At 41.5% G+C, this 124,235-nt stretch overlaps 1 protein-coding gene across 2 annotated transcripts; it reads left to right on the top strand.

The window, feature by feature from the left end:
• Window positions 1–3,090: 3,090 nt before the first annotated feature.
• Window positions 3,091–123,572, top strand: camsap1b (calmodulin regulated spectrin-associated protein 1b). Of its 2 annotated transcripts, XM_034170918.1 has the most exons (19): window positions 3,091–3,574; window positions 15,239–15,405; window positions 65,121–65,383; window positions 75,489–75,650; window positions 78,268–78,348; window positions 78,770–78,802; window positions 94,115–94,256; window positions 94,473–94,612; window positions 94,781–94,877; window positions 95,021–95,144; window positions 97,728–97,813; window positions 97,957–98,041; window positions 112,568–115,013; window positions 115,362–115,498; window positions 115,592–115,812; window positions 116,134–116,236; window positions 116,337–116,446; window positions 116,648–116,766; window positions 122,537–123,572. In XM_034170918.1, the coding sequence occupies exons 2-19, from the start codon at window positions 15,240–15,242 to the stop codon at window positions 122,831–122,833; spliced, it is 4,812 nt and encodes a 1,603-aa protein (XP_034026809.1). In that variant the 5' UTR covers window positions 3,091–3,574; window position 15,239; the 3' UTR covers window positions 122,834–123,572. The 2 variants fall into 2 exon arrangements, with proteins under 2 accessions (XP_034026809.1, XP_034026808.1); XM_034170917.1 differs by lacking the exons at window positions 3,091–3,574; window positions 15,239–15,405 and having other exon boundaries at window positions 65,137–65,383; window positions 112,568–113,164; window positions 113,318–115,013.
• Window positions 123,573–124,235: the final 663 nt, after the last annotated feature.

Below are 124,235 nucleotides of genomic sequence, written 5' to 3'. Positions count from 1 at the left end.
ATAGCCTCACGGCTACTGGCAACTAAATCAGTATTGCATTAAAATTTTGTGGCTTAATGTTTTCTGTTAACTTGCAACAGAAATATAAACATTTATACATAAAGCAAACTCAATGCAGAGTTGTAGGAGATCAAAATGGAATGGGAATATAATTATTTCAGCTAGAAAGTCAAAAATATAATCTCACAGAATGTACTTTAGCTCCAATGTGTAAGATTTAGTGTCATCTAGTGGTGAGGTTGCAATGCATGAAGTTGTCACCAGTCACTATTTTATTTCCTTTTATATTTTTGCTTCTTTGATGATGAGGATTCATGCTTCCATGCTTTCTCTTGTGATAATACGTATACTTCTCTGTTTCACAAAAGGGGTTCTCAAATTTGTTAGCCTGCACTAGCAACCAGCAGTGTATAGGTGAGAAACCACTGATTCTTCTTCTTTGTCCTCCGGTCCTTCGGTCTGTGCTCCGAAAGACTAAGTAAATATGTCCATTTTTGGCTGCTGTAACAACATGCTGACCTCCATGAGGGGATCTGCTCCCATTTACTGTCGATATTCAGGGCTTACTCTGTGTTTGGGGAAAATGCACTGATTTGTTGTTGCAGGTAATTATACAGCAATGATTTGCACAGATGGCTATGAATCCTATACTATGTTTCTAAAAAAAAAAAAAAAAAGCTCAGAAATCCTATACACTAGCTTTAACGGTCTCTATAAAGTGATGGTGTTTCTGCACATTGACATGGGCGCAATTTGGTGGGGGATGGGGGGACATGTCCCCCCCACCTTTTCAACCAGGGGGGACAGAATATGGTATGTCCCCCCCATCTTCTGACATATATGTGTTTACTTGAAACATGCTATGCCAGTCTTATGTGCAAACCATGTCAGAATAGTATCTTTGTTTCTGCAAGTTTGTATTTTTAGCAGCATTGACTTGTTTACAACACCTGTTTCTTGTTTGTCACATTTGGAATTTTCTGAGACTGTATTTGCCCAGATTTGAAACCAAAAATAGTTGCCTCTAGGGACTAGTGTCTACACATAAGTATCAATGGACCATATGCTAATTTGCTCAATTCTGAAAGTTAGAAAAGGAAATCAGAAAAGCTATCTGGGACCTCAGAAAGCTCATCTGCAATTATTGCTTGATCTCCAAAATCAGTCTATGCAAGCAAAATTATGTTCAGTATGAGTGTTGTCATTAGTGCCACTTCGAAAATTAAATTCATGATAAGTAATTTATTCTAAACTTATGATCTGTTTTTTCAAACTTATGCAAAAACAAATCTTGAGAAAAAAAATACAGTATGCGATAGTTAATAATTATTGCCTGTTCTTTCATATATATGAATATATTTTACCACATTGCAGTTGTTTTTTTTTTTAATGAAAACTCAACCTATCATTCTTTTTGAGTTCTACACATGTGGTGATACCTTATTTACATCAGGATGTTAATAAAATCAATGCTTGCTATTCTCAGAATAAAGTACTTATATCCACAGTTTCAAATTGCGTAAGTCAAATGGTGTCCACTTTATGGTCTTCTCAAAACAAAATTACTGTTCTGGATGCTCAGAATGCATCTGAGCTTATCGAGAAACCGTTGGCTTCTGGAGGCCAAAAGTGGCCCCCAGACCCTTGGCCTATGGGCTTCGGCCCTGCAGGCCTTGCACTGTGCCCCCCCCCAATTTCTAGTTCTAAATTGTGCCCTTGCACATTGATTATGCAAATGCAGTACAGAGTTCATTTTGAAAAGGACATAATGGTGAAAGAAAACATGCAAAGACAAACAGCAAAGCCGATCCTTTAAGATACTAAGAAAGACTGAGAAACCTCAAACCCTGGGATACAGACACTTGAAAATATTAGCGAGACATTCATGAACAACGATGATTACGATGAAGCGAAACAAAAGCTGGAGAAGGATGACGAACAGAACCAGACGGAACAAGAAGTTACATTGCCGATACCTCTGTGGTGCAGATGTGATAACTTGTGCAGCACCAGTGGATGCTTCCAGGCTTGAAGTAGCTTGAGACTAGTGAGCTGCGCATGGAGGATAATAATTCAATGGAGCAGCCTACCAGTAGTGTATCTGGAAGCCGATACAACTAGAGGTGGGCATTACTGGGAATTTTGGTATTGATCCGATACCAAGTAAATACAGGCCCAGTATCGCCAATATCGATACCGATACCTTTTCATATTTAAGCTTCATAGATCCAAAGGATCCAAAAGACCTAGGATAGAATTTCGCCAAACATTGTACGTGACAACAAAATACTTTATTATCAGAATCAACATTTTTGTTTAAAAAAATATCACTCAACACAACTTAAAATCTCCTGAGGTAGAGGGCTGACAAACCACAATACAAGGGTGTGCTGCTTCGTATTGTGTGACAGCACAGCGCTGCTCTTACAGAGAGTAGACTTTGATGAATCTGCGTGCACAGCAGTCTGCGTGCGGGAGAGAAAAAAGCTTGAGTATTGATCTTTCTACACGAGGATCTTTCAGTATCAATACAGTGTTGGTATTGATATTATCGATATTAGGATCGATCCGCCCACCTCTAGATACAACTTCCAGTGTTATTTTCAATCCAGTGGAAATAATATATCTCTGAATATAATATACCTTTCAACCTTGGCCATACAGAACCACCAGTAGGACCTTCATCCACCAACAACCAATGTATGTAATAAAAAAGCTGACAGAGCAAATTAGCGTGTTGCCCGTGGGGATCCACGGGCTCTAGATTGGGTACTGTTTATAAATAGGGAGCTGACATTATGGTGATAAGGGTGGTAATGAATTAAGCAAAGCGAATGGCGAGAATGCAACCTTCACGTCACTGGAAACATCCAACAGGTCTTATCATCAATAATGCCATAAAGCTGAGACAGCTTAACATAACTGTGCAGGAAAGTAATACATGAAATATAAAACATGAAGCAATTGCTGGCAAGACGGAGCCATATGTTAAGCAGGCAGGTTAGAGTGAATGAATACCGGGGAATAATTAAAAACCGAAGGTGGTAGTAATGCAACATCATGGATGTTAGTTGTTGTGAAGCGTTATAGAAGAAGAAGAAGGCCGTCAACCGAAGCAAGCTTCGAATATTAGGCCGTTTTGTTCGGTACGTGCTTCGTCGTTTGAGTATTAACGTCGCCAGTAGATAATTACGTTTGTATGGGCTGAACGCCGCACAGTTTTCATCAGGATATTTATGATGGGACACGCGGTGTGTGATAGAAAGATTGTATTTCGATAGAGAAGTCTCTGTACGTCGTTTCTTTATTGGGAACCCATCCCCTTCTGTTGTTGTTTTTTTCCGCTCCACCGGAGAGCCGTAGTTACACAGGCCGCAGATTGGATCTCGTTGCTGGGAGGGACCGTTCACACTCGTCCTGCTGCTAACACGATTAGCCAACTAAGATGTGTTGTCGCCGCCGCTGTTGCTGTACTCTCCTCACAGCGGGCCGCTGTTCGTCGAGGCTGGTCCTTGGTTAAGTGTTCGCCCCGACCAAGCTGAAGGCTGACTGTAAATACAACACACCTGTAAAGGTAACGTTAACTAGCTAGACGGCTAACCAGAATCGAGATAGAAACGAGTGGTTAGCAACGTTTGCTGCATTCAGCGGCGCTTAGCTAACGTCAGGAAAATGCTGCATCTTTACATGACCGTAAATAATGTTGGCCAGTTAATATTCTGATTTTGGGTAAATTGTAAAATGTGGAGCTGTTGTCCGTAAACGATCACACCCCGGTGTTGTTTTAATGTTGTCTTAATTAACTTTTAACTGTTAAAAGCCCCCTTGCAACGTGTACATTAGTGGTTACTGATTTTGTCTATACAGGTGCTGGTCATATCATTAGAATATCATGAAAAAGTTGATTTATTTCAGTAATTCCATTCAAAAAGTGAAACTTGTATATTCATTCATTCCACACAGACTGATATCTTTCAAATGTTTATTTCTTTTAATTTTGATGATTATAACTGACAATTAATGAAAATCCAAAATTCAGTATCAGAAAATTAGAATATTGTGGAAAGTTTCGTTATTGAAGACACCTGGTGTCACACTCTAATCAGCTAATTAACACCTGCAAAGACCTTTAAATGGTCTCTCAGTCTAGTTCTGTAGACTACACAATCATGGGGAAGACTGCCGACTTGACGTCTTGCCTGGGCTAAAGACAAAAAGGTCTGGACTGTTGCTGAGTGGTCCAAATTTATGTTCTCTGATGGAAGTAAATTTTGCATTTCCTTTGGAAATCAAGGTCCCAGAGTCTGGAGGAAGAGAGAAGAGTCACCGAATCCACATTGCATGAGGTCCAGTGTAAAGTTTCCACAGTCAGTGATGGTTTGGGGTGCCATGTCATCTGCTGGTGTTGGTCCACTGTGTTTCTGAGGCCCAAAGTCAATGCAGCTGTCTACCAGGAAGTTGTAGAGCACTTCATGCTTCCTGCTGCTGACCAACTTTATGGAGATGCAGATTTCATTTTCCAACAGGACTTGGCACCTGCACACAGTGCCAAAGCTACCAGTACCTAGTTTAAGGATCATGGTATCCCTGTTATTAATTTGCCAGCAAACTTGCCTGACCTTAATCCCATAGAAAATCTATGGGATATTGTGAAGAGGAAGATGTGACACGCCAGACCCAACAATGCAGAAGAGCTGAAAGCCACTATCAGAGTAACCTGGGTTCTAATACCACCTGATCAGTGCCACAGACTGACTGACTCCATGCCATGCCACATTGCTGCAGTAATTCAGGCAAAAGGAGCCCCAACTATGTATTGAGTGCTGTACGTACTCGTACTTCTCATGGTCATACTTTTCACTTGGCCAACATTTCTAAAAATCTTTTTTTTTTTTGGTCTTAATATTCGAATTTTCTGATATACTGAATTTGGGATTTTCATTAGTTGCCAGTTATCAAAATTAAAAGAAATAAACACTTGAAATATCAGTCTGTGAGTGATAAATAAATATAACATACAAGTTTAACTTTTTGAATGGACTTACTGAAATGAATCAACTTTTTCATGGTATTCTAATTATATGACCAGTATGTACGTGTGTGTGAATGTATGTGTATATATAAATTAGTGCTCAAGTAGTAACCCAATTGATTGTCACTTAATTGAAGGCAATGTTGCTGATTTATTTGGCATTTTAAACAAAACCGTACACTATCAATTATTAAAAAACCAAAAGCCCCGTACATGAAATAAAATGCTGATAATGCAAAGTCAAACGTCTTATTTATATTTGTGGTCCTCAATAAATAAAAAAAAAAAACTATAAAATGATCAACAATTATTACCCCCCCCCCCACTTTGAAATGTAATATTTTCTTATTTCGTCTTTTTTCTTTTTTTAACAGAGCAAAGAATTTTTAACACATTTCTAAACATCCTAGTTTTATTTTAGATGCTTACATGAGTTTACTTTACACATAGAAATAAAATTATTTCACAAAATCCTAGAACTACCAGGATCAAAATTATTAGCCCCACTAAGAATTGACCAAAACTCCACTTCTGCAGAAGAGACTTCTTTAAGTCAGGCAAGTATGCTAAGGACAACCTGGACAAAGGTATACTGTAAGTGTGTCCTTTGGTCACATGAGATGAAACTAGAGCTCTTTGGCATAGAGACAATGCTTGTGTTTGGAGAAAGAAGGGAGAACACCATCCCCACAGTGAAATACAGCAGTGGAAGAATTATGCTATGTGATGTTTCAGTTCGTCTGGAACTGAGAATCTCCTCAAGGTGGAAGGAATCATGAAGAAAGGATATGTGAAGATTTTGGAAGAAAACCTCAAGCCATCAGCAGCAAAGCTGGGTCTGGGTTGTCACTTTTCTCTTCCAGCACAACAGTAACCCAAAACATACATCAGTCACTCTTGGTGAAGAACTACCTCCAGAAGACCAAAGTGAGCATTAGGCCCCATTAAAAAAACAACAACATTAGTTTATCATTCCCGCCTGATGACAAAATTGGGCTGCATCAATCTTTTTAAATTTTTTTTATTTTTTATTTTGGTGAATTTCATTGATGCCTGTACAGCTGGTGTAAGAACTGGCACATCTGCTTGGTGGCGAGTATGCTTTGGTAGAAGATGGCTGAAGTTGTTGCTTGTTGTCATTGACAACCAGTGATGCCGGTAATGCATTACTCCATGGGTTAAAGTTCTCTGTCACCACGACGGATTTCCGTCATTTGGAAAATTTAACCACAGGTGCGCACGTGGTGTCATGCATGTTTTGGGGCCGAAATATGATAGTCTCACTGTCAAAGCAACATCCCATTCTGCGCTAATCAAATCAGCAATGTCTGCGTGGATGGTGCCGCACCGCAAAGGGGCTGTGTGAATTTTCCTTCCTCTCCGCTCTGTTTACTGCTTGCCGTGAGCCACTGTCCTCCTCCTCGCTCTCTTCGTGAGAACATTGGCAGACCTTCCCCAAGTAGAGCGGGGTGTGGCTTTGCTTTGAACCAATGAAGCAATGATTCGACTCACTGCTTCGATGGTTTGTTGTATTATTTCGCTTTATCTTAATTTCCCCCCGCTAAAACCCAAAAGCGCATATGTCTGTGAGTAATATTTACCTTTTTTATATTAAACCGACCTGTTATGGTCTTCTAAAACAGCTGATAGATGTATTTTATAACTTAAAAATGGGACCGATGCTAACGCATTAGCATGTCTATGGTTTTTCAGTTTTAAAGTTAGCATTAAGCTGTTCGCGTCTCAGCACAGTTTGTGTGCATTTTTCTGTATAATAATTAATGGCTCAGCATTTGTTGTCGTAAAAGAGTCAAATGTATTATGAATTGTAATATTTTTTTATTTATTTTTAATTATATATTAATAATGGCGACAACAACAAAAGTAATAACTAATATTGCTACAATACATTTTTAGAGAAACAGACAAAGAACCTGATAAAACAGAACACAACAGAAAAGGTAAAACCAACTAACAATGAACATAAATAAATGTTTCCTGTGAACATCTAGTGACTCCACTTCATCCCTGTTTTATTTAAGTTTAATGACAATTTGTTTTGGTCAAACCACATCTAAGCTGTGTTTTTACACAGGGAAAAAATAAAATGCAGTAAACTGCACATTTGTCTTTTTTTCATGAAAATAACTTATTAAAGATCACATATTACACTTTAGTCAGGTCTTTAAAATACTTTTGTGGACTCTTGCTGTAATATGTTGTCAGTGGTTGAGATAGTTGCTGTAGGCATCTAAAAATGCTCATAATCCAGTGAAACTTGATGGAAATCTCTTTGTGGTGTGTCAGTGATGTATGTATGTGCAAAATAAAACATAACACTTCTCCAGGTATGTTTTTGACGAGAATATAACATCATAACTTTATTACAAGCTCGAACATTGATGTTGCATGACAAAGGCCTTTTAATAACTCACTTCAAGAAATAATGGCAAAACTCACATGCAAATAAAAAACAACAAACAAACAACAAAAAAAGATTAATCAATTACTCAAATAATCGTTAGTTGCAGCCCTAGTTTGTTTTACAAGTGAGAGCATTTTACCGATTAAATGTAAATACGCCAGTTTTGAGTTACTGAGTGCGCATGCGTTTTCAAAACTGGTGACAGTGTTACTTTGGGCACAGCAGAACAATGTTGTCATTTGCTTTAGGCCCCAATTTTGTATTTTATTGACTGTACAGCCAGCAACACAGCACCCATTTGGTGCATTCACCGGATTAGAACTGATCAATACTACAGAAGACAAAGAATTATTACTTGACAGTTTGAAGTGAGTTTTCTTTGTTTCAGAGGACTTCATACCCATTAAAATTCACTAGAATATACAAAATTTGACTTGCTCTTTTAAAAAATTTCTGGGGGAGCACCCCCAGACCCCCCATAATCAATAGTGTGTTTTTACTTCACAATTTGAAGTGACTTTTATTTGTTTCAGAGGGCTTCATACTCATTAAAATTTACCAGAATGTACAAAATTTGACTTGCTCCCTTAAAAAATTTCTAGGGGAGATCCCCCAGAATCAATACTGTGTTTTTAATTAACAGTTTGAAGTGAGTTTTCTTTGTTTCAGTCGGCTTCATACCCATTAAAATTCACCAGAATATACAAAATTTGACTTGCTCTTTTAAAAAAATTCTGGGGGAGAGCCTGCAGACCCCCCCACAATCAATACTATGTTTTTACTTCACAGATTGAAGTGAGTTTTCTTTGTTTCAGAGGGCTTCATACCTGTTAAAATTCACCAGAATACACAAAATTTGACTTGGTGTTTAAAAAATGTTCTGGGGGGGCACCCCCAGACCCCCAGAATCAAGACTACACGCCACCCCCCACCACCCTTTTATGTACCTTTATGTTCAAGTTTTGCATTTTTTTTAATGCTTTGTCTCTCTCCTTAGAGGCTGTTTAGAATAGATTTGTATACTGTATAATGTGTTTATTGTATTTACTGAGGAAAAAGAGTGTGTGCCCCCACTCCGCCACATTTTAGAGAGTTGCTGGCATTGATTTTTGCCGGGAAAAAATTTCAGTCAGATGAAAATTTATTGTTTTAACCCATGCGTTACTCTAATCTGACCGTTTTTTTCAGTAACGATTAGGGCTGGGAATCGATCCGAATTTCCAGGATCGATTCGATTCCGATTCATAAGGTCACGATACGATTCGATCCACGATTCGATCCGATTCGATCTATTTACATATTGCTGGATTGTCACTTTAAAATAAAAACTGTCTCATAGACAAAACAGCCCCATGTGTGTTTGTGATTGTATCTGTGTATGTGTAAGAGGGACACACAGAGAGAAGAGTCAAGAATTTAAAGTAATTATTTTGGAATGAAAAAAAATCCAAGTTTTATTTGAAATTTAAATCAAAACCATGACATTTGGTGGCCCTCTTTTAGTTGAATAACATACCCATGGCAGGGTTTCTGACCACAAAGAAAAAAAAAAGTAGTTCAGCAGCCACAGCAATTGTGTAAGAAATGATGCTTGACTGATAAGTCTGAGTGTAACCTTGACAGTTGGTGCCACCAAGAGACTGATAAGAGTCCTAGTCTTCAGGAATTGTGTAATTTTTCTGGAGAAAAAGGAGCTGGTCTACGTGCTGTGGAGTGAGGCAGCTCCTTTGAGCACTAACAATGTCTCCAGCGGTTGAGAAGACTCGCTCAGATGGGACACTGGTCCCAGGTATGCAAAGGTACTGCTTTGCTAGGCCTGCCAGAAGAGGAAAATCCCCTGCATGCACCTGCCACCATGTCAGTGGATTTTGAGAAAGAGGAATAGATGGTACTTTCCTGTAGGTGGTGACCTCTTCCTCAGCCCTTTCAGTGGGAGTAGTTTTCCTTTGTAGTAGAGTTTCTGGTGGTGTGTAGGCTGACCCCAGTAAAGCCATCAGAGCAGATGAGTCTTTTTGCCTCTTTGGTTGAGTTGGTGCAGGCACAGACACATCAGTTGAACCATGGGAGGTGTCTTCTTGCTCTGGTGTAGTTTCCTGATGCAGAAAAATATTACAAAATAATACACAAATTAACCTGAATTCAGTCTTTTGCTGCCCAATTAAAAAAACTAGTCTAAATATATTAAAATGTGCACACTATATAATCTGCAAACTTAACTTACATCAGTTGATGGGTTCAGATGAGCAGCTTCAGAGGTCAATTTCAAGAAGACAGCATCACGTGCCTCACCAGACAGGAATGGTAGGGTCTTGAAACGTGGATCCAATGATGATGCTACACACAAGGTCTCCATCAGGGCTTCATATCTATATAGAGGAACAGACAGACAGACAGATAGATAGATAGATAGATTAAACATGCATCCATTGTATATAGCAGGGTAGGCCTACAGTAAATGCATACAGATGGAACAGTCATGCAAACACACTAGTATGAATTGTACAGTCTAAAATCACTGCTCTATTCTAAGTAAGAAAATGTGAATAAAATCAGACAAGTATATTAAAAAACTATAGACTAATGCATTTCAATGCTACTACTACACAGCCATGTTAAATGAACATACCTTGAGTTCAAGTTGTTATGAACTGCTGTTTGAGCTCCTTAATCACAGAAGAGTCTTCAGTAGTACATGTCATCTGACTCAGAAGCTGAAACTGCAGTGGTGCAACCATGGACATAGTTAGAGATGCCTCCTCGGAGATGGCGAGCGTGGCCGTCTTCATTGGCCCTAGGCATTTCACCACGTCCTCTGCGGTGGTGATGTCTGTCTCCATTAAAGTGCATATATCGCTTTCCCTCCTGCGGACGTCAGGTGACAGCAGCGCTGCAGAGATGGCTGGCTGCTGCTCGAGGAAACGTCCCAGCATATCCAGGGAGCTGTTCCACCTGGTCGTGACGTCCACAATGAGCTTGTGCTGTGGCAATTGAAGGAGCTGCTGCTTCTCTTTTAATGTGTGGCTCGCAGTGGGGCTTCGGTGAAAAAACGCCACAATTCGCCTTACCCGCACCAGTAAGCGTGCGATAGCAGGAGTTTTTAGTCCTGCTTGGGATGCCAAGTTGATGAGATGCGCAAAACAGCCCATGTGAAAATGGCCCATTATTGCACCGCCTCCACGATGTTGGCTGCATTATCCGTAACAATTGCGGGGTTTTTGTCAGTGATTCCCCACTCCTGTATGGCTTTGGTGAGACAGATCCAGCGAGATTACCTTGCAGTGTGGCTTGTTTCAACTTCTCTGGTCTGTAGAACACTAGAAGCTAGCCTCCATTCCTCGTCAATGTGATGGCAGTAATAGTCAGATAAGACACGGTATTTCTGGAGGTCCAGCAGTCGCAGGTCAGTGCACTCTCTCGGCAGATTTCAGCGAATGTGCAAGGGTATCTTTTGATTTCGCATACATTTGTGGAATTACCGTTTCGCTCAGATGTTTGCGACTGGGCAGGACATAGCGTGGTTCTAGTCTCTTGATCAGTAGTTTGAATCCAGCATTTTCTACCACACTGTAGGGTCGTAGGTCTTTACTAATAAATATTCCGAGACCCTCAGTTATGCTCAAGGCACGCTTAGAATTCGAGGGAAATTTAACACCAAATGCCTTTTCCAGCGCTGTTTGGTTAGCGACAGGTTTAGCTGTTGCGGCGTGGTGCCTGGATAAGTGGTTGCGGAGATTGGTGGTATTGCCACTATATTTTACCTCTATTTGGCACAGTCTGCACACTGCTTTTGTTCTGTCTAGTTCGTCTTTGTCCTTGTAACGTTTGAATCCGAAATATTGCCAAACATCAGCTTTCATTCCAGGCGGTGATTTACCTCTGCAGCTTCTGCCATCTTGCTTTCTTAAGTTTCGCTTTCGTTTAGCCGGCACCTGCTTTTTATTTTGCTCCTTCCGCGTCAAAGAAAATAGTCCCTAATAGCCACCTGGAAAAGATCGATCCACATATTTTTGGATCGATATCTTATTTTTTTGAGCTGTGATCGATATCGGATCGTGGATCGATCTTTTGAACACAGCACTGGTACGATTAATCTAATGCGTTATTTCTTTCCAGATCAGTAATCAGATTAAAGTTACTTTTCCAAGTTACTGTGCATTACTGTTATTTTCGCATTGCTGGTTGATTGTGGGATTAAACTGTCCCGTGGGCAGGGGGTCAGGGTTCGACTGAAATGCCTACTTTGCGCACTTTGAGCGAGCTGCGAGCTTTTAATCTGTGGTTTTCTGCAGCAGCTCCAAGTTGAAAATACAGTCGTCATCTCTCAAAGTAGGGGGACAGCAGCACACCTGCACTGACCTTTACAAAGACATTTTTATGCTTTTTTTTTCCCCCCCTTTATTTAAAACTGTCCTCACTAAAAACAGCTGATCCGTCATGTGTTAAACACTTTTTCCCACCCAAATGCACCTTAACTCTTTCTGAGGACAACATGGCGTAAAAACGCTGATTAAAAATTTCTTACCTGTCAATCTGCATAAACGTTATCCATTCTTCCAACTCAAATGCCAAAGCCGACCGGAGTGCGGCGCGCTCTCCACCGTTGTGCGGACGTCTTTAAACCGGTTGTACCGCTCCTTAATCTGTGTGATGCCAGAGGATCGTCACCGAAAGCTGTCTGAATAATCCGAATGGTTTCCACCTGGCTGTCGCCCAGTTGATGGCAAAATTTGATGCAGTCATTCCGCCATTTCCTTGCAAAGAAAAAAACGACGAGAGACTCCACCCATCCTCAGACAAAGGCTGCTTACAAGCAAATGACGCAACCGACAGGCGTGAAAAAAATCACGCATGCGCACGAAGGTTCAAGGTTGGCTCATGCAAGCACACGTGATTCAAATCCATCAGGTTTTTGAAAAAAATAAAAAGGTCCGATACTTTTCTAACAGACCTCATATTTTCTCGCCTTTCTGCGTAAATGCAAAGAAATAGAAGAAGTCGCATATTTCTTCGACACATGGCAATCATGTCGGAGAATTTTGTGGTATTAATAATTAATTTGTGATTTCTAATAATAGTTAATAGTATTAATAATTAATTAATTCCTAATTAATTAATGTTAATAATACTAATAATTAGTCATTAATAATGGTAATATTGTTAGTTGATTTAGTAATTAAAATAAACACTTGTAATATATCAGTCTGTGTGGAATGAATGTATACATTATATAAGTTTCGCTTTTTGAATGGAATTACTGAAATAAATCAACTTTTTCATGATATTCTAATTATATGACCAGCACCTGTATGTATGTTATGGGCTGCATCTAGTTCTGTTAACCTTATTATTTTTTCAAATTCTCCCATTTTTTTGCATCCAGCCCTATTTCCTATAGAAATTTCCTTGACAAATAATAGTCTATTAGGACGTCTGGTTATGTGTTACACATATACATGTGTGTGTATATATTTTCCAACTTACTCCCATTGGTGAAACTTCTCCTCATTTTCTGCCTGAAAGCTTATTAGGAGACAATTGTGCTCAGGACTCCCTGTTTGTTTACAAAATACACACACGTTACAAACCTTGAAGTCCAACAGCAGGGATCGCTATTATCCAAAGATTTATGAACATACAAACTAACGTGCTTATCTTTTATCACGATTTTCTCCATTGTGCGATTTAAAAGTGTTTATCGTAGTGTTTGTGTGTATATGCATTATAACGCCTCAGCACACGAGCAAAGTTACGATATTCTTCAGAACGACAGTATACACAACATGCATCCAGCAGCATACACGTTGCTGTCATAGGCAATTGCCTGTAAAGTTTTTTTGGCAAGTTATAAGTTTCTAAACAGCGTAATTTGTAATGAAAGCCGCTTTCATTTGTGCGGCTCTGGGCGCCATGTTTCTTTCTGTGGAGACAGCAGTAAGCTCCTCCTACCCCTCTAAACGGAGTGTGCATCCAGATTCACTCTGTTTGAAGGGGTTTGTAGCCCTCTGCCTACCCCTCCGCCTCACTCCAAAAAGAGAATTGAGACACCCCTCTGTCTCTTGTGCCCCCGCAAAACAGAGGGGAAGGGGTAAGGGGAAGGGCCAAGGTGCAGAATTGAGATTCAGCCTAAGTTTACCCATAATCCCTTTGGGCATCTGTGTGTTTATGTTCAAATCTTCAGAATTGGTGTGCATCATTTTAAAATTAACAGATATGACAGACTTTGTACATTTTAAGCGTTGCATTAATGTAGTTATTCTATCTGGATTAATTTGATTAATAAATCAAGCCATAAGTCAAACCTGCTTTCCATTTCAAGACCTCCGCCTCATAGCTGGACCACTGTATCCTGTCAAGGTAAATGGCGCTTTCCTACAGCAGTGGTTAGCGCGCACAAAGATAGTGCTGGCTCATTGGATGGCTTTGTGATCGCCTTTTATTCTGTTAGAAGTTTTGGCGGTGTGTAAACTTAAAATCAGCTTGTTAGTAGCTGAGAGCGTACGGGAGACAAAATTGAAAGCTAGCTGTAGCTTTCGATAAGTGTTTAGGCAGTTTATCGGTTTAGCATTATAAAAGATAACTTTTTAGTTAGCTGATTGCCAGTTATCGAAGCTAACATTTTGCTTAGCTGTGCCCACCACTGCCTCTAGTAAAAAAAAAAAAAAAAAAAAATAGAATGACACAAACGCAGAACTTTCTTGAAATGCCTTCTAGCATAATTTGAATTTATAAAACCTTTCAACATGCCCTTTACACAAAAGGTGCGGGGGGCTATAAACAGCATTATTATGAAGTTGAACAAACAATTTTAATACAGTTGATGTAGCTGAATTTTTGACATCGAACAAATCAGGTAGTGCTGTGGGTGGGACATTGCTAAAAACTGGAAAGCAGTGATTCATATTTCAGTAGGGTGGTGTGGCTAGTGGGCTTTTTTCTCCATATGATAGGGCCGTATCAGACATCAGTGTAAAGTAGTATAAATAAATAATTCAAGATTAGTAACTGTTATTTATATATATTATATATATATATATATATATATATATATAATATAAAATTAGGTGGACATAGCATTTGTTTTTGTCTTAAACTTGCATACAGTAGCTTTAATGTAGAAGAGAACAGAGAGAGAGCTGCCATCAGCCAGAGTTTTACTAGCTGCTGTGTTTTTTTTTGTTGTTGTTTTTAATGTACTTTCAAATTCACACTCACATTGCACCACTTTCAGTTTTTAAAAAATTACTTTTTGCACAAATGACGGCATCTCATGAAACTACAGATTTAAGATGATTATAGGCAGTGTCACTATTCAGCGAGCATCTCTTCATTGAAATAGTTATTAATATAAAGCATCAACTTTTGTAATTAGCTCGGTCACACAGTCGTCCCCTCCTCTGCCGGTGGTAGTAAGGCAGACTGATTATACGGGGACAATGGCTCACAAATTTGGATTGGTACATTTTTCTGTTTAATATTTTGGGGAAAAAAGGTAAATTATGATGGATGAAATATTTTCTACTGGAAAGTAGCAACTGCATCTGTTTCAGAGCCAGAGTAGTATATTTTAAAATTAAACTCTTATCAGTAGATCTGTTTTATAAATGACCAATAACTGTAAAAATGTTGAATATTTGGTCAGATAATCTTCCAGACTAATAATCGGTCAACCCCTCCTCGTACCATGCCCTGTCACACTACAAGGTTGTGTCATGCACTTATGTTTAACCAACTGAAAAAATGTTTTTTTTTTATTTTTTATTTTTTTATTTTTTTTTTTTAAGGATGGATCTCGAGTCATGTACTGGGGAGGACAGAACCAGGAGAAAAGTGGATTTGGCCGGAATGACAGAGGGCACAATGGAAGTCATACCACTGGAGATGTATGATTCTGCCAGAGCGAAAATAGCTGCCAACCTGCGGTGGCTGTTTGCTAAAGCTTATGGCATTGGTAAGTGATTTAGCATCTACATGATAGGAAATGAAAAATTTAGACTTTTCTTTGCAAGGATTGCTTCTTCAGAATGAGTCCAGTGGAATTGTGAGGTCAAAGTTGATCTCTGGATTTTTGTTTTGTTGTTGTTTTCCTCCCAGTCTGGGGTCTTTTTCTTTCCTTTTTTTGAGACTTAGTAGCTGCATGTAATAAGACATAGCATCTTTGTGACAACCAAGCAATTAATAACACCTGACATGGTGCCTGGAGTCTGCAACATATTTTCCACATGTAGTCATTGGGTGTTCAGATGTTATTACTGGAGCAATATATTTAGTAATGTGGACCAAATACTGATGCTTAGTGCAACATATAGTGACTCAGTGGTTTGACACAGACAGCGAGAGCACAAGAGAAATAAAATATTTGTGTTGAATGTTTGCTTGAGCCAACACGAATTCCCCCGTGACAGTTGGCATCTGAAGCCTCACTGATTGACTTATGGTGGAGCAGATAAGAATGTCGTTGGGCCAAAATTGTTCACTTGGTGATGCAATCATCAGATTTGACATGAATGTTCTTTATAAATCAGTGTTTGAGAAAAGCATGTGTTGCTCCAAAACCTGGATGTACCTTTCAGCATTGATGGTGCCATCACCGATGTGCAAGTTGCCCATGCCCATTCTCCACATTCTCTGAATCTTCTGATTATATTATGGACTGCAGATCATGGAATCCCTAAATTCCTTGCAATTGAACATTGTTCTTAAACTGTTGGACTATTTTTCTTTTTTTTTCCCACGCAGTTGTTCACAAAGTGGTGATCCTCGTGCCATCTTTGCTTGTGTATGGCTGAGCCTTTTGGGGATGCTCCTTTTATGCCCAGTCATGACACTCCAGGGTTCTAGCTAGTGCAAACTTGCGTTACGGCCTGTTATGCTATAATTTTGGACCGTTACAATTTTGATTACATTACAACGAGGTTAATTACAGGATCTGTAATCAACCGTTTCTGCAGCGTGAAGCAATGCTTCGATTCAATGGCTCGTGGCTCTTTGATTCCCTGCTCTTCAGAAGCGGTAAGTCCGCTTCTTCACCCCTCTGAAAGCCATTAAAATATCATGAGTCACTTTTGTGTTGATTAAAATCACTAACTAGGACTCTTGTCTTGTTTCAGTCGAGAAACGAGAATCGTGCTCCGTTCTGTTGTCACAGCTTCAAACGCTGCACGGCAGCGCTGCTGAGACAGAGTCCGCTCAGAATTAATAACTTCAAAACGAATCACCACTTTAAATAAAATGACACCTCTTACAGACATTGCAATACAGACAATAACTGCAATCGGCTAAAACGTTTTTCCGACGTCCTGCATTCTTTATAGACCTGACGTGCAGCGCAGCTACAAGAGCTCAGCTCATAGGTATGGAAAGACATTCATGCCAGTAATAATGTCTGAAAGGAAATGCTTTTGACAAAAACTAACAGATTTTATTTCTGTTTGTCGAGATATCAAGGATCCACCATGTAGAGTTTATTATGTCCAGAGTTTAAGGATCCAGTAACCAATTTCATATTTATTTACTTTAAGACTCAATAAAATGTTGTTCAATTTCTATTTAATCAGCTTATAAAGCGCCAAATTACAACAAAAGCAGTCTCAAGGTGCTTCATGCAGAAGAGTTCAACATAAAAAAATAAAAATAAAAAAATTAAAATAAAAAAATTAAAATACCTCATTAAAAACAGAAGTAAAAGAATAAAACATAAAATAAAAACTACTCATAAAGAGAATAAAAATAGGTTTTAAGTCTTGACTTAAAAATGTCCACGGACTCCAACTGCCTCACTGAGGGCCATGTACTGCTACCCCAGAATGAGATTGCCCACTCAACAAACTTCCCCAGCCTTCTGGACAAGATGAAGGGGCTTGGGCTGTCGTACCTGGCTTTTCCCCTTTAGGTACCTCTAAATGGCCAATTTTCCACCTTGAATTTTCAAAAGCTTCCCCCCTTCCGCACCATCCCCCCCCCCCCCTCGGTCGCTTCACTCCCTCGACATTACCACTACGCTAAAATTTTATCCTAGCTAGAACCCTGCACTCACTTGTTTCCAGTTAACCTGTTCGCCTGTGGAATGTTCCAAACAGATGTTCTCTGAGCATTCATCAACTTTCCCAGGCTTTTGTTCTCACTGTCCCAGCTTTTTTGAAATGTGTTGCAGGCATCCATTTCAGAATGAGCAAATATTTGCATAAAAACAAAAAAGTTTATCAGTTTGAACATTAAATAGTTTGTCTTTGTGGTGTATTCAATTGGATATAGGTTGAAGAGGAGTTGCAGATCATTGTATTCTGTTTTATTTACATTTTACACAATGTCCCAACTTAATTGGAATTGGGGTTGTAACTTCTTGATCCAATTTTTGTGAATCTTGAGAAACTTGGTATACATAGTAGTTATGGCCATCATCAGCACTAGATTTGAAATCGGTATGAAATTTTTGAACAGTATCCCGATTAGCAAAATTGTCGTTTGTGCATGGTTAGGGTTGGGTATCGAGAACCAGTTCTTTTCGTGTATCGTTAAGAAATTATTCGATCCACCAGTATCAATAGTCTTTTTGCTTAACGATTCCCATATCGGTCCTTTAGACCGGCCATTGTTTTTGAAGGTGTTTGTCGGGAAAATGATTATTTCTCTACGTTGATTGCAGACTCTTCAGCGGCTCTGTAATCAACCGCTTCTGCAGCGCGACTCCACTTTGAAGCGTGAACCAATGAAACAATTCTCTGGCTGATTGGTTCTTTGATTCGCTGCTCTTCAGAAGCGGAAAATCCACTTCTTAACTCCTCTCAAAACCATTAAAATATGTCAATCGTGAGTCACTTTTGTGTGGATTAAACTCACTAACTAGGACTCTTGTCTTGTTACAGTCAAGAAACGAGAATCGTCCTGTGTTCCATTGACACCTCTAAATGCTGCACGGTTCCCTGCTGAGACAGTCTTGTCGGAATTAATAATTTCAAAACGAATTGCTGCTTTAAATAAAATAACAGCTCTTTCCGAACACTGTAATACAGACAATAAACTACAATTGACTAAAATGTTTTTTTCCTCCCAAATTATTACATCCTGACGTGCAGCGCAGCCAGCTGCAAGAGCTCAGCTCAGATGCATGGAAACGGGTCAGTGATAATCAAGGCTATAGATACAAGATACAGATGTTATCATATCAGAAACACTAAATCATATGTCATGAATATGTACTTTTGCTTTCAGCATCTGCATATGAAAAAAACTTCATGTTGCCAAAAAATGGTTTGATTAATCCTAATATTTAACAAGTTATGACCAGAAACGTGGTGCATTTTTAAATGAAATTAGGCGTTATTCTGTGTCACTTTAAAACTGATGCGGCATGTTTTATTGTATAACAATAAAGGTGTGGTAGTCTTTTATGTAAATGTTTTTCTGTGATATAAACAAATATCTGTTTCCTATTTTCATAAAATTTCATTAATTTCGGGGTGATCCAAGAGACAGCTACATAGTTTTACAGAAATGAGTTACACCATTCTAAAATTTTATTTTCAAGACAATATTGAATGGAAATGCTGAATGAAAACAATAAAAAGTCATCCTTTGGTCTTTAAATAATGTTATTTGAAGTCTCAAGGGTGTCTAAAAAATAAACAGATTTAATGCGTCCAGAGCAATATTTTGATTTTGGCGATGTTTGCACTGCATGGTCTCAGATGTTCAGAAAACCCTGTAGAGTCCGTGACATACCTATATTTAAAAATAATAGCATGATGAATGTAACTTAAGTAGTTTTATTGTCCTGTGTTCGGATAAGTTGAATGGAATAAATAATGAGGTCCTATACCTGTTATGATGAAGTCTGTAGGTAGCAAAGTGTCACGGACTCTACACACGTAGTTTTAAAATAGTACATGGATGATTCTATGAGTATCCATGATGAAGTGCTCTATCTATATTGAAGAATACAGTTTGTTAAGCCTTATAACCAAAACATATACCAATTTTTTTTAAGTAAATAGTAAAATAAATGACTCTTGTATTAAGGATATTCTTTCTTTTGTAGAGTCTGTGACGGTCAAAATGTGACTTTGCCTCTTTGGCTTAATATTGTCACCAAAAACAATTGGCTAGAGATACATGAATACAATTTTGGATTATATTGTGCTAGACATTGGTCTTCATAATGGGTCTCAATTCAAAGAAAAATGCTTACTTTGATTTTTGTCTTAAGGTGACACACCTTAAGACACCTTGATTGTGACTGACCCGTCAGACATCTATGCCAATAATGTGTGAAAGGAAATGCTGTTGACAAAAACTACAGATTTTGTTTATTTCTATTTATGTCCAGAGATCAAGGATCCACTATGTAGAGTTTATTATGTCCAGAGTTTAAGGATCCAGTGACCAATTTCATATTTATTTACTTTAAGACTCAATAAAATGTTGTTGACATAGAAAACCTGCAACGCCTACTTTTAGTACACAGAAAATTCACAAGCAGTATCGATAAGGGAATTGATAATGAATCGGATTGATAAGCAGAATCAATAATGGTATTGATATCGACAAACTCTTATCCCTATGCATGGTAACTTCCAGGTGTTCATAGTTTTAACTGTTTCAGTCATGTTTGAACATCTTTCAGTGGGGTATTCTCAGTGAGTATGGCTTGAAACCTGTTTGGTTGTCCTCCATCGGGATAAAAATTTGAAGCCGAAGCAGCGTTTGTTGCGGTTCTGTCTTTACTTGTGTTTTCGGGTGGGTTGCCAGGTCTGCACAGCAATCCGGCTTAAGGCTTTTCATCCTGTTTTTGCACCTTTTTGGATGTAGTAGAACAGCAGGAATAGAGGTGTTATTTGGAGTGGTAGCATGGTGAGCAGGATCCTGTAATTCCTCCTGACTGTTTGTGTGTGGATTTGTTAACAAAATTCAAAACAAGCTTTTAGAAAAAACATCCTGGCTGATTTACATCAAACTTGGTGAGAATATTATGTGGGTGAGTGTCTTCAGATGATTACCTGTTCAGACAGATTGGTCAAAGGTTAAGCAAATCATAACCCAAAGACATAATATTTGTGATTGATTAGTATAACTGACTTCCTCTTGCACAACTTTGGTGTGCTTAAGTTGCCATCGAGCATTTCACAAGGAGAATGACACCCCCACCATCCTGTCCATTCACAAAAAAAAAAATCTCATACCATAGTATTATTTGTGTATTACTTCCTTGCCATATACTAAGTGTTTCCCAAATTACAATGCCATATTTAAATAAATTGGGGATGGTATGGAAAATGTGAAAAAAGAAAAAAGAAATTCTGCAATGATTGGTGTGTGTGTGTGTGTACGTACACATAATTTTACTTGAACATGGATTTCTATTTCACTGGAGTGTGAAACTAAGAGATGTCATGTTTTGTGTTGGAAAACGTCATTTCATTTGGTGAAACTTCATTTCACCTGTACTGTCTCTGTAATCTGGTGAAAAATGGTCACAAAGTCGAGAGTAATGTTTACAACACATACTTTTAACTTAGTGGAGAAATTGATTCAAAAATTTCCATTCCAATTTATTAGAATCAAGCAATTCAGTCTCTATACAACCAATGTAGCCGTTGTCAGTGTTCTCTGCATCTTTCCAGACCTGTTGTCAGTGGGTGTTTGACTCTACTAGACCTGCTCCTTGTCACCTATCCTGTTTGTGATTTTAATGGATTTCATGGCAGTGATCTTAATGTATTTCGTTTGATATCAGAATTGCATTTCTACTTTTTACAGATGATGTGGTTCTGTTGCCTTCAAGACATATTCAGTGACTTGGAAATGTTCATGCAGGTCTTGACAATAAGGCAATTTATGTACTGGCCCACAGGGCCAGTAGAATTTGAAAGTTACTGGCCCGGATGAAAATCTCACTGGCCCATACTGTCACGCCCGCGCCGAACCGACGGCCGCCGCATTGACCCAGTAATATACAATACTCTAACTGTCAACTTGCGTTGCGTTGCGTTGACCCATTAAATTTCACCAGTAAAAATTTGTTGTTGTTCTGGGAAGTTAGTGAATGTTTTTTTTATTCTTCGCCAGGAAGTACGCAATGTGGAACATGTTTGTCATCTGCTCTTCAAACTTGGCATCCATTTTTTTGTTGACATGGGTTCCTTGAAGAACAGCTGGCTTGGGGTTGTCCTTCCCTCTCCTTTTCCATCTGATGCACACATGCCTTGTGACTAGCTCTATTCTGGTGGGGATCGAAGCCTGTGCATCTATCAGTAACCTGACCTTTGTACAAAGAGCAATTCTTGGAAAATAAATGAAATAATAGGATAACTAACATCAAAGATTAGAAAAGTTTTGTTTCTTTTTTCCCTAACTGGAAAACTGCCCTTTTGGAAGGAAAGCCATTTTCTTTACCTGGAATTATTGAAAAAAGACAAAAAAAAAAATTCATATTTTTTGCAAATTATCATCAAACTGAAGAAGAATAAGAGAAACACACAAATACATTATTTTATCAAATATTCTTATACTACATGAAAAACCTTACAGTGCATCAACTCTGGAAAAAAATATGAGGTAACTTAAGTAATTTTTTACTCAGACATTAAACTTTGGCTTTCACAATGCATAAACATTAGAAAACAAAGACAGTATTCTTATACTACATAATAAAAACCTTAAACTGAATCAACTTTGAAAAAAATGTCGGGGGGTAACCGATATGAATTTTTTAAATCAACACTCAGACATTAGAAATGGGTTTCCTTAATGCAAAAACACTTGAAAACAAACACAATATTCTTATACGAGGTCTGTGAGAAAAGAAACTGACCTTTTTATTTTTTTTCAAAAACTATATGGATTTGAATCACGTGTGATTACATCAGACAAGCTTGAACCCTCGTGCGCATGCGTGAGTTTTTTCACGCCTGTCGGTTGCGTCATTCGCCTGTGGGCAGGCTTTGAGTGAGCACTGGTCCACCCCTCCCGTCGGAATTTCTTTGTCTGAAAACTTGCTGAGAGACTGGCGCTTTGCTTTATCAAAATTTTTTTTCAGAAACTGTGAGGCAGATCCGAGTGGACACCATTCGAGAAATTCAGACGGTTTTTCTGTGAAAATTTTAAGGGCTGATGAGAGATTAGTGTTGTTGTCAGCCTGTTTCGAGCTGAAAACTTCCAAATTTAAGCCTCTGTTGACCCAGGACATCGTGAGAGAACAGAGAAGTTTCAGAAGAGGTCGGGATCAGCATTTTATCCGGACATTCCAGTGTTAAAGGAGATTTTGTAATGAAAGACGTGCGGACGAATTTGTGCGTCGGGATGCAGCCGCTCATCGCACGGCGCCACATGAAAACGCCTCCATGTTGATAACCATTCGTAAGATTTAGGCGGCTTTCGATGGCTTTCAGTCGAGTGAGTATCCGAGAAATTGTTTAACAGCTGGGCATGTTCAAACTTGTCCTTTAAGGCTTCCAACGGAGGTGTTTTGCTGTGGCGCCGCGCCATGAGCTGCTGGGTGCCGACGAGCGAATCCGTCCGCACGTCTTTCATTACAAAATCTTCTTTAACAGTGGAATGTCCGGATAAACTGCTGATCCTGACCTCTTCTGAAACTTCTCTGTTCTCTCACGACGTCCTGGGTCACAGAGGCTTAAATTTGGAAGTTTTCAGCTCGAAACAGGCTGACGACGGTGGCTTGGGGCGCGGCGCACCGTCTGGCTCCGTGGGCAGTCCTTAAAGCGACAGTAACACTCCATAATCTCTCATCAGCCCTTAAAAGTTTCACCGAAAACCGTCTGAATTTCTCGAATGGTGTCCACTCGGATCTGCCTCACAGTTTCTGAAAAAATTTTGATTTAGCAAAGTGCCAGTCTCTCAGCAAGCTGTCAGACAAAGGAATTCCGACGGGAGGGGTGGACCAGTGCTCACTCAAAGCGTGCCCACAGGTGAATGACGCAACTGACAGGCGTGAAAAAACTCACGCATGCGCACGAGGGTTCAAGCTTGTCTGATGTAATCGCACGTGATTCAAATCCATATAGTTTTTGAAAAAAATAAAAAGGTCCGTTTCTTTTCTCACAGATCCCGTACTACATGATAAAAACCTTTAAGTGAGTCAACTTTGGAAAAAAATGTCGCTAGGTAACTGATATGAATTTTTTCAACACACAGACATTAATACAAAAATAAATTTATTTCTTGATCATTTACAAAATTAATATGTTAAATTTCATATACCAAGCTCCCTTGCTAATGTTGTCACTGTGGGGTTTCCACAAGGGCATACTGATTAGACTCTTAAACTGGCGTATGAAATCATACCAGATGTCTACCAGGACTTGGTATATTTATACTTACTTGTCAGCATATTCTGGCATGGCCCTACAAGTTCCACAGAAGACAACCTCGCTCTCCTCATCATGCTCCAGCCATGGCCATCTTTTCTTCCAGGAAGCTTGCCAAGTTTTCCTCACCCTTTTCTTATCATATTCAGCATCAGCAGCCTTCCTCTTCTGTGCTTGTTTTGAGGGTGATAGCTGTTCTTTCCTTTGCTTCCCTGGTTTCTGCCCAGGGGCAGGAGGTTTCAAGAAATTCATAATATTCACTGCGATTGATCTTGCGTAAGCGAAAATGATGCATTGATGTTGAAGCGAAATTCGCGCCACATCAGAAGATGCTCCTGCAGACGAAGTTCATCTGCAGGTTCGTCTGCACTTTGGCAATGTTCGGAACATTGCCCAAGTGGCACGGAAAGACGGCCCCACGCATGCGCCGTAGCTACCACAACAAACATGGCGGACGATGTAGCGAAAATGTTCAATTTCTACATGTATTTTGACAGATTTCTTCACGGTAAGACGGACCAGTACGGACCAGTGAAATATGAACTTCACTGGCCCGTGGTGGCCCGGAACGTGTAAAAAGGCCACCGGGCCATCGGACCAGTGCTATTGTCAAGTCCTGTCATGTATCCATCCCCTGACTTGTCTGAAGAAAACTGGCAATTAAACTGATTATTTACAAGTATTATACCAAAGGGGCTGATTACTTATGCAACCCATCATCTTGGCTTTTATATTTTTAATTAATTTATATCAAGTTGTAGAGATTTACTTTCAGTTTGAGTCTAAAAGTTAATTTTAGAAATTTTTATCTTGAGAAGCCTGATTTACTTTTTGTATTTGAAATGCCATAAACAAATTAAACTGCATGACATACCAAGGGACTGAATAATTTTGCAAGCTACTGTATCAGGAAGACTCCATTGAATTTTGGAGGTGATCGGGATCCGGATTCTGGATCATTGTTTACTTTTATATAGGCTTTGAAGGATTACGTCAAAACTACTCAACAGTCATCTTCAATCGCTTATCTGGGATCGGGTCATGGGAGCAATAGCTCTAGCAGGAGACCTCAGACTTCCCTTGATCAAGATTCAGTTTATATACACTTTGAAGGATTACATCAAAACTACTTGGTTAGACCACCCCTGCCCATTCTCCATGTAATGTGGAGTCGAGAAGCGCAGCTTCATATCTGATCTGCTATGTTGGCCCCCAAGTAAAAAATGGAGAAGCTAAAGGAGCTTACTACATATTGCAGAACACAGAGGGCGGCTGTTGCTGTGTTCCTCAAGTTCAGGTCTAAGACACCAGCTTACAAGTTATTTCTCTGACCAGTTTGCAGTGTTTTGGGTCTGTTTGTATATCCATTTACATAAGCCTGCTTTAAGCATGTGTGTTGTACTTTGGTTCAGGTTCTTTGTTCCATGCCCATATTTGGCTGTGCTTTTGGGTTTTAATGGTGATCTCACATCCAGAGCAGCTGAATTCTATGTTTAGGTCATTGTTTTCTTTTGGTTTTTATGTGTCTCATTGAGCTGCAGTTGATTATTTTCAAATCTGGTATTGCACAGATAGTTTTATGATTAAGCACCGAATTGAGAGATGTGTAAATTCGGTATGTTTTAGCTACATGTTCTCTGTGAAAATTCAAAGGCCACCATGGCCAGTGCTAACCTGGGACAGCAACAGCCCCCACCCCCCACCCTTTCAGGAGAAAAGTAATAATAAAAGAATATTTAATATTTTTGAACAAACTTGGAGCTTAGTCCACATCTCCACTGTCCACCCATAGGTCAGTTTGTTCAAAATGCAGTGCAACCCCCCCCCCCCCCCCCACACACACAAAACATAAAATAAAATATGGCTACACACACTGGAATGGTTTGTATCTAACTGCTAATATTAGCCCCCCAAACTAAAGTTAAGTCAGTATGGACCTTGTGCAGTCACTCATGTATGTTTCTGTATTCTTCCCCAAATTTGCGCCTTAAGACTTCATGCTTTGTTTGTGCTTTGACATGCACTGTCAACTGTGGGACCTCATATGTAGACTGGTGTGTGCCTTTCCAAGTCATGTCCAATCAACTGAATTTACCCCAGGTGGACTCCAGTTAAGCTGTAGAAACACCTCAAGGATGATCAGTATAAATGTGGTGCACCTGAACTCGATTTTAAGCTTCATGGCAAAGGTTGTGAATACTTGTGTATGTGTGGTTTCTTAGGTTTATTTATTTTCAAAAAATTTGCATAAATCTCACTTTTTTCACATTGCCATTATCGGGAATTGTTGCCTGTCTTTCTGTGTTTAGCAAAATTATGACACTTTTCATGCAAAAATACATTGAGAACAGCTAACTATCAGGGAAGCATTACTACATATCATACTTTTTCACGGCTCACAGATTTCCTCCATCACCACTGCAACCCATTTTTCTCATCTTTGTATACTGCTGGTAATCTGTCGGACAGAACAGCCTTCTTTTGTCCGTGTTGATTGGTGCAGTCATGTGCTCATCCTGAGATCAGCATTTTAAGATAGAAGGTTCAATATAGAGACTGTTGACTATTCGCTGTTCACACTGAAAAGGCAGTGTTAAATTATTCAGACATCATCTGAGTGTTAAGCATATTTGGAGAAGGGCATATTTGTACTTGTGCTCAGCATTCCAATAGCAAATACTTGTGCCGAGTCCAGAATAGCCAGAAATTAAATTCAGCGGGTTTAAGATGCTGTGGGCCAGACGTGAACCAGGTGTAGATGCATGTGGCCCCCTGTCCCTCCCTCCCTAGGCCTCCGGTGCTCCTCCGGGGCTGCCCGCCTCCCCCAGTCTCCTGGTTTCCCTGGCGCCTCCGCCGGATCTGGGGTTGTGCTGGGGGCCCGGTGGGGCCGGTGTATGTGGCCGCATCCCTGTGCCGCGCCTTTCCTTCCTCCTGCTGCTTGGGGTTGGGCCTCACATGTCGCACCCTTTTAATGCACATCATATTGGGTTGTAACTAGCACATTGTAAGGTTCATAGAGTTTTGCGGTTGGGTGGTGGGGGTGGGTTTGCAGGGCAGTCTGTGGCGCAGCTGTGCACTGCAGCCTTCCACTGCTATCTCCATCTACCACCCCTGCCCTGCAATTTTAATGCACATACTTTCTTTCTACACACTTAGTAAACACGTTCACTAATTTAGAGTCGGGGTCACTAGACGGTGGTGGGTTTGCAGGGCAGGCTGTGGTGCAGCAGTGTGCCGTGGCCTCTCACGGCAGTCTGCCACCTGCCGTCTCCTGCGCTGCTTTTAATGCAACACTTTATCTTTGCTCACTTAGGGGGTCGCATACAGCAAGGGAAATTATAACAACTATGGTGGGTTTGGTAGGTAGGGTGAGTGTGGCATGTGGGGTTGGCCCCGAATGGCTGTGGATGTCTGAGGCTCTGGGGTAGGGGTCTGCCTCGCCAGTTCTGCCGTGGTCCCCGGGCACTGCTCTGGGGTCTGGGGTCCCATGGCCCGTTGGGGGGGGGCGTTGGGGCGTGGGGGATGCGCTGGGGGGTGACAGCTGCTGGAGGATTGGAAAGATGAAAAAAAAAAAAAAAGTGTAGATGCATGATGTGCCACTCCTTAACAAATCCAACAGGCTTAGTATCGGGCGCAGTTACTATATGAACTTTATTAAATATTTATTTGCAGGTGAAGTGTCATCTGTTGTGTGTGTTTTTTTTTGTTTTGTTTTTTTGGCTTTGTTTTTTAAAAAAAAAAAAAAAAAAATCATGGCGGCAGTAGCACAGCCAGACTCTGGTCTTAATGGTACTAACTTTATTAGTAAAAGTTCCTAAAGACTGACTGTGTCAAAAGTGTGGGATTAAAAGCGGTCACAGTCCAAGAGGAAACATAAAAGTACAATTCTGGATGACTGATTGCCAGAAAAGGCAAAACCACTGGTAAATTCCATCTGTTCATGTTTAATATTCAGAGTTTCCTTTATGACCTGCTGTCCCGCCAGGCTAATGAAAACCCCTGCCACGTTAAAAATACTTAGACGTCAATTATAAACAACACAGATGCAGTAACAAAATAATGAACACCTAATAGGCATTAATGGTGGTTTGGTGGTTACTACTGTTGCCTCAAAGCAAGATGGTCCTGGAATCACTTCCCATGTTGTCCTTTATGTGTGGAGCTTGCATGTTCTCCACGTATACATGCAGGTTCCCTCCGGGTGCTCCATTTTTAAAGAAGTACGGGTTAGGTGAATTGGAAACTTTACTTTGACCGTGAATGTGTTTTTCTGCCTGTATGTGGCCCTGCGATAGATTGGCGGCCTGTCCAGGGTGCACCCATCCTCTCTCCCAATGACTGCTGGAATAGAGTCCAGCTAACGTGACACACACAACACACGGGAGTCAAACCACCTGTTAAAATACTTTTATGATACTCAACTTTTAAATGCAATTAAACTGTTTTTCTGTTTTCTGAAACAGACTTTTGTGCTCCACAGTTGTTTGTCTTAGTGATCATTAAACACAGCCACATATGTTCAGCATGAAATTGTGTAAAAAGCTTTGATTCATTAAATTTTTCATCTAGGTTTTAACTTCAAGGATCAGATTTGAAAATGAAATAGCCTCGCTCACAATAAGGTAATTGTTAAAGTGCTCATGCGGTGCAAAACAAGTTAAGCTACCCTTTACACGTTCATACGTTTTGAGGTTTGATGTTAAATATCTCCAAAGTCCGGCTATTCTTTGAACGTCTTCACAGACATTCTCCTGCTACAAATTTTATTTAGGTGTCTGACACAGTTTGTTTGAGATCTCTGTGACATATGTGACAGAAAAATTCCCAAATGCTCCAACTGACTTCAGATTATTCAGATTATTAAGTGTTGGAATTATGTATATATGGATATTTTTCAAGATGTAACAATACATGTTTCCAACAAACAGTCTAGGAACTGCAAGCAGTAAAATTAAAACTGGTTACTGAAGAATATATGATCATAGTCAAAAATGGCGTGCATAGCTTACATTGTCATTAGGATATGGCCTCGCTGAAGGTTGTCACCACCCTACTCAGAGTGCCGCTCTCATTGGATTGACATCTCTGCTATTTTGGTATTGTGGGATAGCTCGCGCCCACAGATTGAGCTCACCGGACTACTTTCACCACCCTGCTCAGCGTGCCGCTCTCGTTGGAGTGACAACACACAGAATGTGTCTCTTCCCAGATAGATCGCTTTCAGTGCAGCTTCTTGTTCTAACTTTAACACAAAGTTAACACCCAAGTCTTTCATCGCCAACTGTAAATGGTAATGAAACCATTCCAATCGTATCTTTCTGAACTCATCCGCATCAAACTCCATCGTGTCAGTGTTTACAATGTGCTTGAGCAATAACAGGTGAAGTTGCTCATAAACTTTAAGTTTGTTAAATATTTATTATGGCCACTCTTATAACTTCAGTTATCTTTATAATTTTATTACTGGTACATTTTAGAATGAATTTGGATCAGATATACGAGGTCTGTTAGAAAAGTATCCGACCTTCTTATTTTATGCAAAAAATATATGGATTTGATTCATATGTTTTTACGTCAGCCATGCTTGAACCTTCGTTCTCATGCGTGAATTTTTTTCACGCCTGTCGGTTGCGTCATTCGCCTGTGGGCAGGCTTTGAGTGAGCACTGGTCCACTCCTCTCGTCGTTTTTTCATTGCGAGGAAATGGCGGAATGATTTGGGCTTTGTTCCATTAGAATTTTTTCAGAAACTGCTAGAGACAGGCAGCTGGAAACCATTCGGAAAATTCAGATGGCTTTCGGTGAAAATTTTATGGGCTTCACAGAGATTAAGGAGTGTTACTACCGCTTTAAGGACGGCGCACGGCACGCCACGCTCCGAGCCGCGATCGACAGGCAGAAACCACCAGATCATTTCTAACGGATGGCTGTGTGGATCCGGGACCATCGTGTGCAGTTTCTCTGGTTATCACAAGAGCTGGACATCAGCCACTTTCCGGCAGATTTCACTTTTAACAAGAGATTTTGTCATGAAAAGACCTGTGGAGGCTTCGCGCGTCATGACGGAGCCGCTAATGGAGCGAGACAAAGAACGCCTCCGTTTTGGAGTGTCAGAGGACAAGTTGGGACATGCCTATCTCGGCTTTCAGTGGCTTACTAGTCGAGTGAGTATAAAAGAAATTGTGGAGAGCTGGGCATGTCCCAACTTGTCCTCTGACACTCCAAAACGGAGGTGTTCTTTGTCTCGCTCCATCAGCGAATCCGTCGTGAAGCGCGAAGCCTCCGCGCGGCTTTCCATTACAAAATCTCTTGTTAAAAGAATTAGAATCAGAAGAAGTTTATTGCCATTGCCAGTGAACAGGAGTCACAGACTAGGAATTTGCTTCGGTACAATGGTGCAACATTAAGAAGAGATAAAATATAAATATACATATGTGTCAAAATAAGATAAATCTAAGATAAAAAAAAAAGAAATATGAAAGGCTGTGTGCAACAGAGAAACAGAAAAAACAGTGCAGTGGGAGGAGTGCAATTAAAAACCAAAGTACACTGTCTAAAGTGACCCATGATAAGATGATAAAGTGACAGAGTTAAGCTTAAGGTGACTGAGTTATGAGGAGTTCATGAGTCTAACGGCAGAGGGGAAGAAGCTCGACCTGCTCGGCTCAGAGTCCTGGAGACGTGTAGGTCGTGGAGAGATGGAAGGCTACAGCCGATCACCTTCTCAACAGAGGCCACAATGCGCTGCAGTCTGTGTCTGTCCCGGGCTGTGGCCCCGGCGTACCACACCGTGATGGAGGAGCAGAGGATGGACTCGATGATGGCCGTGTAGAACTGCACCATCAGCTGGACAGGCAGCTTGGCCTTCTTCTTCAGCTGCCGCAGGAAGTACATCCTCTGCTGGGCCTTCTTGATGAAGGAGCTGATGGTTGACTCCCACTTGAGGTCCTGGGTGATGGTGGTGCCGAGGAAGCGGTGGACAGACCGCAGTGGTGATGGGGCTGTTGGTGAGGGCGAGGGAGGGCGGGGGGGCTGTGGCTTTCCTGAAGTCCACGATTATCTCCACTGTTTTCTGGGCGTTGAGCTCCAAGTTGTTGCTGCTGCATCAGGTCACCAGCCGGTCCACCTCCCTCCTGTAGGCAGACTCATCCCCATCCAAAATGAGTCCGATGAGGGTGGTGTCGTCCGCAAACTTGATGAGCTTTACAGAGTTGTGGCTGGAGGTGCAGCAGTTAGTGTACAGGGAGAAGAGCAGAGGGGAAAGGACACAGCCCTGGTGTTCGAGACATTTTTTTTTCCCAGCCTCACATGCTGACTCCGGTCTGTCAGGAAGTTTGTGATCCACCTGCAGGTGGAGTTGGCACGTGGAGCAGAAAAAGCTTGTCCTGGAGCAAAGCTGGAAGGATGGTGTTGAAAGCAGAGCTGAAGTCCACAAACAGGATCCTAGCGTAGGTTCCTGCGGAGTCCAGGTGCTGCAGGATGGAGTGCAGGGCCAGGTTTATTGCGTCATCTACAGACCTGTTGGCTCTGTAGGCAAACTGCAGGGGGTCCAGGAGGGGGTCGGTGATGGACTTCAGGTGGGATAAAACCAGGCGTTCGAAGGTCTTCATGACTACAGACGTGAGAGCCACAGGCCTGTAGTCATTAAGTCCAGTGATGCGTGGTTTCTTGGGGACTGAAACTATGATTGAGGACTTGAAACAGACTGGAATATGGCATGACTCCAGGGAGGTGTTGAAGATCCCCGTGAAGACTGGGGCCAGCTCATCAGCGCAGTGTCTCAGGGTGGCAGGAGAGACACAGTCTGGGCCCGGGGCCTTACGTGGATTCAGCCTTTTGAAATGTCTCCTCACGTCCTCCTCTTGGACCGAGAGGGCAACACGGGGAGTGGGGAGGGCAGCAGTGAGAGGGGGAGGTCCAGAGTGTTTGAATATCCAGTTGTGTGGGGAGGTGTGAGTCCTTGTCTTCAAACCGTGAATAGAAGACGTTCAGGTCGTTGGCCAGCTTGAGGTCGTCAATAGAACGAGGTGCTTTGGGCTTGTAGTTGGTGATCTCTTTCAACCCCCTCCACACAGAGGCCGAGTCGTTGGCAGAGAACCTTTGCTGCAGATGTGAACTGTACATGGATTTAGCCTTTGCCACCTCCTTGCTAAATCTGTACTTTGCACCTCTATAGCTTGTCTCTGTCTCCTTCTCTGAAAGCCACCTCTTTCTGCTGACGGAGCTGCTGGAGTTTAGGTGTAAACCAGGGCTTGTCATTGTTATATCTCACCCTGGTACGCTGTGGGATGATGCTGTCTTCACAGAAATGAATATATCAATCAATCAATCAATTTTTTTTATATAGCGCCAAATCACAACAAACAGTTGCCCCAAGGCGCTTTATATTGTAAGGCAAGGCCATACAATAATTATGTAAAACCCCAACGGTCAAAACGACCCCCTGTGAGCAAGCACTTGGCTACAGTGGGAAGGAAAAACTCCCTTTTAACAGGAAGAAACCTCCAGCAGAACCAGGCTCAGGGAGGGGCAGTCTTCTGCTGGGACTGGTTGGGGCTGAGGGAGAGAACCAGGAAAAAGACATGCTGTGGAGGGGAGCAGAGATCGATCACTAATGATTAAATGCAGAGTGGTGCATACAGAGCAAAAAGAGAAATCCATCATGGGAACCCCCCAGCAGTCTACGTCTATAGCAGCATAACTAAGGGATGGTTCAGGGTCATCTGATCCAGCCCTAACTATAAGCTTTAGCAAAAAGGAAAGTTTTAAGCCTAATCTTAAAAGTAGAGAGGGTGTCTGTCTCCCCTGATCTGAATTGGGAGCTGGTTCCACAGGAGAGGAGCCTGAAAGCTGAAGGCTTTGCCTCCCATTCTACTCTTACAAACCCTAGGAACTACAAGTAAGCCTGCAGTCTGAGAGCGAAGCGCTCTATTGGGGTGATATGGTACTACGAGGTCCCTAAGATAAGATGGGACCTGATTATTCAAAACCTTATAAGTAAGAAGAAGAATTTTAAATTCTATTCTAGAATTAACAGGAAGCCAATGAAGAGAGGCCAATATGGGTGAGATATGCTCTCTCCTTCTAGTCCCCGTTAGTGCTCTAGCTGCAGCATTTTGAATTAACTGAAGGCTTTTTAGGGAACTTTAGGACAACCTGATAATAATGAATTACAATAGTCCAGCCTAGAGGAAATAAATTATAAATTAGCTTTTCAGCATCACTCTGAGACAGACCTTTCTGATTTTAGAGATATTGCGTAAATGCAAAAAAGCAGTCCTACATATTTGTTTAATATGCGCTTTGAATGACATATCCTGATCAAAAATGACTCCAAGATTTCTCACAGTATTACTAGAGGTCAGGGTAATGCCATCCAGAGTAAGGATCTGGTTAGACACCATGTTTCTAAGATTTGTGGGCCAAGTACAATAACTTCAGTTTTATCTGAGTTTAAAAGCAGGAAATTAGAGGTCATCCATGTCCTTTATGTCTGTAAGACAGTCCTGCAGTTTAGCTAATTGGTGTGTGTCCTCTGGCTTCATGGATAGATAAAGCTGGGTATCATCTGCGTAACAATGAAAATTTAAGCAATACCGTCTAATAATACTGCCTAAGGGAAGCATGTATAAAGTGAATAAAATTGGTCCTAGCACAGAACCTTGTGGAACCTTATGACGTCACAGTGTCCGTGTAGTCATCTAGACTGTCTGTTGAAGCCTCAAACATATCCCAATCCGTGGTGGCCAAGCACGCGCGTAGCTCCTCTACAGCTTCATTGCTCCACACTTTAGACGTCCTCACAACAGGTTTAGAGAGTTTAAGTCTGTCTGTACGTGGGGATGAAGTGGACCATTACGTGATCTGAGAGTCCCAAAGCTGCACTGGCCACCGCGCGGTAGGCGACGCTCACTGTCGTGTAACAATGATCTAATGTGCTCCCTTCTCTGGTCGGGCATTTAACAAACTGTTTGTATTTTGGTAATTCCTGACTGAGATTCCCTTTGTTAAAATCACTGAGAATTATAACAAGAGAGTCCAGAAAGTCTCTCTCCACGCTCATAATCTGACGTGGAGAGTAGAACGGTCTGCAGTTTATGAGGAGATAGTCCAGAGAGGGACAGCAGTGTTGGGAGATCAGTCACATCGGAGCACCAGGCGTTGTTGATATAGAAGCAGAGTCCTCCCCCTCTAGTTTTTCCACCAGAGAGTGCTCTGTCTCTGTCTGCGCAGAGGAGTTGGAATCCCTCTAGTTGGAGCGCGCAGTCCGGTGTCTGTGCATTTAACCACGTCTCCGTGAAGCACAGTACACAAGATGAAAAATCTCTATTCTTCTTCATCAACAGTGCCAGCTCATCCATCTTGTTGTGGAGTGAGCGGACGTTGGAGAGAAATATCCCAGGTAGGGGCATGCGTGTGCCCCTTCGTCTGAGGCGCACGAGAGCTCCAGCACGTTTCCCTCTCCGCCGTCATCTCACTTTTTTGGCCAAAAAGTGAACCAGTTCAGCTGCAGGCACCAAAAACACTGGCGTAATGTCCGTGGGTGTTGATGATTTGATGTTTAGAAGCTCCTCACGGGTGTAGGGACACGATGACACACGATTCACGCAAAAACAGACAAAACAGGGAGCACCAGAATATCAGGGCGCCTTCACGTGGCGCCATCTTGGAAGTGAAATCTGCCGGAAAATGGCTGATGTCCAGCTCTTGTGACAACCAGAGAAACTGCGCACGATGGTCCCGGATCCATACAGCCATCCGTTTAGAAATGAAATGGTCATTTCATTGTATGGCCTTGCCTTACAATATAAAGCGCCTTGGGGCAACTGTTTGTTGTGATTTGGCGCTATATAAAAAAAAAATTGATTGATTGATTTTTGCCTGTCGATTGCGGCTCGGAGTGCGGCGCGCTGTGCGCCATTGTGGGCCATCCTTAAAGTGGTAGTAACACTCCTTAATCTCTGTGAAGCCTATAAAATTTTCACCGAAAGCCATCTGAATTTTCCGAATGGTTTCCAGCTGCCTGTCTTTAACAGTTTCTGAAAAAATTCTGATGGAACAAAGCCCAAATCCATCCATCCATCTTCTACCGCTTAGTCCAATTAAGGGTCGCGGGGGGCTGGAGTCCTTGCAATGAAAAAACGACAAGAGGGGTGGGCCAGTGCTCACTCAAAGCCTGCCCACAGGCGAATGATGCAACCGACAGGCGTGAAAAAACTCACACATGCGCATGAAGGTTCAAGCTTGGCTGACGTAAAACATATGAATCAAATCCATATATTTTTTGCATAAAATAAAAAGGTCGGATACTTTTCTAACAGACCTCGTACTCATTACTTCACATGAATATATCACAATTATCTGGGAACTACTTTTTGCGCAGGAACTCATCAATCACGTTGGCACGTGCACGTACTAGCACAGAATACCCAGAAACTGGACAGTTGTTTGGCCATAATGAGAGCGTCCACTTTTAGCTTGCCATAAGCAAAGCTAGTGGCGCTCATGAGAGTGTGGGTTGAAACCTCTGCACTCGGGAAATGTGCTGAATACACGCCTACTAGATAAAGGGGCTTTCAGTTCTCCAGTTTAGCTTGACTTTCACAGAAATCTTCAAGTTTATTCGGTTCAGGGAAAAGAACTTTGCAACAAAACAAAATAAAACAAAATAAATAAAACTGATCTGTAAATCTGTAGAATAAAATACTCTTCTTTTGTCCATGCCTTCTTTTATGCATCGTACACCGTTGCATGCTTCAATTTAAGACCGAACATTCAAAATGAGAGAATATTGAAGAATCAAATTCATGATTTCTTCGTCGCACCATCCTTTCTTGCTAGCTATGATGGCTGATGACTTAATCTGATTTTGTCAACTGCATGGGGTCTGTATATACTGTACTTGGACTCGGACAAGGTATTTTAAGAGACTTAACAGTGTTTATTTTTTTGTTGTTTGTTTGTTGTTTGAGGGGTGGGGGTGACAGCCAATCAGAGTAGCACCGTGACATCAGTGGCTGGTCTAGCTAGCTGCAAACTGTTTCAGTTGTGTGTAAATATAACCTCTTTGTCATATATTATGTAAAAGCTAGCGAGAAATGAACACTTCTAAAACTGAAAACGCTGTTGTTGTAACCTGATAACACCTCTGGAGTGATTTACTAGACATTTTGTGGAAGTCAGCATACACACTAACTTCGCTCTTGTCATAAGCTCCTATATGCGCAAAAAAAGCCCTCCGTAAAGCTAGGACATCTTACTACTCATCACTAATTGAAGAAAATAAGAACAACCCCAGGTTTCCTTTTCAGCACTGTAGCCAGGCTGACAGAGTCAGAGCTCTATTGAGCCGAGTATTCCTTTAACTAGTAATGACTTCATGACTTCTTTGCTATAAAAATTTTAACTATTGGAGAAAAAATTACTCATAACCATCCCAAAGACGTATCGTTATCTTTGGCTGCTTTCAGTGATGCCGTATTTGGTTAGACTCTTTCTCTCAGATTGTTCTGTCCGAGTATTTTCATTAGTTACTTCATCCAAACCATCAACATGTCTATTAGACCCATTCCTACCAGCTGCTCACGGAAAGCCCTACCATTATTTAATGCTTCGATCTTAAATATGATCAATCTATCTTTATTAGTTGGCTATGTACCACAGGCTTTTAAGGTGGCAGTAATTAAACCAGTACTTAAAAAGCCATCACTTGACCCAGCTATCTAGCTAATTATAGGCCAATCTCCAACCTTCCTTTTCCTCTCAAAAATTCTTGAAAGGGTAGTTGTAAAACAGCTAACTGATCATCTGCAGAGGAATGGTCTATTTGAAGAGTTTCAGTCAGGTTTTAGAATTCATCATAGTACAGAAACAGCATTAGTGAAGGTTACAAATGATCTTCTTATGGCCTCAGACAGTGGACTCATCTCTGTGCTTGTTCTGTTAGACCTCAGTGCTGCTTTTGATACTGTTGACCATTTAAAATTTTATTACAGAGATTAGAGCATGCCATAGGTATTAAAGGCACTGCGCTGCGGTGGTTTGAATCATATTTGTCTAATAGATTACAATTTGTTCATGTAAATGGGGAATCTTCTTCACAGACTAAGGTTAATTATGGAGTTCCACAAGGGTTCTGTGCTAGGACCAATTTATTCACTTGTATACCTGCTTCCCTTAGGCAGTATTATTAGACAGCATTGCTTAAATTTTCATTGTTACGCAGATGATACCCAGCTTTATCTATCCTGAAGCCAGAGGACACACACCAATTAGCTAAACTGCAGGATTGTCTTACAGACATAAAGACATGGATGACCTCTAATTCCCGGCTTTTAAACTCAGATAAAACTGAAGTTATTGTACTTGGCCCCCCAAATCTTAGAAACATGGTGTCTAACCAGATCCTTACTCTGGATGGCATTACCCTGACCTCTAGTATACTGTGAGAAATCTTGGAGTCATTTTGATCAGGATATGTCATTCAATGCGCATATTAAACAAATATGTAGGACTGCTTTTTTGCATTTACGCAATATCTCTAAAATTAGAAAGGTCTTGTCTCAGAGTGATGCTGAAAAACTAATTCATGCATTTATTTCCTCTAGCTGGACTATGTAATTCATTTAGTATCAGGTTGTCCTAAAAGTTCCCTGAAAAGCCTTCAGTTAATTCAAAATGCTGCAGCTAGAGTACTAACGGGGACTAGAAGGAGAGAGCATATCTCACCCATATTGGCCTCTCTCATTGGCTTCCTGTTAATTCTAGAATAGAATTTAAAATTCTTCTTCTTACTTATAATGTTTTGAATAATCAGGTCCCATCTTATCTTAGGGACCTCATAGTACCATATCACCCCAATAGAGCGCTTCGCTCTCAGACTGCAGGCTTACTTGTAGTTCCTAGGGTTTGTAAGAGTAGAATGGGAGGCAGAGCCTTCACCTTTCAGGCTCCTCTCCTGTGGAACCAGCTCCCAATTCAGATCAGGGAGACAGACACCCTCTCTACTTTTAAGATTAGGCTTAAAACTTCCTTTTTGCTAAAGCTTATAGTTAGGGCTGGATCAGGTGACCCTGAACCATCCTTAGTTATGCTGCTATAGCCTTAGACTGCTGGGGGGTTCCCATGATGCACTGAGTGTTCTTTCTCTTTTTGCTCTGTATGCACCACTCTGCATTTAATCATTAGTGATTGATCTCTGCTCCCCTCCACCAGCATGTCTTTTTCCTGGTTCTCTCCCTCAGCCCCAACCAGTCCCAGCAGAAGACTGCCCCTCCCTGAGCCGGTTCTGCTGGTAGTTTTCTTCTTGTTAAAGGGGTTTTTCCTTCCCACTGTTGCCAAGTGCTTGTCACAGGGGGGCGTTTTGACCCCAGCTTGGGGTTTTTCCGTATTATTGTATGGCCGTGCCTTACAATAAAAGCGCCTTGGGGCAACTGTTTGTTGTGATGTGGCGCTATATAAATAAAATTGATTGATGATTGACATGCAACGCCCTCCTGCAGACACAGTTAAAAACATAAGTAAAATATTGTTTTTTATTGATAGAAGGGCTTTATTGAACATGTACAAATTGGTTGTAAGACAATAGATCTTAATAATGTAGTGGTGTGTGTGTAGATATAATATATATATATATAATATATATATATATATATATATAATATATATATATATATATATATATATATATATATATATATATATATATGGCAATGCTCATACTGCAGTGGGTATTTTAGCTTTGCATTTTTTTTTTTTTTTTTTTTTTTTTTTTTTTTTTTGTATTTCAAACAATATACAGATGAGGACAAAATTATTAGCCCCCCTATGAAATTTAAAAATTTATGTTTTCTTCAAACATTCCGAGTGCTTTTATAATGGAGGAAGGAATTTCCAAACATCCTGGTTTTATTTTGGATGCTTACATTATTTTACTTTGTACACAGAAACATTATTTCAAAAACTACCAGGGTCAAAATTATTAGTCCACTGGTCTTTTTGTTGAACCATATCACAAATCACTGTTGGGCTGATGTGCTTTAAGTTTTTAATGCTCAAATCTTGTAAAATCAAGTTAAACCTGGGGTATATCCTCTAATGTACACACAATATAAAACCCTCAGGGTTTGAGCGGTCACTTGAGAAAGCATCAAAAGAAATTAGTTAAGACTTGAGAAAGAGTTGTTGATGCTCACAAAGCTGGAGAAGGAGTTATTGCAACATTTCTGAAACTAGATTATTTAGAAATGCTATTTTGAAAATTCATTGCTCTATTAAAAACACACCTGGGAAAATTTTGAATAACACATTAAATTTCATAGGGGGCTCACATCTGATTTTTTTTTTTTTCCCCCTCTGTTTTTGAGTATAGCCTAGGAAACTGTAAACACTCTACCCCATGTAGATCATTTATATTTTATTTATAAACTTGTGTGTACACATTAGTGATTCGTGTTTGACCTTATCTCTCTCCCCATTGCAGATCATATTCCAGAGGACTTGCGGGACCCATTCTATACAGACCAATATGACCAGGAACACATCAAGCCACCCGTCATCCACCTGCTTCTGTCATGCGAGCTCTATTGCCGTGTCTGTACCCTAATCTTGAAGACAGAACAGCAGCTTCTCTTCAGTCACACATGTCTGTTATCCATGCTTTGTTCCGGAAGGGCATTATGTCGTTGAGAGTGACGATACACCTGTCACAGAGGAGGACTTGTCCTGTATGCCCATCAAAATGGTGAGATGACATTATATCACATCATGACATTTGTGCTACAGCAATAATGATTATGCTTTTTTTTCTTGTGATGATATCCTTATCTTGCAGTTAATTACTTTTTATTTAAAAAAAAAATGTTGTTGTTAAAACATTTGGCTGATTATTCAGTCGTTTTATGTACCTTCTTGCAGTTAGGACCACACAGTCCATAATGTTGCTGAAGGCTTGACAAAAATGTGTCATTTAGCATAAAAGAATTGGTATAACCTGGGTTATAAAATGGGGATTTAAAGGACATGTTGTACCGAAGTCATAGCAACTTAGATTTAGGATGTTAGTGACCATCCAGTGATACAGCGGGATTACACTGTACACTTCCGTGACCAGACTCAAAGTATATGGCATTCACAGCAAACAGTTACAGAGACTGCAGACACAAACAAGTGATCATTTTACAAGTGTTTTCGACAACGTTTATGTAGTTTTGAGGTAAACTTCCAAGCACACGCTTGTATGAAATGTAGCTGCTAACGTTAAGAACAGAGCTGATGGCTCATTTTTAAGTGATAACTGTTAATTTTGATGCAGTCACAGTAAAAGTAGTGGCCGCTCTCCACTGTGAGAAGACAGTGCATGCACATTATGAAGGCAGCCTGTTCATAACAGTCTGCTAGTGTTGTCATCAATACAACTGTGAAAAATCTTAGAAATACAGCTGTGTGATCAAGCAGCCTGAAAAACAGCAGAGTTGCGCATGCACGTTCATGGTGGGAGCTGTAGCGGGGTTAAAATGGCGTTCTGCTCCTGTACAGAGAACAGACTCCGCACACATCGAGATCCAAAACCCGACAGATTCTCTCAATGTAAAATAAAATTAACAAAGCCACCCAGATCCACTGAAGAGAAGAAAACAAAAGGGAAAAAGGTGAACAGGGCATTCACCCACTTCTAAAAAATAAGATATAATGTCCATGTTCACTCCATCAAAGAGGTCTTCACGCATGGATGACTTGTGATCGCCAGATGGAGAGTAAAGTCCCACAGCAGCTCCGCCGTCAGCTCTTCACAAAGTTCTCTCATGATTCTGGCACGTTAGATAGACTAAGAATAAGACAGCACTTTATTAATCCAGAAGGAAATTGTTTTGCCAGAGGGTTGAAACAGTAAACATTGCTTTTTTTCTTTCTTTCTTTTTTTTAACATGAAAGCGAGCACAACATGTAAAATGACTGAAGACACTTGCACAAGATGTTGACAGTATTGCACATAGCTCTGAATAACTGAAAAACTCTGTTCGTTATGTATTCATTCTGCAGAAGGGGAGAAGTTATACAGTCTGAATGCCACAGGTAGGAAGGATCTCCTTGTGGCATTCTGTGGTGCACCTTGGTAGCCTCAGTGTTTGGCTGAAGCTGCTCTGACAGGACATCAGTGTGGCACGCAGGGGGTGGGAGGTGTTGTTATGGATGGTGAGCAGTTTCGTCAACATCCTCCTCTCTGACACCTCCATCACAGACCCAGCCCTCCTGATGAGCTTGTTGAGTTTTGTTCATGTCAGCTGCCTTCAGCCTGCTGCCCCAGCACGCTACAGCATAGAAGATGATGCTGGAGACTATGCTGGAGTGATAAGCATCTGCAACATATTTCTGCAGAAAGGCCATTATCTCCTGAAAATAACATATTCGAACTTTTTCCAATGTAAGAAAGGCAGTGTAAAAATAGCTTTGTGGAGACATTCCATGTGTGCGTTTGCGGTGGCAGTAAAATAGTGTCCTCTGACACAGACAGCAGAGTCAGCACACGTTAGGATCCAAAATCTGACAGACTCTTAAAAACTTTAATAGTTTTGGGATGAAGTGTATCGTCTCCTCTCTCTGTACGTCCTATGTAAATCTGAGTCATCACTTTCGAATGAAAGCTCAGAAATTTTGTTATCAGAAGTAGCAGCATTTGTGTCACTCTGTTTGTCAGCCATTGGGAAATGCAGAGTAAGATGTTTTCCAGAAATGCACCTGCTAACTCTCTGAGCAAGAGGAATAATTAGCAATAAAATACATCAGCGACCACTAATTATTACTGCATGTGCAAGGATAGACTTACAATCATGTATACTTTGATGTTGTGTTGCTGTTGTGTTGACGTTAAATAATGTGCGATATGTCCCCTGTAACATGCAAAAGGTCATGCAGTGCTCTAGATGTGTGAGACTGTCTGTGGTGTTTGGCTGCTATGTTTTCCTAAAGCGATAGCAAGGATTGACAAAATACACAGCATTTTATTTTGTACTTCAGACAACTCCAGTATCAGTATTAACACAAAAAAGTTAGTTTTTAAAATTGCTATTTAATTAAAAGGTTTAAATGTTTTTCACAAATTTACGTGCAGTGCATCTGGAATGTATTCACAGCGCTTCACTATTTCCACATTTTGTTATAGCCTTATTCCAAAATGGATGAAATTTATTTTTATTTTTTTGCATTTTATTTTGCATTTATCTAAATACCGATGTTAAATGAATAACAAAATGCTTAATATTTGTAGCTAACAACTAGAGGTGCACGATCATTATCGGCCGATCACGCCTTGATCAAACTCGCCGATCAAAAGGACCGATCACAACAGTGCAGGCAGTAGCGCAGGGAGCGCTTGGTCCTGCATTACACGCTTTCCTCTGTGACGTAAACTCATTTTGACTTCTGCTATGAGTTGGACGGACAAGGAGAGCAGTTGCCATCATCTAATGTAGTCCATGTCCGTCCAGCTCATAGCAGAAGTCAAAATGAGTCAAATGGCTCTGAGAGATCTAAATAGACTGCTGTGTAATGAATGGAACCACACTGCCATCTAGTGAATATCCAGTGTGCTTGAGTGTGTATTTGTGAATCAGTAGGCATTTTGATTTTGTTTATTTTTTCATGTGAGTATAGAGGTACAGAGAGTACAAAGAAGCTTTGTTCATTTGATTTGCTTATATTGTGAACTGCCATGATAGTGGAATTGACAACTAAGTTCGGAATAAAAAAAAATTGATTGATTGATTTTGTTTGTGGATCTGTGGAGTTCGCGAAAAGAATGTCTCAAAATTACGTCACAGAGGAAAGCGATGAATGCATGTAATTGGTGATGCAGAAATACTGAAACGCAATTCACAAATACAATTTCAGTTTTACAAATGTAATTTTTACAAAATTTCAGTGATTGGTGATCGGCCTAAAAGATCGGTGCACCTCAACTAACAACTTTACGAGGTCTGTTAGAAACGTATCTGGCCTTTTTATTTTTTCAAAAACCATATGGATTTGAATCACGTGTGATTGCATCAGACAAGCTTGAACCTTCATGCGCATGCCTGAGTTTTTTCACGCCTGTCGGTTGCGTCATTCGCCTGTGAACAGGCTTTGTGTGAGCAGTGGTCCACCCTCTTGTCGTTTTTTTTTATTGCAAATAAATGTCTGAACGATTTGGAGCTTTGCTGCATCAATTTTTCTCTAGAAACTGTGAGAGACCTCCAGGTGGACACCGTTCGAAAAATTAATATGGCTTTCAGGGACGATTTTATGGGGATTATACAGATTAAGGAGTGTTACTGCCGCTTTAAGGACGGTCCACAACTGCTGAGAGCGCAGAGCGCTCCCAGCGGCAATCGACATGCTCAGACGCCGCTGGAACAACCAGATCATTTCCAGCGTGAAGGCTTTGTTGATCCGGGACCTTGTCTGACTTTCACAAAAGGCAGAAGTCATGGACATCAGCACTTTTTCGGCACATTCCACTGTTACAGGAGTTTTTTTCATGGAAAGAAAAGCGGAGGGATGCGCCACGGAGCCAGTCATTACGCGGACAAAACCATCCGTGTTGGTCTCACAGGATGGCTTTCAGGTGGATTTCAGATGGATTCCGGTTGCTTTTCAGTCGTGTGAATATCCGATTGTGATTGTGCATGAGCTGGACATGCCCCAACATGTCCTGGAAGGCTTCATCACGGCGTTGCTTTGCGCCATACGGCTCCACCGCGACGCACGGAACTTCTCCGCACGTCTGTCTTAATGTGCTGAAAAAGTGCTGATGTCTACGTCTTTTCACAATTCCTGTGCTAGTCAGACGACATACCGGATCAAGACAGCGTCCAGTTTAGAAATGAACGGCACATTCCACTGTTACAGGAGTTTTTGTCATGGAAAGAGGAGCGGCTCCACCGCGAAAAAGTGCTGATGTCCACGACTTCTGCCTTTTTGTGAAAGTCAGACGAGGTCCCGGATCAACAAAGCCTTCACGTTGGAAATGATCTGGTTGTTTCAGCGGGGTTTGAGCATGTCGATCGGCGCTGGGAGCGCACCGCGCTCTCAGCAGTTGTGGGCCGTCCTTAAAGCGGCAGTAACGCTCCTTAATCTGTATAATCCCCATAAAATCCTCCCTGAAAGCCATATTAATTTTCCGAACGGTGTCCACCTGGAGGTCTCTCACAGTTTCTGGAAAAAAATTGATGCAGCAAAGCTCCAAATTGTTCAGACATTTATTCGCAATAAAAAAACGACGAGAGGATGGACCAGTGCTCACACAAAGCCTGCTCACAGGCGAATGACGCAACCGACAGGCGTGAAAAAACTCACGCATGGGCACTAAGGTTCAAGCTTGTCTGATGCAATCACACGTGATTCAAATCCATATGGTTTTTGAAAAAATAAAAAGGTCGGATACTTTTCTAACAGACCTCGTAGTTCTTGTGGCAGAGTAGCATTAACAGAGCTAGGTGTGTTTGCTAGCTCATGAAACTCATCTTTTCATTTGAAGGGAAATTGTGTAATTTGGCAAAATGCTATTTATCTATAAATCAAAATTACTACAGTTACCGCTTACTTGACATATTAATGTACTTACCAAAACACCAAAGTTTTTGGGTGTCTTCTAATTAGGGATCCAAAGACTGTATACTTTGGTGTGAGGCTAACTCAACAATGGAAAATTAGATTTGTATGCAATAAAAAGTGTCGTAGAAGTACCAAACCATTTGATTGGATAAAGTAATGAATGACAAAATATATTTTCCTTTTTTTGTAAATTGATATCAAAGTTGAGAGTGGGCTTAAAGAGTGCATGGGCTTAATGGGTACACTTACCCCTGCAAAAAGTCACATGGCATTCTAAAAACATGATGCAGTAGGTATGGATAAAGAAAGAGACAGCTTGTTAAGTGTTATAAGAGATGGCATTACTGCAATATTAGATTATAAAAAGAAAGAAATGGCAATATTTTGCATGACTTACCATTCTGTTGCTTTTGGAGTTAAAGCTCTCACAAGAGCCTTGCTTGAATGACAGTTACTGTGACAAGACAATGCTCTCATATCGCTAGTGTGCTTTGTCAGCATTCTGCAAATATTGGTGAATGTTTTTGCAAATATGTAATGAAAACCTGTGTTTAGTTTGTGTGTGAGATACACAAAGTATATGTCTTGAGTCATGATGAATTTATTTCCAATACATTCTTTAACAACTTAAGCCTGGTTCACACGACAGGATTTTAAAATTATCTTTAGGTTTCCAAAACCTGAGAGACCACACACGTGAAGATAAAAAAATCATATTTCTAACAGGTTTGGTTGTACAGTGTGTAGTGTTCAGCCACACGGTAAGGACAACAACACCACACACATGAACAGATTTCACTCACCAACATTCTCAGGTCAGACAGAAAATCTCGCAAAATCTCTCGAGATTAAACGTGACTTCAGAGTACACAAACGGAGATACTTTTTGGACTATTTACAACAGAGGGGAAAAAACAATACAAAAAGAAAAAGAAAAGGCGTTCTTTAAAGGAGTGGAGACAGCGCGACCACCGGACTTTCTGGTAAGTCAGAACAGCTGTTTGAATTTTATTTTCCACTCTGTGCGTCCGTCACCTCGCTTTCTGATTGGCTGCATGTCACATTCAGCAGGCTGCGAGCTCGTTTGTGGTTGGACGACACAACACACGCTGGGATATCGGGCCAAAAAAATCCAACATATTGAATGTTACCGATTTGCGATCGGAGTGCCCCTGGCGTCCTTCTGAACAAATCAGAATGCTCTTAACACCACACACGGCAAGAATATCTGATAAGATTATCTTTAGCGTCATCACGATTCTCGGGGCGTCCTTAAGATTGTCGGAAGGGGAAGATCGGGTCCGATATCGGCCTAATTATCCTGCCGTGTGAACCCGGCCTTAGTTGTATTTGCACCTCTATGGTACTCCTACTCGGATTCTAAATTCTACAACCTAGGGAGTCTATTGCTCCCCCTCCCCTACCCTTTCTGCTTCCACTGCCTGTGTAAAGCCCCTTTCACACTAGCGTATTTGTAGAGCTGCGTATTGCGGCATTGTTTCATTTAAATACGCCTGAAATGTGCGTGTACTAAGCCTTTTTCCTTGTTCGTGGATCTGCTTGCAGCTGTGTGTGTTCACTTTTTAATGTGTGCACACAGTCGTGTGTAGCCCTTGCTACTATTTTGAAACCAGTTCCCTCCTGCCGGCTGTGCAGAACACACCGTTGCAATTGGAAAACAGTGGACTGTATCATGAGGTTTTTACAGTTTCATTACTGCCACGTATGTAGCCATAGCTGCTATTTTCTGCCTCTGTGTAAGTAAGTTCTGTTCTCTCCTGCACAGTGTGGCGTGGCTCAGAAACAGTGTCATTTAACATTTTTTTTTAATAAATTATTATTTTTTTGTCTTGGTGGATCATTTTCTTTGTGTACAGATGCTGCTGAGTCTGGCTGTGATATGGCTGCTGTGAATGAAGTGCCGTGACTCGTTAAACTTTTAAAGCTGCAGTTGCTCCGATCAGGTCCACTGATTTGATCAGACCTGATCAATCAGGGCATCTGATGATCGCACATGCAGCGACGAGGCATTTATTTTAAAGAGCCACAGCTCTTTTCAGTTCACAAAAAAAAACTCATACCATAGTATTATTTGTGTATTACTTCCTTGCCATATACTAAGTGTTTCCCAAATTACAATGCCATATTTAAATAAATTGGGGATGGTATGGAAAATGTGAAAAAAGAAAAAAGAAATTCTGCAATGATTGGTGTGTGTGTGTGTGTGTACGTACACATAATTTTACTTGAACATGGATTTCTATTTCACTGGAGTGTGAAACTAAGAGATGTCATGTTTTGTGTTGGAAAACGTCATTTCATTTGGTGAAACTTCATTTCACCTGTACTGTCTCTGTAATCTGGTGAAAAATGGTCACAAAGTCGAGAGTAATGTTTACAACACATACTTTTAACTTAGTGGAGAAATTGATTCAAAAATTTCCATTCCAATTTATTAGAATCAAGCAATTCAGTCTCTATACAACCAATGTAGCCGTTGTCAGTGTTCTCTGCATCTTTCCAGACCTGTTGTCAGTGGGTGTTTGACTCTACTAGACCTGCTCCTTGTCACCTATCCTGTTTGTGATTTTAATGGATTTCATGGCAGTGATCTTAATGTATTTCGTTTGATATCAGAATTGCATTTCTACTTTTTACAGATGATGTGGTTCTGTTGCCTTCAAGACATATTCAGTGACTTGGAAATGTTCATGCAGGTCTTGACAATAAGGCAATTTATGTACTGGCCCACAGGGCCAGTAGAATTTGAAAGTTACTGGCCCGGATGAAAATCTCACTGGCCCATACTGTCACGCCCGCGCCGAACCGACGGCCGCCGCATTGACCCAGTAAATATACAATACTCTAACTGTCAACTTGCGTTGCGTTGCGTTGACCCATTAAATTTCACCAGTAAAAATTTGTTGTTGTTCTGGGAAGTTAGTGAATGTTTTTTTTATTCTTCGCCAGGAAGTACGCAATGTGGAACATGTTTGTCATCTGCTCTTCAAACTTGGCATCCATTTTTTTGTTGACATGGGTTCCTTGAAGAACAGCTGGCTTGGGGTTGTCCTTCCCTCTCCTTTTCCATCTGATGCACACATGCCTTGTGACTAGCTCTATTCTGGTGGGGATCGAAGCCTGTGCATCTATCAGTAACCTGACCTTTGTACAAAGAGCAATTCTTGGAAAATAAATGAAATAATAGGATAACTAACATCAAAGATTAGAAAAGTTTTGTTTCTTTTTCCCTAACTGGAAAACTGCCCTTTTGGAAGGAAAGCCATTTTCTTTACCTGGAATTATTGAAAAAAGACAAAAAAAAAAATTCATATTTTTTGCAAATTATCATCAAACTGAAGAAGAATAAGAGAAACACACAAATACATTATTTTATCAAATATTCTTATACTACATGAAAAACCTTACAGTGCATCAACTCTGGAAAAAAATATGAGGTACTTACTTAAGTTTTTACTCAGACATTAAACTTTGGCTTTCACAATGCATAAACATTAGAAAACAAAGACAGTATTCTTATACTACATAATAAAAACCTTAAACTGAATCAACTTTGAAAAAATGTCGGGGGTAACCGATATGAATTTTTTAAATCAACACTCAGACATTAGAAATGGGTTTCCTTAATGCAAAAACCCTTGAAAACAAACACAATATTCTTATACGAGGTCTGTGAGAAAAGAAACTGACCTTTTTATTTTTTTCAAAAACTATATGGATTTGAATCACGTGTGATTACATCAGACAAGCTTGAACCCTCGTGCGCATGCGTGAGTTTTTTCACGCCTGTCGGTTGCGTCATTCGCCTGTGGGCAGGCTTTGAGTGAGCACTGGTCCACCCCTCCCGTCGGAATTCCTTTGTCTGAAAACTTGCTGAGAGACTGGCGCTTTGCTTTATCAAAATTTTTTTCAGAAACTGTGAGGCAGATCCGAGTGGACACCATTCGAGAAATTCAGACGGTTTTTCTGTGAAAATTTTAAGGGCTGATGAGAGATTAGTGTTGTTGTCAGCCTGTTTCGAGCTGAAAACTTCCAAATTTAAGCCTCTGTTGACCCAGGACATCGTGAGAGAACAGAGAAGTTTCAGAAGAGGTCGGGATCAGCATTTTATCCGGACATTCCAGTGTTAAAGGAGATTTTGTAATGAAAGACGTGCGGACGAATTTGTGCGTCGGGATGCAGCCGCTCATCGCACGGCGCCACATGAAAACGCCTCCATGTTGATAACCATTCGTAAGATTTAGGCGGCTTTCGATGGCTTTCAGTCGAGTGAGTATCCGAGAAATTGTTTAACAGCTGGGCATGTTCAAACTTGTCCTTTAAGGCTTCCAACGGAGGTGTTTTGCTGTGGCGCCGCGCCATGAGCTGCTGGGTGCCGACGAGCGAATCCGTCCGCACGTCTTTCATTACAAAATCTTCTTTAACAGTGGAATGTCCGGATAAACTGCTGATCCTGACCTCTTCTGAAACTTCTCTGTTCTCTCACGACGTCCTGGGTCAACAGAGGCTTAAATTTGGAAGTTTTCAGCTCGAAACAGGCTGACGACGGTGGCTTGGGGCGCGGCGCACCGTCTGGCTCCGTGGGCAGTCCTTAAAGCGACAGTAACACTCCATAATCTCTCATCAGCCCTTAAAAGTTTCACCGAAAACCGTCTGAATTTCTCGAATGGTGTCCACTCGGATCTGCCTCACAGTTTCTGAAAAAATTTTGATTTAGCAAAGTGCCAGTCTCTCAGCAAGCTGTCAGACAAAGGAATTCCGACGGGAGGGGTGGACCAGTGCTCACTCAAAGCGTGCCCACAGGTGAATGACGCAACTGACAGGCGTGAAAAAACTCACGCATGCGCACGAGGGTTCAAGCTTGTCTGATGTAATCGCACGTGATTCAAATCCATATAGTTTTTGAAAAAAATAAAAAGGTCCGTTTCTTTTCTCACAGATCCCGTACTACATGATAAAAACCTTTAAAGTGAGTCAACTTTGGAAAAAAATGTCGCTAGGTAACTGATATGAATTTTTTTCAACACACAGACATTAATACAAAAATAAATTTATTTCTTGATCATTTACAAAATTAATATGTTAAATTTCATATACCAAGCTCCCTTGCTAATGTTGTCACTGTGGGGTTTCCACAAGGGCATACTGATTAGACTCTTAAACTGGCGTATGAAATCATACCAGATGTCTACCAGGACTTGGTATATTTATACTTACTTGTCAGCATATTGGCATGGCCCTACAAGTTCCACAGAAGACAACCTCGCTCTCCTCATCATGCTCCAGCCATGGCCATCTTTTCTTCCAGGAAGCTTGCCAAGTTTTCCTCACCCTTTTCTTATCATATTCAGCATCAGCAGCCTTCCTCTTCTGTGCTTGTTTTGAGGGTGATAGCTGTTCTTTCCTTTGCTTCCCTGGTTTCTGCCCAGGGGCAGGAGGTTTCAAGAAATTCATAATATTCACTGCGATTGATCTTGCGTAAGCGAAAATGATGCATTGATGTTGAAGCGAAATTCGCGCCACATCAGAAGATGCTCCTGCAGACGAAGTTCATCTGCAGGTTCGTCTGCACTTTGGCAATGTTCGGAACATTGCCCAAGTGGCACGGAAAGACGGCCCCACGCATGCGCCGTAGCTACCACAACAAACATGGCGGACGATGTAGCGAAAATGTTCAATTTCTACATGTATTTTGACAGATTTCTTCACGGTAAGACGGACCAGTACGGACCAGTGAAATATGAACTTCACTGGCCCGTGGTGGCCCGGAACGTGTAAAAAAGGCCACCGGGCCATCGGACCAGTGCTATTGTCAAGTCCTGTCATGTATCCATCCCCTGACTTGTCTGAAGAAAACTGGCAATTAAACTGATTATTTACAAGTATTATACCAAAGGGGCTGATTACTTATGCAACCCATCATCTTGGCTTTTATATTTTAATTAATTTATATCAAGTTGTAGAGATTTACTTTCAGTTTGAGTCTAAAAGTTAATTTTAGAAATTTTTATCTTGAGAAGCCTGATTTACTTTTTGTATTTGAAATGCCATAAACAAATTAAACTGCATGACATACCAAGGGACTGAATAATTTTGCAAGCTACTGTATCAGGAAGACTCCATTGAATTTTGGAGGTGATCGGGATCCGGATTCTGGATCATTGTTTACTTTTATATAGGCTTTGAAGGATTACGTCAAAACTACTCAACAGTCATCTTCAATCGCTTATCTGGGATCGGGTCATGGGAGCAATAGCTCTAGCAGGAGACCTCAGACTTCCCTTGATCAAGATTCAGTTATATACACTTTGAAGGATTACATCAAAACTACTTGGTTAGACCACCCCTGCCCATTCTCCATGTAATGTGGAGTCGAGAAGCGCAGCTTCATATCTGATCTGCTATGTTGGCCCCCAAGTAAAAAATGGAGAAGCTAAAGGAGCTTACTACATATTGCAGAACACAGAGGGCGGCTGTTGCTGTGTTCCTCAAGTTCAGGTCTAAGACACCAGCTTACAAGTTATTTCTCTGACCAGTTTGCAGTGTTTTGGGTCTGTTTGTATATCCATTTACATAAGCCTGCTTTAAGCATGTGTGTTGTACTTTGGTTCAGGTTCTTTGTTCCATGCCCATATTTGGCTGTGCTTTTGGGTTTTAATGGTGATCTCACATCCAGAGCAGCTGAATTCTATGTTTAGGTCATTGTTTTCTTTTGGTTTTTATGTGTCTCATTGAGCTGCAGTTGATTATTTTCAAATCTGGTATTGCACAGATAGTTTTATGATTAAGCACCGAATTGAGAGATGTGTAAATTCGGTATGTTTTAGCTACATGTTCTCTGTGAAAATTCAAAGGCCACCATGGCCAGTGCTAACCTGGGACAGCAACAGCCCCCACCCCCCACCCTTTCAGGAGAAAAGTAATAATAAAAGAATATTTAATATTTTTGAACAAACTTGGAGCTTAGTCCACATCTCCACTGTCCACCCCATAGGTCAGTTTGTTCAAAATGCAGTGCAACCCCCCCCCCCCCCCCCCACACACACAAAACATAAAATAAAATATGGCTACACACACTGGAATGGTTTGTATCTAACTGCTAATATTAGCCCCCCAAACTAAAGTTAAGTCAGTATGGACCTTGTGCAGTCACTCATGTATGTTTCTGTATTCTTCCCCAAATTTGCGCCTTAAGACTTCATGCTTTGTTTGTGCTTTGACATGCACTGTCAACTGTGGGACCTCATATGTAGACTGGTGTGTGCCTTTCCAAGTCATGTCCAATCAACTGAATTTACCCCAGGTGGACTCCAGTTAAGCTGTAGAAACACCTCAAGGATGATCAGTATAAATGTGGTGCACCTGAACTCGATTTTAAGCTTCATGGCAAAGGTTGTGAATACTTGTGTATGTGTGGTTTCTTAGGTTTATTTATTTTCAAAAAATTTGCATAAATCTCACTTTTTTCACATTGCCATTATCGGGAATTGTTGCCTGTCTTTCTGTGTTTAGCAAAATTATGACACTTTTCATGCAAAAATACATTGAGAACAGCTAACTATCAGGGAAGCATTACTACATATCATACTTTTTCACGGCTCACAGATTTCCTCCATCACCACTGCAACCCATTTTTCTCATCTTTGTATACTGCTGGTAATCTGTCGGACAGAACAGCCTTCTTTTGTCCGTGTTGATTGGTGCAGTCATGTGCTCATCCTGAGATCAGCATTTTAAGATAGAAGGTTCAATATAGAGACTGTTGACTATTCGCTGTTCACACTGAAAAGGCAGTGTTAAATTATTCAGACATCATCTGAGTGTTAAGCATATTTGGAGAAGGGCATATTTGTACTTGTGCTCAGCATTCCAATAGCAAATACTTGTGCCGAGTCCAGAATAGCCAGAAATTAAATTCAGCGGGTTTAAGATGCTGTGGGCCAGACGTGAACCAGTGTAGATGCATGTGGCCCCCTGTCCCTCCCTCCCTAGGCCTCCGGTGCTCCTCCGGGGCTGCCCGCCTCCCCCAGTCTCCTGGTTTCCCTGGCGCCTCCGCCGGATCTGGGGTTGTGCTGGGGGCCCGGTGGGGCCGGTGTATGTGGCCGCTCCCTGTGCCGCGCCTTTCCTTCCTCCTGCTGCTTGGGGTTGGGCCTCACATGTCGCACCCTTTTAATGCACATCATATTGGGTTGTAACTAGCACATTGTAAGGTTCATAGAGTTTTGCGGTTGGGTGGTGGGGGTGGGTTTGCAGGGCAGTCTGTGGCGCAGCTGTGCACTGCAGCCTTCCACTGCTATCTCCATCTACCACCCCTGCCCTGCAATTTTAATGCACATACTTTCTTTCTACACACTTAGTAAACACGTTCACTAATTTAGAGTCGGGGTCACTAGACGGTGGTGGGTTTGCAGGGCAGGCTGTGGTGCAGCAGTGTGCCGTGGCCTCTCACGGCAGTCTGCCACCTGCCGTCTCCTGCGCTGCTTTTAATGCAACACTTTATCTTTGCTCACTTAGGGGGTCGCATACAGCAAGGGAAATTATAACAACTATGGTGGGTTTGGTAGGTAGGGTGAGTGTGGCATGTGGGGTTGGCCCCGAATGGCTGTGGATGTCTGAGGCTCTGGGGTAGGGGTCTGCCTCGCCAGTTCTGCCGTGGTCCCCGGGCACTGCTCTGGGGTCTGGGGTCCCATGGCCCGTTGGGGGGGGCGTTGGGGCGTGGGGGATGCGCTGGGGGGTGACAGCTGCTGGAGGATTGGAAAGATGAAAAAAAAAAAAAAGTGTAGATGCATGATGTGCCACTCCTTAACAAATCCAACAGGCTTAGTATCGGGCGCAGTTACTATATGACTTTATTAAATATTTATTTGCAGGTGAAGTGTCATCTGTTGTGTGTGTTTTTTTTTGTTTTGTTTTTTTGGCTTTGTTTTTAAAAAAAAAAAAAAAAAAATCATGGCGGCAGTAGCACAGCCAGACTCTGGTCTTAATGGTACTAACTTTATTAGTAAAAGTTCCTAAAGACTGACTGTGTCAAAAGTGTGGGATTAAAAGCGGTCACAGTCCAAGAGGAAACATAAAAGTACAATTCTGGATGACTGATTGCCAGAAAAGGCAAAACCACTGGTAAATTCCATCTGTTCATGTTTAATATTCAGAGTTTCCTTTATGACCTGCTGTCCCGCCAGGCTAATGAAAACCCCTGCCACGTTAAAAATACTTAGACGTCAATTATAAACAACACAGATGCAGTAACAAAATAATGAACACCTAATAGGCATTAATGGTGGTTTGGTGGTTACTACTGTTGCCTCAAAGCAAGATGGTCCTGGAATCACTTCCCATGTTGTCCTTTATGTGTGGAGCTTGCATGTTCTCCACGTATACATGCAGGTTCCCTCCGGGTGCTCCATTTTTAAAGAAGTACGGGTTAGGTGAATTGGAAACTTTACTTTGACCGTGAATGTGTTTTTCTGCCTGTATGTGGCCCTGCGATAGATTGGCGGCCTGTCCAGGGTGCACCCATCCTCTCTCCCAATGACTGCTGGAATAGAGTCCAGCTAACGTGACACACACAACACACGGGAGTCAAACCACCTGTTAAAATACTTTTATGATACTCAACTTTTAAATGCAATTAAACTGTTTTTCTGTTTTCTGAAACAGACTTTTGTGCTCCACAGTTGTTTGTCTTAGTGATCATTAAACACAGCCACATATGTTCAGCATGAAATTGTGTAAAAAGCTTTGATTCATTAAATTTTTCATCTAGGTTTTAACTTCAAGGATCAGATTTGAAAATGAAATAGCCTCGCTCACAATAAGGTAATTGTTAAAGTGCTCATGCGGTGCAAAACAAGTTAAGCTACCCTTTACACGTTCATACGTTTTGAGGTTTGATGTTAAATATCTCCAAAGTCCGGCTATTCTTTGAACGTCTTCACAGACATTCTCCTGCTACAAATTTTATTTAGGTGTCTGACACAGTTTGTTTGAGATCTCTGTGACATATGTGACAGAAAAATTCCCAAATGCTCCAACTGACTTCAGATTATTCAGATTATTAAGTGTTGGAATTATGTATATATGGATATTTTTCAAGATGTAACAATACATGTTTCCAACAAACAGTCTAGGAACTGCAAGCAGTAAAATTAAAACTGGTTACTGAAGAATATATGATCATAGTCAAAAATGGCGTGCATAGCTTACATTGTCATTAGGATATGGCCTCGCTGAAGGTTGTCACCACCCTACTCAGAGTGCCGCTCTCATTGGATTGACATCTCTGCTATTTTGGTATTGTGGGATAGCTCGCGCCCACAGATTGAGCTCACCGGACTACTTTCACCACCCTGCTCAGCGTGCCGCTCTCGTTGGAGTGACAACACACAGAATGTGTCTCTTCCCAGATAGATCGCTTTCAGTGCAGCTTCTTGTTCTAACTTTAACACAAAGTTAACACCCAAGTCTTTCATCGCCAACTGTAAATGGTAATGAAACCATTCCAATCGTATCTTTCTGAACTCATCCGCATCAAACTCCATCGTGTCAGTGTTTACAATGTGCTTGAGCAATAACAGGTGAAGTTGCTCATAAACTTTAAGTTTGTTAAATATTTATTATGGCCACTCTTATAACTTCAGTTATCTTTATAATTTTATTACTGGTACATTTTAGAATGAATTTGGATCAGATATACGAGGTCTGTTAGAAAAGTATCCGACCTTCTTATTTTATGCAAAAAATATATGGATTTGATTCATATGTTTTTACGTCAGCCAGCTTGAACCTTCGTTCTCATGCGTGAATTTTTTTCCCGCCCTGCGGTTGCGCATTCGCCTGTGGGCCGGCTTTGAGTGAGCACTGGTCCACTCCTCTCGTCGTTTTTTCATTGCGAGGAAATGGCGGAATGATTTGGGCTTTGTTCCATTAGAATTTTTTCAGAAACTGCTAGAGACAGGCAGCTGGAAACCATTCGGAAAATTCAGATGGCTTTCGGTGAAAATTTTATGGGCTTCACAGAGATTAAGGAGTGTTACTACCGCTTTAAGGACGGCGCACGGCACGCCACGCTCCGAGCCGCGATCGACAGGCAGAAACCACCAGATCATTTCTAAACGGATGGCTGTGTGGATCCGGGACCATCGTGTGCAGTTTCTCTGGTTATCACAAGAGCTGGACATCAGCCACTTTCCGGCAGATTTCACTTTTAACAAGAGATTTTGTCATGAAAAGACCTGTGGAGGCTTCGCGCGTCATGACGGAGCCGCTAATGGAGCGAGACAAAGAACGCCTCCGTTTTGGAGTGTCAGAGGACAAGTTGGGACATGCCTATCTCGGCTTTCAGTGGCTTACTAGTCGAGTGAGTATAAAAGAAATTGTGGAGAGCTGGGCATGTCCCAACTTGTCCTCTGACACTCCAAAACGGAGGTGTTCTTTGTCTCGCTCCATCAGCGAATCCGTCGTGAAGCGCGAAGCCTCCGCGCGGCTTTCCATTACAAAATCTCTTGTTAAAAGAATTAGAATCAGAAGAAGTTTATTGCCATTGCCAGTGAACAGGAGTCACAGACTAGGAATTTGCTTCGGTACAATGGTGCAACATTAAGAAGAGATAAAATATAAAATATAACATATGTGTCAAAATAAGATAAAATCTAAGATAAAAAAAAAAGAAATATGAAAGGCTGTGTGCAACAGAGAAACAGAAAAAACAGTGCAGTGGGAGGAGTGCAATTAAAAACCAAAGTACACTGTCTAAAGTGACCCATGATAAGATGATAAAGTGACAGAGTTAAGCTTAAGGTGACTGAGTTATGAGGAGTTCATGAGTCTAACGGCAGAGGGGAAGAAGCTCGACCTGCTCGGCTCAGAGTCCTGGAGACGTGTAGGTCGTGGAGAGATGGAAGGCTACAGCCGATCACCTTCTCAACAGAGGCCACAATGCGCTGCAGTCTGTGTCTGTCCCGGGCTGTGGCCCCGGCGTACCACACCGTGATGGAGGAGCAGAGGATGGACTCGATGATGGCCGTGTAGAACTGCACCATCAGCTGGACAGGCAGCTTGGCCTTCTTCTTCAGCTGCCGCAGGAAGTACATCCTCTGCTGGGCCTTCTTGATGAAGGAGCTGATGGTTGACTCCCACTTGAGGTCCTGGGTGATGGTGGTGCCGAGGAAGCGGTGACAGACCGCAGTGGTGATGGGGCTGTTGGTGAGGGCGAGGGAGGGCGGGGGGGCTGTGGCTTTCCTGAAGTCCACGATTATCTCCACTGTTTTCTGGGCGTTGAGCTCCAAGTTGTTGCTGCTGCACCAGGTCACCAGCCGGTCCACCTCCCTCCTGTAGGCAGACTCATCCCCATCCAAAATGAGTCCGATGAGGGTGGTGTCGTCCGCAAACTTGATGAGCTTTACAGAGTTGTGGCTGGAGGTGCAGCAGTTAGTGTACAGGGAGAAGAGCAGAGGGGAAAGGACACAGCCCTGGTGTTCGAGACATTTTTTTTTCCCAGCCTCACATGCTGACTCCGGTCTGTCAGGAAGTTTGTGATCCACCTGCAGGTGGAGTTGGGCACGTGGAGCAGAAAAAGCTTGTCCTGGAGCAAAGCTGGAAGGATGGTGTTGAAAGCAGAGCTGAAGTCCACAAACAGGATCCTAGCGTAGGTTCCTGCGGAGTCCAGGTGCTGCAGGATGGAGTGCAGGGCCAGGTTTATTGCGTCATCTACAGACCTGTTGGCTCTGTAGGCAAACTGCAGGGGGTCCAGGAGGGGGTCGGTGATGGACTTCAGGTGGGATAAAACCAGGCGTTCGAAGGTCTTCATGACTACAGACGTGAGAGCCACAGGCCTGTAGTCATTAAGTCCAGTGATGCGTGGTTTCTTGGGGACTGAAACTATGATTGAGGACTTGAAACAGACTGGAATATGGCATGACTCCAGGGAGGTGTTGAAGATCCCCGTGAAGACTGGGGCCAGCTCATCAGCGCAGTGTCTCAGGGTGGCAGGAGAGACACAGTCTGGGCCCGGGGCCTTACGTGGATTCAGCCTTTTGAAATGTCTCCTCACGTCCTCCTCTTGGACCGAGAGGGCAACACGGGGAGTGGGGAGGGCAGCAGTGAGAGGGGGAGGTCCAGAGTGTTTGAATATCCAGTTGTGTGGGGAGGTGTGAGTCCTTGTCTTCAAACCGTGAATAGAAGACGTTCAGGTCGTTGGCCAGCTTGAGGTCGTCAATAGAACGAGGTGCTTTGGGCTTGTAGTTGGTGATCTCTTTCAACCCCCTCCACACAGAGGCCGAGTCGTTGGCAGAGAACCTTTGCTGCAGATGTGAACTGTACATGGATTTAGCCTTTGCCACCTCCTTGCTAAATCTGTACTTTGCACCTCTATAGCTGTCTCTGTCTCCTTCTCTGAAAGCCACCTCTTTCTGCTGACGGAGCTGCTGGAGTTTAGGTGTAAACCAGGGCTTGTCATTGTTATATCTCACCCTGGTACGCTGTGGGATGATGCTGTCTTCACAGAAATGAATATATCAATCAATCAATCAATTTTTTTTATATAGCGCCAAATCACAACAAACAGTTGCCCCAAGGCGCTTTATATTGTAAGGCAAGGCCATACAATAATTATGTAAAACCCCAACGGTCAAACGACCCCCTGTGAGCAAGCACTTGGCTACAGTGGGAAGGAAAAACTCCCTTTAACAGGAAGAAACCTCCAGCAGAACCAGGCTCAGGGAGGGGCAGTCTTCTGCTGGGACTGGTTGGGCTGAGGGAGAGAACCAGGAAAAAGACATGCTGTGGAGGGGAGCAGAGATCGATCACTAATGATTAAATGCAGAGTGGTGCATACAGAGCAAAAAGAGAAATCCATCATGGGAACCCCCCAGCAGTCTACGTCTATAGCAGCATAACTAAGGGATGGTTCAGGGTCATCTGATCCAGCCCTAACTATAAGCTTTAGCAAAAAGGAAAGTTTTAAGCCTAATCTTAAAAGTAGAGAGGGTGTCTGTCTCCCTGATCTGAATTGGGAGCTGGTTCCACAGGAGAGGAGCCTGAAAGCTGAAGGCTTTGCCTCCCATTCTACTCTTACAAACCCTAGGAACTACAAGTAAGCCTGCAGTCTGAGAGCGAAGCGCTCTATTGGGGTGATATGGTACTACGAGGTCCCTAAGATAAGATGGGACCTGATTATTCAAAACCTTATAAGTAAGAAGAAGAATTTTAAATTCTATTCTAGAATTAACAGGAAGCCAATGAAGAGAGGCCAATATGGGTGAGATATGCTCTCTCCTTCTAGTCCCCGTTAGTGCTCTAGCTGCAGCATTTTGAATTAACTGAAGGCTTTTTAGGGAACTTTTAGGACAACCTGATAATAATGAATTACAATAGTCCAGCCTAGAGGAAATAAATGTATAAATTAGCTTTTCAGCATCACTCTGAGACAAGACCTTTCTGATTTTAGAGATATTGCGTAAATGCAAAAAAGCAGTCCTACATATTTGTTTAATATGCGCTTTGAATGACATATCCTGATCAAAAATGACTCCAAGATTTCTCACAGTATTACTAGAGGTCAGGGTAATGCCATCCAGAGTAAGGATCTGGTTAGACACCATGTTTCTAAGATTGTGGGGCCAAGTACAATAACTTCAGTTTTATCTGAGTTTAAAAGCAGGAAATTAGAGGTCATCCATGTCTTTATGTCTGTAAGACAGTCCTGCAGTTTAGCTAATTGGTGTGTGTCCTCTGGCTTCATGGATAGATAAAGCTGGGTATCATCTGCGTAACAATGAAAATTTAAGCAATACCGTCTAATAATACTGCCTAAGGGAAGCATGTATAAAGTGAATAAAATTGGTCCTAGCACAGAACCTTGTGGAACCTTATGACGTCACAGTGTCCGTGTAGTCATCTAGACTGTCTGTTGAAGCCTCAAACATATCCCAATCCGTGGTGGCCAAGCACGCGCGTAGCTCCTCTACAGCTTCATTGCTCCACACTTTAGACGTCCTCACAACAGGTTTAGAGAGTTTAAGTCTGTCTGTACGTGGGGATGAAGTGGACCATTACGTGATCTGAGAGTCCCAAAGCTGCACGGGCCACCGCGCGGTAGGCGACGCTCACTGTCGTGTAACAATGATCTAATGTGCTCCCTTCTCTGGTCGGGCATTTAACAAACTGTTTGTATTTTGGTAATTCCTGACTGAGATTCCCTTTGTTAAAATCACTGAGAATTATAACAAGAGAGTCCAGAAAGTCTCTCTCCACGCTCATAATCTGACGTGGAGAGTAGAACGGTCTGCAGTTTATGAGGAGATAGTCCAGAGAGGGACAGCAGTGTTGGGAGATCAGTCACATCGGAGCACCAGGCGTTGTTGATATAGAAGCAGAGTCCTCCCCCTCTAGTTTTTCCACCAGAGAGTGCTCTGTCTCTGTCTGCGCAGAGGAGTTGGAATCCCTCTAGTTGGAGCGCGCAGTCCGGTGTCTGTGCATTTAACCACGTCTCCGTGAAGCACAGTACACAAGATGAAAAATCTCTATTCTTCTTCATCAACAGTGCCAGCTCATCCATCTTGTTGTGGAGTGAGCGGACGTTGGAGAGAAATATCCCAGGTAGGGGCATGCGTGTGCCCCTTCGTCTGAGGCGCACGAGAGCTCCAGCACGTTTCCCTCTCCGCCGTCATCTCACTTTTTTGGCCAAAAAGTGAACCAGTTCAGCTGCAGGCACCAAAAACACTGGCGTAATGTCCGTGGGTGTTGATGATTTGATGTTTAGAAGCTCCTCACGGGTGTAGGGACACGATGACACACGATTCACGCACAAAAACAGACAAAACAGGGAGCACCAGAATATCAGGGCGCCTTCACGTGGCGCCATCTTGGAAGTGAAATCTGCCGGAAAATGGCTGATGTCCAGCTCTTGTGACAACCAGAGAAACTGCGCACGATGGTCCCGGATCCATACAGCCATCCGTTTAGAAATGAAATGGTCATTTCATTGTATGGCCTTGCCTTACAATATAAAGCGCCTTGGGGCAACTGTTTGTTGTGATTTGGCGCTATATAAAAAAAAAATTGATTGATTGATTTTTGCCTGTCGATTGCGGCTCGGAGTGCGGCGCGCTGTGCGCCATTGTGGGCCATCCTTAAAGTGGTAGTAACACTCCTTAATCTCTGTGAAGCCTATAAAATTTTCACCGAAAGCCATCTGAATTTTCCGAATGGTTTCCAGCTGCCTGTCTTAACAGTTTCTGAAAAAATTCTGATGGAACAAAGCCCAAATCCATCCATCCATCTTCTACCGCTTAGTCCAATTAAGGGTCGCGGGGGGCTGGAGTCCTTGCAATGAAAAAACGACAAGAGGGGTGGGCCAGTGCTCACTCAAAGCCTGCCCACAGGCGAATGATGCAACCGACAGGCGTGAAAAAACTCACACATGCGCATGAAGGTTCAAGCTTGGCTGACGTAAAACATATGAATCAAATCCATATATTTTTTGCATAAAATAAAAAGGTCGGATACTTTTCTACAGACCTCGTACTCATTACTTCACATGAATATATCACAATTATCTGGGAACTACTTTTTGCGCAGGAACTCATCAATCACGTTGGCACGTGCACGTACTAGCACAGAATACCCAGAAACTGGACAGTTGTTTGGCCATAATGAGAGCGTCCACTTTTAGCTTGCCATAAGCAAAGCTAGTGGCGCTCATGAGAGTGTGGGTTGAAACCTCTGCACTCGGGAAATGTGCTGAATACACGCCTACTAGATAAAGGGTGCTTTCAGTTCTCCAGTTTAGCTTGACTTTCACAGAAATCTTCAAGTTTATTCGGTTCAGGGAAAAGAACTTTGCAACAAAACAAAATAAAACAAAATAAATAAAACTGATCTGTAAATCTGTAGAATAAAATACTCTTCTTTTGTCCATGCCTTCTTTTATGCATCGTACACCGTTGCATGCTTCAATTTAAGACCGAACATTCAAAATGAGAGAATATTGAAGAATCAAATTCATGATTTCTTCGTCGCACCATCCTTTCTTGCTAGCTATGATGGCTGATGACTTAATCTGATTTTGTCAACTGCATGGGGTCTGTATATACTGTACTTGGACTCGGACAAGGTATTTTAAGAGACTTAACAGTGTTTATTTTTTTGTTTGTTTGTTTGTTTGAGGGGTGGGGGTGACAGCCAATCAGAGTAGCACCGTGACATCAGTGGCTGGTCTAGCTAGCTGCAAACTGTTTCATTTGTGTGTAAATATAACCTCTTTGTCATATATTATGTAAAAGCTAGCGAGAAATGAACACTTCTAAAACTGAAAACGCTGTTGTTGTAACCTGATAACACCTCTGGAGTGATTTACTAGACATTTTGTGGAAGTCAGCATACACACTAACTTCCGCTCTTGTCATAAGCTCCTATATGCGCAAAAAAAGCCCTCCGTAAAGCTAGGACATCTTACTACTCATCACTAATTGAAGAAAATAAGAACAACCCCAGGTTTCTTTTCAGCACTGTAGCCAGGCTGACAGAGTCAGAGCTCTATTGAGCCGAGTATTCCTTTAACTAGTAATGACTTCATGACTTTCTTTGCTAATAAAATTTTAACTATTGGAGAAAAAATTACTCATAACCATCCCAAAGACGTATTGTTATCTTTGGCTGCTTTCAGTGATGCCGGTATTTGGTTAGACTCTTTCTCTCAGATTGTTCTGTCCGAGTTATTTTCATTAGTTACTTCATCCAAACCATCAACATGTCTATTAGACCCCATTCCTACCAGGCTGCTCAAGGAAGCCCTACCATTATTTAATGCTTCGATCTTAAATATGATCAATCTATCTTTATTAGTTGGCTATGTACCACAGGCTTTTAAGGTGGCAGTAATTAAACCATTACTTAAAAAGCCATCACTTGACCCAGCTATCTTAGCTAATTATAGGCCAATCTCCAACCTTCCTTTTCTCTCAAAAATTCTTGAAAGGGTAGTTGTAAAACAGCTAACTGATCATCTGCAGAGGAATGGTCTATTTGAAGAGTTTCAGTCAGGTTTTAGAATTCATCATAGTACAGAAACAGCATTAGTGAAGGTTACAAATGATCTTCTTATGGCCTCAGACAGTGGACTCATCTCTGTGCTTGTTCTGTTAGACCTCAGTGCTGCTTTTGATACTGTTGACCATTAAAATTTTATTACAGAGATTAGAGCATGCCATAGGTATTAAAGGCACTGCGCTGCGGTGGTTTGAATCATATTTGTCTAATAGATTACAATTTGTTCATGTAAATGGGGAATCTTCTTCACAGACTAAGGTTAATTATGGAGTTCCACAAGGTTCTGTGCTAGGACCAATTTTATTCACTTTATACATGCTTCCCTTAGGCAGTATTATTAGACAGCATTGCTTAAATTTTCATTGTTACGCAGATGATACCCAGCTTTATCTATCCATGAAGCCAGAGGACACACACCAATTAGCTAAACTGCAGGATTGTCTTACAGACATAAAGACATGGATGACCTCTAATTCCCTGCTTTTAAACTCAGATAAAACTGAAGTTATTGTACTTGGCCCCACAAATCTTAGAAACATGGTGTCTAACCAGATCCTTACTCTGGATGGCATTACCCTGACCTCTAGTAATACTGTGAGAAATCTTGGAGTCATTTTTGATCAGGATATGTCATTCAATGCGCATATTAAACAAATATGTAGGACTGCTTTTTTGCATTTACGCAATATCTCTAAAATTAGAAAGGTCTTGTCTCAGAGTGATGCTGAAAAACTAATTCATGCATTTATTTCCTCTAGGCTGGACTATTGTAATTCATTTATTATCAGGTTGTCCTAAAAGTTCCCTGAAAAGCCTTCAGTTAATTCAAAATGCTGCAGCTAGAGTACTAACGGGGACTAGAAGGAGAGAGCATATCTCACCCATATTGGCCTCTCTTCATTGGCTTCCTGTTAATTCTAGAATAGAATTTAAAATTCTTCTTCTTACTTATAATGTTTTGAATAATCAGGTCCCATCTTATCTTAGGGACCTCATAGTACCATATCACCCCAATAGAGCGCTTCGCTCTCAGACTGCAGGCTTACTTGTAGTTCCTAGGGTTTGTAAGAGTAGAATGGGAGGCAGAGCCTTCACCTTTCAGGCTCCTCTCCTGTGGAACCAGCTCCCAATTCAGATCAGGGAGACAGACACCCTCTCTACTTTTAAGATTAGGCTTAAAACTTTCCTTTTTGCTAAAGCTTATAGTTAGGGCTGGATCAGGTGACCCTGAACCATCCCTTAGTTATGCTGCTATAGCCTTAGACTGCTGGGGGGTTCCCATGATGCACTGAGTGTTTCTTTCTCTTTTTGCTCTGTATGCACCACTCTGCATTTAATCATTAGTGATTGATCTCTGCTCCCCTCCACAGCATGTCTTTTTCCTGGTTCTCTCCCTCAGCCCCAACCAGTCCCAGCAGAAGACTGCCCCTCCCTGAGCCTGGTTCTGCTGGAGGTTTCTTCTTGTTAAAAGGGAGTTTTTCCTTCCCACTGTTGCCAAGTGCTTGCTCACAGGGGGTCGTTTTGACCGTTGGGGTTTTTCCGTAATTATTGTATGGCCTTGCCTTACAATATAAAGCGCCTTGGGGCAACTGTTTGTTGTGATTTGGCGCTATATAAATAAAATTGATTGATTGATTGACATGCACGCCCTCCTGCAGACACAGTTAAAACATAAGTAAAATATTGTTTTTTATTGATAGAAGGGCTTTATTGAACATTGTACAAATTGGTTGTAAGACAATAGGATCTTAATAATGTAGTGTGTGTGTATGTGTGTATATATATATATATATATATATATATATATATATATATATATATATATATATATATATATATATATATATATATATATATATATATATATATATATATATATATATATATATATATATGGCAATGCTCATACTGCAGTGGGTATTTTAGCTTTGCATTTTTTTTTTTTTTTTTTTTTTTTTTTTTTTTTTTTTTTTTTTTTTGTATTTCAAACAATATACAGATGAGGACAAAATTATTAGCCCCCCTATGAAATTTAAAAATTTATTGTTTTCTTCAAACATTCCCGAGTGCTTTTATAATGGAGGAAGGAATTTCCAAACATCCTGGTTTTATTTTGGATGCTTACATTATTTTACTTTGTACACAGAAACATTATTTCACAAAAACTACCAGGGTCAAAATTATTAGTCCACTGGTCTTTTTGTTGAACCATATCACAAATCACTGTTGGGCAGTGATGTGCTTTAAGTTTTTAATGCTCAAATCTTGTAAAATCAAGTTAAACCTGGGGTATATCCTCTAATGTACACACAATATAAAACCCTCAGGGTTTGAGCGGTCACTTGAGAAAGCATCAAAAGAAATTAGTTAAGACTTGAGAAAGAGTTGTTGATGCTCACAAAGCTGGAGAAGGAGTTATTGCAACATTTCTGAAACTAGATTATTTAGAAATGCTATTTTGAAAATTCATTGCTCTATTAAAAACACACCTGGGAAAATTTTGAATAACACATTAAATTTCATAGGGGGCTCACTGATTTTTTTTTTTTTTCCCCCTCTGTTTTTGAGTATAGCCTAGGAAACTGTAAACACTCTACCCCATGTAGATCATTTATATTTTATTTATAAACTTGTGTGTACACATTAGTGATTCGTGTTTGACCTTATCTCTCTCCCCATTGCAGATCATATTCCAGAGGACTTGCGGGACCCATTCTATACAGACCAATATGACCAGGAACACATCAAGCCACCCGTCATCCACCTGCTTCTGTCATGCGAGCTCTATTGCCGTGTCTGTACCCTAATCTTGAAGACAGAACAGGCAGCTTCTCTTCAGTCACACATGTCTGTTATCCATGCTTTGTTCCGGAAGGGCATTTATGTCGTTGAGAGTGACGATACACCTGTCACAGAGGAGGACTTGTCCTGTATGCCCATCAAAATGGTGAGATGACATTATATCACATCATGACATTTGTGCTACAGCAATAATGATTATGCTTTTTTTTCTTGTGATGATATCCTTATCTTGCAGTTAATTACTTTTTATTTAAAAAAAAAAATGTTGTTGTTAAAACATTTGGCTGATTATTCAGTCAGTTTTATGTACCTTCTTGCAGTTAGGACCACACAGTCCATAATGTTGCTGAAGGCTTGACAAAAATGTGTCATTTAGCATAAAAGAATTGGTATAACCTGGGTTATAAAATGGGGATTTAAAGGACATGTTGTACCGAAGTCATAGCAACTTAGATTTAGGATGTTAGTGACCATCCAGTGATACAGCGGGATTACACTGTACACTTCCGTGACCAGACTCAAAGTATATGGCATTCACAGCAAACAGTTACAGAGACTGCAGCAAACAAAGTGATCATTTTACAAGTGTTTTCGACAACGTTTATGTAGTTTTGAGGTAAACTTCCAAGCACACGCTTGTATGAAATGTAGCTGCTAACGTTAAGAACAGAGCTGATGGCTCATTTTTAAGTGATAACTGTTAATTTTGATGCAGTCACAGTAAAAGTAGTGGCCGCTCTCCACTGTGAGAAGACAGTGCATGCACATTATGAAGGCAGCCTGTTCATAACAGTCTGCTAGTGTTGTCATCAATACAACTGTGAAAAATCTTAAGAAATACAGCTGTGTGATCAAGCAGCCTGAAAAACAGCAGAGTTGCGCATGCACGTTCATGGTGGGAGCTGTAGCGGGGTTAAAATGGCGTTCTGCTCCTGTACAGAGAACAGACTCCGCACACATCGAGATCCAAAACCCGACAGATTCTCTCAATGTAAAATAAAATTAACAAAGCCACCCAGATCCACTGAAGAGAAGAAAACAAAAGGGAAAAAGGTGAACAGGGCATTCACCCACTTCTAAAAAATAAGATATAATGTCCATGTTCACTCCATCAAAGAGGTCTTCACGCATGGATGACTTGTGATCGCCAGATGGAGAGTAAAGTCCCACAGCAGCTCCGCCGTCAGCTCTTCACAAAGTTCTCTCATGATTCTGGCACGTTAGATAGACTAAGAATAAGACAGCACTTTATTAATCCAGAAGGAAATTGTTTTGCCAGAGGGTTGAAACAGTAAACATTGCTTTTTTTTCTTTCTTTCTTTTTTTTAACATGAAAGCGAGCACAACATGTAAAATGACTGAAGACACTTGCACAAGATGTTGACAGTATTGCACATAGCTCTGAATAACTGAAAAACTGATCATTATGTGTTCATCCTGCAGAAGAGGGAAGATTTATACAGTCTGATTGCCACAGGTGGGAAGGACCTCCTGTGGCAGTCTGTGGTGCACCTTGGTAGCCTCAGTCTTTGGCTGAAGGTGCTCTGACAGGATATTAGTGTGGCATGCAGGGGGTGGGAGGTGTTGTTATGGATGGTGAGCAGTTTCGTCAACATCCTCCTCTCTGACACCTCCATCACAGACCCAGCCCTCCTGATGAGCTTGTTGAGTTTTGTTCATGTCAGCTGCCTTCAGCCTGCTGCCCCAGCACGCTACAGCATAGAAGATGATGCTGGAGACTATGCTGGAGTGATAAAGCATCTGCAACATATTTCTGCAGAAAGGCCATTATCTCCTGAAAATAACATATTCGAACTTTTTCCAATGTAAGAAAGGCAGTGTAAAAATAGCTTTGTGGAGACATTCCATGTGTGCGTTTGCGGTGGCAGTAAAATAGTGTCCTCTGACACAGACAGCAGAGTCAGCACACGTTAGGATCCAAAATCTGACAGACTCTTAAAAACTTTAATAGTTTTGGGATGAAGTGTATCGTCTCCTCTCTCTGTACGTCCTATGTAAATCTGAGTCATCACTTTCGAATGAAAGCTCAGAAATTTTGTTATCAGAAGTAGCAGCATTTGTGTCACTCTGTTTGTCAGCCATTGGGAAATGCAGAGTAAGATGTTTTCCAGAAATGCACCTGCTAACTCTCTGAGCAAGAGGAATAATTAGCAATAAAATACATCAGCGACCACTAATTATTACTGCATGTGCAAGGATAGACTTACAATCATGTATACTTTGATGTTGTGTTGCTGTTGTGTTGACGTTAAATAATGTGCGATATGTCCCCTGTAACATGCAAAAGGTCATGCAGTGCTCTAGATGTGTGAGACTGTCTGTGGTGTTTGGCTGCTATGTTTTCCTAAAGCGATAGCAAGGATTGACAAAATACACAGCATTTTATTTTGTACTTCAGACAACTCCAGTATCAGTATTAACACAAAAAAGTTAGTTTTTAAAATTGCTATTTTAATTAAAAGGTTTAAATGTTTTTCACAAATTTACGTGCAGTGCATCTGGAATGTATTCACAGCGCTTCACTATTTCCACATTTTGTTATAGCCTTATTCCAAAATGGATGAAATTTATTTTTATTTTTTTGCATTTTATTTTGCATTTATCTAAATACCGATGTTAAATGAATAACAAAATGCTTAATATTTGTAGCTAACAACTAGAGGTGCACGATCATTATCGGCCGATCACGCCTTGATCAAACTCGCCGATCAAAAGGACCGATCACAACAGTGCAGGCAGTAGCGCAGGGAGCGCTTGGTCCTGCATTACACGCTTTCCTCTGTGACGTAAACTCATTTTGACTTCTGCTATGAGTTGGACGGACAAGGAGAGCAGTTGCCATCATCTAATGTAGTCCATGTCCGTCCAGCTCATAGCAGAAGTCAAAATGAGTCAAATGGCTCTGAGAGATCTAAATAGACTGCTGTGTAATGAATGGAACCACACTGCCATCTAGTGAATATCCAGTGTGCTTGAGTGTGTATTTGTGAATCAGTAGGCATTTTGATTTTGTTTATTTTTTCATGTGAGTATAGAGGTACAGAGAGTACAAAGAAGCTTTGTTCATTTGATTTGCTTATATTGTGAACTGCCATGATAGTGGAATTGACAACTAAGTTCGGAATAAAAAAAAAATTGATTGATTGATTTTGTTTGTGGATCTGTGGAGTTCGCGAAAAGAATGTCTCAAAATTACGTCACAGAGGAAAGCGATGAATGCATGTAATTGGTGATGCAGAAATACTGAAACGCAATTCACAAATACAATTTCAGTTTTACAAATGTAATTTTTACAAAATTTCAGTGATTGGTGATCGGCCTAAAAGATCGGTGCACCTCAACTAACAACTTTACGAGGTCTGTTAGAAACGTATCTGGCCTTTTTATTTTTTCAAAAACCATATGGATTTGAATCACGTGTGATTGCATCAGACAAGCTTGAACCTTCATGCGCATGCCTGAGTTTTTTCACGCCTGTCGGTTGCGTCATTCGCCTGTGAACAGGCTTTGTGTGAGCAGTGGTCCACCCTCTTGTCGTTTTTTTTTATTGCAAATAAATGTCTGAACGATTTGGAGCTTTGCTGCATCAATTTTTCTCTAGAAACTGTGAGAGACCTCCAGGTGGACACCGTTCGAAAAATTAATATGGCTTTCAGGGACGATTTTATGGGGATTATACAGATTAAGGAGTGTTACTGCCGCTTTAAGGACGGTCCACAACTGCTGAGAGCGCAGAGCGCTCCCAGCGGCAATCGACATGCTCAGACGCCGCTGGAACAACCAGATCATTTCCAGCGTGAAGGCTTTGTTGATCCGGGACCTTGTCTGACTTTCACAAAAGGCAGAAGTCATGGACATCAGCACTTTTTCGGCACATTCCACTGTTACAGGAGTTTTTTTCATGGAAAGAAAAGCGGAGGGATGCGCCACGGAGCCAGTCATTACGCGGACAAAACCATCTCCGTGTTGGTCTCACAGGATGGCTTTCAGGTGGATTTCAGATGGATTCCGGTTGCTTTTCAGTCGTGTGAATATCCGATTGTGATTGTGCATGAGCTGGACATGCCCCAACATGTCCTGGAAGGCTTCATCACGGCGTTGCTTTGCGCCATACGGCTCCACCGCGACGCACGGAACTTCTCCGCACGTCTGTCTTAATGTGCTGAAAAAGTGCTGATGTCTACGTCTTTTCACAATTCCTGTGCTAGTCAGACGACATACCGGATCAAGACAGCGTCCAGTTTAGAAATGAACGGCACATTCCACTGTTACAGGAGTTTTTGTCATGGAAAGAGGAGCGGCTCCACCGCGAAAAAGTGCTGATGTCCACGACTTCTGCCTTTTTGTGAAAGTCAGACGAGGTCCCGGATCAACAAAGCCTTCACGTTGGAAATGATCTGGTTGTTTCAGCGGGGTTTGAGCATGTCGATCGGCGCTGGGAGCGCACCGCGCTCTCAGCAGTTGTGGGCCGTCCTTAAAGCGGCAGTAACGCTCCTTAATCTGTATAATCCCCATAAAATCCTCCCTGAAAGCCATATTAATTTTCCGAACGGTGTCCACCTGGAGGTCTCTCACAGTTTCTGGAAAAAAATTGATGCAGCAAAGCTCCAAATTGTTCAGACATTTATTCGCAATAAAAAAAACGACGAGAGGATGGACCAGTGCTCACACAAAGCCTGCTCACAGGCGAATGACGCAACCGACAGGCGTGAAAAAACTCACGCATGGGCACTAAGGTTCAAGCTTGTCTGATGCAATCACACGTGATTCAAATCCATATGGTTTTTGAAAAAATAAAAAGGTCGGATACTTTTCTAACAGACCTCGTAGTTCTTGTGGCAGAGTAGCATTAACAGAGCTAGGTGTGTTTGCTAGCTCATGAAACTCATCTTTTCATTTGAAGGGAAATTGTGTAATTTGGCAAAATGCTATTTATCTATAAATCAAAATTACTACAGTTACCGCTTACTTGACATATTAATGTACTTACCAAAACACCAAAGTTTTTGGGTGTCTTCTAATTAGGGATCCAAAGACTGTATACTTTGGTGTGAGGCTAACTCAACAATGGAAAATTAGATTTGTATGCAATAAAAAGTGTCGTAGAAGTACCAAACCATTTGATTGGATAAAGTAATGAATGACAAAATATATATTTTCCTTTTTTTGTAAATTGATATCAAAGTTGAGAGTGGGCTTAAAGAGTGCATGGGCTTAATGGGTACACTTACCCCTGCAAAAAGTCACATGGCATTCTAAAAACATGATGCAGTAGGTATGGATAAAGAAAGAGACAGCTTGTTAAGTGTTATAAGAGATGGCATTACTGCAATATTAGATTATAAAAAGAAAGAAATGGCAATATTTTGCATGACTTACCATTCTGTTGCTTTTGGAGTTAAAGCTCTCACAAGAGCCTTGCTTGAATGACAGTTACTGTGACAAGACAATGCTCTCATATCGCTAGTGTGCTTTGTCAGCATTCTGCAAATATTGGTGAATGTTTTTGCAAATATGTAATGAAAACCTGTGTTTAGTTTGTGTGTGAGATACACAAAGTATATGTCTTGAGTCATGATGAATTTATTTCCAATACATTCTTTAACAACTTAAGCCTGGTTCACACGACAGGATTTTAAAATTATCTTTAGGTTTCCAAAACCTGAGAGACCACACACGTGAAGATAAAAAAAATCATATTTCTAACAGGTTTGGTTGTACAGTGTGTAGTGTTCAGCCACACGGTAAGGACAACAACACCACACATGAACAGATTTCACTCACCAACATTCTCAGGTCAGACAGAAAATCTCGCAAAATCTCTCGAGATTAAACGTGACTTCAGAGTACACAAACGGAGATACTTTTTGGACTATTTACAACAGAGGGGAAAAAACAATACAAAAAGAAAAAGAAAAGGCGTTCTTTAAAGGAGTGGAGACAGCGCGACCACCGGACTTTCTGGTAAGTCAGAACAGCTGTTTGAATTTTATTTTCCACTCTGTGCGTCCGTCACCTCGCTTTCTGATTGGCTGCATGTCACATTCAGCAGGCTGCGAGCTCGTTTGTGGTTGGACGACACAACACACGCTGGGATATCGGGCCAAAAAAATCCAACATATTGAATGTTACCGATTTGCGATCGGAGTGCCCCTGGCGTCCTTCTGAACAAATCAGAATGCTCTTAACACCACACACGGCAAGAATATCTGATAAGATTATCTTTAGCGTCATCACGATTCTCGGGGCGTCCTTAAGATTGTCGGAAGGGGAAGATCGGGTCCGATATCGGCCTAATTATCCTGCCGTGTGAACCCGGCCTTAGTTGTATTTGCACCTCTATGGTACTCCTACTCGGATTCTAAATTCTACAACCTAGGGAGTCTATTGCTCCCCCTCCCCTACCCTTTCTGCTTCCACTGCCTGTGTAAAGCCCCTTTCACACTAGCGTATTTGTAGAGCTGCGTATTGCGGCATTGTTTCATTTAAATACGCCTGAAATGTGCGTGTACTAAGCCTTTTTCCTTGTTCGTGGATCTGCTTGCAGCTGTGTGTGTTCACTTTTTAATGTGTGCACACAGTCGTGTGTAGCCCTTGCTACTATTTTGAAACCAGTTCCCTCCTGCCGGCTGTGCAGAACACACCGTTGCAATTGGAAAACAGTGGACTGTATCATGAGGTTTTTACAGTTTCATTACTGCCACGTATGTAGCCATAGCTGCTATTTTCTGCCTCTGTGTAAGTAAGTTCTGTTCTCTCCTGCACAGTGTGGCGTGGCTCAGAAACAGTGTCATTTAACATTTTTTTTTAATAAATTATTATTTTTTTGTCTTGGTGGATCATTTTCTTTGTGTACAGATGCTGCTGAGTCTGGCTGTGATATGGCTGCTGTGAATGAAGTGCCGTGACTCGTTAAACTTTTAAAGCTGCAGTTGCTCCGATCAGGTCCACTGATTTGATCAGACCTGATCAATCAGGGCATCTGATGATCGCACATGCAGCGACGAGGCATTTATTTTAAAGAGCCACAGCTCTTTTCAGGTTTGATCAGACCTGATCGATGAGGGCGTCTGATGATCGGAAGTTCTTTTTGTTCTAAAGACAGTGGTTGAATAAAATTTAATTTTTAAAAAATATTTAATTTTGGTAAATTTGTTTAAAATAAGTCATTAAAAAAATATACTACCCTAATATATTTGCCAGTTAAACTTATAAACACCCCTGTTTGCTCTCAAATACAAATGTTGACCGGATTGTTAATTCAGGTATTTCATCACAAGTGTTTTACTAACACAAATGATTTATACATGCAAGCAGCTAATATTGTAGCACAGCATATCCCTTTGTTTGCTTGTTCATAGAATTTCTTTGTAAGTATTGCTTGGGTTTTGCTTATTGTAAATTGCACTACATGTCTGTCTATAGCAGATTTTAATAGTTCTGTATTCATGCAGGTTGTGCTGTAAGGAAAGCTATGAATACCTCTCATTAATGAGCCTAAAAGTCCATGAGAATTTCCATCAACAAGCGGATTACAAGTGCATTAGACAAAAGACTGGAAAAATGACTTGGCTTATCTCCCCATAATTACTTGGCACAGTGTGCGCGTGTGGAGGGTGGAATTCAGAAAATGAAGAGTAGCATCAAGATTTTAGATATTCACAGCAATATAAAGAAGACAAAAAATTGGCTATACCCCCCCCCCCCCAACCTTATCCCATATTATGCCATATATTAGTTATATCTGTACATAAATGAGTCGTGAATAGGCAAAAAAAAGTTGCATCTGTCCATAAACTGCATTTATATTTGAAACATGTTGCTACTCTTTCATGCAGCAAGAAGCAAAATTAATTTAATTGGCACATTATTTCTAATGCAAGCACTGTTCATGCACAGAAGAACTTGAGTAAACCGCTTCCTGTTGCTGCTGAGGAGATGAAAACATCAAGAAAGGAGCTAAATATGTGCACATTTACCTCAGTTGTAAATAAACTTTGAAATGGATTATTCATTTTTAGAACATTATACAGTAGTTAACTTTACCTTAGCCTAGCCTTCCTCCAGAGGTGGGTAACCCTGGTTTCAGTGGGTAAAAGTCCTACCACATATTTGTTCCATTCAATCACTAAATCAGCTGATTCTAATTAGTTCTACTCTTCAGCTCTTAAGACAAGGTTACCCACCACTGCCTTCCTCAGTGTTGCTGTTCTGGTTGTCTCATAAAATGCAAACTATAGTCATCTGTCTTTATTTAAGAGCATGGTCTTTCAGTTTGAAAGCATGATTTATTAATTTCAGTGATTCTGTAAGACCCAGCGCACCCTCCTCTTAGAGGTTGCACTGCAGTTGCCATCCAGCTTAATGGTGTATTACTGACACCTTCTGCTCTGAAGAGTGGAATAGACGGTAGACCATTCAGTGTGTGTGTGCGTGCGTGCGGTGCCATGTTGTGTCTATTGAAAAACAGTTTTTTTTTATTATTTTTAACACATTTAAGTCACTTCGAAATATGTCACAGAACCAGTCAGAGAAGTAAAAAAAAAAAAAGACAATTTATAGTCTGGAAATACAGCAACTAGTTAAATTTATATAAAACAGTCTGCCTGGCTACAATAAGGATTTGACAGATCAACATGTTTCAGATTCACATATGCTGAAATCATGATAGAGAGATCTAATAAAATAATAATAATAATAGAGGTTATCAGAACCCAGTGTGCTTGCATCTAAAAATTAATTCATGCTAAGTCAATTAACAATGCATCTGACCACAAGATAAATTGATATGATTTGTCCTGTTGTGTGTTGTGTTCTCATTTTTCCTGTCATGCATGTGCCTCTTTGCTCTTCTCTGCATAATCAATCAATCAATCAATCAATTTTTTTTATATAGCGCCAAATCACAACAAACAGTTGCCCCAAGGCGCTTTATATTGTAAGGCAAAGCCATACAATAATTATGTAAAACCCCAACGGTCAAAACGACCCCCTGTGAGCAAGCACTTGGCTACAGTGGGAAGGAAAAACTCCCTTTTAACAGGAAGAAACCTCCAGCAGAACCAGGCTCAGGGAGGGGCAGTCTTCTGCTGGGACTGGTTGGGGCTGAGGGAGAGAACCAGGAAAAAGACATGCTGTGGAGGGGAGCAGAGATCGATCACTAATGATTAAAAGAAACAGTGCATCATGGGAACCCCCCAGCAGTCTACGTCTATAGCAGCATAACTAAGGGATGGTTCAGGGTCACCTGATCCAGCCCTAACTATAAGCTTTAGCAAAAAGGAAAGTTTTAAGCCTAATCTTAAAAGTAGAGAGGGTGTCTGTCTCCCTGATCTGAATTGGGAGCTGGTTCCACAGGAGAGGAGCCTGAAAGCTGAAGGCTCTGCCTCCCATTCTACTCTTACAAACCCTAGGAACTACAAGTAAGCCTGCAGTCTGAGAGCGAAGCGCTCTATTGGGGTAATATGGTACTACGAGGTCCCTAAGATAAGATGGGACCTGATTATTCAAAACCTTATAAGTAAGAAGAAGAATTTTAAATTCTATTCTAGAATTAACAGGAAGCCAATGAAGAGAGGCCAATATGGGTGAGATATGCTCTCTCCTTCTAGTCCCCGTCAGTACTCTAGCTGCAGCATTTTGAATTAACTGAAGGCTTTTTAGGGAACTTTTAGGACAACCTGATAATAATGAATTACAATAGTCCAGCCTAGAGGAAATAAATGCATGAATTAGTTTTTCAGCATCACTCTGAGACAAGACCTTTCTGATTTTAGAGATATTGCGTAATGCAAAAAAGCAGTCCTACATATTTGTTTAATATGCACTTTGAATGACATATCCTGATCAAAAATGACTCCAAGATTTCTCACAGTATTACTAGAGGTCAGGGTAATGCCATCCAGAGTAAGGATCTGGTTAGACACCATGTTTCTAAGATTTGTGGGGCCAAGTACAATAACTTCAGTTTTATCTGAGTTTAAAAGCAGGAAATTAGAGGTCATCCATGTCTTTATGTCTGTAAGACAATCCTGCAGTTTAGCTAATTGGTGTGTGTCCTCTGGCTTCATGGATAGATAAATGTAGCTATTTAAAGCTACAAATGTTTGTACTGTACATTGAAGATTGTTCCTTTGGTGGTCCCAGAATTGTAGCACCAACTTTTTTGTCTACAGTTTAGTTTGGAATTGTAAAAAAATACAATTGTTTTGTTTTTCTTTCCCACTCAGAGTGCTCACATCCCTATGATTGATGCCCTGATGATGGCCTACACAGTGGAGATGATCAGCATTGAAAAAGTGGTGGCTTCTGTCGAACGCTTTTCTACCTTCAGTGCCTCCAAGGAGCTGCCTTATGACCTGGAGGATGCCATGGTTTTTTGGATCAACAAGGTCCTAACACACAACTTAACACAATATACAGGGTGGGCCAATAAAATGTTACCACTTTTTGATCATACACAAGTTTTTGAAATAAGAACTTATTCAAAAATTTTATTTACAGACTTGTAACAGAAGCATCAAATTAACTTTTGATACCAAAGGTTTCCCACTTTCTCTTGTTTTCCGCACAGTTCAATAATTGATGACATGTTCAATCAACGGTCCTCTTCTTTGGATTACAGCTGCAACAAGCACATTGAAGTTTGTGATGACATTGCCACACATCTCAAGAGGGATTCTCTGAATTTCCTGACGGATGTTGGTCTTCAGGGCCTCAGTAGTCTGTGGGTTGTTGTAATTGCCTAAGAATTAAAAAAGTGGTAACATTTTATTGGTCCACCCTGTATATGTAGTATACAATGTGCTTTATGTAATACTTCAGCACTTTGCCTTCCCAACTCTGGGCAAATAACTAATGTATGTATATTTTTCTGTTTAGCTCTTTACTAAGACACAATACACTGGTGGGGGAGTGGGGGGGATGGGGAACCAATACTGATCTGCAGATTGGTATTTGGGGCCAATCTAGGCAGTTTATGTAGCACTGTTGTCTTGAAAAGCACCAGTTCACATGCAAGTGCTTTGGGGGGCTTTTGTTTAATCCAGCAATCAAAAACCATATTTTGTCTTGTCTCCTTCATATAACATTGGAGGCTGCAGCAGCAAGTGAAATTCATCAAAGGTCCTTTTCCACTGCCACATTAATGTACTTGGGTTGTTTGTTTTTTCCTCCACTCTAAACCAGAACTTTTTTCTTCTCTTCATTTTCTCAACATGTAGTACTTAAAAGAGCCTAGAGACGGGATTTATGTGCTCCTGACTGATTTCACCCCTGTGTCAGATTAATGTTGTTGACTGGCAGATTGTCACATCTAATTAAAGCATTGAGAGAGTAAATCCTTTGCAGGGCCTCTGACACATAACTGGTTTTTAGCTCTGGTTTCTGGAGCATGAAGTGGTAGAATCATTGACTCTTCTGGATGGCACATTTGTCCATCATAGTATACCATCTGAGGTTGGGCCCCATTAATAGTGGACATGGATAATGCAGATCTAGTAAACTAATTTATCCAAATAATGTAGGTTTGTATAAGTCCCCTTAGTGTCAGGTAAATGACGTGATCATGGATCACGGCCAGGGGTGCAGTGTCCCCCGGTAGGTGTCAAGGGGGCAGTGCCCCCTGAAGCTATAGGGTTTTATACCTCTAAAATGGTATTGGCAAGCCCTATTTTAACCAACTTTGAGTGGTTTTAGATGCATTGAAAGCAAGAATAATAGGCAAAAAAATGACATTTATGTTGTAATATTTGTAAAACCAAAGTTCTTCTAAAAAGGTCTAAGTTACTAAAATGAATACCGTTGAAAAGGTTAAAAACACATTATTTGTTGGGCATATAGCATTCTTCTTTCACTGAGGCAGGCAGAGTTTTTCTGTCATTTTTCCAACATATTTGAGTGGGATAGCATGAGTTAAAAAACAAAAACAATATAACCACTAATTGTCTTGATTGAGCAAGATCTGAATGAGCCCCCCCCCCCCCCACTGTCACTGTTCCTCCAAACTTTTTGGAAACAGATAAAAATAAACCAAATTTCTGAATAAATCAACATCTATGGACACTGACACTGGATTATTTTAATGATTTTTTTTTTTTTCCCTTTTAAATGAGCTCGGATTGAGTCCCACAGTGTCTCCGCTGTGATCTGTGTAAAGTGCTGAAAGCAGTCAGCTGCTTTCAGCAAACTCTACCGTTCAATTCCGCTGCAAACTCTGTCATTTGCAGTGGAGATATGAAGAAAATGAGGAATATATTTGTTTTTTCTTTAATTATTTGGTTGAAATTGTAAAATAAAACAAAAGTATGACACTATATAAGCTTGAAATATGATTGATTTTGTTCATTTTTTTGGACAAATCCGTGCTGGGCGGGAGAGGAAATTTTAACTCGAGTGCCGGTGGCACCGCCCGCCATAGCTAGAACTCAAATCCCACCCCTGCTAGCAGAGCAGCCGAAGGGACTTACTAAGCCGAAGGGACTTACTATATATATATATATATATATATATATATATATATATATATATATATATATATATATATATATATATATATATATATATATATATATATATATATATATATATATATATATATATATATATATATATATATATCACTGTTGCCTTGTCGTGGGATCGGTTCCCACCTGTGGCCTTTCTGTGTGGAGTTCACTGGTTATTGTCCAGGCCTTACAGCAGTACAGGAAGATACAAAGCACCAGAACCCAGAAGACTGAGACCTTTTTCGCCTGAAGACTCACAGATGTTTAATATCCATTTCTGTAATTTCTGTGCCAGTGCATTGCTAATGTCCAGCTGTCGGAGTTTAAAACAATGTCTCAACATTATTTATTCTTTAGGCTACAGTGCTTTCAGTGGAAGTGGAAAATGCACTACACTGCCCCTATATGCTACAGTACTTATTGCCAGTTGGTGCCCCTCCCCCTCCCCCATCCCCAATTTCTGGATATACCAGCTCATTGTATTCTGTTTCTTGTTCTGCAGGTGAACATGAAAATGAGGGAAATTTCAGAAAAGGAGCACAAAGTAAAGCACCATCCACTGGAGTCTCCAAGCCACCAGAAAGTAAGGACTACACTAAAGAGTTGGGATGCTCAATACTTTAAGGCAATGGCTACATTTTTGGGGAATTTTACTAATGATTTCTTTGTTGTCAAGCTTTTTTCTTTCTTTCTTTCTTTATTTTCTGTTTCATATTAATGACTGCTATCTTTGTTACATGGGCATTGTCAAGACATTTTAGTGCGGCTGGTTAGTGATTTGTAAAATAGTTTTTTTTTTGTTTTTGTTTGTTTTCCAACCCCTGAAATGGCATGTTGGATGTGTTCTGACCCTGCTTTCTTCCTTTTTTTTTCTTCCACCACTTCTTTAAAATGGAAGCAAATCCACTCCCTTGCTTGTGACTTCTGACCTATTAATCTTTCTGCCCCTTGTCTTTCATCTGACCCTCTCCTCTCCTCTTCTCTTATCCTTGCAAACTGGATAGTCTCCCTCCAAATGGTATTGGAAACTAGTCCCTGTAAGTCAGATGCCAGCCCCCCCACACCTCATCTCCCCCTTGCACGCATAGTTGTGTGTTGATGTGTGTGCACACTGCACCATGGCTCATTCTGTACTGCTAGTAGCTGTTGTGTCAGCAAGGGGGAAAAAGAAGACTTTTTTCTTTTTTCTTGTCAGAATCATGCAGATGTTACGCTAACTCTTTAAATTGATGAAAGTTCATCTTTAAGATCACGTGTGCCATTTCATTTCAAGCTCAATTATTTTAGCTTCAGTGTGTGTGTGCGCGTGTGTTTGTATGTGTGTGATGGTTTCTTCCCCACTGAGAATAAGCAAATCCACACCTACACTTCCTCTCCTTTGTTTGGCAAACCCTTTCCTGGCTGCCACGTCACTGATCTGTGTCTTTCCCCCTCTAACGTGTTGTGCCCGCTGCTTTCTGGTTGTGGCCTCGCTGCACTCTGTGCATGTAAGCTTGAAGCCATGCAGGAGCTAACCAACTGCATTCTGGAATCTGAAGCGGTGCAGTCCTCTTTGCTGAAAGTTGCATTAGTCTGAAAAAGATTCCCTTTTATAGAAGTAGGCTTAAAGTAGAACTTCTTGGATTTTGGTTTAGTTTCACTTGCCCCTCTGCATTATGCTGCATTTACACATAACGACGACAAGTCACGAATGCCACGAAGTACACATTCTTGGCCGCTGATCACGAATGTGACGATCCGGGGCAGAGGCGTCAGGTGTCCTCAGGAACTGCTGCAACATGTGTTACGATTAATGGCACGTGTTGCTGGAGAATTATCAGGAACCATTACGCATGGTCAAGAATAGTGTTCCATGTTGTTGCGCGTAACAGCGCATCGTTAAGTTATGTCACGTTGTGAACGAGGTGAATTGTCTCCACACACACACCCATATTCATCCAACCGAATTCAGATCGCTCCAGTTTTTCAGAAGAACTTTGTGACTGCATGCATAGTTGGGCTCTGTGCCATGGAGTGCCGCAGAGAGGAGGAGGAGGAGGACAGAGCCAGATGTGTGGCTTCATGCGGCTCTCGTCTCGCCCATTTTCCCAAACATCAGGCACATGCAGCAGGTAGAACACCTGCAGGAGCGCGCTGAAGAGCACTGAAATTAGACTTTTAGCCGACTTGGTGTCAGCAATCAAACTGAATGCAGTGCAGCAGGGTTTAATTGTGCGCGTGCTTCTTCCTCTGCCGGACTGGAGGAGGTGCAGAGATGTCTGGCTGCACGTGAGTCTCCTCTCGCTCCTCTGGCTCAGACTCCTTCTCCCACTCATCGGTTACAACAGCAGGTGGAACACTGCAGGAGCGTCCTGAGGAGCTTCAGCAGGAACTGTAGAACGACATTTGGCGCAGAGTTTAATTGTGCGCACGTGACAGAAAACTGATTTGTCACAGGCGCAGTGAAATGTGACGCCGCGTTAAAAGTCATGTCAAAACTTGACAGTTTCCGTGTCACTTCGTAATAACACGTGACAGTTTGGGCTCCAACAACCATCACAAGAACCACTACGAACGTTGTCACTTTCTATTAAGGATTACTATTCATCAAGACGGATCAGTACGCTCAGTTGCGACCTCCACGACGTGAGACGAAATGAGGGTGGTGTGTGACATTCGTGGAAGATTTTTTTTTGACAGGCAAAAACATGCTCCACGAATATCAAGAATATCACGCACCAACACGCACTATTAAGAAACCTATTCAGATGCGTTAAGTTACATTAAGAATGTCACGAATGACAGAAAAATGACATTCGTAACGTGTCTTGGTTATGTGTAAACGCACCTTTAAGGTTCATGCAATGTCTTCAAAATATATACGAGGGCTGTCAATAAAGTAACGGTCCTTTTTATTTTTTTCAAAAACTATATGGATTTCATTCATATGTTTTTACGTCAGACATGCTTGAACCCTTGTGCGCATGCGTGAGTTTTTCCACGCCTGTCGGTGACGTCATTCGCCTGTGAGCACTCCTTGTGGGAGGAGTCGTCCAGCCCCTCGTCGGAATTCCTTTGTCTGAGAAGTTGCTGAGAGACTGGCGCGTTGTTTGATCAAAATTTTTTCTAAACCTGTGAGACACATCGAAGTGGACACGGTTCGAAAAATTAAGCTGGTTTTCAGTGAAAATTTTAACGGCTGATGAGAGATTTTGAGGTGATTCTGTCGCTTTAAGGACTTTTCACGGTGCGAGACGTCGCGCAGCGCTCTCAGGCGGCGTCATCAGCCTGTTCAAGCTGAAAACCTCCACATTTCAGGCTCTATTGATCCAGGACGTCGTGAGAGAACAGAGAAGTTTCAGAAGAAGTCGGTTTCAGCATTTTATCCGGATATTCCACTGTTAAAGGAGATTTTTTTAATGAAAGACGTGCGGACAGATCCGCACATCGGGACGCAGCCGACGCGGTGCGGCAGCACAGGAAAAACACCTCCGTGTTGATAACCATTTGTAAAATCCAGGCGGCTTTTGATGGCTTTCAGTGGAGTGAGTATATGAGAAATTGTTTAACAGGCAGGACATGTTCCAACTTGTCCTTAAGGCTTTCAACAGAGGTGTTTTTCCTGTGGCGGAGCGTCGCGGCGGCTGCGTCCCGACGCGCGGACCCGTCCGCACGTCTTTCATTAAAAAAAAATCTCCTTTAACAGTGGAATATCCGGATAAAATGCTGAAACCGACTTCTTCTGAAACTTCTCTGTTCTCTCACGACGTCCTGGATCAATAGAGCCTGAAATGTGGAGGTTTTCAGCTTGAACAGGCTGACGCCGCCTGAGAGCGCTGCGCGACGTCTCGCACCGTGAAAAGTCCTTAAAGCGACAGTCTCACCTCAAAATCTCTCATCAGCCGTTAAAATTTTCACTGAAAACCAGCTTAATTTTTCGAACCGTGTCCACTTCGATGTGTCTCACAGGTTTAGAAAAAATTTTGATCAAACAACGCTCCAGTCTCTCAGCAACTTCTCAGACAAAGGAATTCCGACGAGGGGCTGGACGACTCCTCCCACAAGGAGGGCTCACAGGCGAATGACGTCACCGACAGGCGTGGAAAAACTCACGCATGCGCACGAGGGTTCAAGCATGTCTGACGTAAAAACATATGAATGAAATCCATATAGTTTTTGAAAAAAATAAAAAGGACCGTTACTTTATTGACAGCCCTCGTATGTATTGAAGTAGTAATGTCAGAATTTTTTCTCAGCAACTGTGTGATCTGCTCAAATGTCTGTGTTCCACAAGACCTGTGCAACAAATTGGCCTTTGAAGTAATCATAGTGGATATTTTAAATCATTTGACTTTTTTTTAAGGAATTGTATTTGATTACATCTGATTACTTGGCTGCTTTGTTTTGAGTTTGATTAATTTCACTTTCGAACTACTGTGAGGTGAATATTGTGCACATTTATCCATAGTAGTGTGATAATTTGAACGGTTTTTTTTCATGTTTCTGTGGGTAATGCTAACTAACTTGGTTAAGTTTTCTATTGTCCCAGAGGTACAGTAGTGTTCAGAATAATAGTAGTGCTATGTGACTAAAAAGATTCATCCAGGTTTTGAGTATATTTCTTATTGTTACATGGGAAACAAGGTACCAGTAGATTCTCACAAATCCAACAAGACCAAGCGTTCATGATATTCACACTCTTAAGGCTATGAAATTGGGCTATTAGTAAAAAATAAAGTAGAAAAGGGGGTGTTCACAATAATAGTAGCATCTGCTGTTGACGTTACAAACTCAAAACTATTATGTTCAAACTGCTTTTTTAGCAATCCTGTGAATCACTAAACTAGTATTTACAGCCCCTGGCAAATATTCAGTTGTTTAATTTTGTAGAAAAAAAGCAGATCACAGACATGACACAAAACTAAAGTCATTTCAAATGGCAACTTTCTGGCTTTAAGAAACACTATAAGAAATCAAGAAAAAAAAATTGTGGCAGTCAGTAACGGTTACTTTTTTAGACCAAGCAGAGGGAAAAAAATATGGACTCACTCAATTCTGAGGAATAAATGATGGAATCACCATGTAAATTTTCATCCCCAAAACTAACACCTGCATCAAATCAGATCTGCTCATTAGTCTGCATCTAAAAAGGAGTGATCACACCTTGGAGAGCTGTTGCAGTAAGTGGACTGACATGAATCATGGCTCCAACATGAGAGATGTCAGTTGAAACAAAGGAGAGGATTATCAAACTCTTAAGAGGGTAAATCATCACGCAATGTTGCAAAAGATGTTGGTTGTTCACAGTCAGCTGTGTCTAAACTCTGGACCAAATACAAACATGGGAAGGTTGTTAAAGGCAAACATACTGGTAGACCAAGGAAGACATCAAAGCGTCAAGACAGAAAACTTAAAGCAATATGTCTCAAAAATCGAAAATGCACAACAAAACAAATGAGGAACGAATGGGAGGAAACTGGAGTCAACATCTGTGACCAAACTGTAAGAAACCGCCTAAAGGAAATGGGATTTACATACAGAAAAGCTAAACGAAAGCCATCATTAACACCTAAACAGAAAAAAACAAGGTTACAATGATTAACACCTAAACAGAAAAAAACAAGGTTACAATGGGCTAAGGAAAAGCAATCGTGGACTGTGGATAACTGGATGAAAGTCATATTCAGTGATGAATCTCGAATCTGCATTGGGCAAGGTGATGATGCTGGAACTTTTGTTTGGTGCCGTTCCAATGAGATTTATAAAGATGACTGCCTGAAGAGAACATGTAAATTTCCACAGTCATTGATGATATGGGGCTGCATGTCAGGTAAAGGCACTGGGGAGATGGCTGTCATTACATCATCAATAAATGCACAAGTTTACGTTGATATTTTGGACACTTTTCTTATCCCATCAATTGAAAGGATGTTTGGGGATGATGAAATCATTTTTCAAGATGATAATGCATCTTGCCATAGAGCAAAAACTGTGAAAACATTCCTTACAAAAAGACACATAGGGTCAATGTCATGGCCTGCAAATAGTCCGGATCTTAATCCAATTGAAAATCTTTGGTGGAAGTTGAAGAAAATGGTCCATGACAAGGCTCCAACCTGCAAAGCTGATCTGGCAACAGCAATCAGAGAAAGTTGGAGCCAGATTGATGAAGAGTACTGTTTGGCACTCATTAAGTCCATGCCCCAGAGACTGCAAGCTGTTATAACAGCCAGAGGTGGTGCAATAAAATACTAGTGATGTGTTGGAGTGTTCTTTTGTTTATCATGATTCCATAATTTTTTCCTCAGAATTGAGTGATTCCATATTTTTTCTCTCTGCTTACTCTAAAAAAGTAACCGTTACTGACTGCCACAATTTTTTTTTTTCCTGATTTCTTATAGTGTTTCTTAAAGCCAGAAAGTTGCCATTTGAAATGACTTCAGTTTTGTCATGTCTGTGATCTGCTTTTTTTCTACAAAATTAAACAACTGAATGAACATCCTCCGAGGCCGGTGATTCCATAATTTTTGCCAGGGGTTGTAGTTGTATAACCACAGTTTTTCATGATTTCTTCACATCTGTGAGGCATTAATTTTGTTGGTTTGGAACCAAGATTTTGCTCGTTTACTAGTGTGCTTGGGGTCATTGTCCTGTTGAAACACCCATTTCAAGGGCATGTCCTCTTCAGCATAAGGCAACATGAGCTCTTCAAGTATTTTGACATATCCAAACTGATCCATGATACCTGGTATACGATATATAGGCCCAACACCATAGTAGGAGAAACGTGCCCATATCATCACAATGCTTCACTGTCTTCACTATGAACTGTGGCTTGAATTCAGAGTTTGGGGGTCGTCTCACAAACTGTCTGTGGCCCTTGGACCCAAAAAGAACAATTTTACTCTCATCAGTCCACAAAATATTCCTCCATTTCTCTTTAGGCCAGTTGATGTGTTCTTTGGCAAATTGGAACATCTTCTGCACGTCTTTTATTTAACAAAGGGACTTTGCGGGTGATTCTTGCAAATAAATTAGCTTTACACAGGCGTCTTCTAACTGTCACAGCACTTACAGGTAACTCCAGACTGTCTTTGATCATCCTGGAGCTGATCAATGGGTGACACTTTGCCATTCTGGTTATTCTTCTATCCATTTTGATGGTTGTTTTCCGTTTTCTTCCATGCGTCTGTTTTTTTTTTTCCATTTTAAAGCATTGGAGATCATTGTAGATGAACAGCCTATAATTTTTTGCACCTGCGTATGTTTTCCCCTCTCCAATCAACTTTTTAATCAAACTACGCTGTTCTTCTGAACAATGTCTTGAACGTCTCATTTTCCTCAGGCTTTCAAAGAGAAAAGCATGTTCAACAGGTGCTGGCTTCATCCTTAGAGGACCCCTGATTTACACCTGTTCCACAAAATTGACGAACTCACTGACTGAATGCCACACTACTATTATTGTGAACACCCCTTTTCTACTTTTTTTTTTTTTTTACTAATAGCCCAATTTCATAGCCTTAAGAGTGTGCATATCATGAATGCTTGGTCTTGTTGGATTTGTGAGAATCTACTGAATCTACTAGTACTTTGTCTCCCATGTAACGATAAGAAATATGCTCAAAACCTGGATTAATCTTTTTAGTCACATAGCACTACTATTATTCTGAACACTACTGTAGTTTGAGATGAATTATATTTGACATGTTAGACTATTTTGTGCCACTGATGATGCAAGTGCACCATTTCAAAAAGCAATGATCTGTTATTTATTCAGAGTATTCAAAAACCACACAAAACAATAAAAAAGGACAAAGATTAGATTAGATAGAATTTTATTAATCCCTTGGGAAGAGTCCCTCAGGGAAATTGAGGGAAAAATATCCATGGGGTATATGTAAAGCACACAATGTCTTTGTGAGAATAGCAGAAGGGTACAAAGGATAGGAAAGAAGAGGTAAACCTGGAGAGCTCCTGTAAAGGCAGCAGTCTCCTACAGTGCCAAAATGCATCATTTGCACTTCAAGCCTGGGTCCCACCGAATAATAAGCCATGAATAATGAGCCACGCGTGGGTGTGTCAGCGATTATTCGAAGAATGACACACGTTTTCATCTATCACGTATCCGCTATGAAGGTGCCTCTATGTGCCTCTCTGTACCCCGCATGTGCCACGTAGCAGCCACGACCTACCTGTCATTAGAGCCTCGAATGGCTTGCATCAGCCACACTAAGCCAAGTAGTGCCATGATAATGCAATGTTGGCACACGTTTAGGCATGAGTTTGGTCCAAACCTCCAGCCCTCCCACACCTGGTCCCTTTAAAGTGTGGGTTTTCAATTCAGATTTACAGTAGCATTTAAAGATGTCATATTTTTTTAAATGCAGTCCAAAAATAGATGCTCCAGCACAGACCCGCAGTTGTGCACTGTTTGCCAGGTTGCTGTTGAGCTGTAATGCACCAGACCAGCTGGAAGCGAACCAAGGGTTCCTGGACAGCCACCTCTGTACTCTTCCCTGGCTCTGTGGTTCGCTGGCTTTATTTCCTCTGTGGCTTTAAACACACACATTGTGATCCACTTTTAACTTTGTGTTTGTCCGTTTATTTCTGCAAAATCACTCTTTTGCGTGCGGTGCCAGTCATTCATTCTTTAATTATATACACCTGTGGATCACTTTCAAAAAATACATATATGGGCATTTTCACAATATCGTAGCGCATTCAGTCCCAAAGAGGTCAAAAATTGATGTTTTCAATTTGCTGTTTTTAGTAATTAGTTTATATCTCTAACCTTTATAGTTGCAGAAACTTTTTAAATTTTGGCTGTAACTTTATTTTTTCTCAAGTTCTGGTCTTTCAAAGTATACATGTCCAAAAGGTTAAAAATACAAGAAAATTACCACTGTCAGTAATAGCCATATTTCCAAGTTAAAATAAGTTCAAGTTTCTTAGTAAAACTTACCTGGATTATTTATATAATTTACTGGATGACTAATGTTGATGTAGAAGCTGAAATTTTCACTAAAAATTTGAGTCTTAGTGAAATATTTTCCTCTGGTGCCGAAATTTTCTACCCATAAGGGACAAATATGAGCGCTAAATGTTATTCTTTTGTATGAATAACAACAAATTTTGTTTTTATTATAAGTATTAATCCATAGTTTCAAGAAAATATTAATACATGGCCCAAAGTGATAACTCTTGTACTCCATTCCAGCAATTTGTGCATCTTTTGTTGGGGTTCGGATAATTATATTAAGTCAATAGGCTGCAAAAAATTAAAACAATGTCAAGACTGTCAGAAATAGTTCAAAACAAGTGTCTTGATATATTAGAGAAATAAATCAATAAAATCAGAAAGAGTGATGATACAGGATACTTTAAGATTTGTAACAAATGGTTTCGGAGTGGACAAAATATTTTAGACACATTCCTTGTGGGCCTTATTCAAAATTAACAGCCAATAATTTTCCACGTGCATAATACAACCCCTGGCAATTATGGAATCACCGGCCTCGGAGGATGTTCATTCTGTTGTTTAATTTTGTAAAAAAAAAAAAGCAGATCACAGACATGACACAAAACTAAAGTCATTTCAAATGGCAACTTTCTGGCTTTAAGAAACACTATAAGAAATCAAGAAAAAAAGATTGTGGCAGTCAGTAACGGTTACTTTTTTAGACCAAGCAGAGGAAAAAAATATGGACTCACTCAATTCTGAGGAATAAATTATGGAATCACCCTGTAAATTTCCATCCCCAAAACTAACACCTGCATCAAATCACATCTGCTCGTTGACATTAACCCTATGTCATGTAATTGACCCTATGTGTCTTTTTGCAAGGAATGTTTTCACAGATTTTGCTCTATGGCAAGATGCATTATCTTCTTGAAAAATGATTTCATCATCCTTAAACATCAGAAAAGTGTCCAAAATATCAACGTAAACTTGTGCATTTATTGATGATGTAATGACAGCCATCTCCCCAGTGCCTTTACATGACATGCAGCTCCATATCATCAATGACTGTGGAAATTTACATGTTGTCTTCGGCACCAAACAAAAGTTCCAGCATCATCACCTTGCCCAATGCAGATTCGAGATTCATCACTCAATATGACTTTCATCCAGTCATCCACAGTCCACGAATGCTTTTCTTTAGCCCATTGTAACCTTGTTTTTTTCTGTTTAGGTGTTAATGATGGCTTTCGTTTAGCTTTTCTGTATGTAAATCCCATTTCCTTTAGGCGGTTTCTTACAGTTCGGTCACAGACGTTGACTCCAGTTTCCTCCCATTCGTTCCTCATTTGTTTTGTTGTGCATTTTCGATTTTTGAGACATATTGCTTTAAGTTTTCTGTCTTGACGCTTTGATGTCTTCCTTGGTCTACCAGTATGTTTGCCTTTAACAACCTTCCCATGTTGTTTGTATTTGGTCCAGAGTTTAGACACAGCTGACTGTGAACAACCAACATCTTTTGCAACATTGCATGATGATTTACCCTCTTTTAAGAGTTTGATAATCCTCTCCTTTGTTTCAACTGACATCTCTCGTGTTGGAGCCATGATTCATGTCAGTCCACTTGGTGCAACAGCTCTCCAAGGTGTGATCACTCCTTTTTAGATGCAGACTAACAAGCAGATGTGATTTGATGCAGGTGTTAGTTTTGGGGAAGAAAATTTACAGGGTGATTCCATAATTTATTCCTCAGAATTGAGTGAGTCCATATTTTTTTCCTCTGCTTGGTCTAAAAAAGTAACCGTTACTGACTGCCACAATCTTTTTTTCTTGATTTCTTCTAGTGTTTCTTAAAGCCAGAAAGTTGCCATTTGAAATGACTTTAGTTTTGTGTCATGTCTGTGATCTGCTTTTTTTCTACAAAATTAAACAACTGAATGAACATCCTCCGAGGCCGGTGATTCCATAATTTTTGCCAGGGGTTGTATATATATTATGAAGTGAGTGGATATTTTTTATTACCTTGCCTTAGCAGAAATATTTACTGTGTGTGTGTGTATGTGTATATTTTTCTTCCGCAGCGTCACCGTGATAGAACTTTTAACTTTGTGTTATGTCTTCAAAATTGGTCTTTTGCGCACTCTCTTTCTGTGTGGCTGCACAGCTCTGTGCTGCTTTTAGCGGCTTCACTGGAGTTATTTCTTCCGCGGCTTTAAACACACATCCCACTTTCACGCAGTCATCCAAATTTTAACTTTGTGAAATTGAAATGATCATTTCTCTATGTTGATTGCAGACCCTGCAGCGGGTCTCCAATCAACAGCTTCTGCAGAGCGACTGTACTTTGAACCGTGAACCAATGAAGCAATGGATCAATCCACTGGGTCGTTGGACTTCATCTAATTTTTCCCCGCTAAAACCCTAAAAAGCATATGCCTGTGAGTAATATATACCCTTTTATCTTAAACCGACCTGTTATGGTCTTCTGAAACAGTTGATAAATGTATTTTAGAACTTAAAAATGGGGTCGATGCTAACGCGTTAGCATGCCTATGGCGTTTTCAATGTTAAAGTTAGCATTAGCTGTTGGCATTTCAGCACGTTTGTGTGCATTTGTTGTCTGTATAATAATTAATGGCTCAGCGCTTGTAAAAGAGTCAAATGTATTAAAATGTTTAATATTTTTTAATTTATTTTTATTTATATATTAATTGTAATAATAGCAACAACAACAGCAATAATAGTAATAGTAACTCTTCAGAAGTGGCAAGTCCACTCCTTAACTCCTCTCAAAGCAATTAAAATATGTCAATCATGACTGTGAGTCACTTTTGTGCAGATTAAAGTCACTAAGTGGGATCTCGTCTTGTGGCACTCAAGAAACGAGAATCGTCCTCCGTTCAGTTGGCACAGCTCCAAACGCTGCACAGCTCTCTGAGACACAGTCCGGTCGGAATTAATAACTTCAAAACGAATTGCCGCTATAGATAGATAGATAGATAAACTGTATTGATCTCACAGAGGAAAAATTCACATGTTACGTCAGCGCTTAAGAAAACACACAAGGTGGGTGCAGGTAGAGGAAAATGTTGTGCAAGGATAAGCAATAATAATAATAACACTTGTAACAGTACAAGACATAAGAAATGAGGTAGAAATAAAATAAATAAAATGACACTTCTTTCCCAACGCTGTAATACAGAAAATAAACTACAATTGAATAAAACATTTTTTTTTTCTTCCCAAAATGAGACGTCCTGCATAAAACTGATACTGACGTGCAGCACAGCTGCAAGAGCTCAGCTCAGAGGTATGGAAAGACATTCATGCCAATAATGTCTGAAAGGAAATGCTTTTGAGAAAAACTACAGATTTTATTTCCATTTATATTCAGAGATCAAGGAGCCACCATGTAAAGTTTATTTAGGTCCAGAGTTTAAGGATCCAGTGACCAATTTCATATTTATTTACTTTAAGACTCAATAAAATGTTGTTGACATAGAAAATCTATAAAGCCTACTTTTAGTACACAGAAAATTCACAAGCGGTATTGATAAGGGAATCGATAAGTAATCGGATCGATAAGCAGAATCGATAATGATATCGATTAAAATCTTATCAATACCCGTCCCTAACCACGTTCATGCTCCCGCAGAATCTCGCGCATATTGAAATGTAGGTTGTTAATGCGTGGAGCGTGTGTTTGGCCGTTTCTGTCACCGATCTTCGGCAATGTTCGTTAGCATCTTTAAATGTGCGGGAAGCTGCAGGAAACGAAGACGAACAAGACGGAAATCTAACATTGCTTTGAAATTCGAATTGAAATATGAATGATGAAAGAAACAAGAGGAAGAGAGGTTTTGTCCCGACCTGGCCACAGAAATGGCCGTGGCTTGGTCATGACCAAGAGAAGAATGAGGTTTTCTGCCAAATCTGCAGGGCCTATCCGTTGTATGCTGTCAAGTAAGTAAAGTATATGCTTGGTCCTGGTAGATAGACCCTGGCTGTTTTGAAGCTAGTTTAAAAGTCTAACCAGCTTGCCTTTGTGGAAACCCCACGGTGACATCAGCAAAGGAGCCAAGCATATCTTTTTTTCAATTTTTAGATCTATAACTCCAATCCAGACAAGGCATACTTTTTAGTTTTGCTATGGACCTACATCTGTATTTTACATTTCTGACTGTGAGTTAGCCAACTCTGAGGGTTGCTTAAAAAATGCCCACTAAATTTTATGGGAGTCACTTTATTTTTTACACTTGTGAATGCCCTCTGACAAATTCTATTTTTTTTATGGTCCATAGACTATTTTATGTTTTTTCTGGATTGGTTTATATTATATAGGCAGTCTTATTTGCAGGTTTTCAAGGTGGAATATTATTAACTCTCGCACGCAAAACCATGGGCCAGTGCTCCTACACTGTGGGCCACTAACTTGAGATATACTTTATTTTGTCTCACAGTGGAGAAATTATGTTTACACTCCAGTTACCTCAGCAATTAGTCCACAATTATTACTTGTTTACTGTAACAATGGCACACATCAGAATTAAGAACAGCACATACACATTTGACATTGTTTATGTGCACTAAATTTGAAGAAGTCCGTTATCCGAATTGAGGTAAGTGGGTGAAGGTCGTGCAGCAACCCTGAGTTGGGCCACCGGAGTGGGGTGTGTGTGATGGGGGTAGGAGGGGGGTGGGGAGAGGGAGTGAAACATGCTTCAGTCCTATGAAAAACAGTTTGTCTTTGTGGGTTGAGATAAGAAAGGAGCCAAATAATCACCAAGGCCTGAAGACATTCCTCTGGAGGAAAACAGTTGGGCAATTTGTCCTTCAGGCTTGATAAGCATGCCTTGTTGTGGTTTGAGCAGTGAAAAACACATTTTACAGTTCCACTTGAACAACCAAGTCCCAATTACAAATGAAGAATATTCCTAATTATGAATTAATATTCCCTGGCCTCCGAAATCTTCAACTTCATCTGCATGCATAGGCATGCATCTGCTCCAAGATGTCATCCAATTTGCGTCTTAGTTCAAGAGCCATTGCAGTCTGTGAATGCAATGCCTTGCCCACCTCGTTAATCATGACGGACAAGCGAGGGGCCGTGGTTCTTGATGCCACCGTCTTGCCAATTTTCCGATGGATCAGGGCAGCACATAAGCCAGAAAGTGCCAGCCCTGCTACCATAAGACCAAATATGAATAAATCCTCAACGTCCTCAAAGGAGAAAGTCACCAAGCATGCAATACGCCAAGACCCCCAGGAGTCGAGAACATAGTCCGCAGGATGCGTTCCATCTGGGCAGGTAGGATCCCCCGGTCCTGACCTTCTTGTAGAAAAGATGGTGTCAATAGCATTCAGAGACCAGCTGATCAATTCCATGGTTAGTCTAATAGAACCAGTATCCAATATAATTTGTGGAATTCACAGTCTGGTGAAGTAGGGACTTGAAGGTTAAAGCAGAGAGCACAGATAAGGAAGAGTGGAGGAGATGCGTCCGCCCTCAGCGGAGTCCCAAGCTGACATCTAAATTTTACTGGCCCTGTGGGCCAGTGGGGCAAATTGGATTATGTCAAGCCCTGCTGTGGCCTTATTCATTCTGGCTAGAATTGTACAGGTTTTTTTTGCCGGGGGGGGGATACTAGAATGATATTGTCGCCTCACCTGGTTTACTGGTTTACCATTGTTGTCACATTATTATGTGTGCACTTGTGAGATTGGTAGAACTGAAGTGTTATAATTTTAGAAAACCTTTCTTTTTATTGTGACATGATGAAAGCTGAAATGTTAGTGACCTACATGTGAACACAATAGGCAGTATCAAGCTCAGCAAAAATTGAGGTTATGTCCATATATAGTACAATTAGTTGATATAGTAATTATTATGACTAACTGATTTGTGGTTACATAAGCAATGGCATTCCCATCTCTGTCTTATCATTTGAAAGTCCTGCATGAACAGTTAGAATTACTTGGAACATCAGTCCGTCTTCATCGGTGTCCTGTGCAGGCAACTGTTATGTTAGTCCAAATAATTGGATTGCAAGTGATTTGTCGTTTTAACAGCAAATATTCTGATCACATCAAGTGTGTGCTCAAAAATGTATCAAGTGTGAATGTATCTGCAGCAAGTGAACTGGTTTACAATAAATATACTTTGAATCTGGAGCCAGTGATCATCCGGTTTCTCTCCCAGACAGCTTATCCTTTTTTCTTCATTGTCATCACCACACTAACTGCAGGGATGAGATTTTTCTGCAAATCCGCGGATTTGACAGTCCCGGGGGTCGATTTTGTGAAATGTCCAAATCCGTTGAGAAAATTTTAGGGGGCGGGGGGCGGTAAGAATGCCAAAAAAAAATTGCCAGGAGTACCTTTGTTTAATAAAATTGTCGTCTATTCAGAACACTGAGTGGACTTTGTTTATTGCCGACACAGCAAGTTCGATCAGTCCGTCAGTCAGCCGAACACGGAAGTAACGCTGTGCTCATCAGTGACCAGTATGAAGTAGGTGCACAATGAGCATGTATTGTAAGGGAGGTAACTGTGTAGTCTTTCAACTTCCAATATTCGGTAGTTTTCCCTCCAACAAATCATAAAAACCGAGACGGTATCGAAGCGCAGTCGAAGCTATTACTTACGCATGTTTTCATTGGTTATTACAAAGCTTATGACCAATCAGCGCAAAGGTTATATATGCGTTTCTCCCGCCCTTTCCTTTCTCCCGCCCTTACATGTATGTTTGTTGACAAGTGTGCCATGCTGAAAGTGAAGAATGCTGAAAATCAAGTAAGTCTAGTTATGAAAAAATATTTTGGTCACAAAAATACACATGTACAGTAGATGGTCTTAGTAAGGTTTTACAGTTTGAATTATAGATATGAACACCTGGCATTTATAGTAGTTTTTAATATTTTAGTGCAATTTACATGGTGTAAAACAGCAAAAATGCTTTGGCTTCAGGGGGACAAAGTCCCCCTGACCACCTGGCAAGGGCTCCTCCCTGGACCCACTGGGGCCTGCGGCCCCTGGACCCTGTCTTATTTTCCTCTGAAAATCGAATTTGCCAATCTCATCCCTGTAACTGTGCAATCATGGTGCCACAAGACATTCATTTAAAAACACAATTTTATGATTTTATTGTTTAATGTGATCAGTCTAAGAGCAGCATGGATTAATGGGAATACTTGGTGAAAAGCCTGGGGAGAATTGTGAGCTGTTGTGGATCAGACATCCATGTTTAATGTTTACCTTTATTAGTTTAGAATCTCAGCACAAAATAAAAATTGTAGCACTCCTTCTTGCATTTCAAATATTTAGTCTTGTCTAACGTGATGGTACAGTGGCACTGTATTTTTTTGTGACTTTTATGCTCATTAGTTACTCACTTCTCCCCTCTTGTTGTTAGGTTCGGTATCGTCGGGAGCACGCCTCAGGCCGACAGCTGCCTTTCTTCCCACTGCTGGAAGACCTGATGAGAGATGTGTGTGATGGAGCTGCACTGCTCACTGTGGTCCACTACTACTGCCCAGATCTCATGAAACTCGATGGTATGCTGTGTTACTCCATGTGGTGTTATCCTTGAACAAGCCTCCCTTAAAGTGCATCAGTGAATATCAGTTGCACCCTAGCAGCTTAGGGTTCTTAGCCAGCCATTGAATTTTAATATCCATTTGTCACTTGTTAATGGTTTTCAGTTCAAGTCTGTTACATTTGGGAGTCAAAGTTGCATCCTGATCTGGTTCTTCCTGTTATGTTACAATCAGATATTTACCTGAAAGAGGTACCTTCCATCGCTGACAGCCTTTACAACATCCAGCTCATCAGAGAGTTTGCCAACGAGAATCTGAACAAAAGTTTCTACCTGACGACAGAGGACATGCTCTATGCACCACGTGTGCTCAAGGTAGCTTAAGTGACATTTTAACTTTTGTTTATTTGTTTAAATACAGCAACATAGACACTTGAATGCTAAATTTCACCTTCAACTGTATTTTATGTGCTTTAAAACAGAGCTTGAATCTGTCATTGGTTGACAGTCGCTTATAAACGTGATTGTCTGTGTGTTCTCTAGCACAATGTGATGGTGTTCATCGCTGAACTCTTTTGGTGGTTTGAGACTGTAAAGCCAGAGTTTGTCCACCCCAGAGATCCTCAAGAGTTTAAAGACAGTAGGTGTCACACTATGACTGTTGTAATACTGACCAATAAAAGAACATGTTGAAGTAAGCAATACTTAAAATGTGGCTTTCAGATTGTCAGCATATTGTACACATGACTGTGTTAATCTTTAAAAATTTCCCTTCTCTGTCAGCTCGAGCCATTGTTCAGCCCAAGACAGCCCGCCTAGCAGTGCCCATTTCCAATGCTACCAAGCGTAGCTTCTTGGCCAGTCCTGGTATTGCTGATAACCAGAGCAGCCCTGAAGTCTGTAACAGGTACTCGATCCATTCTAAAGACTAGGAATGCATAATTGATCCCACTTCAATCAAAATGTAACAACACAATGTGTGATTGTTTTAGCCACGAAATGCTGCAAGTAAATTATCTTCATGCACTGTATCCTGCTGTGGTTGACCTGTGCTCTGCAATTAAAATGCAGATACAGAAATGTATTTATTTTATTTTTTGTGAAGAGGTATAGTTTTTTGCTGGTATGTACCATTCATATTTCTCAAAATTACATTATCATTTCAAAAGTAACACAGTCCAAGTTCACCCCACAGTGTAGATGATGAACTTGCCTTCTACTGTAATATTTCAACATTGACTTTCCTGTACCTATTAACAAGTGAAGGGTTGGAGCGGCACTTTTACTGTGTGTAGTGATTGTATGTATCAGAGTAAAGATTATTTGTATGGATAAAATGACTGCTGATTACTGTTCTCATGCATGGTGTTGCTGTAAAGTCAGTTGTTTTCATGAAAATTCAGTAAAGTACATGTTATATATTATATTCCAATTCTAAGGTGGGACTATGCTAGTATATAAGGCTGGGCATACACTGTACAATATTTTCAATTGTTGTACTTGGCTCCAGCTCAAACTGTGTGACAAAACCACAGGGTTTAAAAGTTCAGAGCGCACGATTCATGGTCTCACACTGTACTGCCCGATGCTCTGATGTGATCTGACTGCTCACATTGTATGTTCAAAAATCACGTCAGGCTCGTGTTTCCAGAAGCAAAATGTAACAGAAGCTTTTTTTTTTTTTTTTTTCTTTTAAAAAAAAAAAACTATTTCATGCCTGTCAGCGTGCACAGTGAGTGAAATCAGGTGGGGGGAGACTGAACGCATATGCGCGCGTGCACACACAGCAGACAGCAGCATTATTCACGAGAGGACGGTAAAAAAAAGAAAACACAAACATTCATAACAGGTGTTGCTACTTACACTGTTGTATAAATAAACTATATTTCATACGGAGTCTTACAGCTGTGCAAGGTGTAGTAACTTATCCCCTCATCTGTCGTAAATCCTGTTGTGGTGTGTGTGTGTGTGTGTGCGTGCGTGCGTGCGTGCGTGCGTGCGCGCGCATATACATTCAGTCTCCCCCCACCTGATTCCACTCACTGTGTGCGCTGACAGGCATGACCTTTAATATGATATTAGGTTATTGCGAGCGAATGCAAAAAAAAAAAAAAAAGACTTTACATGAGATCAGTGTTTGCTCTCTCCGGTGTTTGCTCATGGACAGTGCGTGAGGTAATCAGCGCGTAGAGGCTTGTTGCGCTGTTTCAACAGCGCAGAACCCTCAGGAGTCACGGCAGCCGACCAAAATATCAAACAGGTTTGATTTTCATCCAACCATACAATTCCCGATCGGGAGGTGGTTGTGAGATGTTAAACTCAGCTCGTTACTCCATGTAGACTGCATGATGCAGGACACACGATTAAGCTGAAACTCGGCGCGATCCAAAAAATTCTTGCACAAGTGAAAAATCGGCTGAAAAAGGGCCAAAACTTGCACAGTGTAAGCCCAGCCTAAAGGTATATCTAAATATCTGAAAAGGAAGAGTAAAATAGGAGAGTAGAAAAGAGTAGAGCCACTTAGGTGCCTGGTCAGAAGTCATGAAGAATGTCCTGAAGTACATGGTCATGAAGACAGAAGTACCGTGTTTTCTGGACTATAAGTTGAACCAGAGTGGTAGTTGGCATCTGTCCAAATATGTCATGAAGGAAAAAAAATCATGTCGCATTTATTTTTGAAATATGATTTCACTGCTTCATGCAACAATTACAGAAATGAGTTTCATTGGCACATTATTTATAATGCAAATACAGAGTTAGGAAGCAGAAGCTAATGGGCTCATCAGTGTTGTATGAGTCGCAAAGAAACGTTGAGGAGCGAAACATGCTTGTTTACCTTACTAAATATTAAAAAATAAACTTAGAATACTTTAATTATATTTTAATACAGAGTTCATCTGGCCTTAGACTAGGCATCTACCTTGTTTTCCTGTGGCTGTTCCACAAAGTGCAAAGAAGTCAGGTGTTGAGAATAATGAAGGTTTTTCCTCCTTTTGTTTGAGAGCATGATTTATTAATTGTATCTGCTCTCTAGATCATCTTCTTATACTGTGACAGTTGACATCCAGTTTAATTGTGCATTACTGGCACCTTCTACTCTGCAGTGTGGATCAGACAGTACCGCTTTCATATCGGTATACTGGAGCAGCTTGGGTCCATTGGTTGTAGCTGTCTTGGTTTCTGCTTAAACATCCTCAAAGCATCACAGTTCTGAAGCTGTTTATGTAGTAGTTCTCCTGCTGCAAGCATAATTTAATCCTAAAAGGCTTGTTTGAGACTTCTGGGACATAGATAATGAGCTTTAAGGGATCATTTTACACAATTGGTATAAAATGGTGTGTTTAAAAGAGTCTTTCTGTTGTAATTTGTTAATTCCTGCTACTCTGTCCGCTATTATTAGATGTATTACAGTTTGGTGAGACAGTAACACTGTGCAGAGCTGATTATCACTTTGCTATACATTACAAATTGTGTTATTTGTGGCTTTTAGTCGAGGGGGTCCATCATTCAGTCCCTCCCATCCACTCCTTCCCCTGCGACAGAGGCAGCAGAAGCAGCAAGGAGACGATGGTACAGGTAAGAACAAATGATTGAACACCTGCAGTCTTGGGTCAGTTTTGTGCTGGACAAAAAAAAAAAAAATTGTGTGCTCACAAAACTTAGTAACTCTCAGCAAACAACTATTCACAACATCATCGTGTGTGTGTTTTGCTGATTAGGTCTCAGGAACCGCTCCAACTCCCTGACTCAGATGGATGGACAACCCAGAGGCTCTTTTGTCGCATGGTCTGACAGAAGGCAGAGGTAACAAAACAAAAATACACTGACAGTGCCCTCAAATCTGAATCAATGCTTGTGCTCTGTGTCAAGTTTAGAAAAAACAATTAAAGCGATATTATGTACAGTGTATCTGGAAAGTATTCACAGTGCTTCACTTTTTTCACATTTTGTGTTCCAGCCTTATTCCAAAATGGAATAAATTAATCCCCTCCTCCCCCAAATTCTACTCACAACACCCCATAATGACATGAAATTTTTTTTTTTTTTTAATTTTTGCAAATTTATTAAAAAATTAAAAACCAAGCAATCATATGTACATAAGTATTCACACCTTTTGCGCAATACTTTGTTGATGCATCTTTGGCAGCATCTACAGCCTCACACCTTCTTGAATATGATGCCACAAGCTTGGTGCACCTAACTTTGGACAGTTTTGCCCATTCCTCTTTGCAGCACCTCTCAAGCTCCATCAGGTTGGATGGGGAGCGACTGTGCACAGCCATGTTCAGAGCTCTTCAGAGATGTTAAGTCAGATTCAGGTCTGGGTTCTAGCCGGACTACTCAAGGACATTCACAGAGTTGTCCTGAAGCCACTCCTTTGATATCTTGGCTGTGTGCTTAAGGTCATTGTCCTGCTGAAAGAGGAACTGTCTCCCCAGTCTGAGGTCAAGAGCGCTCTGGGGCAGGTTTTCATCCAGGATGTCTCTGTACATTGCTGCATTCATCTTTCCCTCAATACTGACTAGTCAGGATTGTGCTGTGGGAAAAACATTCCCACAGCATAATGCTGCCACCACCATGTTTCACTGTAGGAATGGTGCCTGGCTTCCTCCAAACATGAGGCCTGGCATTCACACCAAAGAGTTCAATCTTTGTCTTATCAGACCAGAGAATTTTGTTTCTCATGGTCTGAGAGTCCTTAAGGTGACTTTTGGAAAACTCCAGGTGGGCTGCCATGTGCCTTTTACTAAGGACTGGCTTCCATCTGGCCACTCGACAATACAAGTCTCACTGGTGGATTACTGCAGAGATGGTTGTCCTTCTGTAAGGTTCTCCTTTCTCCACAGAGGAATGCTGGAGCTCTGACATTGACCATCGGGTTCTTGGTCACCTCCCTGACTAAGGCCCTTCTCCTGCGATCGTTCAGTTTGGATGGGCAGCTAGGTCTAGGAAGAGTCCTGGTGGATCGCAACTTCTTCCATTTATGGATGATTGACGCCACTCTGCTCATTGAGACCTTCAAAGCAGCAGAGATGTTTTTGTACCCTTCCCCAGATTTGTGCCTTGAAACATTCCTGCCTCTGAGGTCTACAGACAATTGCTTTGACTTCATGCTTGTCATGCAGGTCATATATAAGTAATATAAATATATATATATATACTCAACAAAAATATAAACGCAACACTTTTGGTTTTGCTCCCATTTTGTATGAGATGAACTCAAAGATCTAAAACTTTTTCCACATACACAATATCACCATTTCCCTCAAATATTGTTCACAAACCAGTCTAAATCTGTGATAGTGAGCACTTCTCCTTTGCTGAGATAATCCATCCCACCTCACAGGTGTGCCATATCAAGATGCTGATTAGACACCATGATTAGTGCACAGGTGTGCCTTAGACTGCCCACAATAAAAGGCCACTCTGAAAGGTGCAGTTTTGTTTTATTGGGGGGGGGATACCAGTCAGTATCTGGTGTGACCACCATTTGCCTCATGCAGTGCAACACATCTCCTTCGCATAGAGTTGATCAGGTTGTCAATTGTGGCCTGTGGAATGTTGGTCCACTCCTCTTCAATGGCTGTGTGAAGTTACTGGATATTGGCAGGAACTGGTACACGCTGTCGTATACGCCGGTCCAGAGCATCCCAAACATGCTCAATGGGTGACATGTCCGGTGAGTATGCCGGCCATGCAAGAACTGGGACATTTTCAGCTTCCAAGAATTGTGTACAGATCCTTGCAACATGGGGCCGTGCATTATCCTGCTGCAACATGAGGTGATGTTCTTGGATGCTGGCACAACAATGGACCTCAGGATCTCGTCACGGTATCTCTGTGCATTCAAAATGCCATCAATAAAATGCACCTGTGTTCTTCGTCACCTTCGACACCTGCCCATACCATAACTCCACCGCCACCATGGGCCACTCGATCCACAACATTGACATCAGAAAACCGCTCACCCACACGATGTCACACCAGCTGTCTGCCATCTGCCCTGAACAGTGTGAACCGGGATTCATCCGTGAAGAGAACACCTCTCCAATGTGCCAAATGCCAGCGAATGTGAGCATTTGCCCACTCAAGTCGGTTACGACGACGAACTGGAGTCAGGTCGAGACCCCGATGAGGATGACGAGCATGCAGATGAGCTTCCCTGAGACGGTTTCTGACAGTTTGTGCAGAAATTCTTTGGTTATGCAAACCGATTGTTTCAGCAGCTGTCCAAATGGCTGGTCTCAGACGATCTTGGAGGTGAACATGCTGGATGTGGAGGTCCTGGGCTGGTGTGGTTACACGTGGTCTGCGGTTGTGACGCTGGTTGGACGTACTGCCAAATTCTCTGAAACGCCTTTGGAGACGGCTTATGGTAGAGAAATGAACATTCAATACACGAGCAACAGTTCTGGTTGACATTCCTGCTGTCAGCATTCCAATTGCACGCTCCCTCAAATCTTGCGACATCTGTGGCATTGTGCTGTGTGATAAAACTGCACCTTTCAGAGTGGCCTTTTATTGTGGGCAGTCTAAGGCACACCTGTGCACTAATCATGGTGTCTAATCAGCATCTTGATATGGCACACCTGTGAGGTGGGATGGATTATCTCAGCAAAGGAGAAGTGCTCACTATCACAGATTTAGACTGGTTTGTGAACAATATTTGAGGGAAATGGTGATATTGTGTATGTGGAAAAAGTTTTAGATCTTTGAGTTCATCTCATACAAAATGGGAGCAAAACCAAAAGTGTTGCGTTTATATTTTTGTTGAGTATATATATATATATATATATATATATGTAAAGTGACTTGAGTGCACCATAAATTAAATTATTAAGCTTCAAACACTAACTGAGAAGATAAAGTGGCGGTTACATCTGGTGATCTTTTTTTTTTTTTTCCCCAATTTATTTTCATTTATACGAGGTCTGTCAATAAAGTATCGTACCTTTTTATTTTTTCAAAAACTGTATGGATTTCATTCATATGTTTTTACGTCAGACAAGCTTGAACCCTCGTGCGCATGCGTGAGTTTTTCCACGCCTGTCAGTGACGTCATTCGCCTGTGAGCATGCCTTGTGGAAGGAGTGGTCCCGCCCCCTCGTCGGATTTTCATTGTCTAGAAATGGCAGAATGATTTGGACTTTTTTTTCCATCAGAATTTTTTCAGAAGCTGTTAGAGACTGGCACCTGGAAACCATTTGAAAAATGTATCTGGCTTTCGGTGAAAAATTTATGGGCTTCACAGAGAGTAAGGACTGTTACTACAGCTTTAAGGTTGGCTTTAAGGACGCTCGGCACGCCGCGCTCCGAGCTGCGACGACGAGGCAGAAAACGCCAGATCATTTCTAAGCTGATGGCTCTGTGGATACAAGACCGTCGTGTGCACTTTCTCTGGTTATCACAAGAGCTGGACATCAGCCATTTTCTGGCAGATTTCACTTTTAACGAGATTTTGTCATGGAAAGCCGCGCGGGGTCTTCGTGCGTAACGACCGATTCCCTGTTTGAGCGAGACAAAGAACACCTCCGTTTTGGCGTGTCATGGGACAAGTTGGGACATGCCTATCTCGGCTTTCAATGCTTACCAGTCCAGTAAGTTTCAGAGGAATTGTGGAGAGCTGAACCAGAAAATGGAACATTGCAGTAGTCCAATCTAGAACAGACAAACACATGAATCAGGGTCTCAGCTTCAGCCATAGACAGGATGGGACGAATCTTCGCTATATTTTGCAGGTGGAAAAAAGCAGTCCTTGTAATATTTCTAATGTGGAGTAGAGAAGCTTGAATCTTCGACTGGACTGGGTTGCTTGATGCGAGGACGTTTCGCTTCAAATCGCAGAAGCTTCCTCAGCTAAAATTCTTGCGATTCTGCATGCAAGAGTTTTTTTCACACCTGTCGGTTACGTCATTCGCCTGTGGGCAGGCTTTGAGTGAGGAGTGGTCCACCCCCCTCGTTGGAATTCCTTTGACTTCTTCCTGAGAGACTGGCGCTTTGCTTTATCAAAATTTTTTTCAGAACCTGTGAGGCAGATCGAAGTGGACACCATTCGAGAAATTCAGCTGGTTTTCTGTGAAAATTTTAACGGCTAATGAGAGATTATGGAGTCTTACTGTCGCTTTTAGGACTTCCCATGGAGCAGGACGTTGCGCCGCGCTCTGAGGCGCCGTCGTCAGCCTGTTTCGAGCTGAAAACCTCCAAATTTAAGCCTCTGACCCAGGACGTCGTGAGAGAACAGAGAAGTTTCACAAGAGCTCGGGATCAGCAGTTTATCCGGACATTCCACTGTTAAAGGAGATTTTGTAATGAAAGACGTGCGGACGGATTGGCGCGTCGGCAGGCAGCCGCTCATGGCCCAGCGCCACAGGAAAAACACCTCCGTTGGAAGCCTTAAGGACAAGTTGGAACATGTCCAGCTGTTAAACAATTTCTCAGATACTCACTCTACTGAAAGCCATCAAAAGCCACCTGGTTTTTACAAATGGTTATCAACACAGAGGTGACGTCCCGCTCCGTGGGAAGTCCTAAAAGCGACAGTAAGACTCCATAATCTCTCATCAGCCGTTAAAATTTTCACCGAAAACCAGCTGAATTTCTCGAATGCTGTCCACTTCGATCTGCCTCACAGGTTCTGAATAAATTTTGTTAAAGCAAAGCGCCAGTCTCTCAGGAAGAAGTCAGACAAAGGAATTCCGACGAGGGGGGTGGACCACTCCTCACTCAAAGCCTGCCCACAGGCGAATGACGTAACCGACAGGCGTGAAAAAACTCACGCATGCGCACGAGGGTTCAAGGTTGGCTGATGTAATCGCACGTGATTCAAATCCATAATAGTTTTTGAAAAAATAAAAAGGTACGTTATTTTTCTCGCAGACCTCGTATAACTGAATATCATCAGCATTGCAGTGAAAAGTAATCCCAAAACGCTGCAGTATGTGCCCCAGGGGGCCTATATAAAGGGAGAAAAGCAGGGGGCCTAAGACAGACCCCTGTGGAACCCAAATTTTATGTCACTAAGGTTAGAGGTAGTGTTATTGTACAAAACACAGTGAGAACAACTGATCAGGTATGATGTCAACCATGCAAGGGCACTCCCAGTAATCCCAAAATGATTCTCCAACCTATCGAGTAGAATATGATGATACACAATATCAAACGCAGCAGTGAGATCTAACTGCACCAGAACCTTAGTGGTGTCTGAATCCATTGCAAGCAGAAGATCATTCACCACTTTAGTGAGAGATGTCTCTGCAGAATATTTTCTAAAAGCAGACTGCAGTGGCTGAAAAAAAAATATTCTCAGTAAGGTGGGCCACAAGCTGTTGTGAAACCACTTTTTCCAGAATTTTAGAGCAAAATGATAGATTTGATATCGACCTATAGTTTTTCAATACACTAGGGTCAAGATTAGATTTCTTAATTAATGATTTAATCACTGGAGATTTTAAATGTTTTGGAACAGATACAGAAGTTAATGAGAGATTAATAATTTCCAGTACAGTCGGCCCAAGAGTGTACAAGTTGTGCTTTTTGTAGACGTTACACGTCTCCCTCTTCCGCCTAAAATCTAGCACCAACTCCTTTTGTCTTTGAGGAGTTAAGTGCCTGGTTATTTAGGGAGCACCAAGTAATGAGGTTCAGGACCTCCTCTCTGTAGGCCGTCTCATCGTTGTTGTGAATCAGCCCAACCACAGTAGTGTCATCTGCAAATTGAGGAGCGGTGGGACTCCATAATGTCTGACTGCAGACGATTGGTGTGAAAGTCTCTGATCCATCTGCAAGCGTGCTCGCCAGTGCCCAGACTGCGCAGTTTGAACATCAGTCTGCTTGGAAAAGTGTGTTAAAAGCAGAACTACGCCATTTCCATTCTAGTCTTCTAGCCATATGCTTGAGGCCACGCAAGTAATCATTGAGCCAAGGTGACTGTGTTTTGGGGGGGGGCGTGGTTTTAACAAAGGTGGCACAATCATGTCGAGTGTAGTTTTGAGTACTGAGTTTAAACTATCCAGAAGACTGTTTACTGATTGGGCATTTGCCAAACGTGAAGCTAAGATATCAGGTCTAGCATTGAGTTCAGTCGTAGTTGAGTAGTTGATGCTGCATCACCATAGTGGTAAATAAGGCTGTTGTTCCACTAAATATGGCAGCGAAACTGTAAACCTAATAAGTGAGTGATCAGAGACCACCGGTGCAAGAGGCATGATGTCAATATTCATGACAGCAATACCACATGCGAGAACCAAATCCAGGGTATTTCCACTAATGTGCGTAGATTCCAGAATGCATTGCTGAAATGCTAATGCATCCACAATTTCCATAAATGATTTGCAAAGGGGATCAGAAGGCTTAATTGTATGAATGTTAAAGTCACAAATAATCAGAATGTTAGCGGCACTAGTTGACTAGTTAGAGATGAACGCACCAAAAATTAGAATTCAGAGTATGGGCCAAGGGGCCTATATACAGTGACAAAGTAATATGGCTGATTTTTATTCTTCTGACCTTGGCAATGCCTAATATCCTGAGCAGAGCAGAGAATCGGATGCTCAAACGAGTTATATTTGTGCCCCCCAACAGCTACTAAGCTAAACCTAGATTTATAAATAAGAGCTACACCCCCGCCTTGCTTCGCATCATAAGGGACATGAATAAATGTGTATGCCGGTGGGCAGGCCTCATTTAAGGGGAGAGCAGCTGTAGGTTTAAGCCAGGTTTCACATAACCCAATCATATCGAAGTGATGATCCATAATTAGATCATTAATCAACAATGATTTTGAGGATAGTGATCTTATGTTAATGAGACCCAGACTAAGGACATCAGTGGGGTTGACAGCTGGGCTGTTTGGGTTTAGGGGTAATTCCAGAGTAGCATATATAAGATGCATTGGAAGTAGGTTTAGATTTGAGACATTCCACCTGAGTTGTAGGTAGCAGACACGAAATCTTTGATATTGTTGGAACAGCCAACGGGCCATCCTCAATTTCAACATCAGCCAGTGTAGTAATGATATTAAGTTTGCAAATTTTTATGGGCACGTCTATGGAAGCAGGCCACAGTCTCAACTTGTTGAATTTCCCACCCTAGCAGATAAACTGCACTATCACCATCTTGGATTTTCTGCACTAATTTCCCTGCTAAGCTAATGGATTCCACACCCACATTTGTCATAAACCTTGCAGGGTTTCTAATCACCTGCTCCGTGGCCTGCTGTAAAATCCTAATGTTACCCTCCCTGTAGACCTCTGTGTATGTTTGCAGACAAGATGGCTGCGCATTCCCCAGTAGGGTGAAGGCCATCCAGCATCAGCAAGCCACAGCGGCCCCAGAACGAAGGCCAGTTACCAATAAAACTAAAGCCTTGCTGTCTACAAAATTACGCCAGCCACCTATTTAATTATGTCAGCCTGCTAAACGCCTCATTACCCCGGGAGGGGATGAGAGACTATTGATGTCGACACATCTTTCTGACAAGGTCACAAGACCTCTCTCTGTCCATTTTTGTGACCTCTGAGTGCTTCATCCTGACATCATTGGCGCCGACGTGAATAACTATGTGACTCTATCTTGTGTCGTGTTCCTTTGTCTGTCTACCCTTCTGCGGCGTCAGCACCCTAAGATGGGAGATGATGTCGGGAGCTCTGGCCCCAGGAATACATTTAACGTCAGCTGGCATCTGTAACCTGACTTTGCGGGTGATAGAATCCCCTATCACTAAATCCCGGCATTTCGGCCTGGAGATGGGAGTGGAAGTCACCTGTGCGCTCAAAGAACTCACATCAGACATATCAAAGGAGGAAAACTGGTTCACAATTCGCAGTGGCGAATGTGATTGGGGTACCATAACCGGGCACCAAGCCCTACGTGGCTTCCTCCGCCTAACCACAATCCAAAAGCAGTCCTCCACAGCTGGCATTTCTAGGCTGATGCCAATGGGCACGCTAGCCGGCCCAACACTAACCTCGTCTGGAGTGCCTGTAACATGTATCTCCACTGAGCTATGAAGCTGTTCCAGCTTATGGACACGGCTCTCTAAAAGAGCCACTCTATCTTCCAGCATTACTCAGGATTTATGTAAAGTGTAAAGTAATGTACTTTGTGTACCTGAACATTTAAGAGTATAGCCAAGCAAGTGTGAGCTAAGCACTAATGAATATTCTAACCACTCCTAAAAAAAAAAAAAAAAACCTCCTAAGAGTAAACTACTCCTAAGATTAACACAAGAGTAAAGTCATGAGCTAAAATTCACATCAGTTACACTGAAAAACTAACAGAAGTATTAAAGAAACGCATGGGGGGAGTCGCCCTAGTTAATGCAAGCTAACCGCTAGTGAAAGTGCTAGCCACTCCTAAGATTTGCATAGGAGTAAAATAATGACCTAAAATTCCCAGCAGTTACACTGAAAATCTTACAGAAGTATAGGCTGGCTAAAACAATAATAAAAGTCACGGCTGGGGGAGAAAGTCGACCTAGCTAATGCAAGCTAACCGGTAGTGATTCACAACAGGACTGTAGTTAAATAAAATAAAATCAATTTTATTTATATAGTGCCAAATCACAACAACAGTTGTCCCAAGGCGCTTTATATTGCAAGGCAAAAGCCATACAATAATCACAGAAAAAACCCAACGGTCAAAACGACCCCCTATGAGCAAGCACTTGGCGACAGTGGGAAGGAAAAAAACTCCCTTTTAACAGGAAGAAACCTCCAGCAGAACCAGGCTCAGGGAGGGCCAGTCTTCTGCTGGGACTGGTTGGGGCTGAGGGGAGAGAATCTGGAAAAAGACATGCTGTGGAAGAGAGCAGAGATCAATCACTAATGATTAAATGCAGAGTGGTGCATACAGAGCAAAAAGAGAAAGAAACAGTGCATCATGGGAACCCCCCAGCAGTCTAAGTCTATAGCAGCATAACTAAGGGATGGTTCAGGGTCACCTGATCCAGCCCTAACTATAAGCTTTAGCAAAAAGGAAAGTTTTAAGCCTAATCTTAAAAGTAGAGAGGGTGTCTGTCTCCCTGATCCGAATTGGGAGCTGGTTCCACAGGAGAGGAGCCTGAAAGCTGAAGGCTCTGCCTCCCATTCTACTCTTAAAAACCCTAGGAACTACAAGTAAGCCTGCAGTCTGAGAACGAAGTGCTCTATTGGGGTGATATGGTACTAAGAGGTCCCTAAGATAAGATGGGACCTGATTATTCAAAACCTTATAAGTAAGAAGAAGAATTTTAAATTCTATTCTAGAATTAACAGGAAGCCAATGAAGAGAGGCCAATATGGGTGAAATATGCTCTCTCCTTCTAGTCCCCATCAGTACTCTAGCTGCAGCATTTTGAATTAACTGAAGGCTTTTCAGGGAACTTTTAGGACAACCTGATAATGAATTACAATAGTCCAGCCTAGAGGAAATAAATGCATGAATTAGTTTTTCAGCATCACTCTGAGACAAGAACTTTCTAATTTTAGAGATATTGCGTAAATGCAAAAAAGCAGTCCTACATATTTGTTTAATATGCGCATTGAATGACATATCCTGATTAAAAATGACTCCAAGATTTCTCACAGAATTACTAGAGGTCAGGGTAATGCCATCCAGAGTAAGGATCTGGTTAGACACCATGTTTCTAAGATTTGTGGGGCCAAGTACAATAACTTCAGTTTTATCTGAGTTTAAAAGCATGAAATTAGAGGTCATCCATGTCTTTATGTCTGTAAGACATTCCTGCAGTTTAACTAATTGGTGTGTGTCCTCTGGCTTCATGGATAGATAAAGCTGGGTATCATCTGCGTAACAATGAAAATTTAAGAAATGCTTTCTAATAATACTGCCTAAGGGAAGCATGTATAAAGTGAATAAAATTGGTTCTAGCACAGAACCTTGTGGAACTCCATAATTAACCTTAGTCTGTGAAGAAGACTCCCCATTTACATGAACAAATTGTAATCTATTACATAAATATGATTCAATGCACCGCAGCGCAGTGCCTTTAATGCCTATGGCATGCTCTAATCTCTGTAATAAAATTTTATGGTCAACAGTATCAAAAGCAGCACTGAGGTCTAACAGGACAAGCACAGAGATGAGTCCACTGTCTGAGGCCATAAGAAGATCATTTGTAACCTTCACTAGACACCAGATAGCTGGGTCAAGTGATGGCTTTTTAAGTAATGGTTTAATTACTGCCACCTTAAAAGCCTGTGGTACATAGCCAACTAATAAAGATAGATTGATCATATTTAAGATCGAAGCATTAATTAATGGTAGGGCTTCCTTGAGCAGCCTGGTAGGAATGGGGTCTAATAGACATGTTGATGGTTTGGAGGAAGTGACTAATGAAAATAACTCCGACAGAACAATCGGAGGGAAAGAGTCTAACCAAATACCAGCATTACTGAAAGCAGCCAAAGATAACGATATGTCTTTGGGATGGTTATGAGTAATTTTTTCTCTAATAGACATAAGATATAAGAAATAAGATAATAATAAGAGTAAATACACTTAAAAATCAAAAGAAGTGTTAAACAAATCAAAGAAACGTATAGAGGGTTTTCAATCACGTGACCGATTTGCTGCAGGACAGGTGCCGTCTCCATTCTGGATTACAAGGAGGCTGGCGCATGATAGAAAAAAGGAGAAAATGTAAGGTTACTACGATGCTTTAAATCCTCAAGATAAAGCTATTTATCGTGATAGATGTGTAGCAGTTGGTTCAGTGGATCCGTATCTTATACCAGATAGTGAATTTAGTGGTGATGTAACGAACTGGCCGACAGTGTCACACTGCGATATTGTGAACTAGGAAGCTGCCGACCAGGTCAGCCTCGCCGGCCTCCTGCAGAGCATCACAGCGGAGCTCTGAAAGCGGAGGCTGTCTTGAAGTCCTGAGCGATTTCTCTCACCAGGCGCTAGAAGGGCAGCTTGCGGATCAGCAGCTTGGTGCTCGAGGACCACAATGTAAATAAGCATCCGTATTGGAATCGTTCTTGTGTTATCCTCAGCGGTATTTTTATGTATTCTTATATAATTTTATTGCCAAATAAAATAAAATTCTGGGAGCAGTGGATTTCTGGTAGCGGCGGATCTCTGTTAGCGCCACGGTGCCGTGAGGCTTCTTCACACCGACGTTTAAGCTTCTGCAATTGTTCGCCAAATGCACGTAGTGTATCACAGTGGCCACCGCGTCGTAATCCAGAATGGGCGCGGGACACAAAATGACGTGACCGATACGTCACATGAAAACCCTCTATACAACCGTGTAAAGATCGGAAGAGCGTCATAACCGCAAACAATCCATCTGAAGCAAGTTGCCAGATCTTTGATCAGATAACAGGTTTAAGTCAAATTAATCTGAGGCAGATGACAAAGGGTCCAATTAACCAAGACTGACGCTGGAGGTGACAGAAATGTACTTTCCCATGATTTTATTTATTCATTTTCTGTACCTACTTGCTTTGACCGGACAGGTGTGCCAGTTGATCTGGTATTTATCATTATTATCACTTTACTGGGGTGTTGCTTGGCCGGTGTCATAGACTTATGTCGATGGTATCTGGCTATACCCACCCGCTGTGCATAAACAAATGACGTCATAGCGCGTGCACAGCCCAAGAACTGTCCGCAGAGGGGGAAAAAAAAAAACTGTCCGCAGAGGAAAAGATGAAAAGGCGAGAAGTGTGTTTTGGTCCCATTGTGGATATTCCCGATTAGTACGACAATGAACAGCAGCTAAAGCAGCCAGCTTGATGAGGGCGCACTGCTGAATTTGAACAGCAGCGCGCACCAGGCGACAAGGCAAAAGTGAGCCAATTTTTTATGTACGCGTTACGTGTTGTGTATCTCAGTAAAAAGTGATAATAATGCAAATAACATGCTGTTGTCGTGCGGTATGCATTTTTCTAAGTCCCTCCGTCCATCCCGTCGCCCGCAATGACAGCTATTCACCCTCGTCTAACTCGGGCGAATAGCTGTCATTTTGGGCAACTGGGCATTGACGTCAGGGCCTCTTGAAAATGCATACCGCCCTCCAAAAGCATGTTATTGTATTAGTATGTAAGTAATAGCCCAACACACCTCTGTAAGGCAGAAAAAACCATCGGTCCCTCTGTGAAGTGATCGTCAGAAAAAATGTAAAAAATGTACACTCAAAGTATGAATTCATTAATTGTCTCTCTCATTTGAACATTTCGCCACAATGCACCTACAAGGCATATTTCCATGCTAAACAACATATTTTCTTTCCCCCCCAGCATGAAATACAGGCAATAGAGCGATCAGCATGTGTCCGCCTGTCCCTTTTTGTTTGTTATTGTGATATCTCGTGACCCAGTTGACCAATTTTGTTCATATTTAGCATAAGGGTGTACTTGGGTGATCCTCCCGACACTGTATTAGTGATTTGTGGGAACCAGGGGCATATGTCATCACCTGATGACTCAATATCAGAGGTCCATTGTCTGTGCTTTCAGGCTTGAGTGAAGCAATGACTTACTGGAGTGATGTGTGCCTTATGAAGCCAACAGAACTATATCATCTGCAAAAAGCAGAAATGCATCTCTGAGGTCACCAAAATGGATATTTTCGGGTCCCTGACTGTACCTTGCAGTCCCATCCAATAGGATTGATGAAAAAGGGGAACGCTGGCGGATTCCAGCACCCACCAGATACAGGTCTGATGTAATGTGGAGAATGCGGACACAGCTCCTTTTATAAAGATGGGGCCACCACCCCAGTTTGCCAATCCATAGGTACCGTTCCTGACTTCCATGCAACATTGTATAAGCGTATCGGCCATGACAGCCCAACAACATCCAAAGACTTCAGCAACTTGGGACGAATCTCGTCTGCCCCCGGCGACTTGCCACCAAGGAGTTTTTGACTACTTCGGTGACTTCCTCTAGGGTAAACCAGAGGATGGGTAATGGTACCAGAGTTGCCTTTACCCATCCCTGCATCCTCGATGGAGGACATGTCAGTAGGGTTGAGGAGATCTTCAAAGTGTTGTTTCCACCACCTGATTATATCCTCAGTCCAGTTTAGCAGCTCTGCTCCCCTGCTGAACACAGCCTGGGCCAAGAACTGCCTCCATTACCTGAGAGGTTTCCAGAACTGCTTTGAGGCTGACCGGAAGTCATTTTCCATGGCCTCTTGAGCCACCACTGGGGCTGCAGTCCTTCTGGCTTGCTGGTATCTGTCCACTGATTCAGAAGAAATCTGTGCTAACCAAACACAAAAGACCTCCTTCAGCCTGACTGCTTCTCTTACCGCTGGAGTCCACCAGTAGGTTCTTGGGTTGCCGCCACGACCAGCACCGACAGCCTTCAGGCCACAGCTCAAAGCAACCGCTTCAGCCATGGAGGCTTGAACATGGACTACTCTACTCCATGACCCCGAGCTCCCTAGAGATCTGGGAGAAGTTACTTCGGAGGCCGTATGGTCATACTTTCACCAAATGTTCCCAGAAAACCCTCACGACGTGTTTAAGTCTTCCAAGTCAGCTTGGTGGCTTACCCCACCATCTGAGCCTTCTCATTACCTGGTGGTTATCAGGTGACAGCTCCGCCCCTCTCTTCACCCGAGTGTCCAAGACACATGGTCGCAGGTCTGATGACATGATTACAAAATCGGTCAGCCTTTGACCTAAAGTGTTCTGGTACCACGTGCAATTATGAAAACTCTTGTGTTTGAACAAAGTGTTTGTTATGGACAATCCATGACCAACACAGATGTCCAATAACAAAACACCACTCTGATTCAGAACAGGAGGGTTGTTCCTCCCAGTCACTTCCCTCAAAGTTTCTCCTTTTTTGCCCGTTTGAGCATTGACGTCCCCCAGTAGAACTAAGGAATCTCCACGCGGAACCTTTTCCAGGATCCCTCTCAGTCTCCAAGTAGTCTGGATACTCTGAACTGCTGTTTGGTGCATATGCCAATTGTTTGTCACTAAAACAAACCCCGCCATGTTTGTTTTTAAACTAATCGCAGTCGCCGTGTAAAATGTTGCGAAAGTGCTGGTGTGAGTCCGTCCATGCTTGATTGCTGTATGCACACAAATACATGTTTTTAGGTTACGGTGGTTACGGCGTGCAATGGTGCAAAATGTATGGAATCAAAAATGGGACAAATGATCAGTATAATGCAACATGCAAACCACCAATCAAATGACAAGGGTCGATTTTAGTTGTTATATAAAAGCTATTATTAGAATTTTGAGCTTTACTCACTATTTTGAACACAACTGTATAAGATGACTAGCTATGAAATGTGTATATATTATAGCTTGTATCTTGTATGGACTTTAAAAATAATACTTTCCACAATCTCATTCTTCAGACCTCTGTCCACGATGAGCCCCTACATGCTTCACTCAGCCACAGACAGTGATGCGGACAAGGTTTCTGGTGACAGTGTAAGCTTGGCCAGGTCCATAAGTAAGGACAGCTTGGCGTCCAACGTTGTTAATGTCACACCCAAACACCAGGTGTATGTCCATCAGCCTTCACAAGCAGCAGTGCGCAGAGTCAATGGCCATAATTTACTTGGAAATGTCAACGTTGAGGATGAGAAAGAAACAGTTTTGTCAGTTGGCAGAGCGGATGCTCCCACCATTCCTAAAGGAGTTCACGGGATGCAGGCAACGGCTGCGGTTGGACCCAAATCTTCCACTGAGTCCAAACCTGCATCGGATAGCTTTTACCTTGAACCGCTGATGCCTGCTGTGCTCAAAGCAGCCAAAGAGAAGTCTGTATGCCTAAATAAGGAAGATGAAAGTGGTGAAGGGCCGCATACTTCAGGAAGGAGTTCTCTATGCAGAGGGGATGGTCCTAATTTGGTTGTTCATAGGAAAGCTCCATTCAGTCTAAATCAAACCTTTGTCCCTTCTATTGAGGAGATGGACTCGTCAACAGAACAGGGTCAAGCAAGTTGCAGGTCTGTTATCACTAGCAATGTGGACCAAACCTGCAGAGGGGATGGTCCTATTTTGGCTCGTCATAGGAAAGCTCCATTCAGTGTGAACCAAACCTTTACTCCTTCTGGTGAGGAGATGGACTCTTCAGTAGAACAGGTTCAAACCAGTTGCAGGTCTGTTATCACCAGCAATGTGGACCCCTTGTCCAGCGAGTCAGCTATGGGTTTCTATCTCCACTCAGATTCTGAAGACTCAAAATCTGGCTATGGCTTAGATCCTGACCTGCTAGATGTGAATGAAGAGGATGAGGATTTGGATGTAGTTGTTGCCACTAAGGACCCTAAATGGTCAAGGAAAACACTGGAAGAAGATGAAGAAGAATCAGCCAAGCTCCATGAGGATATGAATGTAAAAGAGCATGAAGACAAAGACATTAATGGTGGCAGTGGCTGCTCTAGCCCTTGTTTTAGTGCCCATTCCCAGGCTAGCAGCATAGCCAGTGGCAGTATACGCATGACCTCATTTGCTGAGCGCAAAGCTCAACAGCAGCGTTTTGGCAGCAACCATGACTTACACTCCAGTGCATCAAGCTCTCAAAGGACGACTCCAGATGGATCAGAGAGTAGTGGACCTTTGGCCTCCTCTTGGAGGATCAAGAGAGATCAAAGCCCCTCCTCACCTTTAGGAGGGGGTACCCTCACAGGTGAAGGAAGTAGTGGTGCTAATGTGCTAGCTTCAGAAATTGTCCAGCTCCATATGCAGCTGGAAGAGAAACGACGTGCCATTGAGCACCAAAAAAAGAAGATGGAAGTCCTGTCAGCTCGGCGGAGGCACAAGCTGGGTAAGGCAGCCTTCTTGCATGTTGTGAAGAAAGGTGGTGGCAGAAGTGACACACTGCCCAGTCCATTTAAAGGTGACCTGTCCAAGGAAGACCTCAGTATAGAGAAAGGAACATCAGCTAAAGATATGTGTGTTGATGCTGTGAGGGTGGACAAAGAGGTGGAGGCAGCCAGCCTGCCAGGTGCCTTAGAGACAGAAAAGAAAGGTAACAGTGGAAGCTTCTGTCTAGAGGAAGAGTTGGACCTCAACGAGTGCAACCGCACCATTGAACTGCTGAATGAATCCATTGGCAGCATCCAGCAACAGATGATGCAGCTGTCTCTGCAGCAAAATATGTTAATGAAACAGAATGTACAGTCTCCCCCTGGTGGAACTCTCCAAACTCCCCTAACCAGTGACAAAACCAGTGACTCAAAGGCTGGGTCAAACTTTCACTTTGGGGAACACATTTCCAGCACAGGTACCGCACCCATCAGGAAACCTCCCAAATTGAGCTCAGGCCGAGGGTCCAGATCCAAACCAACTGAGCTAAAGATGTCAAAGGAGCAGAGCCGACAGGCCTCCAATACCACCCCTCAATCTGGATCAGAGACATTATCACAACCAAGGCATGTTGCTGGGGGCAGGTCCCCCAGAACCGAACAACCTGACACTACAAGTTCCAGAAACTCCACAGTAGGCCAGACAATCGACAGGCCAGGAGCTGCTCATGCACGAAGTGCCACTTTCCGACTGTTTGACGAGGCGAACATCCGCCTACCCACCCGAGTGGACCTGTCAGCAATTACTACCCCAGAGGTGTCCTTGGACAAATGCCTGTCCAGCATCTCGAAAGATTCTGAGCTCAACTCTTCAGACGGGTCAGGGAAGGAGAATGCTACATTGTTGGAGTTGCAGCGCAGCAAGGCCCACCTGATTGAGGTTGATCTGTCAGAGCTGAAGGACCCTGAGGGAGAGGAATCTGGTGAGGATGGAATGACAGACGGGGGTGATGGAGAGCAGAAGTCAGTCATGGGCTTCTTTTTTAAGGTAACGTGAATTCTAAGTGTTTGGTGTATATGCTAGGCATGGTTAGCATATGAAGTCACACTAGCTGGGGTCTGCATTTGTAGCAGGAATCTCACTCTCTGTTTGTCAAGACAGAACATCAAATGTACCTTGCTGATAAATGATTACTCTCATAAATTACATTGCAGAAGAGGAATGCTTAGAAATTTAATAGGAATTTAATTTTCTGTTGAGCCACTGAAACTTTCATAAAGCCCTTCATCTGTAACAGTCTCAAATTTCTGTTGATTGGTGAAAATATTTCCACCCTACATGGAACCCTCTTTAATTACTTGAAATGGGGAAAATCTTGGTGTTTATTTTTCACAGGATGAGCAGAAAGCGGAGGATGAACTTGCTAAGAAGAGAGAGGCATTCTTGCAGAAGCAGAAGAAAAAAGCCGAGGAGGCCCGGCTCCGCAAACAACAATTAGAAGTGGAATCTGAGCTCAAACGAGATGAAGCCAGGCGAGTGATTTTATATCAACATTAACAGGACTCAGGTCATGTGCTTCCACCTGAGAAAAGTTGCTCACATTCTGTGTTTTGATTGAACACTAGACGCAAGGCTGAGGAGGAGCGCATGCGTAAAGAGGAGGAGAAAACGAGACGGGAGCTCATAAAGCAGGATTATCTGCGCAAGAAACAGCAGGAGATGTTTGAGGAGCAAGGTCTTGTCAAGCCCAAGACCCCCAAGCCAAAGCTGAAACACCGTTCTAAGCCTGTCTTAAGAGAAGAATCATCAACCAGTGAGAATTTCTCCAAGTGCTCTTCTTCCACACGTAAGCTCACAAGGCGGTTTAGTTATGTCAGAGATGTTTGTATTTGTTTAGTTTGTTTGGCCAGCTGAGTTACTGATCAGTTTTGTTAATGGGATTTTTTTTTTTTGTTTTTTTTTGTTGTTTTTTTTTTTTTTGGTAATTCACCACTTTATTGCAACAAGCCCAACATGCTGTAACAACGGTGAGAGACGTATAGGGCAAGGATATTCAGCTGTGACCGAGCTAATTATTTAATGTTTAAATGGTAAAGGTTTTTGTAATGCAGCCCAAAGTAATTTAAATATGTCAGTAGGCTTTACAGATCTGCTTTTCCTCACATAGCTGACAACCTGAGCAATGCGCAGTCAGGCTCCAGTCTGTCCCTGGCCTCTGCCGCCACCAACGAGGCAGACAGCGTCAACTCTGGAGGAGGGGGCTCCCAGCGGTATGTAGCTTGCTAACCACGTTGGTTGAGCATTTTAAGCACATGTATGTTTCTTTGTCTTGGGTTGCTTTTTTACTTGAGCCTTTCCTTTTGTCTCCAGCTGTGATTCTGTGGAGTCGTTTCCAGGTAGCCGAAACAGCCGAGCAGCAGAAAGAGACTGGGACAACGGCTCCACTGCGTCTTCCATCACTTCTTTGGCTGAATATACTGGTCAGTGCAGACGGAGTCTCACCCTGCACCCTTTACTTCCTCATTTACCATGAAAATAAATGGGCTTGTTACCGGCTAATGAACTGTCAGTTTATCTAATCAATTTGCAAAACTCTGCAGTTCATTTTTGTTGGTGTTGGTCGTTTTGTCTTTGTATGTCAAATAAAAAAGTGGTTCCCTTCACTGGCTCTCCTGCTTTAGGTCCAAAACTGTTTAAGGAACCCAGCGCCAAGTCAAATAAGCCAATCATTCACAATGCAATCTCCCACTGCTGCCTGGCCGGGAAGGTCAACGAGCCTCAGAAGAACCAGATCCTTGAGGTGAGTTCTTACTCCCAGGCAGGACCACGTCACCTGTGGTAAAGGTGAAAGTAGTTATGTGAGGCATAAGACCTGTGTAGGTGGACTGGGGTGGTATCCAGCAGGGGGAGATGAACTGCTATATTGGGACCAAATAAACTGTAGGTGTGAAAGTGCCCCGAGCTTGGGCCAGTTTGCTAGACGTCTTCTCTTAAAGAAGTCAGGATGTTCATTAGTTGGCTTGTGATGGACTTATTTTGTTTGTGAAACAAAAGACGCAACATGGGGCAGCAGGAACCTTGTGTAACTTGGTCTTCCTGGTCCCAGTATGGATGAAACAAACTATAGTGTAAGAGGAAGTAATGTGCAAAAGAAGTCCATTAACAGTGATGAAACTTTTCCAGAAATTACTGGAAATCCTGGTTTTTACTCATGGCGAGCGTTTCTAGGTTATTTTTAATAACATCTGACAGAATCAATTCATTCAATTCCATGCACAAATAGTTGTTGGTGGTTAATGCGCTGTGTTGGTTTGCAAGCTGCCAATAATCTCCAAAGAAGAAGAAGGATTATTTTGTTTTGGGGTTGGGAGTTTATTCAGTCATATTTTTGGGGACTGTGTGGGAGTTCTCCTAACGGTTTAGTTTGTTGTGGACATCAAAAGTTATGAGCTGCATTTTTCCTTCAGTAATCATACATTAAGTGTAGCTAACGGGCGACGCTCCCAGCTGTTAAAAATCCTAATGCCGTTAGCATACAGAGGACAGTAACTTTTTGAGTCATAACCACAAGATTGAGTTTGAGCAACGGACAAAAATTGTCTGAGGTGAGTGAGTAATTGAAAGTGCTCTGCTGAAATCTACAGTTAGCTGCAGGATGTGAATCAGTCACTGTCAAGCTGAGTGAACATTTTATATTTGTAAATTGTCAACCTATTTTTATTTTAACCAATAAGCTACACAGTTTTTAATTGTTACAGTCAACACGACAAGAAAAGTCTCAAGTTTAACAAGCTTAGATTTTTTTTTTTTAACTATCAAGTAATCAAAGAAAATAGCACAGTGCTGTTTCATATTTCTTTATATTTTAAGAAATATATTTCTTGTTCCACATCAGAAACATTTCAGCATTTGCTGAATTAATAAATGAATCTACCAGACTTAAAAATCTACACATTACTTTTGCTATTTTGTCTAAAATAAATGTCCAAGGTTCCTTATGTAATCAAGAAATGATCTCAACAGCAATAGATAAATTATGGGTTTATTTACAGATGAACATCAAAGATTTCTAAAGATTTTTTTTTTTTTTATTAAAACTCTTTAATTACAAGTTTTCTGATGTAAAGGCCCGCTGACACTTGCACGACTTGGATGCATGCACGTCGTCATGACACTGTGTTCCAGCTGGACGCTGTGCTTTGTTCCATTGGTTGCACGCGCTGTGCGTTGAACGCTGCGTATGTAACATAAATATTTCATAGCGGATTAATCATTTCTCTGCGATCGGCTGTTGAAAATGGCTCTAATCGCTTCCTGAATCACAGAGGACCGTTCCAGCCGCAGCCATTCACGCATGCTAAACAATGTGGAGAAAGCATTTGGAGCAGTCTACAAAAGGTAATTATTTGTCATGTTTACATTGTCATGGCTTGGTAAAACAGTTGCATGTTCTTTCCTTCTTGTGTGCAGCTGTAAAAGTATGTTTGTGATAGATTTATTATCTCTTTATAATCGTTCAGACGAGCTGCGCTCTGATGCGGTGCGCTGACACAATCACTCGCACTGGGAAGGGCGGATGGGGGTCACACACACCACATTCACTCATGCACTACATACCTTCTGTCTTGCAAGAATAAATTGCATATATGCGTGTTAATGTTCATAAATGGTTCTGACAGTGTGGCATTTACCATTACTATATATGCAGACGGGGGAAAAAAAACCAAAAAACAATCACTCGCACTGTTCACTTCTTCTTTACTCGACTTGACAAGCTGCACGTAGTGTTGGCGAGTAGATCGCGCAACCTTGCACGACATTTATGCGTGAAAGATTTTTTTTGAACATTTCAGAATTCTCTTTGTGCAGTTGCACGCGCCGATGCCCCTCTCGCGTTCAGTCTACACCTGTTAAAGAAGAGTTTACTCTCCTGCACAACACGGCGTGCAAGTGCGTGCATCAAAGTTGTGCAAGTGTCAGGGGGCCTTAAGAAAATTTTTTTAACTTCACAATGTACAGTAATCAGAAATTAGTCTTGAAGTAAAAACACATTTATAAGGATTTTAAGGTGGCCAACAATTTGACAACAGATTTTATCAAAAGCTCCAAAGCTCCTGCCAAAACTAGAAAAACTCTGAAGTGAGTGAAGGTTGAACAGGTTGATGCATTAATGTGCCATAAATACTTCTATTGTTCCATTTCAATTGATACTGAGAATTATTTTTGAGTTCTTTGAATTATCATTTCCTTTACTGTGTACTTTTCTGAACCACAATGTATATTTTTTGGATTAAAGGCTGGTAGCACAATACAAGTTGTTTGAAAAGACTGGGGTGGAAAAATTGGCCTGACCCAACAAAAAAGTTGTTTGTTTTTTTTTGGGAGATTTTTTTTGGTGGGTAACTAGACTTGAAAATGCACCAGAGATTTAAAATTTTTCTGGGGGAGAACCCCCAAACTCCCTGGCAGGGGCTTCGGGCCTTTAGCCTTTGCCTTGGGATCCCCCAAGGCTGTGTTCTCAGCCCCCTGCTCTTCACCTTGTTGACACATGACTGCACAACAACCTACAGCAACAATTACATAGTCAAGTTTGCTGACGACACAACCCTGATGGGTCTCATCACCAAGGGTGACGAGACTCAATATAGGAAGGAGGTCAACCTTCTGACCATGTGGTAAAGAAACAACAACCTTCTGCTGAACACCAAGACCAAGGAGATTGTTTTTGACTTCCGGAGAGGTCACACCCAACACCTGCTGTTGACCATCAACGGGGCTGCGGTGGAGAGAATGAGCAGCACCAAATTTCTGGGGGTGCACACCAGTGAAGTTCTCTCCTGGACCACCAACACCGCATCACTGGCGAAGAAAGCCCAGCGGCGCCTCTACTTCCTAAGAAACCTCAAGCTGGCAAGTGTTTCACTCATGAGCATATTCTACCTGAGGCACCATTAGGGCTGCCACGACTCGTCGACTAGTCATGACTACGTCGACTATTGAAACCATCGACAACTAGTTTAGTAGTCAATGAGTCGTTTATTTTAAGCCTTTGTTTTTCTCTCAATTCATAGGCAGCGAGCTGTCGTGCCGTCATTTGGACATTCAAATTTTGAAGACAGCCGATTAAAACAGTGGCTGTCTGGTTCAAAGCTGTCTAAAATGCGCAGTTACCGAAGGTGTGTGCGTGCGTGCGCATGCGCAGTCAACTGGCTGCAGACTGCGAGGGAGGGAGCGGGTGGGGGAGGGAGATTCCTAAACGTAGGCACGAGACGTTACATTCTGCTGAGAGCCATCAGTGCATGTGAGACAGCGAGCGTGGAGCAGAGAGAGGGAATTTATAACCAGAGTGAACATGTTAAAAAAAAAAAAAAAAAAAAAAAAAAAGCAAAACCATGGAGCTGCCTTTAAGTCTCTCTGCACTTTATCTACCCGTGCGAGTCCAACGCCACCGTCCTGTTCGCACCATGTGCGCGTTGTATACTGAATTTACAAGATCATGAGATGAAATAAACGGCCAAATATCTTAAAAAATGAGAATATGTAAATGAACTGAGCAAAGATTACACCTACACAGGTAAAAAAAAAAAAAAAAACCCTGCTGTGGAGAAGCTGCAGTGATGTTCAGAGGCACAGATCACAAAAAACAGGCGAGAACGCTTAACTTTTGCAGCTGTTATTTTCCAAAGGTATGTATTTGTTCAATCTTGAGCTTAATGTAGTGTTCAAGCACAAAATATGACTGAGCAGAAAAAAAGGATGACTTCATCATATTAAAATGAACTAGAGTCAGAATAATGTTCAGAATAATAGTAGTGCTATGTGACTAAAAAGATTAATCCAGGTTTTGAGTATATTTTATTGTTACATGGGAAACAAGGTACCAGTAGATTCTCACAAATCCAACAGGACCAAGCATTCATGATATGCACACTCTTAAGGCTATGAAATTGGGCTATTAGTAAAAAAAAGTAAAGGGGGTGTTCACAATAATAGTAGTGTGGCATTCAGTCAGTGAGTTAGTCAGTTTTGTGGAACAAACAGGTGTGAATCAGGTGTCCCCTATTTAAGGATGAAGCCAGCACCTGTTGAACATGCTTTTCTCTTTGAAAGCCTGAGGAAAATGGGACGTTCAAGACATTGTTCAGAAGAACAGCATAGTTTGATTAAAAAGTTGACTGGAGAGTGGAAAACTTATACGCAGGTGCAAAAAATTATAGGCTGTTCATCTACAATGATCGCCAGTGCTTTAAAATGGACAAAAAAAACAAAAAACGTGGAAGAATGATCCGACTAGTCGACTAATCACAATAATAATTGTTGACTAGTCGACTATCAAAATAAAAATAGTTGTTTGTGGCAGCCCAAGGCACTTTTGAGAGCATCACCAGCTGTGTCACTGTGTGGGGTGGGAGCTGCACTGAGTACAACAGGAAAGCCCTCTGCAGCACATAGTGAACACAGCTGGAAGGATCATTGGTGCTCCACTCCCTTCCCTGAAAGACGCATACACCACCTGCCTCACCCACAGGGTGATCACAATTGTCAGTGATGCAAGCCACCCCGCTCACAATTTGTTCAAACTCCTGCCTTCTGGGAAGAGGTACTGTATCCTGCACTCCTGCACCACCAGACTCGCCAGCAGCTTTATCCACCAGGCTGTTAGGAGGCTAAACTCACTCAGTTACATAACATTCTGGACATTTTGTGTCTTCATCACCTTCTTACTTACTTATTGTTTACTTGAATGCTAGATATGTTTGTCTTACTGACTACCTTACTGTCAGGAATATTTCACTGTGGGTTGGTGGGAAACATAATTTCGATTGCTTTGTATGTCTGGTACATGTGAAGAATTGACAATAAAGTTGAGTGACTTTAAAAACTTTCAGGTGTATTTTTTTTTTTTTTTTTTTCCATCGCTCACTTTCATCATTGGTTAAATACATTTTACGTAGTAAGTTACACCAGACTATAAGTTATAGGACCTCTCAAACTACTAAAACAAGCACGACTTACACTCTGGAAAGTGCAGTACTTAAAGTATTATATCAAACTTTTGGAATAGAAAAATTGTTAGTCAACCAGAATATTTAAATTTAAATCAATTTGTTCACATTTAAATTTACATTTATTTAAATTTAAATCTAAATCACTTGATTTAAATTTGCATTTATTTAAATGTTTGTTTTTTTTTCAATTCCAGTCATGTTTATATTCTATTTCTACCTCATTTTCTTATTTTACTGTATTGTTACAAGTATTATTATGTTTATCTTTGCACACGCTGTTTGATGCACATTTTCCTCTACTCGCACCCATCTTGTGTTTTTTTTTAAGAGCTGAAGTAATGTGAATTTCTCCACTGTGAGATCAATAAAGTCTTAACTTAAATCAATTGATTAAAATTTATATTTATTTGAATTTATTTAAATTTTCACCTCTGACTCTGCTGTTTACAGACAAACCAGTAACTGTGTTCATAGAAGCTGAATGTTCACAATCTACCTGAATGTTACATTAAAACCATAATAACTGTTTTCTTTTTTCCTTTCCACTATTGTCCACTCCAGGAGCTGGAGAAGTGTGAGTCCAACCACCTGATGATCTTGTTCCGTGACGGCGGCTGCCAGTTCCGAGCGCTCTACTCATACTTTCCTGACACTGAAGAGATTCAAAAGCTGACAGGCACGGGACCCAAGAGCATCACCAAGAAGATGATTGACAAGCTGTATAAGTACAGCTCGGACCGAAAGCAGTTCACGGTCATTCCTGCCAAGACCGTGTCCGTCAGCGTAGATGCACTAACCATCCACAACCACCTGTGGCAGGCCAAGAGAGCCGCCGTGCCAAAGAAGAACGGGAAATAAGCAGCCGACTTTAAAATTCTCTGTCACCCAAACCATCTGTCCCCATCTTGCTCGCTTGCTGAACAGACTGCGCTGGCAGCCACAGCGAAACCAAGAGTCGTGTTTCATGTGAAAACCTGGAATAAATGGCATGCACATGGTGGCGGTCATCTGTGCTTGCAGAAGAAGAAACACCAGCTGAAGGCATTTCAGCATCTTCTCCCTGTGATCTGTTCAGGTTCTTTTGGTCCAGCTTCATTTTTCTACCCCAACCACGACTGAAGCATGTGGCATTTTTCTTTGTCTTGTTTGTGGTGGAGTTTGTTTATTTTATTTTAATTTTTTTAACACAACTACTTTTTATTAATTCAGCACGGCCACAGTCCAGAGCTCATCTGCAGCACTAAAACCCATCTGGTACTCGAACAAACTCTCCACTGGGCAAAGAATTTGCAAAACAAGATGTCGGGGGATTTGTGTCTTGGGAGCATCTGAAGCTAAAGACCTTTGTACAACCCTTTAGGATCGTCCTCACAGCAGAAGACGCTTCCTGTCCAACCAGGCTGACATTACCAAGATTGCCTCGCCATGGATCTGCAAACCTGCTGCTCTGAACTGTCTTCTTTTTGTCACGGGGAGTCCCGCCATCTCCCTCAGACATCTGTTTGCCTTTCACGCATCGTGGTACTATCGTCTGTTTGTTCAGCCGCTTTTTAAAAACAAAAACTAGACGCTGATCGCGTAGCACTGGATGTGTATAACAAAAAAAAAGGTAATTTTCAAAAATGAAAGTATTATTAGTTGATTCATCCTTTTTTTATTGAGGGTATTAGAAGACTGCAAATGATGGGTTTTGGTAGTTTTTTTTTTTTTATTATTAAAGGAATGTGGTTTAGTGATGGAGCTGCTGTTGCGTGATTTCACCATGATGAGAATTGTCTGATGTTTAGAACTTAGTGCTTTTTGTTTTGTTTTTTGTTTTTTTGCCCCGTCACCACTCGACACTTTTTAGATTGTCCTGTATAAAGGTGCACTTGTGAAAACTTCTCAACGGATTCTTTGACACTATGTAATGCCCGCCCCGTCCCCTTTCTGCCCCTTGTTTACCTCGTCGTAATGGCGAGAGCGCTGCCGGCACTCTTGTGAAGAGTGCACGGGTGCCCCTATAACAGTCTGAGTGACAGTATTTGATATTAGGTTTGTGTGTGCGAGTTGTGTACTGACATTAAAGAACCAATCCTCCCAAGTGTTGACAAAATGCTGCCATTCTTCTCTTTCACAATCAAAAGTGCTTTTTTTTTTTTTTTTTTTTTTTTTTTTTTTTTTTGTTAAAGAACAGTTTTGGTGGCTAGAACAACAGAAGTGTTGCACGTGCACTTTATTTATTTTTTTTTTTTTTTTTTTTTTTTTTTTTTTTTTTGTT

The sequence above is a fragment of the Thalassophryne amazonica genome, chromosome 5 (assembly GCF_902500255.1).
Source record: "Thalassophryne amazonica chromosome 5, fThaAma1.1, whole genome shotgun sequence".
NCBI lineage: Eukaryota > Metazoa > Chordata > Actinopteri > Batrachoidiformes > Batrachoididae > Thalassophryne > Thalassophryne amazonica.
The sequence above is the reverse complement of the archived record's forward strand: the minus strand, read 5'-3'. Positions and strand labels throughout refer to the sequence as shown.

Bases quoted from the DNA above. Each gene is read 5' to 3' on its own strand.
- camsap1b (XM_034170918.1), top strand. From the start codon at position 15,240: ATGGATCTCGAGTCATGTACTGGGGAGGACAGAACCAGGAGAAAAGTG. The intron at 75,651-78,267 runs GTCCTAACACAC...CTTGTTCTGCAG, and splicing joins TGGTTTTTTGGATCAACAAG to GTGAACATGAAAATGAGGGA. The intron at 115,014-115,361 runs GTAACGTGAATT...TATTTTTCACAG, and splicing joins TCATGGGCTTCTTTTTTAAG to GATGAGCAGAAAGCGGAGGA.